General features: G+C 42.7%; 1 protein-coding gene across 2 annotated transcripts; it reads left to right on the plus strand.

Annotated features, from left to right (window-relative positions):
- Window positions 12,954-105,765, plus strand: TGFB2 (transforming growth factor beta 2). 2 transcript variants are annotated; one of them, XM_018060159.1, is made up of 8 exons: window positions 12,954-13,969; window positions 29,965-30,048; window positions 69,647-69,810; window positions 94,954-95,086; window positions 95,211-95,321; window positions 96,808-96,985; window positions 98,643-98,796; window positions 102,970-105,765. In XM_018060159.1, exons 1-8 carry the CDS (start codon window positions 13,624-13,626, stop codon window positions 103,126-103,128), a joined length of 1,329 nt encoding a protein of 442 aa, XP_017915648.1. In that variant the 5' UTR covers window positions 12,954-13,623; the 3' UTR covers window positions 103,129-105,765. The 2 variants fall into 2 exon arrangements, with proteins under 2 accessions (XP_017915648.1, XP_017915649.1); XM_018060160.1 differs by lacking the exon at window positions 29,965-30,048 and having other exon boundaries at window positions 12,957-13,969.

Here is a 144,179-nt window from a genome sequence, read left to right on the forward strand (position 1 = left end):
AATCTCACTTTTAAAACAAACATTTGAAGAAATCAGTAAGTATTTTTTGACATTTGTAATTTCTCAAGGAAGTGTGTGTGTGTGTTGAGGGGGATGGAGTGTGTGTCTTAGTCCAGGCTGCTATACCAGATACCATAGACTGGGTGGCAGAAACAACAAACAGTTATTTCTTGTGGTTCTGGAGGTTGGAAAGTCCAGGGTCAAGGAGCTGGCAAATCTAATGTCTGGTGAGCACCCTCCTCCTGGTATGTCAGCAGCTGACCTCTTGCTGTGTCTTTACTTGAGGGAGAGAGATTGTCTTTGTCAGTGTCTCTTACAAGGGCACCTCCCTCATGACCCAGTTACCTTCTAAAGGACTCTACCTCCGATATCATATCAGGAATAGAGCTTCAACATAGGAATTGGAGAATGCGTTGCGGGGGAGGATACAAAATTCCAGTCCATAGCAATGTACAATAGCAAATGGTGTATTTTTACATAGACATGAACTAACTTTAGCTGCCCTTGTTCTTCTTAACTTAAATTTCCTAATATTTAAATTTCAACAGAATTAGAAAGTTAAGTGAAACATTTATCTGGCATTAATTAAGCACTTGTTCCAAGAACCGTGCTAGAATTATTTGAGTGATGATATTGTTAATGCAAAATAAGGAATAATTTTACTCCTGTAAAAAAAAAATCGAACCTTCTCTTTCTAAAGTTAACTTCCTGCAGTAAGTGCCCACCGTGTGATTTGAATCTTGGGGCAGTTTGGATTAACAGTGATAACTTGAAATAAATCAGTTTCCTACTATGACTTAAAAAATACTTGTTAAAAAAAATAACCTTTTAAAGATTATAGTGGATGTTGCACAGATTAAAGATTCAGATTAAATTGCAGATTAAAAATCTATTACAATAGAATTGTACAATAACTGTACAGAAACAGAGTCCTGGAATAACGAAGCTTGTCTGTACTAAATAGGTTAGGTCTGTAAATATATTAATTTGTCAGTACACTATTGACATTAAGTTCATTTTTACTTGGAAACAATTTTCAGTTGAGGGAAGCAGAGTTCATAACTGCTGTTTCCTTAAATTCATCTGTTAAGATCAATGGGACTAGTGTTTATCTCCACTCCGTGTATCAGTGATAGGTAGAGAGTCTGTTAAGCTCTGCAGAAACAGTATGAAGACTGTTTGAGGTGAATTGGCAGTTAGAACAAATTTTGGAAATAGGAGAGAGGATGCATCCTTGCCTACAGAAAGGAATCTATGGTTTTGGGCCAGCTGGATAGGTGAATCTTACCACTTCAGTAAAGTTAGGCCCCCTAGTGAATTTTTCCTTTGGGTGAGCTTTTCTGAAGCTTGGCTGAAAATGTCAATCAGGAGGGGCTTCCCAGGTGGTGCCAGTGGTGGAGAATCCACGTGCTGATGCAGGAGATGCAAGAAATGCGGATTCGATTCCCTGGGTTGGTAAGGTCCCCTGGTGGAGGAAATGGCAACTCCAGTATTCTTAGCTGAAGAATTCCATGGATGAGAGGAGCCTGGTGGGCTGCAGTCCATGGGAGTCACAAAGAGTTAGACATGACAGCCGACACACCCATCATCTATAAAAAGTGATGCTTCAAAAAGAACAGTCATGAGAATCCTTGAACACACTGGGAAGTAAAACCGTGTCAGAGATAGGTGACAAGATGTTTAGAATCATGACTGGTGGCAAGTCCTAAGAGTCGTAATGAATCTAATCAGAACTCTAGATTGAAAAGATACCTTCCAGCAATTCTTGAACAATTTTAGGTCCTCTAAAGGATGTTTTCTAGCCTAGAGCCACACACTATTCTTCCATCTGGTCTAGTGAGCATCCTTCCAGGGAGTTACGACTTCGGGCTTTTTATGGAGGTGTGTGAAGAACCTTCTGTACTCAGATGAGTTGTACTCAGAGACAGAGTTACAGAGTATGTTTTGTTAATATCTGGCCCAACATTGCTCACCTCACTCACACCCCCACCCCACCATAGCAGGAGTGTGTATTTCTGTTAATGCTGTTTGGTTTTCATTGAGTAGTTGAACAAGAGTATATGCTAGAGAAGTGGGTTTAATTTCTTACAATTTTAGTGCCTACATCAGTACTGCCCAGTAGAACTTTCTGTGATAATGGGAGTGTATCTCCATTGCCCAATATGGAGTCCAAGTGGCTGTTGAGCATCTCTTTATTCAAAAGCTGCACGTGGCTAGTGGTAGTATGTCTATCTGTAAAGAGATTAAAGTTACAGAGCATATATTTAGTCTCATAAAACATCAGCCAATTTTGGAATCATCAGTCTACCTTGAATTCTCCCATAAACTTTGATAGATACAATCTATGTACATACAAATACTGGTGTGATTTTACTGACTAAATTATGGTTGATGTCTTTTTCACTACTTGTATTTTTTAAAGAGATGTGTTAAATTGCTTTGCAGTTACTTCCTGCGTTGTAACTATAATCCTTACATGTTGGGCCACTGTGCGTAACACATAGTATTTGAGTTTTTAGTATTATCACCTGCGGTTTTCAGAATGAACACACTGAACTTTTAAGTCTCATGGCTGTATGCTCAAAGAATAGGTGTTAGGTGTGTGATACACAAAAAAGGACATACTGAGAATGGCAGGAGCCGTGGATAGCAGGTACCATCTAAGCCAGTGAATTCCAGCGCTGGGGACTTTGGACAGGAGCCTCCTTATTTTGGGGGTCTCTGGAGGAAGTGCCTTCTGTGGCAGGGCTCCCACGGTGTCTGGCGGCTCTGATCTGTCCCAGCGCACACTCGACATCCTGCCTGAGCAAATGTAGCTTGCAGATTGGGGCAAAAAAACAAACAAACAGAAAACGAAGTGCGCCATGAGCATTATTAGCACAGCCCGTTTAAAATGATGAGGTGTTAGCCACATTTGTATAAATAACAGTTTCTCTAACCCCTGAATCATTATCCTGCATCTCTAATGCAATCGGTGCATAAACATCAAAGCAGGAACACCAAATTTGTATGGGGTCAAGACCAACTGGGGCTGTGAATGGAGAGACAGCTGAGAGCTGTGTCCTTTGCGTGGGTGGCCTTGCAGCTGTTGATTCACCCTGGAGCTACTAGACAGTTCTGCGCACTCACAGAACCAGTCTTCAGTCTTAGGTAAAAATGGATGCCCTCCCCTGGGATGGACATAAACAATGGGTTGACATCAGCTCTCAGCCAGGCAGCCAGACACAGCAGTTACCCTGAAATAGTGAGTAGTACCAAGCATAACATCAGGGCTGTTTCTGCATAATATTTGTCTTTGTATAATAACACTGGGCTCTCTTAAGTGTATTGTAAATAAGCTCGCCTCCAGAAGGTTCAAGGTGACATTATCCTTCTTTACAAATGGTAGAAATGATAGGAATATCTATTGCATGACAAAACTGCCATATTCTGGCCTTCATGAAGACTCCCAAGTATGCATTTTAATGATGAATGAAGCTATATTTACATGGAATATTTTTAGAAATACTAGTATTCATTGTTAAAAATGACAAAAGGCAAAATTTTGGAATCAAAAGTAAGTTCAGAGTTCAGTTTGGACTCTTACTAAGCCATGTGCCCTTGCAAAAATGTCAAAAAGTTTTTGAGGCTAGTTTGTAGCTCAGGCTTCCCTGGTGGCTCAGATGGTAAAGAATCCACCTACAATGCTGGAGACCTGGGTTCAGTCCCTGGATTGGGAAGAGCCCCTGGAGGAGGGCATGGCAACCCACTCTAGTATTCTTTCCTGGAAAATCGCCATGGACAGAGGATCCGGGTGGGCCACAGTCCATGGGATCACAAAGAGTCAGACACAACTGAGCGAATAAGCACAGCACACACGTGGCTCAGGCACAGGGATCCATTTGTTTACACTGGAGGGACTGGAATATTGCATGCACAGCGGCTGTCCAGCAGCATGCTCTAGTAGGGAGTCTGAAGAAACAGTAGTGTGTAGCTGGAGAACTAGGTGCTGTACATGTAGATATGGTATTCATTTCTGATCTCTAATCGTAAGTATTCCTCTTCTTGATAATGAGTTCCCCCCATAAAAGTTTAAAGCCTTGCAGATAGTAGGTGCTTGTGAACAGCCAGTAATTCTACTTCTAAAAACCCTCCACAGGAAAAAATCTCAGTTATAGAAAATGCTGTGTGAACAATATAATAGCATTATTTTTAACAGCAACAAATTATAGACAAGTTCAGTGAAAGGAGGACACATACAGATGTCTGTCCATTATGGTAACTTCCACGTGTGTGCTACCGTTTAACACGAAGGCTGTGAAGACTGGTGAAATCACATGTCAAGAATGCATGTAGACCAAAAATGTAAGATTACAAGCATTATGGCTAGCTTAAGTACATTTTTCAAATGCCAGAAATTCATTAGATGAATATAAGAACATAATGCATTCTCTTTTTAAGAAAATAACTTTTGACGGTCTGAAAAGACAAGTCTCACACTGAGTACCAAGATTCTGACATTTAAATGAGAGCCTAAGACATATTTACTGCCCACCCACTTCAGCTGTTCCAGAGCCCAAACTCTAAATACTGTCTTAATACAACATTCTAAGGGTTGACAGTTTTCGTTACTATGTCGTGTCTGACTCTTCGCCTCCCCATGGACTATACTGCTCCAGGCTCCTCTGTCTATGGGATTTCCCAGGCAAGAATACTGAGCGGGTTGCCATTTCCTCCTCCAGAGGATCTTCCCGATCCAGGGATCAAACCCACATCTCCTGCTTGGCAGGCGGATTCTTTACCACTGGAGAGATGCAACTGATGACTGCGTCAACCTTTCAAATATGAGTTGGATCAGAAAAAGTGATAATAGCAAATCTTTATACAGTAATTACCATGTTCCAGATACTATCTAACATTTTCTAATACCCTTAACTCATCTGGTCTGTCTTGCTATAACCTTGTGAAGGAGGTGCTGTTATTATCCCCAACATACAGTTAAGGAAACAGGCAGTAGCTTGAATAACTTGCCCCAAGATACAGAGCCAATTAATACAATCCGATCCAAATTTCAGTCATAGACGCCGTTAAACACAACAATGACTTACTCACATTTTAGATGATATTAATGACTTAGAGAAAATGAGGTTCTAGAAATTTGTACTTTGTTCCGGGGGAAAAACACGTATTACATTTTTTAGTCTCATATACTCATGACATGAACCTATGGCTAGTGGAAGGTAGGGGTGGACAGCACATATCAAAAGGCATTTTCCTGGGCGTTAAGCAATTTAAAGATAGGCTTTATTTTGGTTGCTACTGTCAGTTTATTATGCAACATAGTATTGGAGAATTTATTACAGATCTTGAGTATGTCTGACAACTAAAACTTCACTCTCTGATTACCTGGATGCTGCAGAAATGGAACCACCTTAACTGTTGGATGGATTAGTTCCCTGGTCTGCAGCCTTTTATACTAAAATATGATATATTGCCCATAACTCTGGTTGTTATACTTCATAACATTAGATGGCTTATGAAAGTGTAAGGGCTGACATTTTTGCTATTAAGAATTTAGATATTCAAACTCTGCTTTCAGAGTAGATTTTAGTTTGGAATATTATTGGCTAGGAGATAACAGGTAATTAAAACTTTATAATTTTTCCTCTAGAAAAGAAGTCAATGGAAAATATTCTTGAGGTGAAACTTAATTGCAGTTTTCTTTTTATATTATAGCCCAATGACATTGTATGATTGTTTAATAGGCTGTGATGAAAATATCCAGGGAAGTTGAGCATGTCAGTTTTCTCCACAAATAGAAAGTTGTGAGACGTACTGCTTTTCTCCTCTAGGTGGCATGAGTTAGGCTCTCATTGAATTAACTGATTTTTTTTCTTTTTTTCCCCCCAACAACAGGAGTGTTGATTCCATTTAATTATTATAACTGATCACATAACCAGATTGATCTTATAACAATATGTAGTTTAGTGACTGTAAGTAACCTAATTAACAAAGACTTCTTAAAAAACTTGTTATCTCTAATAACTAGGTAACTAAAATCATTTTTATGTATTGCTGAAGTCTTTCTGCCTCCTAGCATGCACTCTTTTCTGGATTTATTTCTTTGGTCTTTGATAAACAGCTTGCCATTTGATAGGAACTGTAAAGATCTGCCTTTGTTCTTGGAAAGACACATAGATATAGCTGAAACAATCCAAAAAGAAACCAGAAATGTAGGTGCAGTTCGCAGGTGTCCCTGGTTTTGTTGCAGCCTCTACTGTTTACTAAACTGGAAAGATCAACATATAAAAAGTCAGTATGACATGACCTGGAAGCGGCAGATGACACAAACATTCTGTTCTTTTTTTCTGTGCACTAAAATGGGAAGAGGACACTTTTATTTTTACCTTGCAGATTCTTTCTCTGTTGTTCACTTTCCAAAATTTAAAAATGAGTTTGGCTGTACCCAGAATACAAGAAACACTTGCTAATCCCCAGTCATTTTCATCTTCATCCTCTTCTTCCTGTCCCTGTGGCAGATGGGCTTCCATTGAGCTCAGAAGAATCTTGACCAGGTACCTTTCAGGGGCTTCATCTTGGGGGTGATGCATGTTTATATAAATGCTACAATCATACAGTTCAGCATTTTCAAATTATAGCTCTCATAGTGATTACTAGAATCAGTAACATAAGCAAAGAAAAAAAAAGGCTTGAAAATATGCATAATACTGATATATCACTCTCGAGAAAAGGTGAACATTTAACTGATGCATTGTTGCAGGTTCAGATTTGAAGGTAGCTTCATTTTAGGGTGACAGCCTGGGACAGTCCTAGTTTCCTCCTGTTGTCCAGTGTTTTGATGAAAAGCATCCTCTTCACTTGAAGGTTTTGGGGTTTGTGTGATGAATTATACTGTTGCCCTCGATGTAAGGACTAACCTTCTTTTCTGAGACTTGAAACAAACATCAGGAAAAGTTTGTGGCCCTTAGTCTCCATTTTTACAAACCATTACTACCATGTGGCTTTGCTTTTTACAATATTTATTAAAATATATTTACACTGCTTTTTAAAGGACTGGTTTGACAGTCCTTTGCTAGTTCTTCCTTCTAATGTTTAAAAAAACTACATCCAGGTTTTCTGTTTATGTGCAGTTGCTATTGCCTGTTGGTTCTTGTTTTATTTTCATTGTTTTAACTGCAGGATAATTAAAGCAGCTGAAAGGTAAGGCTTTTGAAATATGGTTGGTACCTTTGCTCATGGAAATTTACACATTCAAAATTTTCCACAATCTATGAAGCCCACTGAAAGGATGACACATTCATTTAAAGACTACATATGTTAAACGATAAAAATTCCACTTTATGTTGTCTACTCGTTTTAATTGTGAGAATATCATTCTGTTTTTCTCTTATCCGTTGCCTTTTCTTTTCCTTCCTCATTTTTACATTTTTACTTTGTTCGTACTGCTCTGTCACCCTTTTCCCCCCGGCAGCCTAATTCCAGTCTCTTGCTTTGTGACGAGTCTGGGGACTGCTGACCTAGTGCAGTCAGGGAAGTAGCAGCGGCGATTCTGTAAAGGCAAGTGTCAGACCCTGCCCTAAAAACTAAGGAAAACTCTGTTGCTGGCTTCTTCCGATCTGCATTAGTGTTTCATCAAGCACATATCCATATTTTACTATATGACCACTGTCCCCATCATGTTCACGTATTTGTATCTATCACTCAATGCTATTCATTGATATCAGTCACCAAGTGCTATTTTAGCGGCTGAATTGCACCCGGGGTAAGAACCAGAGTAACCAGAGTCTCTGGCTGATTTCTGTAAGCCCTAGCATTGACAGGATACAGGCCTCTGGAGGTTTGCCCCCTTTGTTGGAAATCTCATGAAACTGAAGAAAATGTAGAGATGGAAGGGCCCCAAAGCCACCAGCAGCAATCCATCAACTAATCACAGCTCCAAGGTGTTAAGACCAGTGTTCCCACAGTGCATCATCAAAGTGTGAGGAGTTTGAAACCTCACAACCTACTGATATGCTCTGCTTTCCCTTGTCCCTGTCTCCTGAGTTCACCCCTTTATCTTTTACCACCTCTGATCTTCTCTTTCGGCTCTTCTCCTCCCTACCAGTGTTCCTCCTTCATCCTATATGACTTCTTTCTTAAGATAAACCTGTAGATACAGAATGGAAATGATAATTGGATGGTTTTTCTTGGGGGGGAAAAATTATTTCATTATTTTGAGAGCAGAAACTTGCATAGACATGTATACAGAACATGAGACAAAACATGGTATGGACCAAAACATTGTTTTTGAATCGTGTTACCAAAGATAATGGCAACCCATTCCAGTATCCTTGCCTGGGAAATCCCCTGGACAGAGGAAGCCTGGGAGGCTACAGTACTGGGGGTTTGCAGAGTCAGTTTCTGCAGTTGGACACAACTTAGCAAGTAAACAAGACAAAACCAAAGATATAAGTTAGAACTTAAAAAGGCTTTTGGTATGTCTTCACATTAAAGAGTTATTTTTCATTTATCAAGTATAACTATTGAGAGTAAAATATAATCAATTACATTAGCTCCATGTATTTCTTTTCTGTACCTGCTGACTTTTAAGGCTTGAAACCATTGGGGAAGCTTTCAGAATTGTTACAAATGAAGTTATTCTTCTACCAGACTTAGGAAGGACCTACTAGGTTATAAACTTTTGTCTGTGATCCTTAGGGGTAAAACTCCTCTGTAGGGGTGAGTAATTGTTTTGACATCAAGCATTTGTTTAGGGTCTTGTAGAAACTGCACATAAGTTAAATGAATAGACCCATTAATGAGCAGAGAAGGGCTAGCGGTTGAAACAGCTGTACCCTCTACTGCTCTGATCTGGAAAACAAAGAATTCTATTTTAGGGTGTTAAATAATAAGAACTGAAACTGGAATTTGGACTTAATTGGATTTTGGTAATCACTAAGTGTTCTATTCACCATAGAAAAAGTGTATTTTCTTATCCTTTCTTCCTATAACTAGTAGGGGCAAAATATCATAACGTTTAAAATAACAGCATGTGCTTATAGAAACTGCATGGAAGCATTACCATGAAGCAAATTCTTATCATCATCTTCCCTGGGTTGTTCATCCTATTTATACTGGGGAAAGATCTGACAAATTGAAGCTGAAAGAGGATACAAAAATGGTCGCTAACATTTAATGAACACATATTAAGTGCCAGGTTGTGTTAGAAGCTATCTTGGTACCTTGTGTAATTCACAATCATCTTATATTCTTGGCAGCTGTGTGTTATTCCTATTTCATAGATGAAGAAACTAACACAAGGTGTCTGAGTAACTTGTCCAGGATCATAAAGCCAGAAAGTGACAAAAGATATTTGAATCCAAGAAAACTTGAATCTGTAACCTACCTTCTTCTTTTTTTTTTTTTTTAACCACAATGCTCACCTGCCTCCTTGAGGGAATCAAGATGGTCTGTGGAGGTTAAATACCCATATGGCAATGGCAAACTGGGGAGACAGCTCTTGAAGTCTTACCTGTTGCATCTTCAAGGGATTGCTCACTTGAGTGATAGAAAGGGGCCCCTCCTGCTCCACTCAAGACACTGCTCAGCCACACTACACTTAGAACCCCTCCACTGTCCTCCCTTCTTAGGCTGTGGAAGTACTAAAGGTAGCCTCTTATGAATAGGCCAGGAGTCTAAGCAGTTGTAAAGTAAGCAATATGTGTTCAACAAACTAAATATTATGGACGAAAGTGTGTGTGTTTATGTTGGGAAGGGGGTTGTCAGAAGGATTTATGGCTTAGCTTGTTTTCCTAGCAGTGATGGAGAGGGACTTTTGCTGCTTTTATCCACACTGGAATCTGAATCCACTTAACCTCAGGTGTGTTTGCATTTATATCTCGGAGGCAGTCTCCCCAATTTGAGGGGAGGCTGAACCTCTGTCCCTGGCAGAGTATGGTGCCTGAGGTAACCAGCGCCTTCCAAAGCCACAGCTTCACTCAGTCACTCTGCTTTGTGTTCTGTCAGTGCCCCCAGTGTAAGGATATTCAGTTTTCCTCATTTGTGTCTAGCTAGATTAGAGCAGCTCACAAACTTAACTCAAAGAGATGACAACTTGATGAAACTGCTAGCCCCATGGTAGGGCCTCTAATTTGCTTTGACTACTGGAATTGTAGCTGGTTGTCTAAACTCCTTTCAAGCTGCTTCAATTTGCAGCTGACCTAAAGAAAGGAACACACCTATGTCGATTTATACGTAATTTTCAGAATTATTCTGAGTGAGTTGGAACCATTCCTTTATGTCAGAGCTTTCCCATGTGTTTTAATAGGGAAAAATCCCATGTCCACAGGAGTTCAGAAGAGTCTCAGCCTTTAACATGGTGGGAAATATGAACCAGTGAGAAGGCAACAGTGCCCAGTATTTCCTAAACTTCACTTCACCACAGAATCCTTGTTTATCAGACATGTTCTGGAACCAGTGCTTCTGAGAAATACATAGTGAGTGAGAACATGGAAATGGATTCTGTTCACAAATTCCAGCTCTGCTTCTTACTTGAATAAGGTACTTAGCCTCTCTGTACCACAATCTCTTCATCAGCAAAATAGAGATGATAATAAAAATACTTGAGTGTCGTGAAGATTAAATGAACATATACATCTAAGGACCTGCCAGCTTCCCTAGTGGATCAGACAGTAAAGAATTCGCCTGCAATGCAGGAGACCTGTGTTCAATCCCTTGGTAGGGAAGATCCCCTGGAGGAGGGCATGACAACCCACTCCAGTTTCTTGCCTGGAGAATCCCATGGACAGAAGAGCCTGGAAGGCTGTAGTCCATGGGGTCGCAAAGAGTCAGACACGACTGAGTGACTCAGCACAGCACAGCACATTACTAAGTGTAAAATGTGTCTCCTACTGTTAACAGCTATTTAACTCTCTACTTACTGATATAGACCCCATACACATGGAAAGTTTAAATTCCAAAAGTTAGAGAAATTTCCTTGTGACCTTTCTGTAATAAAAGGAACATCTAAACTACAGAATGATATAGTGGCTTTGAGTCTGGGGGAAAACTCAACAGTTTGCAGTTTAAATCATCTGTCTAGTTGGTATGGCTACAGTCATGGTGAAAATGTTTTTTGAGTAAAGGTAAAAGAAAAAAAGGGAAAAGGGAACAGGGACAAGCATTATTTTTATTCATCTCATTTGGACTAGGTTGAAATAGAAAATGTCAAGTTCTGAGTAGTGTAAAACAGCAGACGTCAAACACTTAAAATCCCAGCTTCCTGGTTATATGTTGTGGGAAAAAATGAAGTTGGTCACTCAGGTCTAGCTGGGGAAGAGGGTGAAGAGAAAGCCTTCGGCAGCAAATTAAGAGGATATCCATCCATTCAAACAGCAAAGTAAATGCAGTTCATTCTCTGAGTGCACAAGATAAAGTTGCGTTTCAAGTGCAGAACCAGGCTGTGAACAACAAACCTTAATAAGCTTTAGGACAGAGGTACCAGCACAGGTGCTGTGGAATCTCAGAAAATGACTCCACTAAAAGATCCTGGTGCTGGGAAAGACTGAAGGCAAAAGGAGAATAAGGTGGCAGAGGATGAGAAATTAGATGGCATCACCGACTCAGTGAACATGAATTTGGGCAAACTCCGGGAGACAGAGAAGGACAGGGAAGCCTGGCAGCTGCAGTCCATGGGGTCGCAAAGAGTGGAACATGACTCAGTGGCTGAACAACAACAAAGAGGGTGGAGCTTGGATGACCTATCTCAGGGGCTGGCCTGGCCCGGAGTCAACTGTTTGATGCTCATTTGCCTAAGTGTGCGGGGGGTGTGTGTGTGTGTGTGTACAATATGGGAAGACTTGCTTCTAGAGCAAGTGATCCCATCTGGGAAGCCGTGAACAAGCCACACGAAGTAAAAATGGGAGGCTTGATCGCCTGTCCTTCACCAGACGGGTCCAAAATGACTATATAAAGTAAATACCATAAATCACTGTTGTCAGGGCGCACACTGCACCTCCTCTCTCCCTGCCCCTCAGCCACCCTCATTTCCACACCCCCTCAACGGTTCAGGGAGAGCTCGTGGTCTAAGTAAACGAGAGGACTCCTGACTGTAATCCTAGCACGTCACTTTGTTGAAGGCAAACACGTGGTTCGGGGAGAACTTATAAATCTCTCCTCCCAGGCAGGATCGTGATGTTATCTGCTGCCAGCAGAAGGTTCGCTCTGAGGGGAGCTCCAGAAGCTCCCGACGAGAGAGAGAGAGACAGGGAGAGAGAGAGGTCAGCCAGATAGATATATAGGGACCGAGAGAGAGGCAGAAAGGAAGAGACACACCGGGAAGGGAGAGAGCGCAAGTGAAGGAGGCCCGGGGAGAGGGATGGAGAGCTAGGATAGCGGTCTAGGGAGCCATTCGGGAGCAAACCGAGGGGGCTGCCCGGCTGCAGAAAGGAGAAAGCAGGAGAGGACCTTCTGCGGGCTGCCAAGTGCCCGCTGCCCTAAGCGAGAAAAGCCCACGTGGGAGAGAAACCAGGCGAGGGTGGGTCGGCGTGGGAGTCCGAGGGAACCCCTTCGCCACCCCCCTAGGAATAAAACTCCCCCGCCGGCGCGTCGCCAGGCTGCCGCTGCGGTCCGCGGGCGGCGAGAGCCACGGCGGCGGCCGCCGCTCGCCTGTTGCCGGGTTGGCGTTTGGAGCGAGAGCAGAAGGAGGAGCAGAAGGAGGGAGCTGGAGGCCGGACGCGTTCGCCAGCGGCGGCGGCGGCGGCAACGTGGAGTGAGCGGGCGGGTCGGCGCGCCGGCCGGGGAGTCGGCCCCCGCGCGCAGCTCCGGGAGCAGGATCCTCGCCGCCTCCCTGCGCGGCCTCCGCGGCCCGCGCCGGACCCGGCCGAGTCCCGGGCGCCGAGCGAAGCTCTCCCGCCTCCCCGCCGCGGGCCGGGCTCGCCCCCAGCGCGCGCACCCGGGCGCGCGCGCGCCCACACTCACACCACACACACTCACACGCGCACTCACACACACACTCACACACGTGTGCGCTCCTCCGCTCCGGAGCTGCTGCCGCTCCTGCTCTCAGCGCTGCAGTGGAAGGCAGGGCCGCGCCGCGCCGCTCCTTCTTGAAATATATAAATTGGAGCCGGCCGGCCTCGGCCGCCCCCCTGACAGCGCGGCCCGCGCCCCTCCCGCCGACGCGCCCGCTGCCAGCCCCGGGACCTTTTCATCTCTTCCCTTTTGGCCGGAGGAGCCGAGTTCAGATTCGCCACTCCGCACCCGAAACTGACACACTGAACTCCGTTTCCTCCTGCTAAATTTATTTCTGCCTAATAGCCACTCGTCTCTTTTTTCCGCCCCCCCTCCCCTCCATCTCGTCGCTCCAAGAAAACTTTTGCCGACTCCCTCAAGTGCAGGTTCCCCCTGCCCGTCGTGTATTAATATTTCCACTTGGGGAACGACGTTGCCTTTTCTTTTGAAAGGAATTCAAGCAAGATACCTTTTTCTCTCGGACATTGACTCTCGATTGTTTGCAAAAGTTTCGCATTAAAAAAAAACCTACCTGATCTGTACTTTGAGAGTTGCTAGGGTTTTTTTTTTTTTCTTTCTTTCTTTCTTACTTTTTGCTTAAAAGAAAAAAAATTTTTTTCCACCTTTAAAAAAATGCACTACTGTGTGTTGAGCGCGTTTCTGCTCCTGCATCTGGTCACGGTCGCGCTCAGCCTGTCTACCTGCAGCACGCTCGACATGGACCAGTTCATGCGCAAGAGGATCGAGGCGATCCGCGGGCAGATCCTGAGCAAGCTGAAGCTCACCAGCCCCCCAGAAGACTACCCCGAACCCGAGGAGGTCCCCCCGGAGGTGATCTCCATCTACAACAGCACCAGGGACTTGCTCCAGGAGAAGGCGAGCCGGAGGGCGGCCGCCTGCGAGCGCGAGCGGAGCGACGAGGAATACTACGCCAAGGAGGTTTACAAAATAGACATGCCGTCCTTCTTACCCTCGGAAAGTAAGTACCGCTCCTCGCTTCCATTCCCCGGGGCTTAGCGCTGCCCGAGGCTTCCAGAACCGCAGCCACTCCAGGGATAGCCCTGCCCTCTGGGGTCCCCGGCTCGCTCCTTCCCCTTCTCCGGTCCTCCGTCCCACCCACCACCTTGCCAGTTGTGTGCTTGAGAACATTAGGCTTTAAAACGTGGACTTGCGACTTTATTTTCTCCATTTCTTCCTCACCTCCCTCCCCCCATAACGCCCCCGTCCTTTATAAGGCGTTATTCTCGCTCTCTTTTTTTTCCTCTTCCCTGAAATTCTCGACTCGGCCACCGGCTAGGAGTCAGCCCTCCTCTGTCAAACTCCAGGCACTCCCCGGGGCCGAGTTAAACCGGGAAACCTCAGTGGGTTTGTTTTCTTTGCTCCGATTGGCCTGGAGCCCGCCGAACTGGGGCACGAAGGGTTAAAAAAAAAAAAAAAGTGGCTCAAAACGAGCCTCACCGGAAGGCGCCCCATTCGGTGCCGACCTATCAGCTGATTCCGCAAGCCTTCCCTATTGTCTCTAACTCCCCGAAAAATGTCAGCATCGCCAAGACGAAACCCGATCTGGCGACCCCTCCAAAAACCTACCTCCAACCCCTCAATTCGTGAATCTCTGACCTCGTCGGGGTGTTTACATCCCTCTGCCCCCGCCAAGGCGAGATCTTGTAACCACGTCCCCTTTTGATTTCACCTGGAATGGTAGAGAAGACAGCTTCGTTTCTGACTACGTTTAAAAGAGTTTTTCCTTCTTCTTTTTTTTTTTTTTTTTTCCAGAATCCTCTCAAACCTGCCTTCTTAAAATCGCCGGTGTAGCAAATCCCTTTTCTTAGGCGTTTATCGTTTTATCTTTCTCACTCTGGAGCTGGGTGTTCCCTGCCCTTTCATAGGCTTCCTGCAGTCACTTCGTTGCATTCCTGAATCTCAGCGTAGAAGACAGCCGATTTTTTTTTTTTTAAACTGGCTTCTCTGAGGGCAGTGTCCTCAAAACCAGCTGGCATACAGTAGCCGTGGAAGTGAAATGATTTATTGTTGGAGCTCCTTGGGGGGAAGGGAAAAGAGCAGTTAGCTTAGAATGATTTCCAAGTTCTTAAAAAAAAGAAGCACAGAAGCAGCATATATTGATACCTGAGAGGGTTAAATACCAGGAAGAAGAAAAAGAAAGAAAGAAAGAAAGAAAAAAAAAAAGCTCCGACTTTCGCGTATTCCAAATCCCAAGTCGTACACTTTTCATTGGTTGCCCATTTCTCTCCGCCCCTTTTCATGCCCTATATACTCTCTGGCTGCCTTTACAAAGTCTCTGTGTCTTGCCTACAGAGATAATATGGCCATCTTGGTAATTTTATCCTAGAGGTTCTAATTGCAGAGTGGTGCTTTTCTTTTTGAATATTTATATTTAGTTTGACAAGTCGTAGTTCCGGGACTTGCCATGTCTTGTATCTGATGGTCTCAGAATATCGGCTGACGTATACAACCCCAGTCTTCCTGGCGACCTCTGTTTTGCTGCAGGATCATCTCTTGTTTAAGAGCCGAGTTGAGATAGGAGATCCTGGCAAGGGGGTCGATTTTATTATTGTAATTATGGCACCATTCACCACAGTGGTGATTATATACACTCCATCTTGGTAATGCGGAGCGAGGGGAGGGGGGTAAGAGGGGTGGGAGAAAGGAAAGCTTTCTACCTGGGGTGGAGCCCTGGAGATATTAGGAAAGAAAGTTCATTGTAATTTAGTCCAAAATCTTTGAGATCCAACAGGGAGTTGAGTCAGTTTGCTTTCTCTAGCACGTGCGACGTTCTACTGGAATTTGGGCAGGCAGGCAGTTACGTTATGTAGAATCAGAACAAGGCAACCCTTCAGTGTTTACCTGCAACAGCTTTAATGAACTGCTGGTATTTTCATAACACAGAGGAGGTCTGATCTCTTCCTGAGATAGGTGTGGAGAGAGCAAGTTACCCAAGAGGGTATTCTTTCTTTCAAACCCTCTTCAGTCTCAAGAATTGAGATGATCCCACTCGGGATCATAATCATCACCAAACTGGGAAAATTCTCAGATTATTAGGATTTCAGAGGTTGGCATTAAAGATGGGTGTGTGGATTCCCTTCTGTTTCCATTCCTAGCTACCAAAGAAATTGAAAATCTCTGATCAGCACAGGATAAAATATACACTATCAGTTTTCCTACAAAGAATGCAGGCTTCTTAAAGCCTGAAAGGAAGTTTAGGAGCAGAAAGTCTTATTAACAGCAGATTTGATACTACTGTGCTAGGACTGTGCATCATTTTATAGAAAGTAGGTTAACTGATTTTGCAGCGCTTTCTGGTTATACTGGAATATAGAGAACCCTTCCAAAAAAAAAGGAAGAAAAGAGAAAAAAATCCCTCCACCATATTTTTTAAAGGGCAAATTGAAAGGACAGCATTGGCTTATATACCAAGTCTCCCCCTTTAGGACTGTTCCACCTAACTTTTAACTCGGTCCTCTCTGAAGCTGCTGTGGGGAGGGAGTGTGCCTGTCATTTCTCATAGGAAATCCGAGGAGGGTCACAAGCTCCAGGGATGGAGGCATGGGAAAGATCACTGGTTCATTTTTTACCACCAACTTATTAGCATTCAGGGAATGACTTCAACTCAAATATTACAAATATGCTCTAATTATACTCAATGAGCTATATATCATTACAGATTCTTGATAGTCCTTTGCATAACATTTTATACAGTTCAGACTAATATTTTTAGCAATGCAGAGTTTTAAAAGTAAAAATATAAGAGATATTGCATATGCCTTGAAGCATATTTTGTCTTAAATATTATCCTTGGACCAGTGTACTATATAAATACAGTAAATATGAATAGAACTGGCCAGGTGCCAATCTCCTAGGATGAATTTTAGTCAAGAAGGTATTTATAGGCTATAAATAATACTGTGTCAACATTTGAAGAAGGGTCTGATTAGTTTTGAATTTATTTGTATTGATCTTTTCACATGCTGTTAGTTTAAGGCTCAAAGTGGAGTTATACTATGGTTTACCCACACTTTACCCAGTGGGAATTAGTGGACTTCTCATCCTTTGACAATCCACTGGAACCTCAAGGCACATCTATTCCAAATACACTGTACTAGGCTTTAGAAATTTAGAAAGAGTAATTCCACTTAATGGAGTAAGAATCCAAATGATTAACAATTGAAGTATGTAGACACTTGGACAGTCAAAAAAGGAAAAAGGACGAGACAAAACTTTTTCCTTTCTTTGTTTCTCCTCTCTTTCCCATGTAACAAATTTCAGGCAGGTGTTGTGGTTCTTATTATGGTGATGTTACCGTTCTTGCTATTCCCACCCTCAGGGAATGTTTGGCAAAGTCTGGAGACATTTTTGGATGTCATGACTGGGGATGGAGAGGCCAGGGATTGCTGTTAACCACTCTAGAATGCACAGGACAGATCCTCTTCCCACTCTCAACCCCCTTACATGAAAAAATTATGAAATTCCCACTTGGAGAAGCCTGGTAACCCTGGGATTTATTTGGGATTGCTAAATTCTGCAGTAGCACCACCTCCAAAGTAATAACCTAAAAACAGAACATCTTTAGGATCAAAAGGACATTAACATGGAATAGACAGATAATCAGTAAGTTTTCTTAAGTAAGTTGGACTATGAATTTCACTCTTTTGTATGATATGTAGTATATTATGGTGGTCTTAAAGGGCTTCAATGAGAGGCATCAAAACTTCCCATTCATTTAGCCTGAGCAGTCATGTCACCCCACCCATCTGTAACTTCAGTCAGCAGCAGTAGGATGTTAGTTGGGGCAGAGAAAAAAGAAGTGTGGGATTATCTTGGATTTTCCTTGCAAGGAAAGTAAGCAGCTCATGTTCGGGAAGAGTCGAATCTCCAAGCTATGCAACGGAAGAAAGTAAATAATCATGTTGGTTTATTCTGTCATATTGAATTAGATAAACTCAACTGTACAGCAGGAGACATCATGATGAGGTTTCTTTTGTAATTGACTCACATAAATGCTAAACATTTAATACCAGGCAATCCCATTTTCTGTTTCCCCTGTAAATTGCCAAGTGAAATCATGGAACATAGACTGGACACAGTAGCAGCACTACGGTTTGGGGCAGGGGTGCACCTTAACATTCTATTCATGGGTATATCTTTTCTGTGTATATGTTGCTGGTGCTGGTGGTTTAGTCACTCAGTCCTGTCCGACTCTTGTGACCCCATGGACTGTAGCCCACCAGGCTCCTCTGTCCATGGGATTCTCCAGGCAAGAATACTGGAGTGGGTTACCATTTCCTTCTCCAACACATTGCTGGACTGTCAACCAATTGCCCAATGAAGAAAAATACTAGCAATTGCTAGAATATGGTAGTATTTTTGCTGGATAGTCAGGGATGATTTTTATTTCTTTTATTGAGCTATAGTTGATTTATAATATTGTGTTAGTTTTGGGTGTGTACAGCCAAATGATAGGGATTTCATTTTTGAAGATTCTCTGTGTGTGGATGTGTGAGAAAGAGACACAGAGATCAAAGACAGACTTGAACCTCTTCCCTAGACTTCCCTGATGACTGAGTTATTAACATACAGCAGACCAAGTTTTAATTCTCCCACTTGTATTGAATTGCACCATTGCTTGTACTAACTCTAGTGCCTAATTGTGGTCACATTTAGCTTAGGCCACGTTCTTCTCTTCCAGGGTTTCCTCTTCTCTTTCTTTTACTTTTCAAAGTCTGGGGAAAACCCTCAAAGAAATATACTGGTTAAAACTGAAGCAGTTGGGCCGTCTGTGTTGCCGGGGGAGGCTGCTCTCCTCTTCTGAGGAGTCCCTACCAATCGGACGGAGGCTGGGCTTTGTCAAGCTGGAGGAGTAGGTGGGGACCCGCTGACCTGGCAGAGGCTCCAGGAGCCAGCTGTGTCTCCACAGCGACCCCTGGGGTTTGCTCAAGGAACTGCACTTTTTGAATGCTGTCTTCTCCCTAGTGAAAAGTTGATGTAACCCAGGCACAACCTCTTTCATATAAAAAGATATGAAAGAATGACAGATCCTGTTTCCTAGAGGAAACTGAGATGTGAAAAAAGGGCTAATGACTCACTGTTGATCCCATATCAAATCTGGGTTAGAACAGAGGAGGTCACCGACTGCTGCCTTTGCCCGGAGATTACAGCACACGTCAGGCTGCATTTTTAGAAGGTTAGGGAAGAAGAGTGGAGAAGACTGCCCCTGAGGGAGATGTGCAAGCCGACCACCAAGGTAGGACTGGGGGGTCCTTCTCCCTCCCTGGTCCTACCCACCCCTTTACAAGTTCAGTATTAAGGGGTGTGTGTGTGTGTGTGTGTGTGTGTGTGTGCGCGTGCGTGCGCGACGCGCTCAGTCGTGTCTGACCCTTTACAACCCCATGGACTGTAGCCCTCCAGGTTCCTCTTCCCATAGGGTTTCCCAGGCAAGAATACTGGAGTGGGTTGCCATTGCCTTCTCCAGGGGAATCTTCCGGACCCAGGAATCGAAGCTGCATCTCATATGTCTCCTGCCTTGGCAGGGGATTCTTGGCCACTAGCGCCCTCTGGGAAGCCCAGTATTCAAGTGAGCAGGGCCAGGGAAGAGCTCTGGGAGCAGCTTCCTCAGCCTTCCTCATGGAGCACTTCCGGTCCTGCTCAGCCCTCCTCTTGCAGCACCTCCGGTGCTGAGGGACCCTGGAGAGAGGGTGTGGGTTTCCCAAATGTGCTCATTCTCCCCGTTTGCCGAAGGGTGGGTCTACTCTGCCCATGCTGAACAGCTTGATGAAACGTGCCTCTGGCCGAGATAAACAAAAGTTTCCACTGTCATTTTGAAACCATATGGTGTGCCTTGTCTTTTAATATTCTTTAAACAAGGATAGTTGTTAACCTAGGAATTCAGTGTCCTCCAGGTAGATCCACTTTAATCACATGCTAGGGACTCTTTGATGGGTTTGTTTAGACTGCAAAGCTTGCTTCCATCCTGTGTTTGAGAGAAATTCGAGTCACTCTGCGACCACAAGACGGTTTCGGTGGTTGTCACCGGTTTCGTTTCTTTTCTAACCTCCGGTAGATTAGAACGGTTCTGTGCTGTGACCACCGCCTTACTGCCAGACGGGCTTGGTGGCCTCAGCTCTTCATAAACTCTCCCCGTTGACCTCTTCCCCACAGGCTCTAGATTGCCTTCCTGTTCTCTCTCCTGGAATACCTGTGTGTAGGGTGGGGAACTTCATTGACCCACGCCTCTGTTTCTTCACTTGTAAAGATGAAGAAGATGCTGGCTTCCTAGAGTTGCAAAAGACTGACCACAACCTGTGTAAAGAAGTCCCACACCCTGCCTCTGGCACTTAGTGCACCTTCCTTGCAAGGTACCTATTAATCACTGATTCCCAAACACCATTGATTTTAAGGTATACCTTATTTTATGTGCCCTGAAGAAAGAAACATCACTGACAATTGACTATAACATGCCACTGGTTATGAGATATTAAAAAGATATTTTAGAGGTATTCTGATATGATTAAAAGTAACGCTCTGGGGACCACTCCCACCAGCCCAGGATGTCTCAGGACCTCCAGCTCATTCATTTCTTTGTAACTTTCCCTCAGAGGATCTGTTTCCATGGCTCACCTGGATTGGTCCTTGGGTGATTTTTGCCACCTAAGAGGGTGAGAACAGAGACTGGCAGGGCTGGTAATCTAGCAGGCCCATCACTGTCCAATCCTAATATAGGAAGGCCTTGAGAATTTTGGCTTTGTAGATAAGATCTCAGATATCTTAGATAATATCCAAGACCTTTCAGGGTCTGGTCCCTCCTCCTGCTCAGATCCCACCCCCAACTAAATCCTCCCATGAAAACTACACTCCAGCCAGATCACTCTCTTTGCCTTTACCCAAAGGGGCCATTTATTTTCCTGCCGTTAGACCTTTGTTTATGCTGTTTCTTCCACTTAGAGAGCCATCTTTTAACACCTTTAAGAATCCTTCGAGGTTAGGTGAGTGCCATCTCCTTGTGAAACCTTCTTTGATGTTCTTCATCATATTTAATTAGCTCTTCCTTTGCACTCTCACAGTACTGATACTCATCTCTATCTCAGCCTCTTTTCTTTTGCTGTAGGTAAAATTTAGCTGTGTCCTGACCTGTCTTCTTCATCTGTTAGTGACCTACCTCAGAACAAGAACCCACTTGGACTTAGCTATTGTCTTACAGCTTATGTTTTTGCTCAACCAATACTTAATAAATGAATGAGGGTTTCCCTTTAGAGAATAAGACTAAGTCACCAGAAGAAAGATCTATAAGTTGAAAGCATTAAGACCAGGAGATGTGGAGAAATGGAAATCTTACCTCCGTTGTCAGGGAAACCATGCCTGATGGATCTTGTTCCTATGCTCAAGGCAATACCAGGCCTTTCAGAACCACCCAGTTCCTGTTTCCAGTTTTGCAGATAAGAATGAAAATGATGGTGATAATGATGATGATGAAAGCTAACCCTCAGCGGGTACACACTATGTGCCAAGCGTAGTTTTAAATATTTCATATGTGTGCACTTATTTCACTCTCACAAGTAACCCTGTATAGTCCATACGAGTATTTTCCCTGTAACATCTGAGGACATGACTATAACTATTTCTATCAGCGATGTCTTATTGAAAGTCAGGCTTTTAGGTTTAAGTAATAGAAGCCCTAAATAGAGACCAGGAAATGGAGAGCATGACTTTTCCTGCCCTCTTGAAAAGTGACATAGAACATCCCTGAAGGGTGGTGACTTTCCTCTCCTGGCAGGAATTCTATTCCTAGAAGCTCTACATTCTTTCCCTCCAGAAGGCACTATATTTTTTAAACCTTTTCTACAGCCCTGGGTCTTTTTTATTGTCTTTAACACATTCTGCTTTTATCTCTGCAGGTAGTTGATACAAATATTGTGATCTCTCAAGGCTCCTGGTCTTCATCTTGAACTGTCATCATTTCTTTGCAAAACTTTTCTAAATTTGATTGATAGGAGATTCATCTTGTCTCTTGAAAATGGACTGGGTAAGGCAGGATGGTGTTGTCTAATGAGCACAGGCTTGAGAGCCAGACAGATCCAATCAGTAAAAGAAAGAGAATAAGTAAAGGGATCGCACCAGAACAGTCTCAGAGGCGGAAAGGGAAAAGGGAGCTTCAGAGACAAGCAGCCCTACTCCAGGCCGGTGGAAATTGTTAAAACGGGGTCTTGTCTGGGTGAGCCACCTGGCTGTCTCAGTGCAAGTTATTCAAACTGCCTCAGGGACATTTCAGTTGCTTCCTGCTGAGGGGTTTCCCAGGTGGAGCTAGTGGTAAAGAACCTGCCCTGCCAGGGCAGGAGACATAGACTCCGGTTTGATCCCTGGGTTGGGAAGATCCCCTGGAGGAGGAAATGGCAACCTATTCCAGTATTCTTGCCTGAAGAATTCCATGGACAGAGGAGCCTGGCAGCCTACAGTCCATTGGGGGCGCAAAGAGTCTGATACAACTGAAGTAACTTAGCACACACTGCTGAATTCAGATCTTGGCTCTGCCATCCGTGGCTTGGTGCCGGGGCTACAGCCCCAGTACTTAAGTTGATCTCAGTTTGTTCACTTGTTATGATGAAGACGAGCCCTGCCCCCTAGGATCATGGAGGATGGGTGATGGTGTGCAGAGAAATTCCCAGTGTAGCTACTTCTGGCACTTAATAGGCTTGCTTTGCAGGCAGTTATTATGCACTGAATCTGAAACACCACTGATTTCATAATGCACCATAATTTCATATGGATCCCTGGGTCGAGAAGATCCCCTGGAGTAGGAAATGGCAACCCAATCCAGTATTCTTGAAAATCCCATGGACAGAGGAGCCTGGCAGGCTATAGTCCTTGGGGTCACAGAGTCGGACATGCCTGAAGCGACAGTCCGTAATTTCATATGCCACTTAGAGCTCTCATGAATTGTAACATGCCATGGTTTCTAAGAGAGCATTGGGATTTTGGAGGTATTAAGTCACATTCATGTTTGTGGATTGGAAGAGTAGCAGTCCATGTGCATACAGCAGAGCGCTCTGTCCTAGAAACACATTGAAAATAAAATTAAGAGGGGGCATGATATCTGCCCTCAGGAAACGTTTCTATTTAGTAAACTTTCAGAGCCTCTGACTGGCAATTGCCACCTCTGGCACCAGAAACAGGAGGTCTGCATCCTGGAGTCCTCCCAGCTGAAGTGTCTTGCTGGGCTCAGTGCATTAATATCAGGGTTTACTTATTTGTTTATTTTTGACATCTCAGGGTGTTGCTAGTTGTTTCAAAGGGCCTGTGCATTTCTAGGGAAAATTTTTTTGAGATGATTTTAACTGATCTCTCTGAATATGCGTATGAGTTAAATAATACTCGCCTCTTTATCTTTCTGGGCCCTAAAGGCTGAAATCCAACAAAGGTTGGGGTGTGGATGGGGGTGGATGTTGTTCATAAAAGGCTAAGATGCCAAGGGGGCTTCTGGGCAGCTTGTCTCTGGGCCACGCTCGGCCCCTTCTCCCAGGTCCCTTGTCTCATCACCTCCCCTGGTGAGAGGCTCTGTTGAGAAGGTAGCCAGGATGTTTGAACCTCATCTCACTTTCATGACCAGGAACCAGCCACAGCGGTTTCTTCACTGCCAGGCAATTTATTTATTTATTAATTATTATTTTCTGATATTTTTAAATACTTTAAAAAAATGCAGACCATTTTTAAAGGTTTTATTGAATTGGTTACAGTATTACTTCTTCTTTTTTTTTTCCTAAGTTCTGGATTTTTGGCCACGAGGCATGTGAGATCTTAGCTCTCTGACCAGGCACCCGACCCGCAACCCCTGCATTAGAAGGCAAAGTCTTAACCACCAGACTGCTGGGGAAGTCCCAGGCAATTCAACAGACTTCAGCAACAAAATGCCATTACAGGGTAGAAGTCTCCCAGAGGAGGATGGGTGGGAAGAAGGGGAGAGGGTGGTGAGAAGTTGCTGCAAAGGGTTTGAAGAGGAAATGAAAACTGAGGAGGTGTTGTCCGAGAGGACAGGCCACACTCGGGCAGGAGCAGCTGTCAATAGAGTAAGATGCTCTCTGAGTGACGTAGCATCCTGGCTTTCCTGGAGCAACCGAGTAAAACCACTTCATTGGTGTGAGAGGACACTGCTGTCCAAAGGGAACCAAGTTTACTGGGCTTAGGGTCTGTTAGGGGGCTTCCCTGGTGACTCAGTGGTAAAGAATCTGCCTGCAACCCAGGAGACCCTGGGTTGAGGAGATCCCTGGGTTGGGAAGGTCCCCTGGAGGATGGCATGGCAACCCACTCTATTATTCTTGCCTGGAGAATTCCATGGACAGAGAAGCCTGGTGGGCTACAGTCCATGGGGTCACACAGAGGTGGACACAAGTGAAGCCACTAAGCAGAGTGGCAGGGGCTGTTGGAAGGAGGGAATGCCTTCTGGTGCCCACAAAGCTCTTCTCTGTGGACCAACCCTATCCCTTCCTTCTCAGAAATGAGCCTTTGGACTTGGTTCTGCCTGATAAGCCAGAAATGTGGGGCTTAGATGTCCCCTTTAATCACAACAACTTGAGGAACTTAAAGCAAATGGAAAATGCTTTCTGGATGTTGCAAAGCCCAGACCTTCTGAAAATAGTTCGGATCCATTTCCAGCTTCCTCAGGCAGCTGTTTGCTCTCACACTGGCATGTGGGATGCATCTCTGTCCACAGAGAGAGTGTGGCTCTTCCTTCAGGCCTTCGTCCTCTCGGCCTCCACGTGGGTCATTAGGAAGCAGGACGTTCCTGAGGAAGAGACATGGTGTTTCGGAAAGGAGGGTCACGAGGCAACCATGAGCCCAAGTAACACTCGGACTGGTTTTTTGGAGATATTAGTTTCAGAAAGCACTGTAGCATCTTTCCAGCCTCAAGGAGAAAAAAGAAAAATGTTGTGACTTTGACCTCGGCTCAGTTCATTTGGCTTTCCCTATCTAACCCACACCACACTGACAGATTCCACATCTGTCTTGACGAGCGTGTTCACAAATAACTGCTCATTCATAACTTCAAGCTGTTGTCACGGCCCTTGTTTGTTACTCCAGCATGTGAATGAGAAGGCAGAGTCTGGTTTTAAGAGAGACGCTGAGCTCAGAGGAAGAACTGTCTAAACGAGGAGACAGTAGTTTTTCATGCATTTTAAGGTCACTAAAACATATTATTGCACATAAATGGGAATTTTCTAAGAACTATACCCTGAGTTTTGGAGTCATTTTAGTATTGGGAATTCAATACTTCTTAGACCAAATTCAACTAAGGTTCTTCTCTCTAGATCAAATGTAGCAGTAACTTTATTACTGCTTCCATTGGTGGAGGGCTTTCTTACAGGATTATTTATTTCCCTATCTGGGCTCCCCAGGTGGCTCAGTGGTAAAAAAATATCTGCCTGCCAGTGTAGGAAACCTAGGTTCAATCCCTGGGTTGGATGATCCCTTGGAGAAGGGCATGGCAACCCACTCCAGTGTTCTTGCCTGGAGAATCCCATGGACAGAGGAGTCTTGCAGGCTACAGCCCATGGAGTTGCAACGAGTCGGACACGACTTAGTGACTGAGCACCCAGCGCATTCCCCTATCCACTGGCTTTATCTCGTTTTCACTTTTGTTTCGACAACTAAATGACTATGCCATTGAAGTGATTCTTTCCTTATAATAAACTCCTATCATTAAGTTGCTAGCTGAGAAAGTCCAACAAAAAGAAAGAAAAATAGGTGGGTGACTTAACTCTGATTTGACTTTAGAAGGAGGAAAAAAAAAAAAGAAAATCACGGACTGAGGACATGTCTTTACAGAAGATGGATGATTTAGTAAAGGAATTGCCTGCTTGGAAGTCTGTCAGGGCTTTCTGGAAGAAGGGTTTCCACATCCAAGCTTGCAACTTAGCATCTGGTTCCGGAAGTTAAGGAGAGAGAAACAGAGCTTTTACCCAGAAATAGCTGGGCAGAACCAAAGGAGAACGATGGCTATTACCTAAGGTTCTCAGACAGCGGTTCTCACTCAAGCTTTAGGTTGTTAAGTATGTTGGTGGCGTTTGCTGTTCATATGTGTGAACTCAGTCCTGAATGGCCACTATTTCACCTACTGTGCTTTTTACCTCTGTGGAATGAGGTGGCAGCCGCTGGTTTGTCCTGGAGCAAGATATATTTCAGAAGAATTCCGCTGTCAGAAAGCATCATCAGCAACAATGAAGCTGTGTGCATAGGGCCTGGTCTAGTTTCATTAATTTTTTGGCAGTTGTACCTGGATTCTAGAAAGAGGGTCTTGAGCCAGACTGACCCCGAATCATAAGATGTTGGGGATCAGCAGTTTGTAAGAAACCTTTGCTGGGAATCCTCTGAGAGGAGTAGAAACTCGCTGTCATCTCGTGCTGGGAGAGATAACGGTGCCCACTTCTGGAACTGCTGTCATCATGAGAGAGATATCTGCGTGGAGGATGTTTGTGTGGAGGCTGGGGAGGGGTGGAGGCAGGGACTAATGTGATGTGGAGTTTACTGCCGCATTTTTGCTGCTTCTGCTAAGTCACTCAGACGTGCCCGACTCTTTGTGACCCTATGGAGCCTGCCAGGCTCCTCTGCCCGTGGGATTCTCCAGGCAAGAATACTAGAGTCAGTTGCCATGCCCTCCTCTAGAGGATCTTCCTGGCCCAGGGAAGGAACCTGAGTCTCTTGCATCTCTTGCAATGGCAGGCGGGTTCTTAATCACTAGCCCCACTTGGGAAGCCCATTTGCAGTGATATTTAATTCTGCTTGAGATGTCATTGCAGCAAGAATGTCTTTCTTTCTGGCTAAGAGACACTTTCACGCTACATAAAAAGACTGATTACCCAGAACAGAGAACCCTTATGAGAGGATTGTGATCTACCTGATTGGGTTGTTTGGAGGACAAATGAACTTTTTGTAAAAGGCCTTTCTAACCTCTAGATCACAAGGGCTATACTAGTGTTTCTGGAATTCTGCCAAGCAAAAGGATCTCCTGGAGTGCTGGGTGTGGATTCCAGGGACTTTGTCTCCTATCCTCCATCCAAATTATTATTCAATAGTTTTTTTTTTTTTTCTTGGCCATGTCTCGTAGCTTGAGGGATTTTAGTTCCCCACCAGGGATCTAACCGGGGTCCTCAGCAGTGAGGGCACATTGTCCTAACCACTGAACCACCAGGGAGTTACCAAGATAATTATTCTTTAATTTCAAGGTGAGATCCAAGTAGGTAGCTCAGAAGCACCCTCTGGAAGCCTTGTGTGTTTAGGTTTGTTTGCTTTATTTCTTAGTTGTGTCATCACAGCTAAAAAGGAGTTCTAGCACTTTTATAGTTAGCTTCATTGTCTTTTAGTTATTTTGTAAATTACTCATGCAAAATTTTAGTTCCAGGACTGTTTTTATCTTCTGACTTACCTGAGCCATGCTCCCCCATTATCCATGAGTATACCCAGGGACTGCTAAAAATGATTGTATCTCTAAGACTATTCATGTCTCAGATTTTCCCTAGGGTTTCACATTTTAGAAAGCATTTCATATGGACCTCAAAACTTATTAACAGAAAAAGTTTACCTGTATCTAGTGTGACTTCAAACACATAGGTCTTGAAAATTGATTAAAAAAAACCCAACTAACAGTTACTTTCTTTGGCATAAATCACCCTTATTTGCATCACTTATCTTTGGCATAAATCACCCTTATTTGCATCACTTATATCTCCATCTGATTTGTGGTCTTAACTTCTGAGGCCCTGGATCAATACCAGACCACCCTTTTCTTTATGGAGGTGGTTTAGTCGCTCAGTCATGTCCGACTCTTTGCAACCCCATAGTCTGTAGCCTGCCAGGCTCCTCTGTCCATGGGATTTTTTCAGGCAAGAATACTGGAGTTGCCATTTCCTTTTCCAGGGGCATCTTCTCCACCCAGGGATCGAACCCGTGATTCTTCCATTGCAGGCAGGTTCTTTAATAACTGAGCCACCAGTGAAACTCACCCTGTTCTTTGGCCCTGCTTAAAAACAAAACAAAATAAACAAAAAGGGGAGGGGAGGAAGGAAAGCATTTTAATACTGTAGCTTGATAGCAGAGCGAGAGTAAACCAAAGGTGCCTACTTGAGGACTGCTTGTTGGAAATGACAGATGACGACAGTTAGCTTGCCCTGTTCTCTCATAGACTTCCTTTGACCCTGGTGATCAGGGGTGAGTTCAGGGATCTGGATTCCATTAACAGAATCAGTATCCCTCTGCAGCACCACACAGCCACTGGCCTGAAGAAGGTGCTATTTCCCAGGAAAAGGAGTGAAATCCCCCCAGAAACGCACAGGGCCCTCGTGTGAAGAGAACGTGCTGCTGACCCAGCCACGCTCTGCATGCCCTGCCTGTCTCTGGTTCTGTTCCTTGAGATTTTTATCGCAGAGAGCTTTCAGCATCTCTTTTTAGAGGTCAGATCTGAATGAGAAGACATCGTGTGCCTTGCTGATCTTGTGACACAGTTTCTACCCTGTCTGTAGCTTCCTATCTTTGCTGACGGGTGATGGGAGGGATTTTTCTCTCAGGGAGGGTGTAGAGAGGGCTCTGAAAATAAACACCGTGGTTGCTTGTGGGTGAGAACGTGTGTGAGCAGATGTCAGCTGGTAGCAGCGTATGGTGGCGACGTGAGAGCAACATGTTACCGAGGCCTGGGTGTTGGGCCTTCATCTTCCTAGCCATCCAGGCCGAGCACCTCCCACATCTCAATTAAAGAGGGTTTTGACTGGAAGCTGTAATCCCCACAAGTGTGAAAATGTGTCCCTGGGATCTTGTTAGGGGGCTGCATGCTGGAGGTGGTAAGTTATAGGGCATGGAAAAAAGTTTTCCTTATCTGCTTTAGAATTGAGACAGAAACATAAAAATCTGGCAAAAAAAAAAAAAAAAAAAGAGAGAGAGAGGGGAGGGGGAAGTCCATAAGACCTGTGTGTTTTGTCCAAAGAAATCTTCAAGTCAGGTATGAATAGTGGCCATGCTTTTAGAAGACATATCCTAGGTGAATGGAGGTGCATGGATTTTAAATTGGTATAAGGAGCTGGGAAGGAAGTCTGTTCATACAGACCTGGAAGGCCATCGGGGATTCACCTATCAAACAAGTTAGATAACTGGTATTATTATATCCCCAAGCACCTTTTATTTGTGAGTTTCTTTTAAATATCCCATTTCAATAAACCCTCAGGAATAGCATGATGTCAGTTTCATTTTATAGCAACAGAGGCTTAGGTGCATCAAGGCATTTGTTCAGATTCCAGGAGACTGATGACAGAGCAGGGGTGTCCATCCACATCATCTCATGCAAAAATCTGACATTTAGTATGCATACAAGATGTTTAAAGAAGGCAGAGTTCAGAATTTCAGGATGTCACAAAGTATCATGGAAGATGCATGTAATCCATTCCAAGGAGGCCTAGGTTTTTAAATTATCACTAAGCAGCCCTAAACCAGTATATACTTGAATTTTTGATCACTGATGTAGGAGTTTTCATGTGTAAGTTAGAAATGATAACAGGTGGTTTTAAGAAAACTGAAATTGAGGCCAACCAAATGAAAATCAGAGTTTTATTCTTAAGAGGGAGTCTGTCTTTTGTTCAAAAGGTCAGGGCCTTTCCTAGTCATCTTTAATATAAGTCAAGTATTTATGTGACTGTTTCAGTATATAAATTGTACATTGTTATTTTAACACTAGAATGTGTTAAGGGGAACACTAAATTCAGGAGCCTGATTGCTGGTTAAAGCATGCCAAAAGATCTGGGGTGAGAATCCACAATCCCCCAGACTTGCTTACCCCGTAGTCCCCTGGCCCTGAATAGTGGGGCCCTTCTGTTTCTGGGGGAATGATAAATACATGCATTGCGTCCCTCTTCTGCATTGAATCTTTGTATAGCTCTGTATAGGCATCTCCTCAGTAAAATAGCTAATGACTGTGCTTTTTAAAACTCCTAGCTGTCTGCCCAGTTGTTACAACACCCTCTGGCTCAGTGGGCAGCTTGTGCTCCAGACAGTCCCAGGTTTTCTGTGGGTACCTTGGTGAGTACACTCGTCTGCTTTATATACCTCATTTGGCGTAGTGGTAGCCAGCCCATCTTTAGTGTTTGTCTCCTGGGTGGGGCGGGGGGACTTGTCAGAGGCAAAAGAGAAGTCTGAAGTGCAACCTCGTAGCTGGACAATCACACAGGTGCCCCCCGATCTTGTCGTCAGAGTGTCTATCAGAAAAACTCATGAATGCTTTGAAGTGCTATGATGACTTGATTCTAATACGGGGGAGGATGGATTGCGGGTCTATGAGATGTGTGATCCAGGGCTTCCCAAATGACTTGATAGATTGATCTCTTGACTCCCTGGGAGGATGCTCTGGGCGGGGGGGTGGGGAAGGGGGGGGGCGTGGATTGTATGGCCAGAATGTCAAGGGTTCCTTTTTTTGGTCTCTTATTTGAACCTGTGTTCTTATTTCTGACACACAGCAATGGCTCAATGAATGTTTCTGGTACTGAACTGAAAGGGAAGAAGGAGATTTTTCTCTCCTTTGAAGTTCTACAGGGAGGACAATGGGAAATGTATGCTGATCATTGTGGCCTTCATACGGTCATTAATGGGTTGTTTGTGGCCTTCATACGGGTTGCATGACAGAATGGGATGATCATGGTCAAGGCTTCAGTTGGCTGAACCTGAGAGCTTGCCACTGTGCCCTGACCCTCAGGACAAGTGCAGGCCCCTCAGAGCCTAACCCCGTGTGATAGGCTGGGGTGGAGTCGGGGGGTTGGTCACCAAAGCGGGAGGGCTCACCCCGTTCTGATTTGGAACATTAATGAATCAGCCAGCTTTTATTGAGTGCCATCTTTTATCATCTGCTGAGCCATGAGACCACAGCAAAGAACAGGTCTTAGGTGATGGTGACACTCAAACACTCTGGCCCAGGTGGTACCCTGATCCATGCTCAAGAAGGGAGGAAATGGACCTACTGTCCTGGCATTGGTTCCCTCTACACTTTTGAGGCCCCGAGGAAGCATGAATTATATGGATTCTAAATTCAAGTGGAGATCCCAAATAAGGACAGGAGAAATGTTTTTATTTCCCCAATAGAGGTCTTCACTCCCTGGGTTATCCTGCTGTGCACTTTACCGCTCCTAATTATGAAAGTGTTAGTCACTCAGTCGTGCTCGATTTTTTGCGACCCCATGAACTGCAGCCCATCAGGCTCCTCTGTCCATGGGATTTTCCAGGCAAGAATACTGGAGTGGGTTGCCATTTCCTTCTCCAGAGGATCTTCCCGACCCAGGAGTCAAGCCTGGATCTCCTGCACTGCAAGCAGATTCTTTACCAACTGAGCTACTAACCTTGCTCCTTGGGAATCAAGGAATCAAGAAATGAAATAGTCTGTTTACAGTAACCTAAGCTGGGCTTTCCTCAAAAACAAAACTGATTCCATTGAGAATCTATATTTATTTGAGTACAGAAGGCCTCAGAATGGCTAGAAGCTGCCATGTAAATAAAAAGAGTGAATGGCTTCATCCATACTTTTTAAGTTCCCGTTTGTAAGGCAGATTGTATTTGGTGTGCCATCTCTAAACTTGTATTTTATTGTACTGTCTAAACCAAGGAGTTACCTGTCTGCTTTCTGTTTGTTTGTTTCGCCAGCTTGTTGGAAAAGACAAGGGAAAAGGATGAGAGAAGGAAAACGAGTGTTGAATTCCAGCCGCCCCACCCGCCCCCATGTCCCGGGTACTGAAGGCCTGTCATCCCTATTCTCCCCACGTTGGTTGGCTGGTGAGGGTGGGATGGAATCCTCATCTTTGAGGGAACTCTGGCTTGGAGAGGTGACTACCTTGTCCTCAGTCATCAAACTAGCAAAGAGAATAGAAGCTAATCCTGAATTCAGGTCTGGCCCTCATGCCTCCACCACATCACAGAGACCCCAGACATTTTTTTTTTTTTTTTTTTTGGCTTTTCTTTTGTTTCCCTTGGGAATCCCATCCCATTAGTTTTTATAATTCTCTTACCTACCACTTTGGATTCATTTCCTTTTCATCTTTTCCTCATAGTAAACAAAGGGAGAGGTCTCCCCTTCCACTTGGCCTCGGACACTCCTTCTCACTTGGGTTTATTTTCGGTCATTTAATGGCTGCAAGCTTCCCCCTTTCTTTGGTGGAAAAACATTGGAAGCCCACCCTGCCTCTCCTGAGTCTGGGAAAATCAGGAGTGTCTCAGAGGGTGAGGCTGGGGAAAGAGATCCCTGTTCAGTGGGAGGCCCTCCTGCCCCACCCAGCTTCCTGCCTGGGAGTCAAGCCTGCAGACCCTTCCAGACCTTCCATGCAAGACTGCTGAGCAGTGGGGCTCTGCAAATTTTTTTTTTTTTTTTTTTTTTGGTCTCTGTTCTTAGAAATAGTAATTGAGTAAAAATGTAAGTGAGCCGATGCCAGGGGGCAGGCGTCCAGGGTCAGGGTGAATTTCTCCATGCTGACTGTGATTCTGAACACTCGTTAAGTGGAGGCTGGCTGGTGCCAAGCGGCTTGAGGGTCATCCCTGTCACCTTGTGTGAACTGCTTCTCCATTCCAAGGAGATGCTGGGAGTGGCCGCAGGGAGTCGGCGGGGTGGGGGGACCTGTGGCGCCTCTGGCTTTCCTCCCTCCCTCTCTAACCTGGGTGTAGTTATCACCACGTGTCCTGACACCCATGCTTGGACTGGCAGTGCTGATGCCTCCTCAGTTTTACATCAGATCCCCTGGAGGAAGCCTGTGTGGCCCCGCCTTGTAGCCTGTGTGGCCCTCCTCGTAGCCTGTGTGGCCGCTACATCATTTCCCCCTCGCCCCCCCTCCCCTTTAAGTTCACTCTCCTCCAAAATGTAGGTTGAGATGAGCTTAGCCCGCCTGTAGGTTTTTCTTCTAATATAGACAAGTCCAGGAGATAAGCAGTCCAGATGGTCTCTCCAGGAAGGAATGGGTTAAGAGTCACGAAGGCAAATCCAGCTCTGTTTGTTCTTTAAGTATTTGCTGAGCGTGATGCCTTTCATTAGCTTGGTTCAGATTTAAGGATGGGCTTCTCAGAGTGTGACCTGCATTTTTTGTACATTCCGAAGGGTCATCAAAAGCAGATTCCCGGGCCTGTCTTGAGTCAGAGTCCCTGGGGTGGGTGGAACCCAAGGAGTCTGTACCTTTGAAAGGCAGTGCAGGTGCACCAGTCCCCACTAACCTGATGCAGTGGAGGCTCTTATTCTGCCGGTCTGTTTACTCCAGGTCCTTCAGCCTGAAGGATTCAGATCTAGCAGGGCCTCTGTTTGATCAGCTGGTCCCGCAAGTGTGAGACCCCGAATCCATAGCATGACCACGTTTTCACCCTGTGCTCTCTATGTCCCCCAGTGCATACAATGATCGAGTTAGGTCCGTGGTTAATCATGCTGATCACACATCACCCCTGCTTACCACTCACCACAGAGGGGCTGTGAATGTGCAGGCAGATGACCACGTGGCGGCGGGTGGATGCCTCGTTGGGAGGTTATGCACACGAGTGGATGCCTCCCTGTGAGGCTGGATTGGGCAGCGCAGTTTCAAAACAAATGTATAATGTGCAAGTGATGTACAATTTATAATGCCGTAGCCGATGTATAATGTTTAGTTCGCTGAGGTAGTGTTTGGTCAAAGCACCGCTGACCTCTTCATGGCCTGAAATCTGTTCTGAGACATTCCATGGGGTAAGGATCTCGCCAACAATGGAATGTAAACTCTACTCACTCAGCACAACTCAGTTCCAAGTAACTGAAGTTTTCTCTTTCCAACTAGTGTTTTGGTTTTTTTTTTTTTTTTCAACCGGAGGTATTCGAGCAGGTGAAAATCTGACCTAGATATTAAATAGAAAAAGTTAATAATAAATGACTTGGTATTTTCTTTGTGCAACCTAGATCTCCTGTGATTTTGATGTTGTTTTAGAACCATCCAGTATTTTGAAGCCAACCACACAATATGGTTATTCTATAACTACTGTAGTGTTTTTGACGATCAAGATAGAGAAATAGCCAGCTCTTCTACATGCTGAACCAAAAAAAGCGTATTTTTTTAAAATAAACATGCCCAGGAATTGTCTTTGTGCCCCGAGTGATTTCTCTGTTATTTCTACCAGTTTGAGAGCTAGGTTGTTTGCTCTGTGGTGAAGAGTAAATATACCAGTGAACTAACACCAGGGGAAGAGGCACTAACTACCGTGGTCACTTTATAGCTGCCCTTGGATCACGCTGGTCAGGCTTAATAACCACTGGAAAACAGGAAGTTTAAAGTCTTAATACCAGAAGAACTCTCATCGCTTTGCAGATTTAAACAATGGGAATAAGCATTTTTCTATTGAAGCAGGAAGAGTGACTAGTCGTATTCATTCTGCTTCCCAGCAAGCCTTCCATTAAAAAGGTCTCTACGTGCACCACAAATATAGATCTAGTTGTAAGATAGATGTCTAATGCATGCAAAGATCATAGGAAGACGAAGGTAAACACGAGACATCCTTACGATCGTCATTCACTCCACAGGGTTCATTGTCGCAATGTACTAGGTATCCATGTAGGCACTAGCGATGCCATCAGTGAATAAAACAGAAAACTTTGCCCTTGGGGAGCTTCACATTTTGGAGGAAGAAGATAGACAATTAATTAAAAAGATGAGAATGGTAGAATATGATCAATGTGATAGGACAGAAAATCAGAGCAACTTTGGGGAGTGGGGAGGTGAGTTGCAATTTGATCAGAAGTATCCTAGGAGATGAGATTAGAGAGATAATGACAGATGGGTCAGGTGGGGACTTGGAGGCCATTGCCAAGTCTGTGGGTTTTCCTCTGAATCAAATGGGGAGAAGGGCAGTTTTAGCCAAGGGGTTCTGCAGCAAAATGAAGGACAGTGACCAAGGCAAGAGCAGGAAGTCCAGTGAGCTGGTCTTGGCAATGCACTGGGAAGGCACTCAGCCCAAGGAAGTTCCAACAACTAGGAACTTCAACAAGACCTTCCTTGTGCTGAGTTCATTCTTTAACAGATAATTTGATAGGCAGGTCACAGATGGGTTCTGTATATAGAATATGTTTTTGTTTGTTTGTTTGTTTTAAATGGACACTCCTGAATTACTGGCAACCCACCCCCTTCCTTTCTGGAAAGAAGCTATCTTTGCACCTTCTGTGTATGCAAATAACCTCTTGGGTCTCCCATCTTGTGCTGACAAGTGTGGAATGGCAGCTGCTGGAGGCTGTTCTTATTGGACTGCTTAGTCACAGCCACCCTCGATTCATGCCCAGGAACACAAGACAGTAAACTCATAGGTGACCACGGTTGGCCTCCGAGAATGACAAGCTGTCTCTTCCTGTAGGAAGTGGAAAGTCAGACTTGGAAGGCTCTTTGGATCTGTCCAGCTGTGCCTTGTACGTTTGCCTAAACTTTGAAATGAGGTCATAAGCCAGGGAATGTGTAAAACTATGTCTCTTATCAGTCAAAAAGCATTCCTGTTGGACCAGAGTTTGTGTTCCCATTTTTAAGTTTTGAGCAGCAAGACTTTACACTGGGATGTTGGTTTGATTCCTTCATCCATGTCTATAAGACACGTCAATCGTGTCTTCTGCATTCAGATGCTGTGTGAGCTCTGCCCGTGGATGGAGTAATAGAACACAGATCCTGACTTCAGGAGCCTTTGACTTGGGGAGGAGCTCAGGCCGACCAAACCAGCCCAACCAAACTGAGAAGCTAACACCATGTGGTTGATTATAAGTAAGGGTCTGAGAGGTCAGAAGAATCGATGAGCTTGATCTAGACAGGTCAAGGAAGCCTTCTTAGGGGGAGCTGGTATTTGCTGCTTGAAAAGATGGCCTTTGGGAGGATAGTTTGGCAGTCAGTCAGTAGCACTAGGAAGTTTTCAGCTTTCAGGAAGGGGAAGATTTGCCCTTTCATGTTTTCTCCCTCTTTGAGCTCGCATGACTACTGTCTTGATGAATCATGAAACAGCAGAAGCACTTACTGTATTCTTTGAAAAATTGAATGTATACCTCAGGAGACCCGCTATGAAATAGTGAGGCTGGAGAACAGGGCAAAATTGTTGTATCAGGTATCTGGTGTTTTTTTTTTTTTTTTTAATTTTGGTTCTTTTTACTCTTTGCTTGAAACAACTTTGGATTAAAATATTTTCTTCTCTTTAACTTTTTAAATTTTAACATGAAAATAGTCACATTGAGGTATCTGTTATTCAGAAGACATAATGGACCCGTGGTGTACAAAGGCCATTATACAGCCCAAAGTCATTAGCTCTTCTTTCCCTGTCTCAAAGGCACATCACAAAGGTTGATCCCTCACTTATATCCTATGGATTCTATGACATCTTTTGTTGTGGGATCCAGGCTGAGGGAGCAGCGTCTAACCTGGGCATGCTGACCTCCTGGCTGGGCCGCAGGAGATGTACAGTTATCCACAGCTACATTCCAGTGGCCATCATGACTTCAGTAGGGCAAGAAGGGGCACAAGAAAAGGATCTGTTTGGCAGTGGGTCTAGAAGAGAGGAGTTTGACCAAATGGTATAGTCTACCGTAGTGTAAGTGGAGGCGTTGGGGAAAAGAAAAGGATTTCACCCATGTTAAAAACTTGCTATGTTGTTGGTATGGCATGGTTGGATCCACACTTTTGCTTTGTCCATGGAATTATAAGGAGCTTTATAATGGATATTTGCTGAATACTTAGTCAGTTGGCTTTATAAGACAGACATCAATTTCCTTCTGCTTCACTTTTATGGTTATTTTTAAAGTCTTTGTTGAATTTGTTACAATATTGCTTCTGCTTTATGTTTTGGGTTTTTGGCTATGGGGCATGTGGGATCTTAACTCCCTGACCACGGATGGAACCCATATCCCTGCCTTGGAAGGCAAAGTCTTAACCACTGGACCGCCAGGGAAGTCCCCTTCATTTTTATATACAACTTATTCCTCCAACCAAAACAAGTTTGTTTGGTGTCAGAGGCACAGTTGGTAGTACTAGATTTAGGAAGCAAGTCCTGATATGTTCTGTGAAATTTATGTGTGTCAGGGAAACTCAGGCTTACCTCCAAAACATGTACTCACCTCTCTTCGCCTTAGGGTCTCAGGTTGCCAGTATGTTCCCGACATGCCCAGCAGTATCTGGTAAATGTTCTTCACAATCCAGGTTAAGTTTCTATGAGACTGTAAGTCTGAAGATGCTTAGCTGTAGCTAGACGTACCATGACTCTCCTATTTCTTATCTCTTTTTATGAGTTCCATGCCAATTGAATGAGTTAAACATTGGGTACCATGTGGCTCCCTCAAATTCTGTCTAACCTGAGCCTTAGTCTCCTGACAGTAACCAGTGAGGTCAATGGCTTAGTTTCAGGCTCCCTCCTGCTGTATCCAGTGAGAACACTGCAGAATGACCCCACCTGGCATGAGGCATCTCCTGTGCCCCTCTCAACCCAGGGGCAGCCATCCATCTGCTCTGAACGCCCCTGAGCATGCTGGGTAAATCCCTGCTTGCAAGTTCCCCATCATCTCGGCAGCCTATTCTTAGTAGCAGCAGATGCTGAGCATCTCCATCCTGCTTTTGGGGTCAGCAGTGGGAAAGAGCAGAAAAAAATGAAAGCATTGTTTTGCACATGGCTGGACATCTGTATTTCTGAATTGCCCTGTTGTGTGGATGATGCAACTGCTGGAGCTGTTTTGCTGAATGTGAACTTTGTCCACCAACTGGACTCTAAATTGGTTTTGGATCCTTGTGAAATCTAAACGGTCAGACCATATTTTTCTAATCTTCAGCTGGACTGTATCTTCACTCTGAAGTGGAGCTGATTCGTTTCTGCTCACATCCACCGCAGGGGTTGCCTCTCTGTTTTTCTGCTCTGCGTTGCTTGTTTTCTCAAGGCTGCTACTTACCTCGTCCATTGTGTGTATTCAGGAGAGCAGGAGGGCAGCTCCCTGTGGCCACTGTGGCTTCAGGGATGGTTTACTCAAGTGTTATTGTTAGGGAGAGAGCTGACTGGTTTTCAGAAACTGACCAGGGGAAGCGTCAGGACCAGCTCACCCACAGGTATGCTGGTACCATGGCAAAAACTTGGGCTTGGACTTCAGATAGCAGAGCACTCAGATCCTTTACTGGAAGTGCTGACCCTCAGGGCTGTGGTCTCTACTTGGGTGCTCTGCTACTGAGATTCTCAACTTCACTGTGTATAATATAAAAAACATAAACTCAGACTGGGGTCCACCTTCAGAAATTCAGATTTGGTTGGTCTGGGCTGGGAGCTGGCATCTTTAGTTTCAAAAAGCTTCCCAGGGCATTCTGATGTGCAGCCAGATTTGAGAATCTCTGTTTTGGGAGTTTATGTAACATTTGCTACTGTGATTTTTGTCTAGCTATCCATGTCCTGTTATGAATTTCTGCATGAATTTCTGCATGAAAAAAAGGCAAAGATCTAGGTGGGGTGTTAATAAATGAAGAGGCTGGATCCTGGCTTTAGTGATAAGAAAATGAATAATAATGATATTGATCACTGTTAGTTATTGCATACTTATGTTAGGCACTGCACTAATCTTTATATTAGCCCTATAGGATAAACAGGGCTTCCCTGGTAGCTCATCTTATAAAGAATCTGCCTGTAATGCAGGAGACCCCACTTCAATTCCTGGTCAGTTCTTGGGCTTCCCTGGTGACTCAGATGGTAAAAAATCTCCCGGCAATGCAGAAGACCTGGGTTCGATCCATGACTTTGGAAGATCCCTTAGAGGAGGGCGTGGCAACCCACTCCAGTATTCTTGCCTGGAGAATCCCCTGGACAGAGGAGCCTGGTGGGCTACAGTCCATGGAATCACAAAGAGTCGGATACAACTGAGTGACTTAGCACAGCTCAGCACATCATAGGATAAACACTACTGTTATTTTCAGTTTTACAGATGAGGAAACCGAGGCTTACAGACATCATATAATTACCCCACAGTCACACAGATAACAAGTGGCAGAGCCAGAACTTGAACTTGGTCTTTCTGGTTCCAAAGTTCATCCAACCCAATCACTCCCCTAAGACGATGAACTTAAATATGAGCAAGAATATTTGGGATGAAGGGATGAGATGTCAAGAAAGGAGAATTCACTGAGTGAAAATAATATATAACTATATTTAAGGGAGATCATTCTTTTCTGAAAAAGGAAGAGAAAAAAGATATATTTGGATGGCTTTCTTATTTTCTTTTGAAGCCAGTATTTGTCTCCCCCAAACCTATGGAAATTCAGAGTGAGCAGCAGAACCTAATGACTTGAATGATGGTGTTGGAATTAGACAGTGGCTTCTGAGTTTAGCTCGTCTTTACTTCCTGTCTGAGGAGGTAAGACCTCCTACCCCCATTTGAGGAACGACAATGGTTGCTTCTTATCCAAACGTGTACACTGTATGGTACAGCCTTAAGTGATTTTCTTGTCCACACTGGGTAATTACTGGAGTGTGCAAGGTAAAATCCTGGAATTTCATTTTTTTCTCCCTATATAAGAACAACTTTTTTTTTTTTTTCCAGGCTAGTAAATCTGAGTTCTTAAACTACTCCATTAATCCTTTAATGCCTATTAAAGGTTCAGAATGGTACCAGACCAAGGCCCTGGAAATTCCATCTCCAGCTCTTGGCCACCCTATATATACCCATACATGTCAAAGAATGTTGCAGATTGAGGCATCCAGTAAATATTTGTTAAGTGAGGGAGTGAATGAACTTTGCAAATATGGACCATAATAGAAATAGCATATTGCTAAGGATTTCTTGGGAAATGAGTGAAGTCTTAGTCCACTGGTCTGCTCCCAGTTTTTCCATGGGGCCACTTGATCAATTAGGCAACTCCTAGTTCCTTCCTGGGGTAACTTTTTGTACATTAAGCACAGCAGTATTAATAGGGTTAAAGCAATCGTATTATCTCTGACCTCTGTTTGCATCTCTCAGCCTAGATGAAAGGACACTGCCTTTTTCTTCAGTGTCAGTAGTATTTTTCATGGTATAAGTTGGGTAAAATTCAGAGTCCCCAGAAGCATGGAGAGAGAAAGAGGCAAGTTACTTGCCAGCCCATAGGAAAGCCAAGCCCAACGTTGATGCATTCTTGTCGTGGATGGTCCCACGGGAACACCTTGATTAGCCCCCACTCCTGCTGTGTGTTCAAAGTGCTATCCCTGGAGTTATAAAGGGGCAGTTGGGTTCTCAGCCAGACGGCACAAGTATTTTTAGGGCTCTTCGCCTCTCAATCTAATTTCTGCTTGAAACTTTAACACATGCAGGCTGCACAGAAATGACTTTCAAACTACTCTCTGGGTAGTGTAGGAGGGCTTGGATTAGTACCACAGCCTTTGAGCAAAAAAAAATTTTTTTTTTTTTTTTTTATTGCTAACTATCCAACAGGCTGAACAGAGGAAATTCAAGTCTAACCCTGGAGGGACCCCTGTTTAGTCATCTGTCTAGACAGACGAGTTCATATAATGGGCCTCTCTGTTTCTTTTGCTTTGTTATAACAGACGGTGGTCCCTTCCTTTCAACTCTATGAGGATGTCAACCTTTGGTTTTTTGATCCCAGCCTACTGTTGATAAGCCAAGAAAGTGACTCACACATGAGCCGAAGATGACTCTCGAGTGTGACACAGTCTGTGATATAATAGAAAGAAAACATAGACTTTGCATAAAGGAGAATCCTGGGTAAAAATCCTGACTGTGAAATATTAGGCAAGTCACTTACCCTCTCTGAACCTCATTTTTCTCTTCTCTAAAATGAAAATTAATTAAAAAAAATACTCTTTTAAATGGTACTTAAAAAGAGAGAGAGGTTAGCACATAAAAATGCCTTGCATGTGGTAGGGAGTGAATATATTTTTTATTCATTCATTCATTCATTCAAGGTGATCAGTAAAGACTTAACTTTTCTTGTTTTTTTTGTATCCTGAGAACTCTAAGAAAACCAGAAATTCCAGCCCATATTTTTAATATCAAGTCATATGTTGAGAAAAGCAAGTGATAGATATTTTTTAAGCCTAGGAAAAAGTTGAAAATAGTTCCAATTTCTGTTAGACAAAAATAATATTGGAGATATCATTTAAAATTGGTAGAGGTAAGTAAGGCAGAATGATATTCTCGGTTTTATCAGAAGGGCTCAAAATTCTCAGAACCTGCCTGAAAGAACTCTCTTTGTTAGTAACTATTTCTGCAGCTAAGTAGTACATCTCTCTCCCTTGTTATTTCACTTTATTTTTAAGCATTTTGCAGGTTCCATTATATATAGACAATATTATACATGATATACATGCACACACATATACATATTAACCTTTGAGATATGTTCCAGTTCACTTTTGTTTGCCAAATTAGGCTACTGTGAAATGAGCGAAATATTAGAAATATCAGAAATCTAAAAATATTAGATATTCTGAAATATCAAAATATTAGAAATATTATCAGAAGCCACATAGGCTCCTGATCATACTTTTGTTTTCAGTTTAAACAACATTTTTGTGTGTGTTATTTCACTTTAATCTCTTCCTGAACTGTCACTGAAAGCAGTAATGTGGAAAATATTGTTTGATTCAATTTAATTCAATAAATATTCACTGAGCATGTACAGCCTCCAGGGCTTGCTGCCTGACTCACACGGGTGGATAAAAATGGGGAGAGTAGGGGTGGACCCCCCAGAAGAGGCGGCACGGATAGCCGAGGGGAAGGCACTGCGATCCTAGGACACAGGTGTGAGTGGGGACACCAGATTCCTTTCGCTAGAACAGTGGTTGGGTGTGCTCCTTCTTTAAGCCTCAGTTTCTTAGCTCACACCAAAATGCAATAATCACGGTGGGTGCAGGACAGAGGGGATGCGCCTCAAAACGTGTGAAATTGGTTTTGTCAGTGTTCTTATTCTTTTTATTGTTATTCTTCTATTATGGCTGCCCCCAAGTAGCTTATAACCTATTGGTGAAAAAAGTTGATAACCCACCACCCTACGCAAAGCAGCGGAACCATTCAAAAGTTGCTGAATGATATTTACAAGCCAAGGCCAATGGTAACACAAAGACAAAATGGTTGAGTAATGAAAACAACTTAAAAAAAATTTGATCTGTATTGTATGCGGATTGCTACGTGCACCTGAGTGGTGAATAGCCACAACCTCCGTATGGAAAGGGAAATAGGAAAGTCAGTGTCTCCTTCAGCTGTTAAAGGACAGAAGCAAATGATGTCTGTGTTGATAGCAAAGCTTTTCCCGTCTCAGAGTACAGTTCTTGACGTTTCCATACATTGAAATTCCATTAGAACCCACTGCTTTACGTGGCTTCGGATACGGTATGTCTGAGTCATGTCTCTTTGAATACAACTGCAATCAATAAAAAACCCAGTAAAATGTGGTTAACCACAAGGACATCCCTCCCCACCAGCCCCACCCCCAGTCAGTACTGTGATTCATTCAGTTTACTGCTCCTCCCCGGTCGGTCGTAGACTGTTGAGAGACACAGGCTTCTTCGAATACAAAGAACAGAAAGTCCCCCTCTTGTGCTGGTTTGCCGGCTCCTGTGTTGTCTCACATGCCCCACTCCTGACCCCCGGGAAGCCCCGTCCTGTCCTGGCCTGGGGTGTCTGTGGCCTCAGCATCACAGGGACACAGGATAGATGTCTCTGGAGGATGTGGCCTGAGGTCCCAGCAAGCCTTACCGAGTAAACAATCTTGCCCTCTCTCTGCCAGTACAACTGGCTTCCTGTTTCATCCTTTGTAACGGGAATCTTGAGGTCCCCAGTAGCCCTCAGCTTCATTTTCATTCCTTATGTGTCTTGTACTGCTTTTTCCTTGTTCTTACACAGTAGGGAACTCAGGCAGCGGGAGGGGTTGTGAATGCGAGGGGAGATCAGAGGGGAGGAGAGGAAGGGAGGGTGGGAGACAAGTGTGCAGAGGACGGAGGCAGCCTTCACCTGCTCGCTGTCTGGACTTGGCCATTCCTCACGGGGCAGCACCTTCCCAGGCCAGTGAAGCCAGAAGGGTGTCTGCCAGCAGCCTTGAGCTGTCATCCTGGAAATCCCAGACCTTCCATTACCCACAGGGGACATCAGGCTTCACGACTACCTTTAACTGTCAAAGCAGACCTAGAGAAGAGTATGCTCTATTTCCTTTATTCTTAGGACAGTGGTGTACCTTTCTTAGTTCCCGCCTTGGTGATTCTTCTCAAGGTTGCCATTTGGGAGGAGGTTTTCTTTAAAAATGCTGAGGTTGGCTATTCGGAAAGTAAGATGAAGCCAATGGAAAATGGTGTCCTTTTTCTGTGCTCTTAACTGAGGGAAGTTCAGTCCTGATCAAATCAGTGAAGCCCAAGGTTTAAGTCACAGGTTAAGGCTGTGTTAGAATCCAATTTTTCCACTTTTCTCTACTTGCTGCTATTTAATGGAGAGAAAGGTGAACCTAAAGATGCCTAATTATGCTTAACTTCTTTTACTTATGGGGGGAACCAGTCACCCTTCACTAAGAATCTGTATCAGTTTCTTTTATTCACACTTAGTATTTTGTCCAAAATAAACAATAACAACAAAAAGAACAATATTTATAATAATAACATTTATTACTTATATCCATGTAGTGCTTCTACCCTAGGGACCTTCCTAAGCACTTTAGAGATACTGACTCATTTGATCCTGGCAACACTAGGTAGATATTATTATTTTCTCCATTTCACATGGGAGGAAACCAAAGCACAGAGATAGATGAAATCACTCCCCAGATCCGTAGCTAATAAGGGGCAGAAACAAGACCCCCACCTCATATTTGCCATTATCATCATTAGTCCCATTAATTGACCCTTGAGCTGATCATGTGACACAGAAGTGGCAATGCTGTGTCATAATTAAGGGCACAAACTCTGAAATGAAAACCGCTCCAGAAAACTATCTGTTTGGGGAAAGGCGGTGAGGTCTGAAAGCAGACGCCACCTGGCTTAATCACTTATATATATGAGAAACCTATGTGGTGAATATCCACCCACGCAGCGCTCCTTTGGGATGAAACTGAAAAGAGCAGTCAACATGCGAAGTTCTCTCCAGATGACTTTTGAAAACTCACCCCTCTGATTAGCAAACAGTACAGATGTTGATAGAGTTGGAGGATTTTTAATATCTTTATTTGAATTACACAAAGCAGCCAAATGTAGTTGGCCCTGGGCTGCAGCCTATATGTGTCTGGATGCCAAGAAGCAACTGTGCTCCGCTGGGATGCCGAGCATTCCAGACCTGTTACCTTGTAAGTGTAATATTTACCAGATTTTCGCTTCATCTGGAGATGAAGAGCAGAGCTGCCCAGAGTGGGGGCGGGCCTGGCTGCTGGGAAGGGAGCTCCGTGTGCAGAGGCATCCCCGAGTGAGCAGGGAGCTGGGGAGGTGAGCACAGATCTGCCAGAAACAAGCCTTTTTCCTGGCAACCAGGAATCTAGGAAAAAATAACAGACCTTACGTGGTTGGGGTGCCCAGCAAACTCATGGGGCAGAGTGCTTTTGCTTTCACAATCCTATTTTATCCTCACATCTCTAGGTGATAGAAGCTGTCTTGTCCCCATTTTATAGATGGGGGTAATGCAGTTCACGGCTTCCCTGATAGCTCAGTTGGTAAAGAATCTGCCTGCAATGCAGGAGACCCCAGTTTGATTCCTGGGTCGGGAAGGTCTTCTGGAGAAAGGATAGGCTACCCACTCCAGTATTCTTGGGCTTCCCTTGTGGCTCAGCTGGTAAAGAATCCGCCAGCAATGCAGGAGACCTGGGTTCACTACTTGGGTTGGGAAAATCCCTTGGAGAAGGGAAAGGCTACTCACTCCAGTATTCTGGCTTGAAGAATTCCATGGACTGTATAGTCCACAGGGTCACACAGAGTTGGACATGAGTGAGTGACTTTTAACGAAATTTAGAGATATAAGTGGATTGCCCAAGCTCACATATTTAGTTCTCTTCCAAAGTCTGTTTTTATTTTGACTTTAGTAAAACTGATTTGGAGAAAGGAGGTGAAGGTGGCCAAGTGGGGCTGACTCATTCCCTGTAGCTTCTCTTGAGTCTCACTTCCTCTGACCTTCCCAGCCTCCCTGCCAGGTAGGTGTTCCTCGCTTTCTACAGGTGGGGAACTGAGACCTTGAAAGGTGAAGACAGGTGCCCAAAGCCAGATTTTTAAAGTGACAAAGCCAAAGCAGAATTGGGGTCTGCTGAGTTCCAGACCTTAAATCTTGTGTTATAGAGCTGTGTCTTCATCAGCTGGCAGTGCCAAGCTTACAAACAAAACCCCATCCTAAAACTCTGGACAAGCACAGCTCTCCGTGGTGTTCCTCAGTTGTGAGAAGGGGCTGGAGGCCATTTCAGACAGCCTGTACTGAACCCTGTGTGTTAATAAACAGAGCTAGTAAATGAGACAATGTGATTAAGAGTGTGTGTGTGTGTGTGTGTGTGTGGTGCGCACGTGTGTCCATGCACAAACAGTGAGGCAGTCATAGGCTGGAGGAGAGGAGAATGATTTTCAAATCAAAGAGGTCAGCAGTTGCCAGAGCAGCACATGTGTAATGAACCATATTTTACTTTCATCATCACTCCATGATGAGTAAATAGAGACAAGATCCCCAAGGTCAGCAAAAGGAGACGGTGAAACCGGTCTCCAGTTCTTTCTGCCCTTCCTGGATGGGGCCGGCCATCGGCACCCTCACCATAGCTGGTATGTTTTTTTCTATGTTTTTGGCGTAGGAGTGTTTGACTGAAAATGAGGCCAGAGCATTGGCAGCAGCCCCCCGCCCCCACCTGAAGTGCTCAGGGCTGTCTTCCAATGAGGCTGGAAATATAAACAGAAGAGCTAGTTTGCCTGGGGGCCCCTTGCAAGAGCCCTTACTCGATACTGCTCCCTTTGCTTTGGGTGTGGGGGAGGTGGGGAGGGTGATGCTTTGGTTGAATCTCACCCAAAAAGCTGTATTTTTAGCCGCAGATGGAAAATTATAAAAGCAAAGGTGTGAAATGAAGCTCTTTGGTGAGTGTTGTCAGTGGAAGAAGTCACCCCCAGCATAGACAAAGTCGCTCCAAGATCCCCATCCCATCCCCGCAGCCCCGGCTCTGGAGAGACTGATAAAGGGACTGGTCTTAAGCACTGGGTTCCGTTTCCACCCTGAAGTCGGTAGACAGGTTTCTTTCTCTCTGGAAATTCAGAGTTTTTCTTTACTACTGTGTCCTATACTGGACACTTGTCATAGGAACTGAATCCAAAGGATGATGTTCCATCATTTCAAAGTTTGGTGGTGGTGGTGGAGGGGGTCATAAATACAACAGACCTTGGTTATGCTACTATTTTGTGGAGTGGATTTTGTTTCATGAGTGAATTTGGTCGCTACATTCCCTTTTCTGATTCGGTTTTGGCATCAAGTTTATACTGCCTGCCTGAGTGAGTTGGGATATTGCTCCAGTACTTTCTTTTGGATAGCCTGCATGGTTTAGAATGATGTATTTCCTAAGTCTAGTGAGATTCTTCTGTACAACTTCCTGGGACTAGTATTTCTTTTGTGGGACATTTCATAGAGATATTATTTTTAAATTATTTATATGCATTGTCATCCTTCTAGTTTCTTTTTTCCCCATTCCTTTTTTTTATTAATAGGTTTTGGTTTTTTTTAGGTTGATTTACAATGCTGTGTTAGTCTCTGGTATACAGCAAAGTGATTCAGTTTTATATATGTATATGTATTCTTTTTAATATTCTTTTCCATTATAGCTTATTACAGGATATTGAATATAGTTCCCTGTACTATATAGTAGGATCTTGCTGTTTATCCAGTCTGCATATAATAGTTTGCATCTGCTAATCCCAAACTCCCAACTCAACTCTCCCCCAAACCCAAATATGGAACGCTTTGTGAATTTGCGTTCACAAAGAGACCATGCAAATCTTCTCTGTGTTGTCCCCACTTTAGTATCTGTGCTGCCAAAGTGAGCACTCCCCATTCTTAAGGGAAGTACTATTTGCATATAGTGAAATGCCCAGGTCTTACATGTGCAGAAAGGGATGCCTTCAACAAAACCTTGAAGCAGAGGAGAGAGGAGTAACTTGCCTTTGGTGAAACAGCCAGTGTTTAGGGAAGGGAGTCAGGGTTAGGAAGAGGATGATGAAAGTCACCGACTCCTGCTCCCAACACAATGCTAAGATCATCATCAAATACTGTTTCTAGTTATCTTAGAAGCGCAGATCTTTAATGGGCTTTCCTTTTCAAGCTCTGGTGGTATATGGAGCTATGATGTGCTTTTTCTCTTTTGATACCTCACCTCAATTATTAAAAAATATTTATTTTTATTTATTTGGCTGCGTCAGGCCTTCGTTGTGGCATGTGGGATCTAAGTCCCTGACCAGGGATAGAACCTGGACCCCCTGCACTGAGAGCACAGAGTCTTAGCCACTGGGCCACCAGGGAAATCCCCTTCATCTCAGTTTTTGAAAATTAATATCTATGGAGACTTAGGAGGTTGTCACATGACACAAGTATACTATACATTATTTTCAGAGTCTTCTTGGAAATAATTGGGGTTTTGAATTAAACACTAGATGGTTAGGAAAGGTTTCAGGGAAGAATAGAAAGCAAAAGGAAAGACAGTTCCCAGTCAGGAAATACTGACAGAGCCTTGGAATTGTGGATGCTGCCCTGGGATATTACAGAAGAGCTGGGAGCTGGATTTATGCTCTCAACAGAGGCTCAGTGGGAAGCCTAGAAGCACAGACACACTCCCATTTAGGCAGGATAGCCCACTGCTGTTTTGTTAATTAGAATCCTCCTGGGATTTGTAAGTGATGTTTTAGGCAGGTCAAAACTGCAAGATAGCAAAGTGTGTGCCTTTAAAGAAAATGTATCATCTATTGTCAATATGAATCTACATTGAATAAAGCACAGGAACATTTGGAAATGCAGGGATAAGGCTGCTCGTGTAACCTTCAGAGGTCCTTTTATGTTTGATGGGGAAGCAGGTGACATCGGGGAGGGAGTCACAGGCCTTCGTTGTCACACGGGCTCCTCTTGGCTGCAGACACAGTAAGAAGTGGCAGCCCTTACATAAACTGTTTATCCCTTTGACCATAATATCTGGAAGTTTTTTGCTGAAGAATTTTAACACAGCTACATGCCAGATTTGGTGATACGTTCTATGAGTCAGGTTTCAAGGAGTTAGAAGCTGCAGCAGAATTAACCACAAACTTCTGAAGAACTTTCCATGAAACACATTTTCAAGGAAAAACTGTTGCCTTTGGATTTCCCCACCTTAAAAGGTAGAGCGTAAACACACACCGACCAGAGAGTACCACATTCTGGAGCCTCCCAGAAATTGTGAAATAACACAAGAATGCCTTCCCTCCACCCTTCGTTTCTGCCTCACAGAGCTTGTCATGCGTGGCAATTTTATGGTGGTGTGACAGTTCTGTAGAGATGAGATAAAGGGAAAATTTATTTAAGACTAATTTGGATAGTATAAAGTAATTCATGGGGTGCCCCATCCCTCATCCAAAACATCTTGATTCATTTTTAAAAAATGAAAAAAGGAATTTTGTAGCAGAAGTGTTTTGAGTGCGCTGGGTATGTGTCTTATTTTTTGATGACTGTGGATTGTCATTTATTATTTTGTAGGGCTAGAAGTTATCATCTTTCTCATGTAGACAATTAAAATTGCTATGTTTGTTAGAATAGAATCAGAATAACTTGAGGTGGAGAAAGCATCAGTGGGTATGTGGTCTGTTTGCCAAGCTGAGAAAAGGTGTGTTAAATACTCTGCATGTTATAAACAAGATTGCGTGTAAATGGATCTCTCTTACCTTATGAAATGAAGTACTAAAAGTTGTACCACTTATTGGCTATATTGTTGTTCAGTCACTAGTCATGTGTGAACCGCAGCAGGCCAAGCTTCCCTGTCTTTCAGTATCTCCCGCAGTTTCCTCAAACTCATGTTTATTGAGTCAGTGATGTAATCAAACCATCTCATCCTCTGTCACCTTTTTCTCCTCCTTCTCTCAATCTTTCTGAGCATCAGGGTCTTTTCCGATGAGTCAGCTCTTCGAATCAGGTGGCCAAAGTATTGGAGCTTCAGCTTCAGCGTCAGTCCTACCCTAGATAAATTATGGAATCCTCCTAAACCTTAAGTGCCCTCATCTGCAAAATGGGAACAAAAAGAGTGTCTACCTTGTCGAGTTTTTGTCAAGTTTAAAGGAGAGAATGCAGGTAGGAATCTGATCTGCTGCTTTTATTATCGGTAACTTCTATATTAAAGGCAGATTTAGAGGCAGTGTACCTACTGCGCATTTGCTTCACCTCATTCATCCTCAAGCTCAGGGACTGTGACAGTCCTTCACACCCCTAGGGTCTGGCTAAAAAGGAAGAGAAGGCAAAACTCAAATCTGTTGGTTAAAAGGCCACTTGGAGGATGACCTGAGGGGCTTCAGGGAAGCCAAGGAAACAGATGAGAGTTGGTTACAGGTGCTTCGGGGCCCCTGGCAGGTATCATTCTTAGGACTGATGATGCTGTGGTCTCACAGACCCCCTGAGAGGGCTTAGGTTCTGTGCATTGTAATCTGAAGGATCCTTCTCTGTGATGAGGTGGGAGTCAGGATTTGGATTTGATAATCCACTTACCAGTGCTTTCTGGTTACCAGCTCTGAGCCTCAGTCCTTCCAAAGAATACCCAGGGCTGATCTCCTTCAGAATGGACTGGTTGGATCTCCTTGCAGTCCAAGGGACTCTCAAGAGTCTTATCCAACACCACAGTTCAAAAGCATCAATTCTTCGGCGCTCAGCTTTCTTCACAGTCCAACTTTCACATCCATACATGACCACTGGAAAAACCGTAGCCTTGACTAGATGGATCTTTGTTGGCAAAGTAATGTCTCTGCTTTTCAATATGCTATCTAGGTTGGTCATAACTTTCCTTCCAAGGAGTAAGCGTCTTTTAATTTCATGGCTGCAATCACCATCTGCAGTGATTTTGGAGCCCCCCAAAATAAAGTCTGCCACTGTTTCTTCACCTATTTGCCATGAAGTGATGGGACCAGATGCCATGATCTTCGTTTTCTGAATGTTGAGCTTTAAGCCAACTTTTTCACTCTCCTCTTTCACTTTCATCAAGAGGCTTTTTAGTTCCTTTTCATTTTCTGCCATAAGGGTGGTGTCATGTGCATATCTGAGGTAATTGATATTTCTCCCAGCAATCTTGATTCCAGCTTGTACTTCTTCCAGCCCAGCGTTTCTCGTGATGTACTCTGCATATAAGTTATATAAGCAGGGTGGCAATATACAGCCTCGACATACTCCTTGTCCTATTTGGAACCAGTCTGTTGTTCCATGTCCAGTTCTAACTGTTGCTTCCTGGCCTGCATATAGGTTTCTCAAGAGGCAGGTCAGGTGGTCTGGTATTCCCATCTCTTGAATAATTTTCCACAGTTTATTGTGATCCACATAGTCAGAGGCTTTGGCATAGTCAATAAAGCAGAAATAGATGTTTTAAATGGAATATTACTCAGCCATAAAAAGAATAAAATCTTGCCATTTGTGACAACATGAATGGACCTAGAGAAAGACAAATACCATATGGTCTCACTTATACATGGTATCTAAAACACAAAACAAGTGAACAAATAACAAAACAGAAACTGACTTATAGATTCAGAGAACAGACAGGTGGTTGCCAGAGGAGAGGGGGTGGAAAGATAAGTAAAATAGGTGAGGGAGCCCAAGAGGTAAGGACTACCAGTTATTATAAAATAAATAAGTCTTGAATATAATTTGCAGCATAGGGGAGAGAGTCAATTATACTATAATAACTTTGTGTGGTGACAGGTGGTAGTAAGACATATCATGGTGATCATTTTTCAATGTGTAAAAATACTGAATCACCATTGTACACCTGAAACTAATAATACTGTGAATCAATTACACTTCAGTGTAAAATAGCTATTAACAAAGAATAAGCATGCCACCTTGCACTTTTGGATTACTTTGCGTTTAACGAAACCCTTTCACATACATCATCATATTTGAGCCCGACCAGAGCCCTGTAAGGTGGTCACGAGCTCTAAAGGCACAGAGAGATCTATAACAACACAGTTTCAGAGGCAAATGGGAGTTCTTACTAAGAAGTTGTAGTCCTATGTATTGCACTTCCCAATGGCTCAGATGATAAAGAATCCACCTACCAGTGCAGGAGACTTGGATTCAATCCCTGGGTTGGGAAGATCCTCTGGAGGAGGGAATGGCAGCCCACTCCAGTATTCTTCCCTGGAGAATTCCATGGACAGAGGAGCCAGGCAGGCTACAGTCCATGGGGTCACAAAGAATCAGACACAACTGAACAGCTAACACTTTCACTCTCACATAAACCCTTCATCCCTTTAACCAGATTGGAGAGTTTTTTACTGAAGGTTTTTTTTTTTTTTTTTAACACAACCACAAGGCAAGAGGAAGACCAGTCTCCTCACTCAGTTGCAGCAACTTAATTGCAACAGACAGCCTTGAATCAGGAGCTAGAAACTCTCCCACACACATCATGTGCTTGGCTGGTAAGGAGCCAAGGTGAAGGGGCAATAACACAGACATATCACACCTTCAGAACCTAAATGAGGCTTTTCAGGAGCTCAGCCTCTGAACCCTCAGTGTTGTGTTTCCTTCCCATTATTTGCTCTTTGAGGAAAACAGAAGATTCAAGAGGCTGGAAGCCAGACCTGTCTAATGAACCTGAGCACAGGGTCACAAGTTGTCAGGATGGTCACATTTCAAAGAGCATCTGCTTCTGTCGTCTCTCCTTGTCCTGAGGCTTCGGCTGTTCCCAGTCAGAAGTTTCTGACGCCTTCTGTGGGTGGTTCTGACACTTAGAGATGGCTTGTCGTTCACTGAGCTCTGGCTGTTCTTTTGGAACTTTCCACCTTGAAGAACTTCAGCATGAGCCTTTATTGGGAAGAAAGGGCCATGGAGCAGTAGAGAGAGTGTGGAGCTGGGGTCAGATAGACTTGGCTTGCGATTTTCAGCCACTGCCCTAACTGCATGCATGAGTGACTTGCCTGCTCTAAACCTCTTGCACAACCAAAGGTGGATGCTGGCTCATAGCAGGCACTGTTCTTGTATGAGAGCATCTAAATGAGATGTCACTGAAGTAAAAAAATGAGATCATATCCAAGAAAGCATGTTGTAAACTGCACGTTAATGACTTTTTATAGTAAAATCACCAGAAATCTCTTTTTACACCCGGTTTTATGTGAGTTATCCAATGGGTCAGGAAATCTAAGTCCATTGGATTGGGTTCATAGGGTTCTGATACTAATAGTTATCCACTGAGTAGGAGAAATGGAGCCAAGGACTGTGCTTGTTTGTTTGACTCTAAAGACAGAGAAAATACCTCCCATCCACAGGGTTTCAGATTCTCCTGTAGTTTTGACCTATGTGACTTTTTCTTTAGGAGAGTCTTCCTGGCATCAGACTCAAAGACTGGATGCTGCCTTTCCCTGTGTGCTCTCAGTGGTCTGTTAATAATATAAACTTACATTTCTTGAGCAGTGGCTGTGTTCATAGTCATTACCTTAGTTAACCCTTGGAGCAATTCTTACAAGCAAGAGTAAGTATTATTACACAGAAATTAATCTGAGTCCTCCCACCCATCTATCAGGTAAAATCTAAAGAGAGAACTGTCATACATAAGACGGTTGTTGCACCCAAAGAAGGGAGAGATTGCTTCTGCTCTGGAAGAGCTGCGAATTCCTCTGAAAAGAGGACAAACTGGGCCGGACCTTCAAGAATGAGTAGAATTTGCCAGATGTAAAGGGTTTCTAGGTGAAGGATACATGTGGCATGGGCGTGGCAGTGTGTTAGCATTTGGCATGTTTGGAGATCAGAAGTCAGATGGTGCATTTAGCGCTTGGGGCCGAGTCAGCTGTGGTGAGGGAGCGTGGGCAGGAGACGGGGCAGCAGAGATGACGGTGTGCCCACAAAGCTAGGAACGCAGGTTGAAATCCTAGGGGACAAAGCAAGACGTGTCTTAAAGTTGTCTCTTTATTTGAAAATTGTCAGGGCTTTTCACTGGGTAGGGGTTAAGAGAGAGAAAAGGATGGCTGCGAAGAAAAGTCGGAGAAGGCAATGGCACCCCACTCTAGTACTCTTGCCTGGAAAATCCCATGGATGGAGGAGCCTGGAAGGCTGCAGTCCATGGGGTCGTTGAGGGTCGGACACAACTGAGTGACTTCACTTTCACTTTTCACTTTCATGCATTGGAGAAGAAAATGGCAACCCAGTGTTATTGCCTGGCGAATCCCAGGGACGGGGGAGCCTGGTGGGCTGCCGTCTACGGGGTCGCACAGAGTCGGACACGACTGATGTGACTTAGCAGCGGTGAAGAAAAGTGAGTTTTCCTTGTACCACGGTGTCTTGACAAGCTAGAAAAGGCCAGCCAACCCCCGTGACCTTATGGGTAGGGAGTGACTCTCCCAGCCTTAAAGTCTAGCCCCAGCCCAGTGTTCTTGTAGAAAGCAGGGAACTGAGCCCGGGAGAGGTTTTTGATGCCTCTAGAAAAATCCCTATAGAGATCACACCCACCCGCCCTCTTCAAGCTGATATCTGCAGAGCCCCGCCCACATTGCGTTGTAAATTCCTCCGCGGTTCCAATAGCCACTGTCCAAGACCTGCGCCGCTTTTGCATTGTGCATCCTTTCACTCTGGTGGCTCAGAGGTTAAAGCATTTGACTCCAATGCAGGAGACCTGGGTTCAATCCCTGGGTTGGGAAGATCCCCTACAGAAGAAAATGGCAATCCACTCCAGTATTCTTGCTTGGAGAATCTCATGGACAGAGGAACCTGGTAGGCTACAGTCCATGGGGTCGAAAAGAGTCAGACACGACTGAGCGACTTCACTTTTCACTCATGCTAGACTTGGGAAGAAAGCTGGTCAGATGGCAGTCTGGGCGAATAGGACTGAGTGCATGCTGACTGTCTCTCCATATGTTAGGCTCATAAGGCGTTTTTGGGTTTCGAGGATTCTGAGGGGTAGTTGACGTTGCTAAACATGCCATGAAGTTCGTGTGTCTGTTTGTGCACCCATCATGCCTGCCGCAGCATTCCTCCCATCAGCATTATCCTTTACGGAAAACAACGCAGCCTATAAGGCCCGCCAAAAGCAAGATGTGTCTGTCCTATGTGAGATTAGAAGCTCTGGTTAGACTCATGAGCCTGAGTTTATTACACACATGTGCAATTATAGTAGAGCTATGCTCAGTCACTCAGTCGTGTTGCCATACCATGGACTATAGCCCGCCAGGCTCATTTGTCCATGGGATTCTCCAGGCAAGAATACTGGAGTGGGTTGCCATGCCCTTCTCCAGGGGATCTTCCCAACTCAGGGATCAAACCTGAGCCTCTTGCCTCTTCTGCATTGGCAGATGGGTTCTTTACCACTAGTGCCACCTGGTCAGCCCCTAGTAAAGCAATAGAGAAGGCATGTTTGCCTCTGAGAGCTCCCTAGCTTCCTTCCTACAATGAACAAGGAGTAATTAATATATGATAAATTGATTTCAAGAAAGCAATTAGCCGGGCCTTATATAAGTCTGTCTGTGTTTGGGCTGCACTGATCGCCTGTTCAAGGCAGAATGACTTATGTGAGGCCATCCTGAGGGAAGAGAGGTCAGCTGATCCCCTACATTCAGAGAAGCAATTTTACAAATGCAGTAAATGTCTGAGTAATTGTGGAATTACTTTATACACCAAAAAGTGGTTTTGTCATAGTGGCTGATGGTCAAAAAGCATCAATGAGTCTTTCATTCATTTTTTAACAATGCTTTTTTAATTTTTATTTTTTGCCACGCCATATGGCTTATGGGGCCTTAGTTCCCTGATTAGGGATCAAAACCATGCCCCCTCCTGCAGTGGAATGACAGAGTCCCAATCACTGGACCTACAGGAAGTCCTTCTGGGTCTTATGCCCACTGCTTCATGTGGCCCTAGTGGTAAAGAACCGACCTGCCCATGCAAGAGACATAGAAGATGCAAGTTTGATCCCTGGGTCAGGAAGACCCCCTGGAGGAGGAAATGGCAACCCACTCCAGTATTCTTGCCTGGAGAATCCCACGGACAGAGGAGTCTGGCAGGCTACAATCCATGGGGTTGCACGGAGTCTGACTGAAGCAACTTACCACACATGCACACACGCAGTTGCCTCTGGTCCCGTCTCTCCCTCATCCACTGTGGAAGACAGAGATGTCCTAAAAATACCTTAATCCCCTGCTGAAACATGGGGGAAACTGTTCCCTTCTTCCCTCTGGAATTTCAGTATCATTCCCAAAGTACTAGTTCCAGGAAAGGTCACTCACTGTATGTCCTGATCCCCAAGGTAGCTGCCTGAGCATGAGTCGCGTTCTCCATCTTGGTCCCTTCTAAGCACTCTCAGGCTGCTGGACATGTAGTACCCTTGGCCCTAGAATAGTCCTTCACAATAACAATGAAAACCGTTCTCACCAGAGTGCATCAGAGCTGGTGGAAAAGATGGTGTGTTTATTTTAATGTTTCCATATCTCTTCAAGTTGGAATACCATGAAGGCCTCAGAACTGGTCTCCCCAGCCTTCACTCAAGAATGCATTGTCTAAGAGGTTATGCGGCTCCATCAGCTGCTTTATATCTTACAGGAGGGGACAGGTCCTGAGCCTGCTGTCAGAGGTCCCCAGACTTATTTAAATAAGACTGTCTGGCCTCTGAACTATGGTTTCCTCAACAGTAGAATGGAGATGGAGTTATCAGGCTCACAATGTATGTAAAAGTACATTGTAGGGCGTAAAATCCTAGGAAGATGATAGAGCTTGTGAATTATGCTGGTTGTCATCATTGAGAAAAGGATTCATCTCCATGGTGATATTTATTGGGCACTTATTATGTACCGGGAGGCGTTGGGGAGGGAGAGGTTTCAGTCCCTGTACTCATGAGACTTACGAAGGCTCGTCCCTCCAATATAGAGGCAATGTTTCGAGGGCCTGTCCTCGCAGTGTCAGTCCAAGGGGCAGCTTGTCACAAAGCTCTAAAAAGGCGCTCTCCTATAGGTGAAATAGATGTGTGCAGACCTCTTCCTGACCCTCGGGGTCTCCAGTCGAGTGCTATAGCCGAGCAGCAACATGACTTGCTTTCCCCGAGGAGAATTCCTGGGGTGTCCAAGAGTCCTTGAAAGGAATTGAGAAGTGTTACCAAGTTTCCGCTGTCAAACATCTTCTGGCAGCAGTTGCTCTCAGGACGCTGTCACACACTCTGTTGTGCATCATGTGCGTTCTTTACCGGTAATCTTCCTGTCCGTGTACACAAAGAAGCTCAATTAATTTATTCCAGTGAGATTATAAAACTGGCTATTTTCTCAGTTTTCTGACCTGTAGAAATCTTTCTGATATGTTGTCTAGGCTTTAAGAATAGTCTAATGAAACCAACGTAATATGACAAGAAATGGAATATGGTCAGGGACATAGTAGACACACCCCAACCTGGTAAAAGTTATTCCCTTGATTTTAGGGCATCCTTGAGTACATGCAGGTAAACCCCACGCTGGTGTTGTGGAAAGGTTCCATATCTCTCCCTGCGTTTGCCGCTTATTTTAGTCTGGTTATGCGTGTGTTTATACATCACTGTGGTGCCCTGGGAGTTCTATTTGCTTCCACTCTAACACATTTAAGAAGCACTGGCTTATTCAAAGGGGCTTCCCTGGTGGCTCAGGTGGTAAAGAGTCTGCCTGCGATGCTAGAGATCCAGGTTCAATCCCTGGGTCGGGAAAATCCCCTGGAGAAGGGAATGGCAACCAACTCCAGAATTCTTGCCTGGAGAATTCCATGGACAGAGGAGCCTGCCGGGCTGCTGTCCATGGAGTCACAAATAGTTGGACATGACTGAGTGACTTTCAAAAAGCTTTTGAAGCTTATTCAACAAGCTCTTCTTTAAAGGATACTTAGTAAATGCTTTTTTAAGAAGTGTAGGCCAGCCCTTGGCTTAGAACTAAACAAAGGTGTTGGTCTGTGCCATCTACACATCCACCTCTGAGAAAAGAGAGTGGGGAGAGCTTCAGAAAGTGCCTGAGTTTTGACCCCTACCACCAAGACTTTGTCTTTCCTTTTTATAAATTTATTATTTTTTAAATTTTATTGATTTGTTTCTGGCTGCACTGAGTCTTTGTTGCTGCGTGTGGTCTTTCTTTAGCTGCAGAGCAGGGGCTACTCTCTAGCTGTGTGCAAGAGCTTCTCTTGTTGTGGAGCATGGGCTCTAGAGTGAACCAGCTTCAGTAGTTGTGATGCTCGGGCTTAGTTGCCCTATGGCATGTGGACTCTTCCTGGATCAGGGGTCAAACCCGAGCGCCTGTGTTGGCAGGTGGATTCTTCGCCACTGGACCATCAAGAAGGTCACCACTAAGGCTTCTGAAGGCTTAGAAAGATAATAGAGCTGTGAGCCAGAGCTAAAGCTTCCCCAAAGAGAAGAAACTTTTTTTTTTCCCTTAAGAATTCTCTTTCCATTCTCAAAATGACAGTGCCCTTTCCCTTTGCTGAGGTGTAAAGTAACTTGGGACCAATTGGATTCACTCTGTGGAGGTCTTGCCTACTACTATTTAACCAGTTTCATTTCCCAGTGTCCCTACGAGCAGATGAAACTGTGTACATACCTCTACACACCAAAGTCACGAGATTGAAGCTAGGTGGTAGGGCTTGCTGTCAGATAATTAAATAAAAATAAGACACTCAAACATTTCAAGGTACTTAGCTGTGGTCTAGTTCTGCCTTGGAGATTCTCACTTTAAAAGCTGTGTTTTCTCCTCTTGCAAATGGTGGCTCGACCTTGAACAGAAAGCTGCTTAGTGCCCAAATGCATAAGAATTCTTAAAACAAGCATAACACCTGCGGCTCCATTCCAGAACTCGGTCATGCCACAGTTCATCTGGATTCCTATAATTCCTGTATGTTCCCATATCTTAATTGCCCATAGCTGTGTTGCCAGTACAAACAGGATGGAGGAAGAGTCCACGCCCTTGGTGAATACATCTACCAACCCTGAGAAAGCTCCATTTTTTGAAACTCTGGTATTCTTTGTAAGGTACTGAATGACCATCTACTGAAATGCTAATAAAGATATCTGATACTAAAAATTCCTTTCAAGCAATTCTTACTGCCTACGATCTTTCTAGTCAAGATTCAAGACTGGCATTTAGCAGAATAGTTCTGATTTTAAGACTCTGTCCTCTGCAAAATGAAAACACAGGTTCACCGAATCAGATTTCACATCCATCTGAGCATAATTGAAATGAGTATTTAAATCAAATAAATACGTATTGAATAGGGGCATACTGTAAAATTTGCACACAGAAAAGTTTCAGGGTATGAAACATAAGATAATGACATCTGTGAAATATAGGTTGTGTGGAAAAGACTGAAGACTTCTAATTTATTATGCACTCAAAACACATAGAAAAAAATATGAGTAGAAAGGTTAAAAGAGAGAGAGAATGAGAATAATTCACTGTTGGGATGCATTAATAAAAGTATAAGTTCTACCATAAGGAAGGTGATAATTCTACTCTATTCTGACTTGAGAATTATGTTCAAATTTAAGGGTCCAGTTTTAAAATTGGAGCAGAGAGCAGACCATCCATGGAGGTAAAAGGCTCTCAAAATAAAAAGAAATAGGAATGTTTACTTAGAAAAGAACAGACGTGGGGGCAAGGAGACATGAAATCTGGCCTCACAATTTCTGAGTAGGGTCAAGTGGAAAAGGAAGTGAATCATCTTGTGTGGCAGCACCCATCCCAGTAGACAGACCTTGGAGGTAAGCAGATCTCAGTCCAGCATAGGGAAGAACTCTTTGTACAGCGGGAGCTGTCAGAGACTGCAGCAGGTCATCTGCCTGAGCTTTGAGGTCTCTGTCACTGAAGGAGTTCTAGAAGATACTGTCTTGTCTCGAACAAGACACTGCAGCAAGAGGGAATTAGATCCCAGGAACTTGGAGAGAGCACATAATAGATGCCAGGCAAGCCCTTTATGTGTTCTCATTTCTAAGTGCAATGAAGTTTCAGGGAGAATCAACGTTAGCTGTATTTACTTTACTTTTCAAACGAGATAATCCAGACCATCTCTTCCTCTTCACATGTCCTCACTCCCAAGTCATGAATTTAATACATCAGCAATCATAGCCTGTCCCACTTGGTGAAGTTGGTAAATAGCTTGCAATCCTAGCAGGGTGTGCCCGTCGCTTATTAGCTTAGCTCCAGGGCAGAGCAGCAAACCAGCACAGTGCCTCCAAGTAATTAGGTGATTGCCTGACAAAGAAGTCAGGCCACAAGCAAGAGGCTTACAGACAACATAGAGACAAGAGCTCCCAGTACAAGACACGCAATGGCCATTATATGCATCACCGCTATAATTTTAGGAAGATTAGAGAAAGATTTGCAAGCTAATAAGAGACACTACACCCATTAAGCATGTCAAACAGTCCACACCAATCATCACAGAGCTCCAGGGAAAGTGCAGAGTTTCTGGAAAGGGGAATGTCTGTTTGTTCTGGGTTAGGAAAGCTCTCTACAGGGATGAGCCAGAATGTCCAACAGGGTACATTTTCATCTTTATTTTGCCAATGTTTTGTGTAATTCTGGCAAGATTTTACTCGTTTCTCAATCTGCAGAAGAAGCTTAAAAATAAAAGGTGCCTCTCATCCATGAAGAGATTAAGGGTGAGATCCTACATTTCCAAGTTTACTTTGTTAGTGGAATCAATCCTTATTTTTTTTTTTACAAAATTTTTTAAAATATTTATTTATTTATTTTGCTGTGCCAGGCCTTAGTTGTGGCACGTGTGACCTTTGATTTTCATTGCGGCATGCAGGATCTTTAGTTGCGGCATGTGGGGTCTAGTTTCCTGACCAGGGATTGGACCCGGGTCCCCTGCATTTGAGAGTGCAGAGGGTCTTAGCCACTGGCTGCCAATTGCCTTCTTTTTGTTGACCATGATGTGGCCATTGCTGGGTTCTAGAATGGCTGTGTGACTAGCTATGTCTTGAGGGTATTGGCCTCTTTAAAGGCCATTTGATTCGGTTCAGTTACTCAGTCGTGTCCGATTCTTTGCAACCGCATGGTCTGCAGTACACCAGGCTTCCCTGTCCATCACCATCTCCCGAAGCTTGCTGGAACTCATGTCCATCGAGTCATGACTGCTTTGCCCCCTATTTTTTAGAGGAAAAAAAAAAAAGCATAGACTGAAGAAAAATAAGAAGAGAGAAAGTGGAGCAATGGAAGGAGAGAAGACAAGGAGGGAGAAAGATAAAAAAAAGAGTTTGATGAATTTAAAGATGAGACGATGGCAGAGAAGAGTGACTTTGATCACTTAGTCCAACCAGGAGGAGAGCCTCCCACCGTGACGTCATTCCTAAGGAGTGTGTCCCATTCTTGGTCCACCTGCCTGCACAAGTGGATCCAGGCGCCCTCTCCATACACAATCCTGAGCACAATGAGAAATGTAGAGAAATCAAAATGGAATAGGTGTCTCCACGTAAGTGGAGTTTTATGAACGTGATGGAAACTTTGGAGTCGAAGCTAGGAACCCTGTATCTGTCATAGTTCAATAAGACCAACCACCCTGGGCTGGCATCATTGTGATTTTTACTTTCTTTCTTTTTTTGGCCCTGTGTAAGAAGGGGCCTAAACAGTTCTGCTGACAGCGTGCGCAGTCTCAAATAGTAGCTAGATGAGGGCCAAGTCACATACGCTGATGCTGACACAGTTAGACTCCGGACTTCCAGCAGCATGACAGGTCTGACACCATCTGCCTCTCCAAGACACCCAGTTTCCATCAAAAGTGCTCCAGGGCTGGGTTACACTTAATAGGAGAGATGGCCAGGGAGAAAATCAGCAACCGCTGGTGATGCACTGTTTATTCCTCAGTCATTTTGTATTAAATTGCTGGGACTTGAGTGTCAGCAGTGCTTGGGCTGTGGTGGTGAAATCAAATCCATCTCCCGTGTGCCAAAACAAATCGGAGAAAACCCCCGAACACAACTGTCTTGGTTTCTTGCTGGCCGTGTCTATGTGCACACAAACAGCAGCTCATTCTTGCCCTCTGGCCCTGCGGTGGGTTGCTTGTCTTGCTGCACCCCAGAGGATGTCTAAGGAACCCCAAACTACTTCTCTCAAAGCTCGGGACATCAGGAACGAGGAGTCCTCATCAAGTGCTGTTGAAAGTCCATGTGGATCGCTGCAGAGCTTCAGGGAATGTATAGTCATTGCTGGAAAGAGGATGAGAAGTTTGTTCTGTTTATTTGAGGAGCTTGGGGACGAGAACCAGTGGGTGCTTCCCAGGCTCAAGGCATCATGCGTATGTTTAAGGGGGTTCAAAAGATCGTGGGCCATCCTGACCTTAGCACTGTGTCTTTTATGGGGGAACTTTTGCACTGAACAAACCACAGATCGCTATATCAGGGCCATTCTTCTAAGGACCATCAGTAAAAATACTAGGCTTTGCATTCAAGTTTCTGGAGCTTTTAATAAGTCAAACAGTTGTAAGGAGTTACTTTCTTGTGCCCGTTTTTGCAATGCAATACTCCAGTGAGTGTTGGTATTTCTGCCTGGGGTTGGATTCATGTCTTTGACTCATGGGACTCCTTTGTGCAGGAGACAGGATATTGTGGTGAAAAGCCAGAGCTTTTGATTGACAGGCCAGCCTTACCTTGACCTTAGCCAGAAGTTACTTGGTTCTCCTTGCTTTTGATTTCTTTATCTGGGAAATGGGGATGGAAACACCTCTTTAGCAGAAATGAAGCATGTAAAGCTATTAGAAAATGGGAGATGATTGTGAAATAAAATTCTGAGGCTGAGTTGAGACTGTTCTTTTCAGGGTGGGGATGGGGAAATGGGCGTATTTTATTCATCCCTGACTAGTTCATGAGATTGAAGGGAGGGGAAGCCTAGCCAAGTTGATTATAGCTCTATAACGAACTTGTAAACTGTAGTCTAGGGCGTTCATGCACGTGTTCTCAGTCACTAAGTTGTGTCTGACTCTTTATAAGCCATGGACTGTAGCCTGCCAGGCTCCTCTGTCCGTGGAATTTCCCAGGCAAGAATCCAAGAGCGGGTTGTCATTTCCACATCCAGGGGATCTTCCCGACCCAGAGATCAAACCTGAGTCTCTTATACCATCTTCTGCACTGGCAGATGAGTTCTTTACCATTAGCATCATCTGGGAAGCCCATGGTTTATTTCAGTGGTCCTCAAACTTTAGGGTACATAAGAGTTGCATAGGAGCTTGTTAAAACGCAGAGCATTGAGCATTACCCCATGCCCACTCATGAGAAACCCTGCTATAGAATAGGATCTGTACATCCACGCTAAACAACAGGGCCCTAGGATGCTCTGTAAGCCTCTTACAACTTCTCCCCTACAAAGGACTCTAGCTTGTATTTAAGATTCAGAAATGTACACCTTTGATACCATGTATTAAATAGATAACTAATGAGAACCTACTGTATTGCATAGGAAACTCTACTTAAATCATCTGGGGTGACCGAAATGGGAAGGAAATCCAAAAAAGAGGAGATACCTGTATATGTATACCTGATTCACTTGGCTGTACAGCAGAAACCAACACAGCGTTGTAAAGCAATTATATTCCAATAAAAATCAATGAAACATAAAATGAAATTCAGGTAACTAGTGAGTGCTTCGGGGAGTAAGACAAACAGAACCTCTGGGCCTCTAACAATCCTTCGCTCCCATGTTGTTGTTTGATTGCTAAGCTGTGTCTGACTCTTTGTGACCCCGTGGATTGCAGCATGCCAGGTTCCTCTTTCCTCCTCTGTCTCCTGGAGCTTGCTCAGAGTCATGTCTACTGAGTCGGTGACACCATTCAACCATCTCATCCTCTGTTGCTGCTTCTTCTTTTGCCTTCAATCTTTTGCAGCATCAGGGTCTTTCCCAATGAGTTGGCTCTTCTCATCAGGTGGCCAGATTATTGGAGCTTCAGCTTCAGTGTCAGTCCTTCCAATGAATGTTCAGGGTTGATTTCCTTTACCTGGGGTAGAGTCCCCAGTCTAAGTCTTCTCCAACACCACAGCATCAATTCTTTGGCTCTCAGCCTTTATGGTCCAACTCTCATATCCATACATGACTACTGGAAAAACCATAGTTTTGACTATAGGGACTTGTGTCAGCAGAGTGATGTCTCTGTTTTTGAATATGCTATCTAGGTTTGTCATAACTTTTCTTCCAAAGAGCAAGTGTCTTTTAAATTTCATGGGTGGCGCTAGTGGTAAAGAACCTGCCTGCCAATGCAGGAGACATAAAAGACATGAGTTCAGTCCCAGTGTCAGGAAGATCCCCTGGAGAAGGAAATGGCAATCCACTCCAGTATTCTTGCCTGGAAAATCCCATGGACAGAGGAGCCTGGCAGGCTATACAGTCCATGGGGTTGCAAAGAGTCAGACATGACTGAAGCGACTGAGTACGAGGCATATCTTTTACCTTTCATTTTGAACTACTGCCCTCTGACTTATCCTAGAAATTCCCCGAGGACATTGAGACCAATGCCAGTTTCCCTTGGGGGTTCTGTGAGTGCCAGCTTCAAGAGAGCAGTTGTTAGAAATTAAGGTCTCTTTCTTCTTGGCCTCTGCTAATCTGCTTGCTTTGTTAAATAGCACTGGCCTCTCCAGCTAGTAGCCAATGGGTACCTTTTAGCACAGTGGTTCTTAAACTTTGATGGTGCATCAGGCTTTCTTGGATACTTTGCACTTATCCCAGGTTCCCAGGTGAGGCAGATGCTGTGGTCCAAGACCATACTTCCAGAACCACTGCTTTAGTAAATGCAACATATACTCAGGAATACTTGACCCGCAATTCCAATGTCTGGCACACACATTTTTTCCCACTAGTTTTGTGGTGTAAGCAGCCCAATAGGGAATAGACCACAGATAGAGATGATTGAAGCATTGCCCCCCTAAAGGCTGAACTCTCGATGTCCTTGGGTATTTCTTTCAGTCTCCAAATCTCCTCTTTCTGCCAGAGCTCCTCACATATTGGTGACATTGTAAGACCTTTCTTCGGTTTGTGCTTTTTACTAACTTATGTGTTCAGTTCAGTTCAGTTGCTCAGTCGTGTCTGACTCTTTGCGACCCCATGAATCGCAGCACGCCAGACCTCCCTGTCCATCACCATCTCCTGGAGTTCACTCAGACTCACACCCATCGAGTCCACGATGCCATCCAGCCATCTCATCCTTGGTCGTCCCCTTCTCCTCCTGCCCTCAATCCCTCCCAGCCCCAGAGTCTTTTCCAATGAGAACTCTTCGCATGAGGTGGCCAAAGTACTGGAGCTTCAGCTTCAGCATCATTCCTTCCAAAGAAATCCCAGGGTTGATCTCCTTCAGAATGGACTGGTTGGATCTCCTTGCAGTCCAAGGGACCCTCAAGAGTCTTCTCCAACACCACAGTTCAAAAGCATCAGTTCTTCAGTGCTCAGACTTCTTCACAGTCCAACTCTCACATCCATACATGACCATAGGAAAAACCATAGCCTTGACTAGAACAGTTCTAATCTGAGCATTGTCGTGAGAGCTGGAGTTGTTTGGTGCAGAGGGTGTTTGCTGGGAGGATAGAATTCTCTCGTCATCCTTTCTGATGGTCAGGGTTGAGCACAGCAGGTAAATATTAAAGTCTGGTGGTGGGGCGCCTGTGAGTATAGTGGTGACTGTCACTCCTCTCTGCAGCGGGCAGGAATTGAACACCCAGAGTCCTTGATCAACTGCCCCAGGACACTTTTCTCTTTCTCCTCTAATTCAATTAGGTGGTAAGTGTGGGACATTCAAAGAAGGCCCAAGGATCACTTAGCCCCTTTGTTGCAGGATGTAAAAGGGGATAGGAAGGGACCTTTTTTGAGAGGAAGTTTGTTCTAAACCCAGTTCTTGAATGTTCCATCTGCTCATTTGTGTGATCCTGACAACCTGAGTCAGTACATATGAAGTAGGGGATTATTTACCTTGTTATATAGATGAAGAAATAGGTTCTGAAAAGCTAAATGCCGTCTCTGTTGCCGCATAGATAAGACTTTTTTGATTTGGGGTTAAAATTCAGGTGGCCTTAAAGGGCCCCCTGCATGCAGGTCCTATAATTATATGGGACTGTGGCAAGACTCGGTCCCTGCTGCCACTGAGTTGCGTCTGATTGTGCTGTTGCATTGCCAGCCTCGGGTGACACCGCTGCCCCCATGCCCTATCTGAGATGCTTCGGGTATGGGTGCCTGACACCGGCTCTCTGGGGGGTAGGGGGCAGGGGTTCCAGCACCAATTCTTGGGAGGCCAGGAGTATGGAAGGGTGGCAGAGTTCAGGAGTGAGGCTCCATGGCCCTACTCTAGCCCCGTTGTCCCAGTAGATGTCACATTTGAAGCCTAAATTCAAAGGTGAAATGATCAAGGTGTTCAAGACGGCGACCACAGAATATCAGATTCCAGTGTGAGCCTTTTCCGAGCTTGGGAACTGGTACAACTGCCATGACCACACGCCCGTGAAGCCATCCCTGGGCCATGGGGAACCGAAGGATTCTTAAGTGCAGATTGCTGACAACGAGGTGCTAACATGGGGAGGAGACAATTTACAATGAGTTGATAGTTATTTGGAACAGATGACAAGTCAACCTAGAATGCATGAAAGTAGCTTGTGGTTGGACGCTATCACTGGGCATTCTGTACACCAGTGGTTCCCAGCCTTTTTGGCACCAGGGACTGGTTTCGTGGAAGACAATTCTTCCAAGGGCTGGAGGGTGGGGAGAGCAGGGATGGTTTGGGGTTTATTCAAACTCATTACATTTATTGTGTACTTTATTTCTAAGGTGCTAGACTTTAGAAATCAATAGTTAGACTTCCCCCTTTTTTTCCTCTCTGTGTATTCCCCTAAGTGAGATTTAGCAGGGATTTGAGGTAAGGGGAACACTACTCATTGGGTGACATTCTGGAATCTCCTAGGTGCAAGCCTTTTAAAGACAGGAAGGCACATGGGATGGTGGCGGGTGAGGAGGGAGGTGAGGTAAGGTAGGGGAGCAGAACCAGTTTGGTGGTCTGAAATCCACAGAGCTGGTGGAAAGTGCCATCTGATGGAACCAAGAAAGAGTGGGTCAGACATCGAGAGGAGAGTGCCAACTAGGATATGCGAGGGCAAGTTGGCAAAGGTCAAACCCAAGTCACTACCTCACAATGGGGTAGAAGCTGAGTTGAAATACCAGAGGCCTTCAGAGAGAGCTCGCATTCCAAAGGGGGACACGAGTCCTTGCAGAAAGTGGAGAAAAAAGCTGCATCCCTCCCAGGCCAGATGTGTGGATCAAGCCATTGAATACGAGCATGGGAATGGAGCCCCAGCACCAGGCGAGGTATAGAGGGGCCATGTTCAGCTCTTTGTACCGTGCTTCTGAGAGCTTCTATGAGGTAAGGATCATGAGTTGGGTCTGAGCAATTTGCTGTGACTTTTATTTTTTCTTCCAGTGCAGACGTATTTGGGAAGTTGCTCAAGTACCTTGGCCAGGCTAGGGGCTGGTCACCCATAGCAGAGGACAGCTGGGGACAGCTGGGACCGACCCTTAGAAGTGGTAGTCAGTTCTTGAAGTTACCAGTCTTTATCCAATGAGCTCCTGCTCTTGGATGCTGCAGCAGGGGTTTGGGAAAGGCTGCTGTGTCCTGCTGGCCTGGTCCCTTCGCGGAGTCATGAGTCCAAAGCCCAGGCACTGGCGGGGAGGGAAGGGATGCCCAACTGTCATTTCACCTCCTCCGTGAACAGCTTCGACTTATACAACAAGCACCAGATATGTGGATTTATATTATCAGGCAGTCAAAACAGCCAACACAGTTATCATGGCCAGAGGGGAGGAGGGCTGATTGCCAGCTTATAGGGAGCAGAAGAGAACAACGTACTTAACTATCCAGCGACGCCCGTAAATATTTGCAAACACCCCTTCAAAGCTCGAAAGCCTAGGACTGGATCGTTGGATGATTTGCTTAGAAGAAGGAGAAACAAAATTGACCTCCTTGTCTGAAGCGGCCGTAAAAAGCAAGTGTGTGTATGGGCAGATGACCAGAAAGGGAAAAAAAAATTGTTCAAAGTTTAATAAACACAAAAGAGAATAAAAATAAATCTCAAGAGTGCTTATTTACAAACTTGATGGAAGGATAAGATTGGGGTGGCCGGGTGTGAACGCTGCATGTCTGTGGAAGTAGCGTAGGCCCCTGGGGTTGGGGGGTGGTTTTCACTGAAAGGAAGGGGGAAACCAGCAAGATTGTTTACTGTTTCTAATGACAGGAAACCCACTGAAGCAGCCTTGCCCTTTCAGGATGCTCTTTCCAAGCATGTTTGAAGCTTCTGCTCTCTGATGGGGAGGCCCTGAGAAGATAAATGCAGAAACTAGGCCTGTGGAAGCTTCTGGCCAACCTGGAGAGTGTGTGAAGCCATCCTCCCAGGCCTCTCTGCCTGGATTCCCAGCCTATTTTCAGCTGAGCTGTCAGGATGGGACCAGCCTGTTCTGGGCCGGTCCCATCCTGGGCTGGTCATTTTCCAGCAGAAAGGTTGATTTTTTTCTTTTTTTTCTTACATAGGTTGTTGGATTTTTAACAGTACTATCTGCCGCACTTTACATTTCAATCTTAAAACAACCAAAAATGTCAGTAGGCATTGCTTTTTTGCCAAAGGCAGATGCTACAGCAATGTAAATCCAAACTATAGCAAATTTGGATTTGGGGGCTGTGGCCAACATCACTGCAGATTCTAGGAAGGATCCCTCCCGGATGCTTTAAATTTGGGGAGGTTTGTTTGTTTGATTGTTTCTGAGACTTTGGATCTACAAAGTTTCAGATCACACAGTCATTTGTGAAGCAGTCATCAAGCAGAGCATGGTTTGAAATGTATCACTTCCCGATGAGCTGCTTTCTGAGAGTCATGGGACATGGGGAAAGGATGGAGAAAAGCCTCTGTGAGGGGAAAAAGTACACAGTTCTTAAGATAGTGAAATGCTGGTGTGTTCCTAGCATTCAATTTTTCAGTGTAATCATCCCAGAGCAAGGATTTCCCAGGAAATCATGAAAGGTATTTATTTCTATTTTAAGATCAGCAAGATGGTACATTTATTTAATAAGAAGCTAGTCTTGCCAATAACCAGATGCTTAAGTCTTTCAAAACTCCTGTTGATGACCAACTGTGCAAACAGTGGATATTTGGTGAACTTCATATGTGCAGACTTCTGTTCTAGTAGCTGCAGAAAAATATATGAGAAATACTGTCAGTCCTCAGGATTCTTAAAATTTCATTGAGGAGAACAAAATAAGCAAGCATAATAGCAAAATAATAAAAACATTTGTAAGTGGACTGTAGCCCTCCAGGCTCCTCTATCCATGGAATTCTCCAGGCAAGAATACTGGAGTGGGTACCCATTTCCTCCTCCAAGGGATCTTCCTGATCCGGGGATTGAACCCAGGTCTCCCCCATTGCAGGCAGATTCTTTAACCATCTGAGCCACCAGGGAAGCTCCCCCGCCCCCACCAAAAGAAAACATTTGTAAAGGGCCATGGAAACTGAGAATGATTACGTTGTAATGAAGTGACATAATTGAGGAGGGGGTAGAACACCATCAAACCACCAGAGTTGGATGGTACATTCCAGAATAATGAAAGTAAGTTTGCAGGAGATTTTCAAAGAGTATTGTAGGAATATACCTATTCTACCTATACTATAGAAACATACCTGTAACAGCTAGCCTGCCCAGTGTAGATACTTAATAAATGGGTGTTGTATAGGAAGTATGGGGATAGAATTCAAACTTGCTTTGGTTTTGTTTTAACCCTGAGTTATATATCCAAAGGCAAAGACAGGTTACCTCAAAATAACAGCAAAATTCTAGCAGCCCACGAACTTGAAATTGTCGTGGGCTGTCTGCAAATCTGTGTTTTTCATGGCTCAGAGCAGAAGGCATTGGGGTTGGTTCTTTCTCTTCATTCGCTAGGATTCCCTCCCACCAGTGAACATTTATGCCGAATAAAGAATTTTAAGACTGGACCTGGTATTGCTACTACGTGTGTGTTTTCATTCAACAGTCCTCACCCTAACTTCACTAGAGGGTGTATTTGGTCCTATGTGTGTCAAAGACCAAATTATAGAAGCTGAAAAAGATGCAGTCCATGAATCTGGAGAGAGTAGAGTGTTTGGGAGCCAAAATTTCAAGGGAAAAAATACATGGGCAAACTGCTTGCCATTAGGAGCTATTTTCTTGGCACATTTGATTAAAGTGTATGCAAGCCTGACAGCTTTCTCCAGGCATCAACTGTCATGAATTTGTTCCAGTTCATAACCATTTAGGATTTTCCACCACTCCGTCAGCTTTCAAAGAAGAGGGTTAACTTCGGGCCTTCAAATGGAATTGGAAGTGGTTTGTTAATCCCTTTTAATCGGCTACTCCTGTAACCAAATGCACATGCTTATTCTTTTTTTTCCTAGTTCAATTGTTAATGATATTAAATTGGCCATTGGAAACGAAATCATTCTATAGATATTTCCTGTAAGGTTTCTTAAGGCTGTCTCATGCTGCAGGGTCTTTTGTGAGAGAACAATGGATTTTTATCATTTTCAATGATTGCCCTAACTTTTTACAGATGCCATCCCGCCCACTTTCTACAGACCATACTTTAGAATTGTTCGATTTGACGTCTCCTCGATGGAGAAGAATGCTTCCAATTTGGTGAAGGCCGAGTTCAGAGTCTTTCGTTTACAGAACCCGAAAGCCAGAGTGCCTGAACAACGGATCGAGCTGTATCAGGTAATTTTGTTTGGGTCGTTTGAATGGACAATGAGTTTTAAGTCTTAGGATAAAGGACTTAACTGCAGACTGAAATTTTTCTGAACTGATGGGTCATTTTCTACACTCACAATCATGGGACAGGCCCTTATTTGTTATTCCTCTCACAGTGACAGCTTATTCCTGAGTTGCTCAGGAAGGCAGAACCTTTAATGTGAACGGGGGAAGCTCTGAGCGTAAATGGCTGGAATGACCATCCTCTGGAAGGCTCCAGTCCTGAAATTCACCCCCTACTCTGGAAGATCAGATGGTACAAGACCAATCCCACCCCAAGGAGAGAAGTCAGCCACCTTTCTTTTCTCATCTGATGGCCATCTCTTTCTCCTTTTCTTCCCTTCCTATTGTCTCCTCTCCATCCCTGTTACTCTCTTTTCTTCCCATCTTTGCTACCTCCTGTCTCTTCACTGACCTGATCCAGCCTCCTCTTCCTTTCTGGTTCTACTCAGGCTTTCCAGTCCATCCCCCACCAAATGCACATCCTCTGTTCACCTCTGCCCTCCATTATTTCAGGCAGCCTTGGCATCTCATCTCCCTAAGATCTCATCTTATCATCCTCATCTCATCTCACTGAGCAGCAGTGTCAAAAGATGGTGATGATGGTGGTGATGATGATGGTGATGAATGATGATGGTGGTGGTGATGATGGTGGTGATGATGATGGTGATGAATGATGATGGTGGTGGTGATGATGGTGGTGATGATGATGGTGATTAATTATGGTGATGATGATGATGGTGATGATGGTGATGAGTGATGGTGATGATGATGATGCTGATGATGGCAGTGATGATGATGGTGCTGATGCCAAGTTACTGAGAGGTGAGAGATATTCTTAACAGCTTATTACTCATGTGGCATCAGCATGACCCAAGATCTTTAGGGGACTCTGGTGCACATGAAAGCACTGCTCTAAAAGCTCTGAGTCTACTAGGGGAGGCAGACATGGTCATAGTGAATACGTCATCGTGTCATATAAACACGGTATGTAGGGGGCAGAGTTGGAAGGATTTCACTGTGGACTTGATGTTTGGGTGGGGCCTCAAGAAGCATCTATTAAAGCAGGAAACAGGGTCTCCTTTGACAGGGCCTATAGAAGATGCTATAGAGATGGTGCTCAGTGCTAGGGGGTGAGGAAAGACTCAGGGAGAGGGTTGCCCTCCAGGGAAGGTATGTAAAAGGAGATAAACAAGGTCAAGAACAGACCCAAGAAACCCAATGTTATGGAGGAAACACGTGAGACAATATGACTGAGAAGCGGGCGTATCTGAGGGAATGAGAGGAATTGACATCTGTAGGTGGAAACCTCTAATTGTCCTGGATTGTAAACGTTTGGAAATTTGGTGAAGACTTTTCTTTGCATTTATTAGGAAAATGGAAAAATTATCACAAATAAATGTTGGTTATGACATCTCAGAGAATGAAGTTAAAGCTGTTAAGAGTTTTCAAATACGAGTTACATGTGTGTTCATGAAAAGTGATTCTTACTTATTATTATGGATCCTCAGGTACCTTCCTTGGAGACCTTCGAATTTTAAGGCATGTTCTAAAAGCATCAGACAGAGTCACCTTTCTGTGTACCAGACCCTCTGCTAAGCCCTTTATTAATATTATCTCTGTTCTTACAGCTCTGCTATGAAGTTTGCACGATGAGGCATCTTTTTTTCCCCATTTATTGACATATAATAGGCACATAACATTGTATTAGTTCAAGTGGTACAATATAAGGATTTAATATATGTATATATTGCAAAATGATCACCATAATAAGTTCACTTAACACCCATTGCTTCACATACTCACACGTCTGTTTTTCTTTGTGGTGAGAACTGCTAAGATTTACTCTAGTAGCAACTTTCAAATATTCCATCTAGTATTGCTAACTATGGTCACTATGTCGTACATCACATCCCTAGAACTTACTCATCATGTAGCTGGAAGTTTGTGCCTTTGGACCACCTTCACCCATTTGAAATATTCTTTCTACTCCTGTATTCTTTCTTATTTTTACAGAAGGTGCTGAGTCACAGAGAAATTAAGTCCCTTGGCCAGAGTCACAGAGCTAGGAGGGGGCAGGGCTGGGATACAAGTCCAACTCTGACTCCCAAGTGCTCACTCCTCACCACGTTTGCTGTTTGTAGCAAATCCTTTCCTACCTCTTTGCCTCAAAATCAGCCAGAATAGAAGAAAAATAAGAGAAACTAGGCCGGCCAGAGGGTGGAGTGATATTTGGAGGGAAAGCAAAGACTGAGTTCTCTGAAAAAGCAGCTTGATCAGAGTTAGTCAGAGATATTAAAAGATGATTTGAAAATTAAAAACATGATTCCCTGTCCTCCTTTTTCTTCTTTTTTTCAATTAAGACGCTCTTACATGCCTCCCTGTACAGATGGATTGTGCTCTCTGGCCCTGTTTTAATTATGTGACATGTGACTTCAGTTACTTGAAGGCAAGGTTTGTTAGGTTTTGATGCCTGTAACGTAAGCTGCTAAATCACTATTATTCTTTGGCTCCTGACTTTTTGCCCTGAGGTGTGACCTCTGATAGTGGAATACTGATGGTTTGTCTTCCTCACAGAGGCTGTCTCATCTCCAGGAGGGGATCTGTACTTGGAGGCTGGAATTTAGAGGACTTTAATGAGTCCTCAAGGGATGTGTACATCCCCAGAGGTTACTGCAGCACTGGCTGCCCCATGACATGAACAGCAAGCTCTGTTCCAGTTAAAGTCCCCAAACTGGAAAAAATGGGGCTTCCCTGGTGGCTCAGCGGTAAAGAATCTGCCTGCCAAGCAGGAGAGACGGGTTCGATCCCTGAGTTGGGAAGGTCCCCTGGAGAAGGAAATAGCAACCCACTCTAGTATTCTTGTCTGGACAGAGGAGCCTGGCAGGCTATAGTCCATGAGGTCTCAAAGAGACGACTTAGCGACTGAACAACAATTGGAAAAGGTACAGCTCAAGATGGAAGCCCATTGAATGGAGACTGTGACCTTGGGTTTGTTCAGTGTCACTGAACACAGGAATCTGGGAAGGAGGTAGTTTTAAGGAAAATAAGGAAGACTAACATCTCCTTATCCATCTGGAGCTCAGCTATGTTGCAATCTAACCTCCTGAAACACAGCCAAGATCCAGAAGTAAGTCAGAGAGATCCCTGAACACCTTCACAGAAGACTCAGCACACATGCCACTGAATCACTGGAAAGGCAGCCTTTGGTCCTCTCTGGGACCAAGAAATCTGAAGCACTGGATAGGAAGGAGCGCTGGAGGAAGACACTCTGACAGGAGGAGGTGAACCTTTAGACTTGCAGTGTTCGCCAGTGCACCCCAGTGATGCCACTTTAGATCAGTCACAGAATGCAATGTTTCTTATGGATAATTTTCCTAAATCTTATCCTGTTTTTAGTTAACCCAGTCTTTGTCTCTGTGACACCCTGCCTGCCTTCTGATACCTGCTGTGGCCTCATTGGAAATCCCATTTTGGCTTGTTTTTCTCCAACTTTCCACTTGTCTTCAGCGCATTTGGAAGTCTTTGCAGCCTTCAGTGGTAAAGCTCCCTGGTATAAAATTCCCTTCTGTCGGGGGACAGAAATGGATGCTTATGATAACAGCCTTGAATTACGTAGGTGAGGCTAAATTATATTCAGGTAATAACTTGAACTCATGCCATAAAATGCTAGAGAGTTTTATATCCAGAATTGCTTAAAGGTTATTTTGAAAATAAAAGACTTAAATGGACAGATCTTTAGCTGTTTGGAAAGTTCAACTATTCAGAAGGACAAAGCCTCTGAAATTTCTAGAAGCCCTTTGATTACTGTATTACTTAACACATAGCTGACAGCCTACTTCCTAGAGGAAAAAGATAGGATCACTAGGAAGAGGTTTTCAGGGTGTTTAGATGGTTATATGGATGATTTATTAGGATTATTCACAACATTGATTTTAAGCAGGGGAAGAGTATGTAGGTGTGTGCTCATGTGCGCTCACATGTGGTGTAGGAGATACTCCCCTACCTATAAAAGCCCTGGGGGAGCTTTTCTACAAGGCCTGCCCATGGCCTTTTTCCTAGAGATTCTGATTGTCCCTGGAAAGGAAAAGATTTCCCTGTGGACAGATGTGGTTTCCAAGAGCTCTCCTTGTGATTCAGATGTGGTCATTTGCCATGGGCATCACAGATTTAAAACATATCCTAAGGTTGGGGGTCATTCTGTCCCATACTTGTAGATGGTTACTCTTTCTAGAGTCAGAATCCCAGGTGGGAAAGACCTAAGATAGCATTTCTGGGAGCAAGCTCAGAGTTAGTTTCATCTGGGGTTCTGCATCTGTTGATTTCTCCCTGCCCGGGAGAGTCAAGACACCCGAGCTTCTGTGGAAATCATGTTTAGTTTGGCAAGGCGACTCTCTCCTTCCCCTCTCTACAGAATAGTCTGTCAGAGCCGTGATGAATGGTGGTAACATAAAACCGTCCTGTCCTCCTCCTACCCCTGACTTCTGTTATGTTCATGGACTCCAAAGAGCATATACTGGTGTGATCATGATATGACTTCAGATGGACAGCAATATCACATGGAATAGAAAAGGGATAAAGCCTTCTGATATGAAATAGCAGTGACCCTTACTGTATTTTTAGAGATCTATGCCAAAGGCAGCCTTTATTGAAATGTATTCCGATAAAGCTCCGTGCTCTGGGAATGTTTTTGAACCTACTAATATTTAGTAGAGCTCTCAGCCTTTTTGGAAAATTGAATACATCTTTATTTGATTAAATCACGCTTGTATGATTATGATTAAAATCATGCCCAGAGTTATGAGAAGGGGAAAAAATAGGAAAGAGGAATCTTCTTCAATTTGGATATCGCCAGCATGAGCAAGTGAATCTGCCACCTTGGAGGAAGCTAAGTCCTCAAATTTACAAGCGAAGAAATGAGTCACCAAGAAATTAATAAGTTATTTAAGAGTGTCTACGACCTTGTGGCCACATGAGACCACCAAGGAGTACTTGTGTTTAGGGATGCTGACCTCCAAAGACTTTGGACCTTCCAGCTATTTATAGCTTCCTCTCACCAACTTATACCCTTTTCACACTTACTGCCCTTTTTTTAAAAAAAATTGAAGTCGAGTTGATTTATAATGTTGTGTTAGTTTCCGTTGTATAGCAAAGTGATTCAGTTATATATATACATATATATGTATATATATTCTTTGTCAAGGTCTCTTCCCTTATAGATTATTACAGAATAATGAGTATACTTCCCTGTGATATACAGTAGATCCTCAAACTCTTAATTTGCACCCATCTCCCTCCCTTTGCATAAGTTTTTTTTTTTCTGACTGTGGCTCTGTTTACTGCTCATTTCAAACTTTATCACCTCTAGGATAATAAGATTTGTACCTTTATAACTTTTTCGATTAGTCCCTGTTTAATCGACTACCCCAAGTTTTATGGCCTCAAATAGCAAATTTTAATCGATTTTTAGGAGTCAGAAACTTAGACAGGACTTGACGGGGCTGTTCTGCTGCTCCATGTGGCTTTGACATGGGTCACTTGATGGTGCTCAGGTGGCAGCTGGGCTGAACTGGATGATCTATAATGAATTTGCTTCTAAGCTTGGAGCTGGGATGGGGTGACTGAGCCCCTCCTCCTCTCTAAGTAGTTTCAGGATGTACCCATGTGGTCTTCCCAGAAGAGGAGTCAGGCTTTTTTACCTGAGGCTCAAGGGCCCCAGTGTCCAAGGCAGAAGCTGCCGGTCCACTTAAAGACAAGGTCCAAACCTAGCAGAGCTTCCCTTTCACCTTATTCTATTGATCAAATGTGCTACAGGCACAATTCAAAGGGAAAGGAAATAGACCCCATCTCTTGATAGAAAGAGTGTCAAAGAAGTTGCACCCACCCTTAATCTGCCACATCAACACACTGTACAGGGTCATAGGCAGAAAACTCTGAGTGAGCGCCTCCTAGCATTGGTACCAGCATTGATGCCAGTCATCCAACAATATGGAAGGAAAGCTATGACAAAACTAGACAGCATATTAAAGAGCAGAGACATCACTTTGCTGACAAAGATCCAGATAGTCAAAGCTATGGTTTTTTCAGTAGTCTGTATGGATGTGAGAGTTAGACCATAAAGAAGGCTGAGCACTGAAGAACTGTACTTTTGAACTGTGGTGCTGGAGAAGACTCCTGAAAGTCCCTTGGGCTGCAGGGAGATCAAACCAGTCGATCCTAAAGGAGATCAACCCTGAATATTCATTGAAAGGACTGATGCCGAAGCTGAAGCTCCAATACTCTGGCTACCTGATGTAGACGAGTGGACTCATTGGAAAAGACCAAGATGTTGGGAAAGATTGAGGGCAGGAGAAGGGGATGACAGAGGGTGTGATGGTTGGATGGCATCACTGACTTGATGCACATGAGTTTAAGCAAGTTTCAGAGGTAGTGAAGGAGAAGGAAGCCTGGTGTGCTGCAGTCCACACTCTGCAAAGAGTCAGAGTTCAAACTTAGTGACTGAACAACATAAATAATCTAGCCATATATATCAGACTCAGCTTGTGCCTTGCAGTTTCTCAGGGTCTGGTGGAGGAACAGATGTGTAAATGGTGTTTCAATAGTACTGCCTTTCTTCTAATTGAAATATATCCAAGAGACTTCTAGTGCAAAATCTGGAGAATCCAGAGGAATGCCTCAGAACTCATTCCTTCCAGAAGGGAATTGTGAGAATTTGGCAACATCCTAACATCTTGGTTTGATTCCTTGGGTGGACAGGCAGATAATTCCAAGATAATACACCATCTGCCTGAATCAAGATATTTCTTTGAGCCCAGAAATACTTATAGCAGAAATATCTGAATGCATCAGCTTGAGATAGAAGTAAGTTTGGTGAATTACTATGCAAAGTATTTTTTTTCATTTGCTAGTTCACTAGTCACCCTTAATGAGACAGCATGGTGTAGTGTTCAGTGGTGTGAGTATTGTGATCTAAATTTTCTTAATAATTCCAGTTCACTTGCTGTTTATTGTAAGGGTGAAATAAAACCATGTATATAACTGCTGGATGGAGAGTGGGCAGTCGATCTATGTTAGCTCCCTTCCTTCCTTGTCATCTCTTAGATTTTGACTTTTAAGTCTTTACTTCTTCCAAGAAGAAGAGCCTTTTTCAAAATTACCTATCAAAGTCAGTTGCCAGATTATTTTTAGGTTAATTTATTAGCTTGAGGCCACTAAAAGAAAAACAAAAGAACTCCTTGATGCAGTGTGATGTACTGGGTTGATACATTATGAAACATCAGGAGAGATGTCATCTTCTCACATGGGGCTGGTGTGAGACCACAGAAGTTGCTGTCAGGTAGGTTGCTAGAATACAGTCTGCTGGTGGTTCTCTGTTAATCAGTAGAAGATAAATGTGTTGGGGTGAAATGAGCTCAGTGGATTTCCAAGGAAACAGATTTCCTGACCTTGGGCATAAGAGGGGCAGTAGTGGTGTTTATTTTTGTAGAGATGGAGCATTCAGCTTCAGTTGAAGTTACCTTTGCCTTAATAAGGGACTCCCACCCCACCTATACTGGATACTCTATCGCAGCTTTGATGAACAATCTGTCCTTCTGCTTTTCCTCATCCCTTTCTTTCATCCTTTGGATTTTATTTTATTTATTTTATTTTTTTGGACTATGCTGTATGGGTGGGATCTTAGTTCCCCAGCCAGGGGTTGAACCCTTGCTCCCTGAAGTGGAAGCACAGAATCCTAACCACTAGACCTCCAGGGATTTCCCAATCCTTGGATTTTAATGCCTAGTTGGATTTGCGCTTAGACAGGCTTGTCGAATGTGATGATTTCTTATCTTTAGAGATCTCTTGCAAGGCTATACAAAAACAGTGGCTAAATCTAAGTCACATCCATTTATCTCTGGCTTCAAACTACAATACACAAGAAATGACTTTTCAGAGTTGCAAGTGAAAGCGTAACTTGATGGTTATGGAGCAAAATAAATAAACGAAGATTTTAGTAGGAAGGAGTGAATCACCCACCACTTTAAATAAACATCGTATCTCATCTCTGAGAAAGATTTTAAACTATGCAGACCCCTAAGGCTTTACAGTGAAAATTCAAAGTAGATGGCCTCAACTTGCTTTTTAAGGGACTCTAAAGCTGCAATTCAACCCTGAATATTCACTCACAGGACTGATGCTAAACTGAAGCTACAATAATTTGACCACCTGATATGAAGAGTTGACTCATTGGGAAAGACCCTGATGCTGGGAAAGATTGAAGGCAAAAGAAGAGGGCAGCAGAGGATGAGATGGTTAGATGGTATCACCAACTAATTGGACATGAACTTTAGCAAACTCGGGGAGATAGTGGAGAACAGGCAAGCCTGGCGCACTACAGTCCGTGGGGTCACAAAGAGTCAGACACAACTTGAGTGACCGAACAACAACAAAACTGCAGAATGAAGGATGAGGTTCTTGTCATTGCAAGGACCAGAGTACTCAATGGGGTTAATGAAAACTGCACCCTCTTCCTGATCCCAAGCCCATGCATGTGCACATGCGCATATGTGCCATCGTGCCGCACACACACACACACACACACACACACGAGTTCAGCTTTCAGTTCTCATATTGCCCAAGGGTTTATAAAATATAAAGAGGTCAGCCAAGAAAACTGACTGTCTGTTAAATTAGACTTGCAAAAAGTGCCACTGAAAAAAAAAGTTATACTGTGCTCCTGTTGTCCAGAATTTTACAGCATACAATCCCCTTAATACTGATCCTGACTCTGGCGCCACATTGGAGACACACGCGCTATAGTAACCCACTTAAAAAAAAAGCCATGAGGTATAATAAACACTTTGTTTGCACAAGGCTATTAATATCTCAGGTCTTTGCAAACTGATCGAATGACATGCTCGCCTCGTAAGGAAATTGGATCGTTATCATTTGCATTAGGTTATGACGTTACCCAGAGTCTAGGAAACCTGTGAGCAGACGGGCCCCCAAAAGTGGTGCAAACAGCCGCCCTTCCCCACTGTATCAAAAAAAATGTTAATAATCATGCAATTGTAACTAATTCTCTGTTCTTTTGCATAATGTGGCTCAGTAGTCATGTTGATAATTATCACTGACATATGCATTACTAACCATGCGCAGGGCATTATTTTAAGTGCTTTATAATGATTGATTCATTTAATCACTATAATAATCCTATTATTATCTTAATTTTACAAATGAGGAAACAGAGGCACAGAGAAGTTGAGCAACTTGTCCAGGCCACACAGCTTGGAAGAGACAGAGCCAGGATTTGAACCCAGGTGGCCTAGCTCCAGAGGCTGTGCTGTTGCTTACTTTATCCTACTGGTAGGAGGGTCGCAGGCTTCGGAGTTGGGCCAGTGTGGGTTCCAAGTGTGACTTTGGGGAATCTGAGAAAGGCACAGCACCGAAATGATTTCTCTGTCTGTTAAAAGTAAATAAAAACACCAAGTTGGCCAGGATTTTGTAAGACATGAGCAAATGCATGGAAATTCCTAGCACAATGAGTCTACTCAATGGTTAGTACTATTGTTATTCCCAAAGCACTGATTTTGAACTTTTATGAGAAACCATCTCTTACATTTGCAATCTTTTCCAAATCTCTCAGTAATGAGAACACTCACCTTAGGCCCTAGCTCTCCGGGGGTCCTGGGTATGCAGTGGCTGTCCGATGAGTTTGCTTCAGGACTTCCTTCCATAATATTTTCAACTCACTCTGCAGGTGGTGGTCTCATTCAATTGCTGGTGAGTAGCTCTGGGTAGGAAAGAAAAGGAACATTGCAGCCCGTCAGCCCTGGGTTCACCTTTTGCCTTTTTTGTTTATTAATATTAGTTTTTTGCTCTTACAAATCCCTCGTCTCTCTGAGCCTCACTTTTTCATCATCCGATGGAGATACAATTCTTGTCTAATGAGTTGCTGTGAAGAGAGCACCACTGTGGAGTGTCTGGCACATTGGCTGTGTCAGGAGTGGACTATTTTCATCAGGGTTTTGCTTGTCATCTAGAACTTGTTTATATTTCCTCTAGAGTGGGTTTGTGATCATAAAACTACTCCTCGATGATGTCAGTCATCTCTGGTTGGATGATGTCATTCATCTCTGGTTGATGAGGTCTCCTCTGACCCATTTCCGGGGATCAGCAGAGCAGAGCAGGATTATGGGAACAGCCGAGGTGTTAGCGCTCTGGATGTTTGCTTTATCGGAACTCTGACGCAGCTCTGCTGAGTTGACTCTGTGATGTATCTGGCTTTTCTTTTTGAAGAAACCATTACAGAATGGCCAACCCCAGGGAGGATGTCTTTGTACCTCTGCCTCACCACCACACAAATAGGCTCAATACCTGCTTCCTGTGTTGACTTCAATAGTTTTATTTTCATTTTATAATTGTACGCCAATTTTTCTATAACTCTACCAGGGTAAAAATTATTCCAAAGAAGGATATATGTTTATTTCCTGGTAGCAACAGTAATCAGAATATTTGGGGGAACTTTTGCTTTAGAACTGTTTAGAACCTACAAATACTGAACTGTGAATTCTTTCAACGGGGATGAATCTATATTTTTGAAAGATCCTGTTGATTCTTGAAAATGGCCAAAATGGCCAGTTTTTTTTTTTTGAGAAATTTGTTTTGTTTCAGTATTTCCACACTTTCTGTTTTTGGCTGTGCTGGGTCTTCACTGTGACATCCAGGCTGCTCTGGTTGCAGTGCATGGAATCTAGAGCACGTGGGCTCAGTAGTTGCAGCCCATAGATTCTATGGTTGTAGCGCATGGACTTAGCTGCTCTGCAGCATGTGGGCTCTTAGTTCCCTGACCAGGGATCGAACCTGCATCCCCTGCACTAGAAGGCAGATTTTTTTTTTTTTTTAACCACCGGAACACCAGGGAGATCCCAGCCAACAGAGTTTTAATGAAAGTCAAAAAGAAAAATAGCTAAGTTGATTTTCCTATGTGATTTAAAGTGTTTAAAGGGTGGATCCAAAATCCAACCACTTCTAACTTCTCTGCCTCTCCTACACTGGTCCCAGGACTTGGACTTTTGTAAAGGCCTCATCTCACTGTTTGCACCCTGGCCCCGTTCAAGGCCATTTGCAACACGGCAGTGGGGCTGATTTCTCCCAAGAGGTTGCTTAGATCCAAATCTCCTGCCCAGAGCCCTCTCGAGGCTTCTTACCTCACTCTGTGTAAGAGCCAACAGCTTTCTTGTGCCTCGTGAGGCCGTCCTGGACCCATTGCTCACTTGTCCCCCAGCCATGACCACCGCCACTCGAGGGGTTCTTCATCCTTCCCTCTTTGCTGCTCCTCACCCTGGGCTCACCTCCTCCTCACGTCTGCAGCTGCTGTTCCTTCCACCCACAATGCTCTTTTCTGCTTCCCAGAAGCCTCTCTCTCATCATTCCTTCAGATTTTTCTTCAAATGTCTCTCACTCAGAGACCTCTCTGGCCACCCTGTGTGATGTCTCAAGGTCCCTCTTCCTAACATGAACCATCCCTGTTTTTCACTGTTTGTTTCTCCTCCATACCCATGTCCTGTGGTACACTTGATCTTCTCTATCTTCATCTTATTTATGATCTTGTCTGTACCTCTGGGGATAAACTCCCAGAACAGCACCTAGTGCATAGATGATGCTCGACAAACATCTTTGAATACACTGAAGGAACATTTCAAAATAAGATGTAAGTACAAAGAACACTGTGGAAATAAGAGTGTAACATCATCAGGGGACTCTTGAGAAACATCATTTATTTGGATTTGGAAATTCTGCTAGATTTGTTTTAACCATAGCCGTATAGCTATTTATGAAGAAAGAAACATGGACCCATTTTCTGTTACTTATTCAGAGCTACTTCTGGTTAAGTGAATAATAACCATGTAGATAAAATACATACATATGTATATAATAAATTAGTGAAACTGATACTCTTGGGTAACCCATCAACACGGTAGAAAAGACAGGCTCTTTGTTTTTTTAGACTCATTACTTTAGAGTCACACCCCCTAAATTAAAGGGCTCAGCTGAATGTGAGCTGGGACTTGAATTATAGTACAGGTCACATGGGTTGTTGGGAGCCAGGAAGAAAGAGAAGGGGGTTGGAAGTGTGTTCCCTAAGTATGTGTGTGTTCGTGTCGAGTTGCAGCAGGATTGGAAGGGGAGATTGAATGAGGAAATTAAGATATGGCCTCAGAGAGCTTGAGGTTTTGTTGGCGGGACTCGTTCACCCCATGGTAGGAAATAACTGGGTCGTTATCAGCATCCTCGGTACTGAGCTCTGTGGTTTGGCCCCAAGGACCAACTAGAACTACGGACTTGACTTTGTTTCCCTTCAGAGTCCATCACTGATGGTTGGAAGGCACGTGCCTCTTTCCTTGCCTGTGAGGATGTGACTTGTGACTGCTTGAATCATTTTCTCTGTTGTGTGATTTACATCCAATGGTCTTGTGAATGCTGTTGAGCTGCAGAGCATCAGAGACTTTCCATTTACACAAAGGACGCCTTCATCCCCCAGACCTGTAGAGATGCATTTGCTTGTTTATACAGATGTGCAGTCAGCACAAAGGCCTGTGTATGGAGACTGAAAAAAAGTGAAGGAAACAATAGGGAATTATGAGGTGTTTCCATCAAAGATGAGAGGCTTTCGTGTGTGTGTGTGTGTGTGTGTGTGTGTGTGTGTGTGTGTGTGTGTGTTGGCTTCCCTGGTAGCTCAGCTGGTAAAGAATCTGCCTGCAATGCAGGAGACCCTGGTTCAATTCCTGGGTCTGGAAGATTCCCTGGAGAAGGGATAGGCTACCCACTCCAGTATTCTTGGGCTTCCCTGGTGGCTCAGATGGTAAAGAATCTGCCTGCAATGCAGGAGACCTAAGTTCAATCCCTGGGTTGGGAAGATCCCCAGGAGAAAAAAATGGCAACCCACTCCAGTATTCTTGCTTGGAGACTCCTCATGGACAGAGGATTCTGGCGAGCTACAGTCCATGGGGTTGCAAAGAGTTGGACACAAATGAACCACTAAGCACGTATCTGTGTATATATTAATATATTGTGTACATGTATGTATGAGTGTGTATATATGTGGGGATGTACATTTGTGCGGTGTGTATGTATATGTGTAGCTTGCAAGTATCGCTTCCATAAAGGTCATTAAATCTGTTTGCCATACTTTATTAATTGCACTTGGATCTGTATAACATAGTAGCATATCAATATTCATTACTTTGGTCAGTAAAGAGAAAGAGTTACTATCAGACATAGTAATGTAGATTTCTCAGCTCCAAAGAGACTACGTTGTCAGGTGAGTCTTCCTTTCAAAGTTGATGTGCATTCTATAGGCTTCTACTATACAGGATCTCATGAAGCTCTTATTGCTAAGTCGCTTCAGTCGTGTCTGACTCTGTGCAACCCCCATAGATGGCAGCCCACCAGGCTCCGCGGTCCCTGGGATTCTCCAGGCAAGAACACTGGAGTGGGTTGCCATTTCCTTCTCCAGTGCATGAAAGTGAAAAGTGAAAGCGAAGTCGCTCAGTTGTGTCCAACTCTTTGCGACCCCATGGACTGCAGCCCACCAGGCTCCTCCGTCCGTGAGATTTTCCAGGCAGGAGTATTCGAGTTCTTATGAAGTACAAATTCCTTACAGCCCCCTAGAGGGATACAGACACAGGAGAGCCATGGCAATTACAGGATGTGGTGATGGGAGAAGGAGGCTAAGAGCTGGGTCTGTTAGGCCACTTTTCAAAAGATTCATGCACTATGTGAGCTTGTTAGACACCCACAAGATGACCCAGCATTGCTCAAGGAGGCTGCAGTTACACAGGGCTGGGGGGTTATGTTTATGCCTCATGGAAGAGAAGTCTTTACCCAATTCTGCTCTAAGACCCCACTTTCTTTTACATAGAAAATCAGCTCTCTTGCTTTTTGTTATTTTCATTCCCACAGTGAAATATATTAAGTAAATTAAAATGCTGTATAAAATCATTTACATTGTCTGGTGATTCTTTGTCATCATAGTTAGACAGAGATAAAGATATATAGATACAAATGTCTATCTATGAAGTCTCTGTGAAGTGTGTGTCATATGCATGTATGAAGTTCTGAGAAGTAGTTTCTATCACTTCTAAAAGATTGATTGTTCAGGGGCTTATATGGCATTTGATCATATATGTCTTTCTAATGAAGTCTGTTAGTCAATAAGAATTTACCAAAGTTGGACCATGTAAACTGCAGTGGAAAATACTCTTTGGAAGAATAAGAAAGTGCTTTTTGCTTTGAAGAACTTACTAATCAGACTGAGCATTGGAAAATACCCAACCCTGTGTAATGTATGAACATCTAGTGTTATAAGCCTTCAAAATAGATACAATAGGCATCCTGACCTCAGCACTTCAGAACGTGACCTTATTTGGAAATAGGTGCATTGCAGATGTAATTAGTTAACATGAGGTTATACCAGGATAGGGTAGTCTTCTAATTTTGTACGGGCAGTTTCCTTCTAAGAGGACAGCTGTGTGCACATGAAAAGATGTGCAACATCCCCAATTATTATTAATAGAGAATTGCAAGTCAGAACTACAGTGAGGTGTCACCTAACACTGATGGCCATCAGAACGGCCATCATAAAAAAATTTACAAATAACAAATGCTAGGCAGAGTGTGGAGAAAAAGGAATCCTCCCACACTGTTGGGAATGTAAATTGGCACAGCAGCTATAGAGAACAGTATGGAGACTCCTTAAAAAACTAAAAAATAGAGCTATCATATGATCCTACAATCCCACTCTTGGGTATATATACAGAGAAATACGTGCATCTCAGTGTTCATAGTGGCACTATTTACAATAGCTGAAACATGGAAGAACCTAAGTTAACATTGATACGTGAATGGATAAAGAAGATGTGGTACAATGATATATACAATAATATACACAAGATATATACAATGGAATATTACTCAGCCATAAAAGAATGAAATAGCGCCATTTGCAGCAACATGGGTGGACCCAGAGTTTATCATACTCAGGAAGTGATGGTTTATGTTTGCCTGACTTCAAAGCCTAGTGTAGGAACCTTTTCCCTACACTAATGATTTCCAAAGGCACTTGGCAAACACCATGGGTTTTTTCAAAGAAATCTAAGGAACTACAGAGGGTATGGAATGTCTTAATCAACCCGATGAAGATATTGGATGCATAGTGATTGGTACTATGGCAAGGATAGTTGAGATGCTGAATAGCAAAGTTAAGGTTCGGGGAGATTCTCAAGTGCTAAAAACCCAGGTCAAAAAAGAACTTCAAAGTTACTGGAGACATATATCTAATTTGCATTTAGATTCAAAAATGAACTGTGTCAGTATATACTAGAAAGGTAGTTCTCTGAGTAGTTCCAAGACCAGCAGCTGGTGGATCACCAACGAAGATGTTAGAAATACAAGTTCTTGTGCCTCTCTTATCCCTATTAAATCAGAAGCTCTAGAGATGTTTTAATAAGCCCTCTAGTTGTGTCAATGCAGGCTGAAGTTGGAGAACCACTGGCTAGAAAAACCAACTTCCTTCTCTCCCTTCCTTCATTTCTTTGACTTTATTCAATGTCATTCCAGAAAGGACTTGGGGTGGAAAATCTGACTAAACGGTTTGTGTAAGAACAAAGGTTTTATTTAATGAAAAGTTTAGACTCAATAGTGTGATGTGGCTGCTGCCAAAAATAAAGAGTTGGCATTGGAAATAGTGACCAGAACAAGGGAAGCAAGAGGCAGCCCTCTCCCCATTTGGCATATTCTCTATATTTGCCATATTGCACTAGACTGTACCTGGAGTTTGTTGAGGAACTGATTTTCAGAGGGATATTGAAAAGGGGTTTGACAAGGATGGCAGAGCTCCACAAACCTTGTCTTGAAGGAAGAAGTTGAGGAAAGCCCCCTCCTATGATGGGGGCTGACATAGAGAAGAAAGAGAACTTGACATCTTGTTCCAGAGGGCAGAAAACATACAGTGTTGGAAAGCCCCTTCCACTGGTATGAACGGGGCAAGATGTTTCCAGGCTTTTTCTGCAAGGTGTTGGCAATCCAGGTAAGTCCCTCAGGCTTTTTCTCCTCCAGCTGTAGTATTTAGATGATAAGGGCTAGAATGTCCACTCCACAGGTGTCTGTAAAGACTGAGAAATGTGACAATGTTTCAATATTTGAAAAACTAGCATAACTGTATGATGATGAACCAATGGTACTGTTATTAACTAAGACAAGTTGATGGAAATTTTAAGTTCAAGATGAAGAAAAATTTCAACCTACCAGTTGGCCCAAAGAAGGATGATCTTCCTCAACAAGTAGCAAGTTCACTGTCTTGAGAGGTCTTCAGATCAAGACAGAGATGTTAGAGGATGAATTGTTTCGGTTTAGAGAGATGGCCCCTAAGTGCCTCTGTGACGCTTGCATTTCATGACACAGAGATTAGTGACTCGAGGTGAGGCTGATCTAAGAGATTGGTGCTTGGAGCTAGCAGAATGAAGGTTTAATTTGGCATTGCCTCATCACTCTGTGCACGCCAGTACATGCTACAGCAAACATTTTAAACACTGAAATGCATTTAAACCTTAAGTACATTTAAGCATTAAGTACATTAAAAATCAGGCTTCCCAGGTGGTGCTAGTGGTAAAGAACCTGCCTACCAATGCAGGAGACATGAGGTGCAGGTTTGATCCCTGAGTTGGGAAGATCCCTTGGAGGAGGGCGTGGCAACCCACTCCAGTATTCTTGCCTGGAGAATCCCATGGACAGAGGAGGCTGGTGGGCTACAGTCCGTAGGGTTGCGCAGAGTCAGATATGACTGAAGCAACTTAGCATGCATGCACATTAAAAACACTTAAAAAGTCCATCCATGTCTCTACAAATGAACCAATTTTGTTCCTTTTTATGGCTGAGTAATATTTCTTTGTATGTATGCACCACATCTTTATCCATTCCTCTGTCAATGGGCATGTAGGTCTTTTCCATGGCCTGCTGCTACTGCTAAGTTGCTTCAGTCATGTCCAACTCTGTGCGGCCCCATAGATGGCAGCCCACCAGGCTCCACCATCCCTGGGATTCTCCAGGCAAGAACACTGGAGTGGGTTGCCATTTCCTTCTCCAATGCATGACAGTGAAAAGTGAAAGTGAAGACGCTCAGTCGTGTCTGACTCTTCGTGACCCCATGGACTTCAGCCTCCCAGTCTCCTCCATCCATGGGATTTTCCAGGCAAGGGTACTGGAGTGGGGTGCCATTGTCTTCTCCGTTTCCGTGGCCTGGCTACTATAAATAGTGCTGTAGTAAATATTGTGGTGCATGTGTATTTTTACCTTATGTTTTTCTCTGCATATATGCCCAGTAGTGGGATTGCTGGGTATATGGTAGTTCTATTTTTTAAGGAACCTTCATACTGTTCTTCATACTGAGGAGGGAAGGAGAGTGGAATGGATTGGGAAATTGGGATTGGAATATATACAATACTATGTTTAAAATAGATAAGTAATGAGAACCTACTGTATAGCTTACAGAAACCTACTCAGTGCTCTGTGGTGACCAAAATTGGAAGGAAATCCAAAAAATAACCACACACACATACAGCTGATTCATTTTATTATATGGTAGAAACTAACACAACATTGTAAAGCAACTATAGTCCAGTAAAAATTAATTAAAAAAAAGAAAGAAATATAAAAAAAATTAAGAAGGAACATGATGGGCCCACACTAAATAACCTCATTTTCATTTTTCTCTCCTATGATTAAATCTCTCTTTCCATTAAAAGTCTGGTTGAATGGGCCCCTAGGTTTTTCTATAGATCTATTGATGTCTGAATATGGAAAGTAAATTAGAATTCCCAGTGCTTTCTTATAACTCTTTGCAGTGTTTCATAGGAATGGAAGAGGTGTCTTCTTTGGGTTCTAAGCCAAATCCTGAATTGATTTACATCATTTTCCCTTTAAGACTAAGATTTCCTCTGGCTATAATTCTGTATCTAAAGTTCTGTTTCTTCTTTTTTTTCCTTGCTCCTAAACTATTGGGTAACATTGGTAACTTCTGCCTCTCTCCACTCCCTGATTGGCTGGTTTCCTGTGTCAGAGAGATGAATGGATCCTTTTGTGCAAGGAGTTTTGTAATTTAGGGAAGAACTGAGAGCTTTGCCAAAGATAGTATGTAGGCATTTTACACATATTACAGATAATGTGTATATATCAATAACATAATGAAGGTACCATTCAGGCATCGCTGTGGGTGGTAGCTAAGTAAGAGACAGCTATATCTCATTTTTAATATATTAGAGACTCTCTTCTAATTTAGTCAACAACAGTTGTTGGTCTGTTATTTAAAGAAAAAAGTCAGTTAAAGCAAAAACTTTAGAAAAAAATTATAAAAGCAAAATTGGGGGGAAAGCAGGAGGTAAACTCTTATTTTAACTTAAAATGTATGTATGTGTGTGTATATATATGTTTAACACACACACACCCTAACACAATTTAAATGCTGAGTTTTTTGTAAAAGACCAAGGACTCTTCTTTGACTATAGCTCTGTCTGTTGCCAATCCAGGGCTTCCAGGTGGCTTAGTATTAAAGAATCTGCCTGTCAGTGCAGGAGATGTGAGAGACATAAGATCCCTGGGTCAGGAATATCCTCTGGAGAAGGAAATGGCAATCCATTCCAATATTCCTCCCTGGAGAACCCCATGAATAAGGAGCCAGGCGGGCTACAGTCCATAGGGTCACAAAGAGTTGGACATGATTTAGCAACTGAGCAATGACAACAAATTGCCAATCCATGTCTTATATTTTGCCTAAACCACATCCGTAGCTCATTGTCAATGATTTCTAGTTTTTAGTTTCTTTGAGGGAGAGATTCATTTCAGGACATCTGCTAAGAGAACAGAGTGCAGGATCCTTCTAGATTTTTAGTATATTGTTTTTTTTTTTAGTTTGATAGCTGTCTCTCCCACATCTAAAATTGGAAAAAAAATTATCACAGTAAAATACACATAACATAGAATTTAACTTTTAACCATTTTTTAGAGTATACAATTCGGTGGCATCAAATAAATTCACAATGTTGTCCAACCATCACTGCTATCCATTTATAGAAACATTTTCTTCATCCTAGATGGAAACTGTGCCCATGAAAAATAACTCCCCATTCCTGCTATCCCCCAGCCCCTGGTCACCTCTGTCCTACTTTATATCTTCATAAATTTGCCTATTCTAGGTATCTTGTGTAAGTGAAATTGTACAATATTTGTCCTTTTGTGTCTGGCTTATTTGACTTAGCATAGTGTTTTCAAGATTCATCCATGTTTTTATTAAGCATTTCTTCTTTTCATGTGTGTATTCTTTGTATGTTAACTGATTTTCTTTATCTGTATATCTTTTAGACACTTGGGCTGTTTTTATCATTTGCTGCTGCTAAGTCGCTTCAGTCGTGTCCGACTCTGTGCACCCATAGACAGCAGCCCACCAGGCTCCCCCGTCCCTGGGACTCTCCAGGCAAGAACACTGGAGTGGGTTGCCATTTCCTTCTCCAATGCATGAAAGTGAAAAGTGAAAGTGAAGTTGCTCAGTCGTGTCCAACTCTTAGCGACCTCAAGGACTGCAACCTACCAGGCTCCTCTGTCCATGAGATTTTCCAGGCAAGAGTACTGGAGTGGGGCGCCATTTTATCATTTAGCTATTGTGAATAATGCTGCTATGAACACTGGTATACAAGTATTTATTTGAGTCCCTATTTTAAATTCTTTAGGGTATGTATCTAGGAGTAGAATTGCTAGATTATATGGTAACTGCATGTTTACCTTTTTGAGGACTCACCAAACTATTTTTCAAAAAAAAATTTTTTTTAAAGAAACTTGTTTTAGGAAGACTTTCTAAGGCATTCAGCTTGGTTCTCACAGAAGCATAGCTTTCTTTACATTTGGTCCTGTATTTCATCAGTTTCTAGAACATCTAAAGAACTTGGATAATTACAATATCATATTCAGCTTGATATCGAACAGGCTTAGAAAGATATGCTATTGATACTCGCTAAGCACTCAACTGGTAAGACCAGAAGTCCTTGGAACATACTAAAGAGTACCTTTCCAGTAATGAATCCCAGTGTGCTGCTGCCATCAGCCAATACCTATTATAGAAAAAATGGAGAACATTGGTTAATCTGGACAGTAAAACAGCAGCCAGTTAAGAGTTTTTACCATTCAACTAAATTATCTTTGTCATGATAAAATGTACAAAGGAATTTAGAAACGATTGTCATTCTAGGCAAAAATAACATCCAGGACTGTTAACATCAATACACTTGTTGGAACACTAGCAGCAGAAAGGCTGACAGAAAAGGCTAAATAGAATGGGAAGTTGACCGAGGTGGTCATTTTTGTATCAGCTCTTGAATTTAAGAAAATTCTACTCGATAAAAGCAGTGGGTTGATTTTCTTTCCTTACAGCTTAATTTAGCTTGGGTGATAAATGGAGGATAAACAGGGAATAGGGAGAGTGTGCCTATTCTTAGAAAATACCTTTCAAGTTAAGATTCGAGACTTTGGGATGTGATTAGAAGGTTTTCTAGCCAGTTCTGAAATTAAATCACCGAGCTGTAGAAGTACTTTTATACAGCATCATCCATCCTTATTGGTGACCCAAGTGATTAAAGGTTTGGGAAACTGGCCCTCAAAATATGGGCTAAAGGAATTGGGTTTATTTAGCTTAGAGAGGGAGACTGAGCATGCTGAGGGGGACTTAATAATAGTCTCCAAGAATATGAGGGATATTCTATGAGTGATGGAAAGCAGCTGTTTCCTGTTTCCACTAAGGACTGGATAAGAAAGAATGGAGTTAAATTGCAACAAGTGGGTTTAAGAACTCCTTGGCCATAAAGTTCAAGACAACAAACCCACAAGACCGAAGTCACTTCTCTGTTTCAGAATTTGGTAGCTCACTAGCTGTCTTTCTTGGTGGTTTCAATTGGCCTGTTCTTGAACTAGTAAAAAGATATGGAGGACCTTTCACCCGTGTGAGAGTATGAGGTTGTCCGATGTCAGAATGTAAAAGTGTTCTGTGGCTGAGGAAGCACTTATCTTCTAATGAGATTTAAAGAGAAAAAAATTCAGAATCTCTTTGCTCCTCCTTGATTTGATTTTAAAGCCAGATAATCTGGATTTACCTTCTCTATAAGACACATTTAATTAGATTTGCTAGTGTGCATTTTTTCTGCCCATGTTATCAATGTGGTCATGATTTTTTTTTTAATTCTGTATTTTTAGTGAGATTGTGTGTATTTGTATATATACACATATGTGAAAAGTGAAAGTGTTAGTTACTCAGTCCTGTCCAACTGTTTGTGACCAACGGACTGTAGCCTGCAAGGCTCCTCTGTCCATGGAATTCTCCAGGCAAGAATACTAGAGTGGATAGCCATTCCCTTCTCTGTGGGATCTTTCCAATCCAGGGATCCAACCTGGTTCTTTTGCATTGCAGGTAATTCTTTACCATCTGAGCTACCAGGGTAGGCCCACATACACATACACACACACACATATGTATACAGACATATATGATATCTTAAGTTATGAGATATATACATATATGTCACAGATACATATTGAAGATATTTGATATATGATAGATATATATTTATCAGATGTAATTAATTCAAATGAAAGCAATGTTTTGTTCTAGACAGTGCATCTAAGTATGAGGGATATGAAGATGAATAAGACATACACTGTGCTAATTAGAGCTTCCCAGGTGGCACTGGGAAAAAGCTGGCTTAACACTCAACATTCAAAAAACTAAGATCATGGCATTCAGTCCCATCACTTCATGGCAAATAGATGGGGAAACAATGGAAACAGTGACAGACTTTATTTTCTTGGGCTCCAAAATTACTGCAAATGGTAACTGCAGCCGTGAAATTAAAAAATGCTTGCTTCTTGGAAGAAAATCTGTGACAAACCTAGACAGTGTATCAAAAAGCAGAGACATTACTTTGCTGACAAAGGTCCATCTAGTCAAAGCTATGGTTTTTCCAGTAGTCATGTATGGATGTGAGAGTTGGACAATAAAGAAGGCTGAGAGTCAAAGAACTGATGCTTTTAAGCTGTGGTGTTTGAGAAGACTCTTGAGAATCCTTTGGTCTGCAAGGAAATCAAACCAATCAATCCTGAAGGAAATCAGTCCTGAATATTCATTAGAAGGACTGATGCTGAAGCTGAAGCTCCAGTACTTTGGCCACCGGATGCAAAGAGCCAACTCATTAGAAAAGACCCTGATGCTGGGAAAGACTGAAGGCAGGAGGAGATGGGGAAGACAGAGGACAAGATGGTTGGATGGCATCACCAACTCAATAGACATGAGTTGCGCAACCTCCGGGAGATGGTGAAGGACAGGGAAGCCTGGAGTGCTGCAGGCCATGGGGTTGCAAAGAGTCTGACATGACTGAGCGACTGAATAACAACAAGGTGACACTAGTGGTAAGGAATCTGCCTGCAATGCAGGAGACATAAGAGACATGGGTTCAGTCCCTGGGTCAGAAAGAGCCCCCTGAAGGAGGGCATGACAACCCACTCCAGCATTCTTGCCTAGAGAACGCCATGGACAGAGGAGCCTGGTGGGCTACAATCCATAGGGTTACAAAGAGTCAGACATGATTGAACTGACTTAGCATGCACATGTTAATTAGGAACAAAGCAAGTACACAAAGAGTTATGAAATAATGCATCATGATAGAAAGTCAGCTAGAGGAAGAAATTTAAAGTTGGAAAGGTGAGCTTTGGAAATGTTACAGTTTTTAGTCAATGAGACAGATGGAAATGCCTGAAAATGTCTTCTCAACTATTGTTTTACCCTTGCTATTCTACGTTAGGTGAATTGTACTGTTTTTCCTGAATTGGATAGGTAGTGTCTTATTTCCCCAACTGGGAGTATTTCCAAGGTAGGAAATCAAATCAAGGTTTGATTTCCAGAGGATATAACTGTTAAGTTGCATCTTGAAAGTTAAAGGTATGTCAACATTAACTAACTACATGTATGTCTCACGTGGTATATTTTCATCTTCTATCAACATTTACTATAATCTTATTAGAAATATTTGCCTCTGTCATTGACTGTTTTCTGTCATCTGGAAAGGGGTAAGAGTGAATTGTGATCCAAGGGGATTCTCACAACTCTTTTGGCCTTCAAGAATCCAGCATCAGAGTTGAAAAACTAACTTGGAATTACTTTGAATCATTTGTTCACTGTGAGGCTTTGGGCAACTTATTTAACCTCTCTGAGTTTCGGTTTCTTTCATCTACTTGACAGGAATGTTTTCAGGATTAAATTAAATGAAATAATGTGTGCCAAACTCAGGGCCCATGTACTCAGCCCTTAAGTCATGTTTCTTCCTTTAGTTCACAAAGGGCATCTCTTGTGTATGGTAGGATCACGATTAATTCTAGATTCTCTGCACATAGTGGGGTTTGTTGCACTTGAGAGGCAGGCTTGTAGAGTAAGGTTAGTCTAAAGATTCGTGAGGACGTCCAAAGTCCAATTATATGATTTTTTTCTCCCTATTTTGTACTTACTTAATCCAAAAGAAGCTCTAATACATTGGCCACCTGATGCGAAGAGCCAACTTATTGGAAAAAACCCTGATGCTGGGAAAGGTTAAAGGCAAAAGGAGAAGGGGGCCACAGAAGATGAGATGGTTAGATAGCATCTCTGACTCAATGTACATGAACTTGAGCAAATTCTGGGACATAGTGAAGGACAGGGAAGCCTGACATGCTTCAGTCCTAGGCGCTGCAAGGAGTTGGACACAACTTAGTGACTGAACAACAATCCAGAAAATAAAATAGTCTACTATAATGCCAAATTTCCTAGGAAGGGTCTGTTGTTGGACTGCTTGAAACCAATGATGTGCACACATGGAAGGAAAGTGCATTGTAAAATCTGCAGGAGCACTATGTGTTTTTGTTTTACAAGGTTTAAAGGAGCATAAATCAATCTTCTAGATATGCAGGCAGTCCTATTAATAGACATTGATTAAGTCAAGTGCTGTGCTTTGAAATGATATCAAATTGATGCCCTGATCCCAGCCCTGGCAAGGTATATGAACTTGTTGGAGAGACCAAACATGTATACATGAAGTAACCACCTCACGGTTAGACTCAGTCTCAGGAAATAAATATAAAGCAACAGGGCTTGAGCCTATAAGTACTGAGGAAAGGCAGGATATGGGTTTGGGTAGGGATTTAATCTAGTTCTTGGAGACTTAGAGTCGTGGTTTGACTGGTTCATAAAACACTATCATTTAAAGACAGAAAGTTTTTTTAAAAAGCAACTTAAAATGCTCACTTCCTATAGAAACCCAAGAACAGACTGCAGTTGCTCTTAACTTATTTGAAATAAATGCATCTTTCTAAATTGTTAGCGTTCAGGCTGATTTCCTTTCAGACTCTCCCTCCACGCCGTGCCAGATTGCTCCTGCCCAAATTGGTTCTTTGTCTGCGGGATGTGGAATATCCTTATAAATCATAACAAGTCACAGGGAGAGCAAAAATCCCAGCTAGAGACTTACCTCCAAAGTTGAGGCATGTCCCATATTTTATTAAAATGGTGGTGGATTTAGGAACCAAGATTAGGGCCTTTGTCTCTTTATTTGAAGAAGATTTATATTCAGAGCCTTCCAAGGGTGAGCCCGGATCCTCTGACCTGGACCAGTCCTCTGGTCCCTCCCCACATCCTAGCTCCCCATATGAAATGGGAAGCAGAACAACAAAACCATTAACTTATGGCATAGAATTTATGGCTGAAATCTTGCAAAGCTTGTGTCAGCAGAGGAAAATAATTACTGTCACTTTCTTTGAGACACTTGGCTTTATGGTTCCTGTCACCTTTATCAAAACACATGGCTGATTTAGAAGCTCTATTTTTCATGGCAAATGGCCTGGTGTTACTTTTTTATGCGTGTGGCCATGCCCATGAGATGACAATACTTGGGTAGACCGGAGCGGGACTCAACTTAGATAGTGAATTGGGATACTGTGAATAGTTTGGTTTAATCCTGCTGTCATGTCAGTATGCCAGCTGAGCTTTTCCCTTGCCCTTTCCTCCTCTAGATTCTCAAATCCAAAGATTTAACATCTCCAACCCAGCGCTACATCGACAGCAAAGTTGTGAAAACCAGAGCAGAGGGCGAATGGCTCTCCTTTGATGTCACCGATGCTGTTCACGAATGGCTCCACCATAAAGGTGACCACTGCTCTCTGTTTTCCTCCTTCGATGTTCACTGATCCTAAATTATTTGCAAAGCACTGGCAGATGGAGGGGTATTAGATGCACAGAAAAATGACCTCTTCGATTTCATATTTTCCAGACAGGAACCTGGGATTTAAAATAAGTTTACACTGTCCCTGCTGCACCTTTGTACCATCGAATAATTACATCATCCCCAATAAAAGTGAAGAACTAGAAGCACGATTTGCAGGTAAATGAAACTTGGGCAAAGGAGGTGGGGGAGGGAAGGCCTCTGTCGATAACCTGGGGGAATGAGGTCAGTTTGTGTGTGAAAATGAGATTTGTTTGGTCAAAGCTATGGTTGGGGTAAGATACATGAAGGCAGAAAGGGATCGGTTTCCAGTTTACATTGCTCGAAGCTGTGTGATGACTTGGCAATACTAATTGACAGACTTACCAGCCTTCCAGACTCTTAAAGAACCTGTTAAGCCCTTCATTCTTCATTTAAGCAAACCAGCATTCCCTCAATGCTAATGTTATAGAAGAAAAAGATAACATGCATTCAAGGACATCCATTGATAATGCTCCCAAACCCATCAGGAATCCACCACTGGATTTCACAGAAGGATGTCCCCTCCTGCCACAGCCTCTGTAACTAACCTGATCTATGTCAGAACACACCCCGTTTTCTGGCTGATGCCCAATATTCCAAGTGGCTTCCTTATCAGGCTTTCATAATTAGTTTGCAAACACAGAACAGAGTTTTAGTTGTTCCCCCAGTCTTGCTTACCTTTTAGTGAATTAGCCAAAAGTCGAAGGGGATGATGTGATACCAAGGGTTCAAGTCATGTCTTCCACTAGACAACAAGTCGTTGGATGATGAGAGATGAGCAGAGGGTCTGGACCAATTGCGGGTGTAGCACTTGCTCCATACCACCAGGTTAGGGAGCTGATCACCCTTCCCTAGCTAACCCCACCAGGGACCTCCATCCCTTGGCTGAAGCCTCCAGTGGCGCTTGCTCACAGAAAAATCCTCCCAGAAGTCTAGAGATTTATTTCAGTCTCTAACCTAGTCATGATTCTTGAGAAGTACAGAGATTAAATGCTTAAGCTGGCAGTCTCTTGAGCATGCTCTGGGAAGCTCAGGTTTCTCCATCTCAGATGGAATCAGGAAAGTGTTGAGGACGCCATAAAAATCCATGAAAAAGCCCTTTCTTCACAGCTTCCCCAAACAGCATTAGGTAAGGGTGACTTCTGTTTCACTTGAACCTCCTTCACGGCAGTTTAGTGTAAGGCTCAGTTTAGGTTCATGAGGAAAGTCTTTGAGTTGACCAGTCCTAGGAAGAGAGGAACCCAGCGGGTGACAAGGCATGTTCTATAGCCGTGTCATCAGTCGTTGAAGGCTTGAGCACAGCCTACGCTGAGGACTGACTGGTCTACTGAGAACGAGTGCCCTTGGACTAGAGGTCAAAGACTCCTTCTGTAGTGACTTTCATAACCAACTCGCCCTGCTTTGGACACTGAACTGCCTTCTGACAAGAGCCCCATTTAGCCGTGTTCCTTGTCGCTGGTACTCGTCCTGTCCGTTGCTGTGGGGAGTGAGCCAACTGCTGCCGCTGCTGTGTGGTCATCACTGCTGTTTGTGACAATAGACAAAGGGGGGGAAAAAAAGGTATGGCTGATTCTACTTATGAAGGTAAAGCTAAATGTTTATTACCCGAATGCATTTTTTCAAGGTATTGATGGCACCTCTACCTATACCAGTGGTGATCAGAAAACAATAAAGTCCACTAGGAAAAAAAACAGTGGGAAGAGCCCACATCTCCTGCTAATGTTGTTGCCCTCCTACAGACTTGAGTCGCAACAGTCCAACCGGCGGAAGAAGCGTGCTCTGGACGCAGCCTATTGCTTTAGGTAAAGGAAATAAAAAGAAAACAAACAAGGAATTGTGTTTCTGTTTAACTCCTATACTGCCTTTGCCTTTTTTTTAAACTGAAAATGGTCTTGAACTGTAACTCATTGCTTAAAGCCGGGGATAAAAAAATAGAGCCATCGTATTTTGTAACACCAGAGGTTTAAACAGTTATTTCTATGCTGTCTTCATCAGTTCTTTAGCAATGAACCCACTATGAAGGGAGAAAACTAGCCCCTTGAGTTTCACCCCTCACCCCAAGTCTCTCTGAAGTACTTTGAGGCTGAAGGAGAAAAGGAACTCTCGACTCCCCAGAGCAAAGATAGGTTTATTTGAGGCGCATGATGGCGGCTCCCTAACTGGGGAGACTCGCCATCTGTAGGAGCCTTTCCTCTCCCTGAAGGGTGTGCATGCATGCGTGTATGCTAAATTGCCTCAGTTGTGTCCGATTCTGTGTGATCTTATGGACTGTAGCCCACCAGGCTCCTCTGTCCATGGGATTCTCCAGGCAAGAATACTGGAGTGGGTTGCCATGCCCTCCTCCAGGGGACCTTCCCGACCCAGGGACTGAACCTGCATCTCTTACGTCTCCTGCATCGGCAGGCGGGTTCTTTATCATCCACGCCACCTGGCAGGGTACCCATGGTCAGATCTCCTTCACAGACAGTAACAGTGATGAGAGAGATAGAAGAAAAGTGCTATTTGTCGTGTCTTTTGCTACAGAATACGAGAGAAGTGGGGGTAGCATAAACTGACCTCCTATTCCTACATGAGTTCATGGAGGGAAAGTGTGAATGTCCTTCTGTGGTTTCTTAGTGAGCCTGGTAAGAGAAAGGCTCTTTCTTTATGCTGTGAGCTACGGGGTGGTGAGAGGGCCTCACTGATAAAGTGCAATGAAAAGGGTGTTTTTTGTTTGCTAGAGCGAGTGGTTGCACTAATAAGCAAGATTCCGTGTTTCTTGATCTCTGGTTTATCCCTAGATCCAGGGCCAGGAAATGAAATAAAGGATTTTTTCTCAAAGGAAAATGCCTGAGATGGTTCTCTGTAAATAGCTGTTGTACTTTATCCATTTGCATTTGAAAAGGCAATAGAGGGTGGATGGCAAAACTGTGCTTTGTAGGTTGGACGGGGCTTCGTCTCCATCTGCCGCCTTTCTGCTTATGTCTCATCCTTCAAGGGAAGGGTTTGGTTTTTGAGGACACAGTTGAGAGGGTCAGAGTATAAACTCCCAAGGGAAAAGAGTCCAGCAAATCACCATCACACCCCATTATGAAAGTCTATTGAGATTGCTGTACAACCATTGAAACCTTGTCTGTGGTATATGCTCATATACGTATGTATGAAAGTCACTCAGTTGTGTCTGACTATTTGTGACTCCATGGACTGTAGTCTGCCAGGCTCCTCTGTTCATGGAATTCTCCATGCCAGAATACTAGAGTGGTAGCTGTTCCCTTCTCCAGAGGCTCTTCTCAATCCAGGAATCAAACCCAGGTCTCTTGCACTGCCAGTGGATTCTTTACCAACTGAGCCACTAGGGAACCCCAACACTCATATTTATTTGTTGAATAAACAAATGAGCCATTTTTCTGGTTTGGAATAAGGGACCTGGAGTGGGACGGAAATCAGCTTTAAAATCTCCATTGCTCTTTCTTTTATCAGAAATGTGCAGGATAATTGTTGCCTACGCCCACTTTACATTGATTTCAAGAGGGATCTCGGGTGGAAATGGATTCATGAGCCTAAAGGGTACAATGCCAACTTCTGTGCTGGAGCATGCCCGTATCTGTGGAGCGCAGACACTCAGCACAGTAGGGTGAGTACAGGCTTCACTTGTCTCTTCGTTCTTGGGCTGCTAATTGTAACTGCTGATAGTTTTACTGAATGGATTCTCAATAGCCTTGTGCCCTTTTGTCACCACACATAAACAGATGCTGGAGAAACCCTTTTGAATGATGAGAAAAAATTGGGGCTGTAGGTCAAGGCAGAAAGCAACACTGATGAATTTAGACAAGTAGATCTGGCCTTTCCAATTAGCCTGTAAGCAACTTAACGACAATTTTGTTTAATTTTCTGTTTGTTTTACGTTCTTAACAGCTGTAAGCCTAAATAGGTGGAATCAATATCTTACTAAGTGTCAGATACTGTTAAAATGTGCAGGGACCCAGTTCTCTAGATGAAAAAAGGATGTGTTATCACTCAATCAGGGTCTATCCTACTAGAAAGAACACTGAGGACTTCTGTAGATGCTTTGGTGGAGTGATTCAGTGTTGTCATTGTTCAGTTGCTAAGTCATGTCTGACTCTTTGCGACCCCATGGACTGTAGCCAGTCAGGTTGTCTGTCCATGGGATTTCCCAGGCAAGAATACTAGAGTGGGGTGCCATTCCCTTCTCCAAGGGATCTTCCTGGATCAAGGATCGAACCCGCATCTCCTGCATTGGCAGGCGGGTTCTTTGTCACTGAGCCACCAGGGAAGCCTGAGTGATTCGCTTGCTTGCTAAGTCGCTTCAGTCATGTCTGACTCTGTGTGACCCTATGGACTGTAATCCTCCTGTCCATGGGATTCTCCAGGCAAGAATACTGGAGTGGGTTTTCCATGCCCTCCTCCAGGGGATCTTCCTGACCCAGGGGTCGAACCCATGCTTCTTAAGTCTCATCTCCTGCATTGGCAGGTGGGGCTTTACCACTAGTACCACCTGATTCACTGGTGTATAACAATTACAAAATCATTTAATTTCTTTGAACCTCAGTTTCTTATCTGTAAAAAGAATAAAGATTATTTTTTGAAATAATAATGTCCAACTCAAGAGCAGATGTGAAGAACATAAGGTGATATATGCGACAATGATTTGAAAATCAGTGTCTCTAAGTCTTTTTGAATATAACCTAGAGTAAGTGAGAATCTGAAAATTTTATTAAGTTACTTTGATGAGGAATGAAGTCTCATTCAGAAGTCAGGTCCCAGAGTAGACGCCATGAGTTCCCAGCCCAGATTAACCAAGACTTTTTCTATGTAATAGTGATATTTTTCCAAATGCTTCTTTCCTGGTGCCTTGTCATGTAGAATTTTAGAGATGGAAAGGACTTGATAAATTATCTTGTCCACCCTGTAGTACTATCCATAAAATAGATAAATAACAAAGACCTATCGTACAGCACAGAGAACTGTGCTCTGTATTTTGTAATGATGTATAAGGGAAAAGAATCGGAAAAAGAATATATATTAAAGATATATATCTATATAGGGTTGACCAAAAAGTTCGTTCAGATTTTCCATAACATCTTAACCCCAGTGATTTTTTTGGCCAGCTCAATATATATATATATATGTATAACTGAATCACTTTTCTGTACACCTGAAACTAACGCAGCATTTTAAATCAACTATATTCAATTTAAAAAAAAATCATAATATAAAATACAAAAAATTGGTTATATTGTCCAAATCCTTCATTTTTTCTAGAAAAATTAGGGTCTATATCATGTAGATGCCTTACCCAGGATCAAACAGTTGGTGACAAACCAAAGCTTAGGATGCAAGACTCCTGGTTTTGTAACTAGACCTTCGTTTGCTCTGTCTTGGCTACACATTGGGGTTATGCCTCTGTAAATCTTCTTATTAAAGGAGCATTAGAAAAATTGCCTTTCTCTGCAGGGTAGGAAAATGAATCCGCTGCCAAAAAAAGATCGCATAATGCGTTCAGCTGAATTCGAGAGTTTGGGGAATATCCATTATTTTGGACAATCTGTCTTAGAAAATGCCTCTTGTGTTCAGTGCAAGAATCACGTGTTGGTGGAGGATAAAGTTTATTTATTGATAAATGCTTACATCCACAAAACTTTCAGTTGACAAACCTGGCCCCCCTTCCTTCAGCTGTTTTGCCGACTCCCCTGGAGATTGTTGGCTCTCGGCACTGACCACGTGCTTGGCCATGTGAGGGAAGCTTGCTCCTGCCTGTCCCTTTGTCTGAGCTCTCAGGCCAGGCTGCTTCAGCTGGGCTGTGGCAACAGTAGCCGTAATGTGGAAAGGCCCCGTTGCCAAGTAGAAACATAATTCTCCTTCTTGATATACAGAGGGAGTGTGTGAAGGCTGAGACCATGCTTGTTTTTCAAGGAGAGAGGAAGAATCACTGTCATGATCACAAATATGTGGTTTGGACAGTTACCCAAAAAGCCAGAGGTAGCTTAATAAAGTAGTCAGTGTTGGTGTGCTGAACAGATTTTCTGTCTTAGGCTGAAAATGTTGCCATGGATCTCGAGGAAAAGGTCACTTGGTGTTTGACTAACACGTTAATGGCATCCTTGGAAAGGTCTCTTTATCATCACTGGGGATGTGCCATACTTCTGTTGGTAGAAGTCACATGCTCCTTTGAAAGAGGACAGGGTTAAAGGTATAGCACAAACTGTAGAACTTCTTTTTCATTCTGTACTTAGCCACTACTATTTGCCACATGAAAAGTTAAATGGAGGGTTGATTATTATTATTATATTTTTATTATTATCATCATTGTCATAAGCAAAATGTAACCAACTGGATAATCAAGAACATAGATTGCTTATTTTTTCGCATGATTGTATTTATGGAGCAATGACAAATGGAAAGAATTTGAACTTTTTTTTTCTTCTAAATGAAAATTTTACGTGGCATTAAATTGGCCTGAGAAGATGCTTAGCATAGAAATATTTCACACTGCAGACAGGTGTCTTTTGCTCTACCTAAGGATAGATTAACATTCTGCTAAGAATTCTAATAAAGAAAACGTTATTCTCTTACTTATTTGTGTATTTGTTTCTTCACCCAGCACGTGAGTCTCATTTTGTCCAGAGAAGTCTTACTAGGGCTATAAGGTTTTACAAAAAGAAAAATGAAGTATATAGAGTCTCTGACCTCAAGGGAACTCTTCGTCTGGGTGGGGATTAAAAATATCTACCCATGAAACAACTTCAGTTATGAAGTGTAGTGCCGTGCTTGTGGTAGTCACTCAGTTGCGTCCGTCTCTTTGTGACCCCCATGGACTGACTGTAGGATGCTAGGCTCCTCTGTCCATGGGGATTCTCCAGGCAAGAATACTGGAGTGGGTAGCCATTCTCTCCTCCATGGGATCTTCCCAATCCAGGGATTGAATCCAGGTCTCTCAGCATTGCAGATGGATTCTATAGCTCAGTTGGTAAAGAATCCACCTGCAATGCAGGAGACCCCAGTTTGATTCCTGGGTTGGGAAGATCCGCTGGAGAAGATAAAGGCTACCCACTCCAGATTCTGGCCTGGAGAATTCCATGAACTGTATAAAGTTGCAAAGAGTCAGACATGACTAGGCTACTTTCACTTCACTTCACTTCTTTACCATCTGAGCCACAAGGGAAGCCCAAGAATACTGGGTAGCCTATCCTTTCTCCAGGGGATCTTCCCAATCCAGGAATTGAGCTGCATTGCAGGCAGATTTACAAGACCAAATGCCAAGTTTGGTATTTGGACCTAGTTTTCTGAGGGCCTGGGAAAGTGCAGACAGCAAAGCTGTGATCAAAGTAAAGACTCATTGGAAAAACTGGAAAATCTGTTGAATGAGCAGTTTTGTCCAATGTATGAGAAAAGGATTCTGTAGGAAAATGATAAACTCAGGGATTCTTGGGAATGCCTCCCCATTTGACTATAGTTGGAGGATAAGTAAAATGTAAGCCCCAAATCATTTAAACAGCCTACTCAGTACTGGAACTGATAACATTGTGCGATAGTTCTATTTAAAAATAACTGCCTTAGTTTTTTAAGGAATCTCCAGACCGTTCTCCATAGTGGTCAGGATGGAGGGAACACATGTATACCTATGGCCAATGCATACTGATAATTCATATTTATACTGTATGGCAAAAACCATCACAATAATGTAAAGTAATTATCCTCCAATTAAATAAATACATTAAAAAAATAACTGCCCTTAATTTTGTTTGGGCTTTTCCTATGTTTTCTTTCTTCTCCTGCGTTCTTTCAGGTTCTCAGCTTATATAATACCATAAATCCAGAAGCGTCTGCTTCCCCTTGCTGCGTGTCCCAAGATTTAGAGCCGCTCACCATTCTCTACTACATTGGCAAAACACCCAAGATCGAACAGCTTTCTAATATGATTGTCAAGTCTTGCAAATGCAGCTAAGATTCTCGGAAAAGTGACAAGATGATAATCGCACGATGATGATGGTGATGATGGTGACAGAGGCGATGTTTGTAACAAGAAAACACAAGAGAGCCTTGCTTCATCAGTGTTAAAAAAAAATTGAAAACGCGGTACTAGTTCAAACACTTCGGAAGTTTGTGTTCTGTTTGTTAAAACTGGCATCTGAAACGAAAAAAAAAAAAGTTGAAGGCTTTATATTTTACCTACTCTGTAAGTGAGAGAGACAAGAAGCAAAACCTTTTTTTTCTTAAGAAAAAAATAAACACTGGAAGTATTTGTTAGTGTTAATTATGTGAAAGAAAGCAAACAAACAAACAAACAGGAAAACCCCGTTCAGTGGAGTTGCTGTACATATGTTCTTATCCCATGCCTCACTTGATTTTTCTGTATTGCTATGCAATAGGTATCTTTCCCATTCTTACTCTTAGAGTTAACAGTGAGTTATTTATTGTGTGTTACTATATAATGAACATTTCATTGCCCTTGGAAAATAAAACAGGTGTAAAAAAAGTGGAGACCAAATACTTTGCCAGAAACCCATGGATGGCTTAAGGAACTTGAACTCAAACGGGCCAGCAAAAAGAGGTCATATTAACAAGATGAAAAATGCGAGTGAGATCTATTACATGACCGAGCGAGTCCGCATAAAGAGAAAGACCCTGCAAATACATGCTCTGTACCAACTGCCCGAGGAAGCTTCTTGTAAGGTTCAAAACTGAAAAGCCTGTTAATAAAGGAAACTTTCAGTCAGATTAAGTCTGTAAGATTTTCTTGTTCTCCTTAATTGTAAATGGTTCTTTGTCAGTTTAGTCAACCAGTGAGATGTTGAGATGTTTAAACACGTACTGGTCAAACTTCAGACCTTAAAGTATTGCTGTGTAGCTACGCTCTAGATTTTTCTTTCATTTCGGTGTATGTAACCGTACCTATATTATTACAATAGATGGGTATAGAAGCCAGTATAATTGGAAACACAACTGCAGATCTCTTTTGCAAATGATGGAATCAAAACATTAACTACTTTATGTGTAATGTGTAAATTTTTACCATATTTTTTAATGTTCTATAGTAACGCCAACTCTGATTTAGATTGGACTTAAATTTGGGCTCTTTCTAATGATCGTTGGGAATCGTGTGTTTCCTTTAGCTGGCCAGAACTTTTGAATAAAGCCCCTGTATTTCGACTTGCACTACAAATACATGTTTGATAGTATTTGTTCCACTTGTGCTTTTTCATTGTCCATTATTATGACATAAACTACCTGAGTCCACTTGTCCTTTTTTTCTTTTATAAAAAGACATAGTTTTTCTTCATTTTCTAAGCATCATTACTAATCAATTCAGACATTAACAAGCTTCTATTTTAGGAAAATTGGGGATTATAGATACATAGATAATTGAGGTGAAATGTTTAGTTTTAGCAAGGGCTTAAGGATCTGACTGGAACTCAGAGTCTTAGTGACTGGTTTAAGAAAGGTGTCTCTAACTTGGTTTAATCAGTATTTTCACAGAATTCTGCTGTTCAAAAAAAGAGCAGACAGATCACAGGAGACAGCTTTTTCTTTAATCGAGTTTTTAGTGTTCAGGGAAAAATGGAGAGATTAACATTTCAGTTGATTTTGTATAAGGAAGAAAAAATAAACCCATGTCAGCATAAGTCATTTAGTGTATTTCACTGAAATTAAGGTTTTATAGATGTTCTTTGAAGGTTGCAAAGGCACAAGGCAAATTCTCCCATGATCAAAAAGTCCTTTCTTTCCTCTGAATGAGACTTACCTAATCAGAGGCTAGAATTTACCTTCCCGAAATACATGATTTGCTACATTTTTGCAGAGGAGGTAACCTTATGTCAGGGTTTGTAGGATATGTCAGTTTGTCAGTTGTCTCTTATTTAGCTTTAGAATAATCATTAATAGACAATGGAATATTTGCAGTTTTACCTAAAGAGCAGCACAGTGAGGTGTGAATCCAGAGTGAAGTTGTTTGATATAGTATACTTCCTTTTCTTGGAATTTCCTGGCCATTATTAAAATGACAAATTGGATTTGTTTGAAAACTGGAAAAGCAAGAGATAGGATGGCACAATACCAAATAACCTTTGGATTGGGTGAAACCCAATCCCAGATTGGAGTGTGTTGGTTTTTTTTTTTTTTTTTTTTTCTCTTCCACTTTTCTATTCATTCTATGTAAATCACTTTTATTTCTGCAGGTATTTTCTTCTCAGATAGAATGACATTTTTGTTTTGTATTATTTTGTCTTTCCTCATGAATGCACTGATAATATTTTAAATGCTCTATTTTAAGATATCTTGAATCTTTTTTTTTTTTTTTTTAGTTTGGGGGGTTCTATAAGGCCTTTATTTCCCAAAAGTAAATATTGCCATGAGACGGGAGGGAGGTGGGAGGGAATGGGGAAAATGTTAGTATGTGGGTGGGATGGGGCTACAGTTTTTCTGTGTTAAACAGCAATGCAGTTTTATGGTTGGCATGATTTTTTTTTTAAATGGAACATAAGAATAGCTGTTTTGTATTTTGATGACTGATTACGCTGTATTTTAACACAATGTATGTCTGTTTTTGTGGTGCTCTAGTGGTAAATAAATTATTTCAATGATATGTCGATGTGTTTTTCCTGTCCATTGTGGAGATCAGAGAATGCTTCTAATGCAGAGAGCGTAAGTTCAAACTTAGAAAAGTCGTACCAGCTTTAAGATCATGCTTTTTTTTTTTTTCAAAGAGATTCAGTCCAGAGATGTCATACTTTATAGTTCAAGAGCCAGGATGTATCTATCAAAGCCTGAAGAAAACCCTGTGCAGTCTTTTTATTCCCTTGTTTATTGCTATTTGGTAATTGTTGGAGATTTAGTTTCCATCCAGCTTGACTGTCTACCAGAAAAAAATGCAGAGAGATGTTTGGACCATGCTTTGGCTTTCTGATCCTATGTTCTGCCAACCCCAGGGCCAAAAGAACTGGTCTAGACAGTATCCCCTGCAGCCCCATAACTTGGATAGTTGCTGAGCCAGCCAGATATAACAAGAGCCATGTGCTCTTCGGGATTGATCATTGAGAGCAGCTACTCCTCTCTCTATTTCTCCCCTACCGCTGTACCAAAACCCCCTTATTCCCGCAAGCTTCCTTGGCTGTTCCCTACAAGTCCAGATTTTGCAAGCGAGTTGCCAGTCTCTTAATAAATAGAACTAATTTAAAAAAAAGGTCATTGTGGCTCTGTCTGATTGCCCACTTTATCTCATGAGAGAACTAGTTTGTGCCTGCTGTCTAAAAACATCACCTAGAAACAAACCATCCATTCAGATGAATAGGTAGAACAGAAAATGGTTCCTTTTCTGCCATTTGTGTTTCATCTTTTATAGTCAACTCATAGAGGAAGTGTTTCACTTTGAAATAATTCACGTGTGCTTCTCTGGAGGGGCCAGTACCAGGCCAGTACCACCCCACATCACCTTTATCTGACATGTGAGAATAAGAGGGTATCATAGGGTTCTGATACCCTCATAGGGTTCTTAGGGTCACCTAAGAGCTATATCAGCTTGGACAAATTTGTCAGCCACTCTGAGCCTCTGTTTCCTTATCTTTAAAATAAGGATGAGATGACCTGCTCTACAGGGCTTTGCATGTTTGCTTCTGTGCCCTTACTATTGTTAAGTAAATGGACGTACAGAAAGTTATTTTGGTGTTCGGCCTGTAGATGATGGTCAGTAAATCGTAGACTTAACAACATTTCCCAAACCGAGCTGGTTTGGCCTCAGCAATCCTGTTGTAATGAACTTTTTAACGTCTGTTCAGACTTTGAGCTGGGGCCATATTTCTTCCTCTTGTTACTAAATGTGTAACCTCCAGGCTCTAATCTCATCAATGAATCAGGCCATCAGTTATTTCAGAGAATATTCTGTCGCTCTGTTTCTTAACTGTTTGGTTACATGACTGATGAGAAATTGTTTCAGATGGTGGGGAAATGTTCAGGTGAGACTTTGCTTCCAGTCCACCAACTGAATTCAAAATAACAGAGTCAAGGTGGTTAGTTGAAGGACCCATTTTCTAAGATGATGGTTGTGAGAACTCCAGTTTGTTGAGCACCCACCAGCTATGTTCTTTATTATCTTACTTAATCTCACATATCACCCTAGGATGTAGGGTTTTTTGATAGAATTCCATTTTATAGAGAAGTAAGCAGACTCAGAATGGTTAAATGACATGTCCAAGGTCACCCAGTTTGCAAGAGGAGGGTCGAGAGGAGGGTCGAGAACTTCCTTGTTCAATACACTAGCTACTAGCCATGTGTGACTTTCAAGCTATTGAAATGTGGTGAGTCTGAACTGAGATATTCCAAGGTATGATATACAAACCATTCTTTGAAGACTTAGTACAAAAAAGAAAGAATGTAAAATGTCTCATTACTTTTTTATATTGATTACATGTCTAAATAATACTATTTTGAATATATGGGATTAAATAAAGTATATTATTGAAATTATTTCAGCTGTTTCTTTTTACTTTTTTAATACAATTACTAGAAAATTTAAACTTACATATGGGACTTGTACTCATACCCTATGTTCTATCTCTCTAGAATTTCTTTTTGATTCTTAGAATTTCCCCATCTCTCTGCTTTCTCTGCCCATCTCTTCTTGCATGCCATCTACTTTCTCCATTAGCGCCCTTTGCATAGTGTTGTTTGTCAGTCGCTAAGTTTTGTCTGACTCTTTTCACCCTCGTGGACTGCAGCACACCAGCCTTCCCTGGCATATTAATTATAATTGTTTTAAATTACAAATCTGGTAACTCCAACATCCCTGCCATGTCTGGTACCATCTATCTCTCCATCCTTGGTGGGAGGGGGGTTGCCTAGTTTCTTCTTCTCTCTTTTGGATCCAAGAAGATTTACTGATTTTTTTCAGTCTGTTCAGCTTTTTATTAGTTGTTAGGACAGAGTGGTGATTCCTAAGCTCCTTACACGTGGAGCCAGAAGTTCTTTCTACCTCTGTTAGACAGCTCTCTATTAGAATAGAGAATAGAATGGTGTAGATTTTGATAACAGCTCTGTTCAAAGACTAAGCTATTCCCATAAACTGTATGACCAGCTTTTGTTTTTGTAATTAACCTATGATTAAACAATACTGAGTCAAACACTATGAGACTGTTTTTGTAGGTTGTGATTTGTTGAATGTCACCAGTTCTTTAGGGTTCAGCCTAATAGTTGGAACTGATTGACAGATGTATTAATGAAAATACAAATAGCTCTACTGGCAAATCTCTAGATAAAATAATGATTACATATCAGCAAAGCACTACTGAGACAGTACAGCCTATTTCTAGGGTAGATAGACTATTGTAGCAAATATTTTCAGTCCATAGAAATCTTCATTAATGTACCTGTAATGACGTTTTCTACTGTGTTGAAGTGGGCTGGGAAAGCCAAATACTCATTGTGCTCCTTCAAGACAGTGAGAAGACATTGCTTTCCTATCCGTGAATAAACTGTACCACCTTTACTAACGGGTTTTGGAAGGGTGGATCCAGACTTTGTGTTCCGGAAGCATATATAAGGGAGGATCTTGTTTTAGAGAAAATCAAAATTACAAATACAAAATTAGAGTCAGAGCCTTTGAAAAGGCCCATAAAAGTGAGAAGCTGGAACATTTTGAGCTGTAAGAGCTTCACTGAAACTGGCCTTGGGACTTCGAGCTAGCACATGCCTTTGTTCCTATCAGATGGTCACCTTGTAATTCTAGCAAAAACTTGATCCCATCTCTTTTTCAATCATCTATTAAATCACATCTTGTGTGCTGAACAAAGGAGAAGATGACCATGGTTTTTCTAACATTCTGGATCAGAGGAATAGAAGCGATGTTATTTTTATACCTCTTTTGAAACACCCCGTGAGATTGGAGATATAGTTCATATAAATATCAGGTAGTTGTATCATGGATACGAATAACTTCTGAAATTGCAAATTTCAAATAACTTTGTTTGAAAGGAAAGAGTTGCTTTGATCCCCTCCCCTCCCCCATTGGGATGATTGTACTTGTGTCCTTATTTCTCTGAAACACTTTGTAGTTGATTTCTCTATTTCAGCAAGTAATGGCTGTTTGGAGAAGAGATGAGTGTGTTCCTGTAATTGGGCAGAGACCTAGTAAAAGGAACAGAATGTACTGAGGGAGACTGTGTGATCAAAACTAGGAAAATCATTCAGCCCAAGAGAACAGACATAATTAAACAGCAAAGGAAGACATTAGTGGGCAAGAAAAAGGCCCAATGCCATTTCTGAGGCTTTTCCCCCAAAGTGGGATTTTTCTCTTCCACAGATTCCAACTCACCTAGAAGAACACAGATGGGTGACTCAGGTGACATTGTAAATGGCTAGCCAGCCCTAGAGATGGAAACCCTCTCCTCAGGCCCAAATCTCCATTCTGATTCATATAGAAAATCCTGAATCTGAGGATGTTGGGCGCAAACAAGTTAAGATATTGCATAATCCCATCCAGCTCTGAATTGGATGTGAAGTCATGTAGTTTGGCTTGTCCTCAAGCATGGGTGTAACACTAATTTCTTCATTTGAAGCAAAATTAAGTGAAACAGTACAGAAAATAGAGGAGGGCTTTCAATCAAGCGGTGGTTGTCCATTTCATGAAGTAATAAATTTTGCATCACCAAGTGTGTACATCTTCCACTCGCTCACACCCTGGTGTCCTCCAAAGCCACTGGCTACATTCAAAGCCCTACAAAGGTAAAATACGGAGAGAAGGTGGCATAGCAGATCTGAAGAAGGCCCAGGGAGGTCTGGCAAACCCTTGACAGCAGGCTCTTACAGTCAACCATGAGGAATTATTCCTATAGGATTTTCCTCAAGGAGATTAGCTAAGTAGGTAGATAGGTAGATAGATTTTTTTAAAAAACATTTATTTTATTTTGGTATTCTTAGGGGTGTAGTACAGAAAATAATTTCAATCAAAGGTGCTAGTGAAACAGGAGGGAGGCAGGCAGGGCACAATCTTTGAAAGAATGACACAGCCCAAAGACATAACATAACCTAGGTCAATGTAAAAATAGTTCAAGATTGTGGGTGAGTCAAATTCCACTAGATCTTGAGCCTGAGTATATGCTCATTGTAATACATTAGCATGCTAAATGATACACCCATTAGGCCATAACAGTTCCAAGGTTAACCTTAAAAGACTGAGTGATGTCCAGATTCCTAGAAATCTCTGCCTCCTTCCCCAAATAATTGGAATAATCTTCCCACTCATTAGTCTATGAAATTACCCAGCCCATAAAAACTGGCCATGTCATATTTCTAAACTCTCTCACTCTCTCCCTTCTTCTGAGACGGCCCATGTTCTGTCTGTGGCGTGTGTTTCTCCTTAAATAAATCCGCTTCTTACCGATCACTTCATTTCCGAATTCTTTTGTGACTAAGCGAGAACCTTTAATTCACTGGGAATACTAGGGTCGATTCTGATTTTTTCCAGTTGATCTGGGATCTGGAATACTGACACCAGTGAACACTCAGGGCACAATGGAGGGGGGGGAGTGAAAGGAGACAAGGAGGGAGACAGGAAAGGGAGTGGGTTACATGATCACCAGACTTGACCTGCATCACACATTGAGTCAAGAGATTGGTGTCTGTATATAACACCAAAGTAGCTAAACAAATGTGGTGAGAAATACAGAACAGGTTAGTCAACTGGGCTTAAGATCAAGCAAAAGGTTCAAAGGGGGAGTTCTAATGTGCCACTGTTTTTCAATAGGTGTCTTGAGAAGTAAAGAAGCAAGTTGCATATATGATGTGACTGGAACAAGGAATTCTTTTTGCTCAGTCTCTGCCCTGCTGTGCTGGGTGTTAGAAATGGTCACATCTCATGCCCAGGAGTCTCCCTCAGAACCCTGAGCCATCCCAATCCTAAATTTCCTATTCTGGACTCATCCTCATTTATATTAATCCTCAGCATCTACTGGAGAAGGAAATGGCAACCCACTCCAGTATCTTGCCTGGAAAATCCCAAGGACAGAGGAGTCTGGTGGGTTACAGTCCCTGGGGTCTCAAAGAGTCAGACACGACTGAGCGACTTCACTCTCCCTTTCCCTTTTCAGCATCTACTATACGACTTGTGGCTGTGGCTTAATTGCTAAGTCATGTCTGAAGCTTTTGCGACCCATGGACTGTAGCCCACCAGGCTCCTCTGTCCATGGGATTCTCCAGGCAAGAATACTGACGTGGTTTGCCATTTTCTTCTCAGGGGATCTTCCTGATCCAGGGATTGACACTGTATCTCTTGCAATGCAGGCAGATTCTTTACCAACTGACCCACCAAGGAAGGCCACTATACAACTTCACTTATGGCAGAAATCAAAGCATGAGATGGGATTATACCCCCAACCCAACCATTGACACACTATCTGGGATGCAGAGATATCACTTTCAGTGTCTTTTTCAATTAAAAAAAGAGTTAGATTAGGTGGTCTACAAAATCCTTTGTAAATTCCTTTCTTCCCCCTCCGGGTTGGTAGGATGCTCTGTGTGTGTTTCTATGATTGCACCAGTGAGCATAAAACAACTCTTCACTATAATTCATTCAACAAATAATTACCAAGCATATCATATATACTAGATGTTTTTCTAGGTTTTAGGTTCTAGGTTCACACAAGTGAACAAAACAGGTCCTTCAATCTGAGCCTTCAGTAGGTGATGCTCTGGGTAGAGGGGGGTGAATTTCACTTCACTGAAAACCTAAAGAAAGTGCTGTAATCTGCCCTCCTGCTGTATTTTCCTTGCTGCAGGCGCTGAGGCTTGGTTGACCATCTCTGGTGGAAGCAGAATCAGCAGCCACTTCTTTGGCTGATTTTAGAGGAAATGGAGAAGGAAGAAGCCCTTCTTCCCCAATACTTTCTCCAGTAGAGCCAAGCCTCTCATTTGCCGATCCAAGATTGGCTGGGCTATAACCCAGCAGGAAGGAATTGATAAACTGCTCTTCATGAGGAAGAAAGACTGGAAGCACGTTGCTGCTACAAGTGGAGACTCAGCAAAGAGGGCTTCAGATGCTTATTCCACCACAGTGAACAGTAATTAGTTCTGCACCCCAGGAGCTCACAGTTTAGAGTGAAAGAAACAATGAGCCCAATTATACTTACCATTGATTCTGTTGCCAGCAATATCATCATCAACAAAATCATCACTGCAACTTACTAAGTGTGTGTATCTTGATTTATCTCCCATGGCTAACTTGTTCCATCTAAACCAATTATTCTGAACTGGGAGCTGTTCGCCCTCCCCCCTCCTTTCCCCCATGGGACATCTGACAAAGTCTGGAGACATTTCTGTTTGTCACAACTCAGAAAGTGCTATTGGCATCGAGGAGGTAGAGGCCAGGCATGCAGCTAAGCATCCCACAATGCATAGGACAGTCTCCTTCAGTGAAGAATTTTTTAGCCAAAAAAATGTCAGTATTGCAGAGACTGAAAAACTCTGATCTAGATCAAAACTTCAGCAACATTTGGTAGTTATCAAATATTTCACAAGACAGTAAATGTTGATGAACATATTTGCAGAAATGTAGTGTGAGTAACTGTAACGAGTTTCCGAAATCATAGTCTAGTTACACAGCAACAGAAGTGAGAGCGTCTCTGAAAGCGTTCACCTCAACCCAAGAGTCTCTTAAAGCAAGTTACTCATTAATCTGTGTCTATTACAGAGCTCCAGTTATGACTGCATCTATTGGAATGTCATTTCAGCCCCAGTGTGTTCAGAAGTCTTAAGTCTCCGGAAAGAGCAAGCATCAGGAAACATCTTTATTAACAGTGAAGTGGTGTAGGACCCTCTGGGACCCTCCTGGGTACCAATCCTTTCTGTGTCCCCCACTTGTTTGTAGGAAATAAGCTTCCTTGACCTTCCCTGAGCTCCAAAAGGCAGATTCGAGGAGTTGCTAATCAGGGAAAGGAAGGAATGTAGAAACTAAGGAGAAACAGTTAAGAAACAGTACTGCATCAATAAAGCAGGATCCGGCTTCCTCCTCCAAGGATATATGTAACAGGAACCTAGTTCTTCTGCAGGAACAAAGGCCCCCACCTGGAGGGAGGATGGGAGCTTCGGGCTGAGCGGACGATTCCTGGAGCACCGCCCTGTTGTCTCGTTACCTACCACGCAGTCTGGAGGAAGTCTGCACACGGTGGAAGAAAACAGACTCTGACCCCCTCCCCAAATGATTCACCCTTAAAAAACTTTCATGGCTGTGCATAATCTTCAGAGTTCAATTTCGGACATGAGTCTGCAGGTTGCCAGCCTCCTAAATAAAGCATCCTTTCCTTTCCAATTAACACTTTCAAGTGAACAGCAGCCAAACTTGAGTTTGGTGACAATAGAAAATTCTATTGGAGGGTGTATGAAGTTGTTGACAGAAGGCAATGATCAAAATGATTGTTGCTATTTTAAGCCACCAATTTGGGGTGATTGGTTATACAGTGATGGTAACTGAAACAGTGACTATTTTTTTGCTTTTGTAATTGAGAAGTTAGATGCCTGACTTTTGTCACTTAAACTAACAGCCTGTGCAAAATAGGAACTTGAAGTAGACGATCTGCATGGACTCTTTTCTCTCAAAAAATGACTTTTTGAGTTCAGTCTCTCGGCAGCTTTTTAAAAATGCGTATTTCTTTGGCTGCGCAGCGTCTTAGTTGTGGCACACGTGAACTTCCATCTTTGTCGTGGCATTCGGGATCTTAAGTTGTAGCATATGAATTCTTAGTTGTGCTGTGTGGGATCTCTTTCAGTGACCAGGCATTGAACTTGGCTTCCCTCATTGGGAGTGTGGAGTCAGCCTCTCAATTACCAGGGAAGTCCCAGAAACTTTTAATATTAGCAGGATCTGTATAAATTGATGGAGATTCAGAGATTAAAAAAAAAAGTCCACAATCTCTGGCCACGAAGTTTTTAGTCTTCTGAAAGAACTAGGTATAAAAATATTAATATACAAAGTACAATATGGAAGTCAAAAGCAGTTAATTTATCCAGTATTTACTGAGCACCTGTGATGTGGCATGCACTCTGCGGGTACTGGGAATATAGCAGTTTTGAGATGACAGACACATGGAAATGATACTAGTGGATTATAATAATACATTGTGAAATGCATTGGAAATGTATTAAAGTTCTTAGTAACAAACAACAGAAAATAAGTCTAGTAAACTTATTAGATCAGACCATGTGAAATTGGTTTATTGTAGGTCTGATGTAGCACTAGCAATAAAGAACCTGCCTGCCCATGCAGGAGACTTAAGAGATGGGGGCTTGATCCCTGAATCGGGAAGATCCCCAGGGGTAGGAAATGGCAACCCACTCCAGTATTCTTGCCTTGGAAATCTCACGGACAGAAGAGCCTGGTGGGCTACAGTCCATGGGGTCGCAAAGAGTAGGTAGGACATGATTGAAGGGACTGAGCACGCATGCACACACACACACACACACACACACACACACACCTGCTAATGGCTAGATATTTGTGCCAATAATGGAGAACAATTTAGGCCAATTAGACCAAACTCTGTTACCCCGTTTTCTTCATAAGACATTTTGAAAAGCAGTGGAGTGGAAAAAAGTTCGTGATTCCTTAAGATGGGCACTCTGTCTATGCTCAATGGTCCTACACCAGGGTACAAAACAGAGTCACATGGAGGAATGTAAAAACCAGGTATTCCTATGAACATCCCAGCCTACTAAATCAGGTTATTTTTGAGATAGAGAGGGAATTGTACAGTAAAAAGAAGAAAATCTTTCAAGGAAATCTTACGCGGTCCCATGCTAGCATTTACCAATCACAGTTGAGCGTCGAACAACAGGATTTATACATGGATTTTTTTTCACTATTAAATAGTATTGTATTATTCAGTCTGCAGTTGGCTGAATTCTTGGGTGTGAGAGGGCTGAATGTAAAGTCTTGTTTGTTTTATTGAAGTATAGTTGATTTACAATGTTGCATTAGTTTCAAGTGTATAGCAAAGTGATTCAGATATACATATACACACACGTATACAAATATATATATTCTTTTTCAGATTCTTTTCCTTTATATGCTATTACAAAATACTAAATATAGTTCCCTGTGCTACACAGTAGGTCCGTGTTGGTTATTTATTTTATTAATATATATCAACTGTTTATATTATATGTGGATTTTCAGTTTGGGGAGTATTGACACCCCTAACTCCTGCATGGTTCATTGGTCCACTGTATTGTCTAAACAAATGGGTATAAATTTATGAGAAAATGTTCATAAAAATGGGACCATTTCAATGAGAGCGTTTCCAGACACTGTAAATATTTGAAAGGCTGTCAGTCAGAAGATGAGTATTGATAATGTTGTGTGCTCATAGACTCCCACTCACGTCTCCAGGGATCTGATTGTCACGGCTCTATTCTCTGCTAAGCTGTGCTTGTGGTTGTGTCTTGCTCTCTAAAAGCAGTATTGCCTGTCTCTAAAAAAAGAAGCATCTTTATCTCCAGTCCATTGCGTGGTGAGGTTGGGTCTCATGGGAAAATGTCAAATATCAAACATGAAATGTTTAGAAGACCAGTTTGTCATTTCCCAAAAAAGAAGTATCCCAGGACAAAAAGGAGACTTGTTTCTTCATGTGATGGTGGCTTCAGGAGCTTGAAATGGAAGCTTGGCAAATGGGGTGGTCTGTGATCCATCATCTCAACTAGACATTTCCTGTGGGCCTGAGTTTTTCTATGGGAACTTTCTTGAGAGTTTCTCTGGTAGAGAGTCCTTCTCTGATGGCAGGCCTTGATTGCGTGTCCCCAGATGATGCCGAATTCTGTTTTGCTGTTGGTCTACAATCGATTCAATCTCTCATGATAAAAAGAGCAATTCAAAATTTATTCATTTTTCCAAAATTCAAATCAGTCTACTAATTGATTCATCATATGTACCCAGTGTAACAGGGGTTTGGTGTCAGTGGTTTGGTGTCCGCCTACGTGCCTTCATTTTATTTTCGGGTGTGCTGGATCTTCACTGCCTTGCGCAGCGCAGGCTTTCTCTAGTTGTGTGGAATGGGGGCTACTCCTTGTTGTGCAGCATGGGCATCTCTTGTTGCAGAGCACAGATGCTAGGCATGGGGGCTTCAGCAGTTGAGCACACAGGCTCAGGAGATGTGGCCCAAGGGCTTAGTTTAGTGACACGTGGAATCTTCCCCGACTAGGGCTTGAACCTGTGTCTGCCGCACTGGCAGGCCGATTCTTACCCACTTCTCCATCAGGGAAGTCCCTGCCTATGTGGCTTCAAGGAGGATTGTGTCTGGACTGGATTGTTATCTGAGGCAAGAGGAATATTATTTGGACTTGTGGCATATGCAATGAATGTTTTCCCAACTATGTTAGAGTATTTGGTTCAAGCATCAGTTTTCCTCCCCTAGCACCTGTCTGTAAGGTACAGAGGAAAATGGAGTGAATAAGCAAAGAACTGATTTGTCTGTGTGGCCCAACACTTACTACCCAACTGGCTCACAGGAATCAGGTTGCCGTGATTTATTTCTAAAGAAAACAGACCCTTCAGGAAGATATGAGTGCTTGATTGATCTTTAGAGTCCCATAATAAAAATGATAAAAATGCCAACTCACAGGACGTGGCACATAGAGGTGCTCAAAATTTCAGTGTCCTTTCTTTGTCTCTGTAATTGCATTATGTCCTTAACTCATGGCATCTTTCTTCGTAGCAAACCTCCCCTGTGAAGACAGTGTCCTTGCTTTCCTCAAACCTGTTGTAGTGAGGCTGACTTGATAGCTGTTACCACAAGAGGCAACACTTGTGTAAAGAGCTCATCAGTTTGGAGATTCACTCCCAAAGTGAGCCCAGGTCTGTAGATCCCTCATCTGTCTTCACAGCTCTCCAGTTACCCATTTCTCTTGGAGACCTGCCCTGATACCAGTGCTAGGTTACCTCCAGAGTGCAGTCGGCCATTGTCTGTGTCCTTGGCAGGAAGACAAAATCTGATTTTAGGGGCCAGGGGAGGTAGCGGTGTCCTGACACGTGTTGAACCACTTCGGCATCCTGGGAATTAGCTCAGCTGGTTCTCTGAAAGTCGTCCGCCCCCTCGCCATAGCAGAACACAATTGCTTTTAAGGAATGTTTGGATAAAACATTTTCCAGGCCACATTTATCCCTTTGGAGGACTATGTTATATGTGACAACATTCCAATTTTGAGGCATGACTTGTGCCAATCCACACAGGCAATTAGAGCTGACACATTCCATGGGCTATTGGTCAAGCCCTCAGTAGACCAGAAAGAAAACCCACAAAGAAAAACTTTACCAATAAAGGGAACCAATTGGAGTCAGCCATGGAGCCTCAGAGCAGAAATTTCTTCCTCAATTTATATTCTGGACTTTTCTTCTATTTCACCATTTCTCCTGCCTAAATATCCCCAAGGTTAGATGTGTTGGGTGCTAACGTGGTAGGTGATACTTGGACATTTCCCATCTGAGACATGCAAAGCTCAGTGACTGTTTCAGAAGAGTAGAGTCATTTATAACTTTGTGACTTTGAGTTTCATCAGTCATCCTGAAATGGCCCTCACCCCCACAGAAGTACGCTGCAGGTGGTATAAAAAGAATCTCCCTGCTCCCCACTCCAGGACCACTGATCAGCATCAGAAAAACTGGAATGGACACAAATGATGAAGCAAACCAATGTCACTCTTGGTAAAGTTGTGATGTCATTTCCCAAATATGAATCTTGTCAACACTTTCTTAACTCTTTCTTTCACATGAAGAAAATGTTATCTTGAGGTTTCTGTGATCTTTTGCAAAATAAACTAGCCATTCAAAAAGGAAGCCTATTTCCATGGATGCTTTTGGAGATATTCACAGCTCTAGGGAACTGGTTCTAATCACAGACTTGTTTTTATCCTTTGTCTTTAATTATAGGAATGTATTAATTAATAGAAAATGTGTGCTGTGTGCTTAGTGGCTCAGTCGCGTCTGACTCTTTGCAACCTCATGGACTGTAGCCTGCCAGACTCCTCTGTCCACAGCGATTCTCCAGGCAAGAATACTGGAGTGGGTTGCCATGTCCTCCTCCAGGGGATCTTCCTGGGATCGAACCCATATCTCCTGCATTACAGGTGGATTCTTTACCCCTGAGCCACCAGGAAAGCCCAATTACCATAATATATTGGCACTAATTTTTAATTCATATTTTCTTCTCAAGGGGAATGAGTTCATGTATTTTCTCTGTTGGGCTCAAAATGGAATCTTTCCTGCAGCAAACCAAAAGTTAACTAAGCTTCTATACTCAGCTCTCCCAGTAAAGGGAAGTGTAAATTATCATTGTTTGCTTGCTTAGCACATGTTACCTGACAAGGCACCAAGATTTCCCCTTACTCAATATGAGGAAAGGAACCTTGCGATAGCCAATCTGCTTTTTCCCAGAATAACTTTCTTGTTCCTGCTCACTTTGGTTATAAAACCCTCTCGAATTGTACTACTCTTTGCAGCTTCTTTGCAGCACCCAACTGGCTGCTGCCTGATTTATGAATCACTGACTAAGGCCAATTAAGACTTTTGACATTTACTTGACTGAATTTTGTTCTTTCACATCTGTATCAAAAAAGAGTGTAAGTAGGAATTATCCATAGCTGTAAAATGAAGTGCCACATTAAACCGCACAGAGTTAAGATGAAGCAAATAGAAGCTACTAAATCAAGAGCAATCTGTTGTATGTGGGGTGATTTATGTTTGTTTTTTCAAATATCATCCAGTTGAAAAGCAAATGATTATGCATATGGAGAAGGCAGTGGCACCCCACTCCAGTACTCTTGCCTGGAAAATCCCATGGATGGAGGAGCCTGGAAGGCTGTAGTTCATGGGGTCGCTGAGGGTCGGACATGACTGAGTGACTTCCCTTTCACTTTTCACTTGCATGCGTTGGAGAAGGAAATGGCAACCCACTCCAGTGTTCTTGCCTGGAGAATCCCAGCGACGGGGGAGCCTGGTGGGCTGCAGTCCATGGGGTCGCACAGAGTCGGACACGACTGAAGCGACTTAGCAGCAGCAGCATGCATGCATGTGGAGAGCCTCCAGAGAAGATGAGAGGCAGTTACCTGAGGAATATCTGTGTTTTGGGTAAATATTTAAAATCCAGCCCCTAATATGTTCTTTATGGTCCCATATAGGAAAGACCATCTCTTGGAGTCAGCTGTTACTAGAATATGTCTTTCTTGATGCAACATGAAGCTTTCTTTTTTTTTTTTTTTAATTAATAACATGAAGCTTTCTTTAATGAGATCATGAGAAAATACAGTGCATCAATTATTTATTTTTATTTCAGCTGCCAGTGAACTCAGAGCTAAATTTTATAATCAAGCATAGGAGTTTCCTTAGCTTAAATGGCAGGTAGAATTTTCTCCCTCCTTCTGCTCCCCTGGTCTTTACTGCTGAGCTCCTCTCTGTTATCTTTCTTTTGCCTGTGACATATCCTTCCTGGAGATTAGTTTGTACCATGATCTTGGAGATCAGTTTTATTATAGTCCCCATTTTTCAGATAAAGAGAGTTGGTTGATGTGAGGTTGAATAGACCGGCCAAAGTCACGTAGGTTGCTGTATGACCCAGCAATTCCAATCCTGGGTATATATTTGAAAAAAACAAAAAAGCTAATTCAAGATACACGCATCCTGGTGTTCACAGCAGTGTTATTTGTAACTGCCAATATATGGAAGCAACCTTAGTGTCCATCCACAGATAAATGGATAAAGAAGGTGTGGTATGTGTATACAGTGGAATACTTCTGCTGAGTGGCTTCAATTGTGTCCGACTCTTTGTGACCCTATGAACTGTATAGCCCGCCAGACTCCTCTGTCCATGGGATTCTCCAGGCAAGAGTACTGGAGTGGATTGCCACGCCCTTCTCCAGGGACAATGGAATACTACTCAGCCATAAAAATGAACAAAATGTTGCCATTTGCAGCAACATGGATGGACTTGGAAAGAATTATTCCAAGTGAACTAAGTCAGACAGAGAAAGACACTGTTCAATATCACTTATATGTGGGATCTTAAAAAATACAAAACTGGTGAATATAACAAATAAGGCAGACTTACAGAAAACAGGCTACTGGTTACCAGTGGGGCGATGCAAGGGGGTGGGACAATATAGCGGTAGAGATTAATAGGTACAAATTTTTATGTACAAAATAAGCTACAAGGATATATTTTACAACAAGGGGAATATAGTCAATATTTTATAACTATAAATAGAGTATAACCTTTAAAAATTGTGAATCACTTTATTTTATACCAGTAATTATATAATATTGTATAACAACTAAACTTCAATAAAAAACAAAAGAAGTCACATAGGTCTCATGTGGAAGAGCTAATATAAAAGCAGCCAGCTGTCTCCATCTATTCCCTTAGTCAGTTCAGTCACTCAGTCGTGTCTGACTCTTTGCGACCCCATGGACTGCAGCACACCAGGCTTCCCTGTTCATCATCAACTCCTGGAGCGTGCTCAAACTCACATGCATTGAATCGGTGATGCCATCCAACCATCTCATCCTCTGTCGTCCCCTTCTCCTCCTGCCTTCAATCTTTCCCAGCATCAGGGTCTTTTCCAATGAGTCAGTTCTTTGCATCAGGTGCCCAAAGTATTGGAACCTCAGCATCAATCCTTCCAATGAATATTCAAAACTGATTTCTTTTCAGATTGACTGGTTTAATCTCCTTGTTGTCCAAGGGACTCTCAGAGTCCTCTCCAACATCACAGTTCAAAAGCATCAGTTCTTCAGCATTCAGCTTTCTTAAATGGTCCAACTCGCATATCCATACGTGACTACTGGAAAAATCATAGCTCTGACTATATGGACCTTTGTCAGTAAAATAATGTTTCTGCTTTTTAATATGCTGTCTAGGTTTGTCATAACTTTTCTTCCAAGGAGCAAGTGTCTTTTAATTTCATGTCTGCAGTCACCATCTGCAGTGATTTTGGAGCCCAAGAAAACAAAGTTTGTCACTGTTTCCATTGTTTCCCCATCTATTTTACATGACGTGATAGGACTGGATGCAAAGATCTTAGTTTTTTGAATGCTGAGTTTTAAGCCCACTTTTCCACTCTCTTCTTTCACTCTCATCAAAAGTCTCTTCATTTCCTCTTCCTTTCCTGTGTGGTGTTCTCTGCATATCTGAGGTTATTGATATTTCTCCCAGAAATCTTGATTCTAGCTTGTGTTTCATCCAGTCTGGCATTTTGCATGTTGTACTCTGCATAGAAGTTAAATAAGCAGGGTGACAACATACAGCCTTGATGTAATCCTTTCCCAATTTGGAACCAGTTTGTTGTTCCATGTCTGGTTCTAACTGTTGCTTCTTGACCTGCATACAGATTTCTTAGGAGGCAGGTAAGGTGGTGTAGTATTTCCATCTCTTGAAGAATTTTCCACAATTTGTTGTGGTCCACACAGTCAAAGGTTTTAGTGTAGTCAATGAAGCAGAAGTAGATGTTTTTCTGGAATTCTCTCGCTTTTTCTATGATCCAGTGGATGTTGGCAATTTGATCTCTGGTTCCTCTGCCTTTTCTAAATCCAGCTTGAATATCTGGAAGTTTTCAGTTCGCATATTGTTGAAGTCTAGCTTGGAGAATTTTGAGCATTACTTTGTTAGTGTGTGAGATGAGTGCAATTGTGCAGTAGTTTGAACATTCTTTGGCATTGCCTTTCTTTGGGAGTGGAATGAAAACGGACCTTTTCCAGTCCTGTGGCCACTGCTGAGGTTTTCAAATTTGCTGGCATGTTGAGTGCAGCACTTTCACAGCATCATCTTTTAGGATTTGGAATAGCTTAACTGGATTTCCATCAGCTCCACTAGCTTTGTTCATAGTGATGCTTCCTAAGGCCCACTTGACTTCACACTCCAAGATGTCTGGCTCTAGGTGAGTGATCACACCATCATGGTTATCTGGGTCATTAAGATCTTTTTTGTACAGTTCTTCTGTGTATTGTTGACACCTCTTCTTAATATCTTCTGCTTCCGTTGGGTCCATACCATTTCTGTCCTTTATTATGTCCATCTTTGCATGAAACGTTCCCTTGGTATCTCTAATTTTCTTGAAGAGATCTCTAGTCTTTCCCATTCTATTGTTTTCCTCTATTTCTTTGCATTGGTCACTGAGGAAGGCTTTCTTTTCTCTCCTTGCTATTCTTTGGAACTCTGCATTCAGATGGATATATCTTTCCTTTTCTCCATTTGTCTTTCACGTCTCTTCTTTTCTCAATTATTTGTAATCCTCCTCAGACAACCACTTTGCCTTTTTGCATTTCTTCTTCTTGGGGATGATTTTGATCACTGCTTCCTGTAGTGTCAGGAACCTCTGTCAGCAGTTTTTCTGTCTATCTCTGTGTATCAGATCTAATCCCTTGAATCTATTTGTTATTTCCACTGTATAATCGTAAGGGATTTGATTTAGGTCATACCTGACTAGTCTACTGGTTTTCCCTACTTTTTTCAGTTCAACTCTGAATTTTGCAATAAGGAGTTCATGATCTGAGCCACAGTCAACTCCTGGTCTTGTCTTTGCTGACTGTATAGAGCTTCTCCATCTTTGGCTGCAAAGAATAAAATTAATCTGATTTTCAGTGTTGACCATCTGGTGATGTCCACGTGTAGAGTCATTTCTCGTGTTGTTGAAAGAGGGTGTTTGCTATGACCAGTGCATTCTCTTGGCGAAACTCTGTTAGCCTTTGCCCTGCTTCATTTTGTACTCCAGGGCCAAACTTGCTTGTTATCCCAGGTATCTCTTGACTTTCTACTTTTGCATTCCAGTTCCCTATGATGAGAAGCATATCTACTCCCTTAAGTTCCATGCAGTTCAGCAGAGAAATATATTCAAATGCTAGCAGTTCTTATGTACAAGGGTTGGATCCCAGTTCTTATTTCTGTGGTTTATTATTTTGCCTTGTAATCTTTAGGTAGTAAACATACATTACTATCATGCAAATAATTTTTACTCAAAAGGCAAAATCATTAAATAATATTAATAAGCTAAAGCTAGTAAGTACTGCCTACTTCATAGATTTTGGAGAGGGTGAACCAGATCAGGCCTCACTTGGTAAGGTAATGCAATAATTTTGCAAAGATTGTTATCTGCTGTGTGTCTTGGTTTTGACTTGCTGACTTTCTGGAGAGCCGTGAGATAGAGGGGATGAGCCTTAAAAGGACACCTGTGGGGATTTCCTTAGACAGATGGCCAAGATGCAGTTTGGCCAGCCCTGCAGCCCTGACCCCAGGGGATCCAGGAGATTTGGTGCAGTCATCCTCATCCCTGCTTTGAGCCTTCGGTCTACTTCCCTTTTGTCTACTTTCTGTCATCTGCAAAGGGTCTTCTAAAAACATTTAACTCATTAAAATTAGCCCCACCTTGTCTTTTAAAAGTGGATCCGCATCATGCAAGTCCCTTCTCCTGGAAGCCCCCCAGGGCAAGACAGGAATAAGTGCAGTTGGTGAGATCTTGGCAGCCAAGTTGACCTCGCCTGTATGTAGCTCAGATGCTTCCTCGCCACAGAAATGGGATTCCAAACCAGACCCAGTAAGAGCCAGTTGCGAAGGTTCACGGAATCTGAGCAGGGTGTTCAGCCTCATGCATAGTTTTGAGATGACTCACAACCCAGTGCTTCCTAAAAGAGACTCATTAAGTTACGGTAACATTTGAAAATGGTATTTATAGTGCCAATAGAAAAGAGGAGGGGCAAGTTATTTGGATTTTGCCTCTTGCTGTGTACCACCATGCTGGCTATTTCTCTTTTTCAGTTTTCTTTGTCCCCTGACCAAAAGCAAAGCCTGCAAGAGACTGCTTTCTGAGGCCCCATGCCCCAGGGGCCCTGCCTCTGACCCCTCAGAGCCTCTCAAGAACTCAAGCGTTTCTAGTGTGTCTCCTCCTATCAAACCCTCACCCTGGACCCTCAAGCTGAACCCTCCAATCTGCTCCGTTCCTTCCAACAATTCTATTCTCTGTTTATTAACAATTCAGATGGACTGTCCTGAAAAGAGTGGAAATGCCAGAGGTTATTTGTTCTGGTTTCCTTCCACTGTGTATGCTCCGTTTCCGTGGCTGTCTGTTGGTTACCTAGGATATGGCCAGGAGAGGCAATGGACTGGCTGGGAGCTTGGATGGATTCCCTGAGAGGCTGTGGAGCAGGGCTTAGTGGTCAGTCGGATGCCCCATTCGAGTGCCTGATTAACCACTGCATGACCCTCCTGACTGAGTTCACAGTGTCTTGTCCAGGATTCCAAGAGTTCCACATATATGCCCCTGTTTTGGCATTTCCCCAGCTGGTAGTATAAGTTTATATCTCTGCCTACCACTAAGCTATAGAATCCTCTAAAGCAATGACCATATATTATTCTGTGCTGTGTCCAGCACAGTTCAAATCACACAGAATCACACACATCTGCTTATTTAGGCAGATACATGTCTAAAAGATTCTTGTTTTGTTTCTTTGGCATTTGAAATAAACAGCATTTGATATTCCATCAGTGGTTTTGTTGAGAAATAAAAATGACATGTATTAATCACCTATAGGGTCAGGACCCTTTTGGATATACTAACTTTTTTGACCTTCATAACAGTTCTGATAAACTAGGTACTATTGCTTTCAGTTTTAAATGTTAAATTACAGAGTTCTGGGAGATGAAGACATTTTCCCTGAAATCAGGATTTGGGGACTTGGATGTCTTATTGTTTGCATTGCTTTAGAATGCCCTCCCTAACCCCTCTGCAACTAGGCTGCCAACTGTATACTTTAACTGTGTGAATTAAACTGGGAAGTTGTGCTTTTTTTGAAGGAGTCACTCAAAGAGTTCAGATGGAAAATAAATGAATGACTGCATAGAACTTTAAAAAGCTTTTTATTATGGAAAATTTCAAACACACACAAAAGCAGCAAGAACAGTAGAATAAACCTCCTGTACCCTTTATTCAGCTCTAAGTGTTTTATCTACATCTCTATTCACTTTCCTCTTCGTCCCACTGGATTATTTTGAAATAAATCTCAGATATTGTATCAGTTGACTAAGAAGTTTTTACAAATTTAACAAATCATTAGCGTAATGATACTCCTCAGGAATATAAACAGACTCAGACAATCTGGGTAAAACCAACTAGAGAAATTGATTCCCTCCAGGTGCCAGAACCATACGGCTGCTGCTTTTTCCAAGAGGATAGAGCAAATAGTTCCATTACTCTCGGATCCCATTAGTCCTTTAAAGATGCCATGTGTTCTAGATTAGCAGAAAACCAAAGCTCCATTAACACGTACTCCATATTTTAGATAGATTCACAGCTCTGGAATAAGCACATGAGTCTGCATGCCCTTTGTGGAACCCCAAAAGACTGCTCTAGATCAGTCCAAATAGGGTCAACTTTCACATGTTATGACTTTCTTTTCCACTGCAGATTTTTGATATCACATCACGCAAGGAAGTTTTCCCCATTCTTTTCCTTGGGCTCTCCATTTTTTTCCCCCAAGCTTTTTTTAATTGAAGGATAATTGCTTCATGGTATTGTATTGGCCTCTGCCATACGTGAACATGAGTCAGCCATAGGTATACATGCGTGCCCTCTCTCTTGAACCTCCCTCCCTCCTGCCACCCCATCCCACACCTCTAGGTTGTTACAGATCTCCAGTTTGAGTTCCCTGAGTCATACAGCAAATTCCCATTGCTTATCTGTGTTACACATGGTAGTGTATATGCTTCCATGATACTCTCTCCATTTGTCCCACCCTTTCCTTTTTCTCCCTCCCCCCTGCACCCATCTCTGTAAGTCTGTTCTCTATGAAAGCATCTGGGAATAGAACTACCATATGACCCGGCAATCCCACTCTCTGTCCATTTTTAAAGACTAGTGGTTAGTAGTCACTGCAGGAAGGGTAGTATCCACAACATTTTTGCATGACAGCCTCAGAGTTTGTGAGTGGTTTTGGAGAAATCACTAATATTCAAATGCTCTGGACAAATTTGCCAAAACCCAGGCATTTTTAATTACAGTTTTACTGGGGAAGGGCTTCCCTGGCGGCTCAGTGGTAAAGAATCCGCCTGCCAGTGCAGGAGACCCGGGTTCGATCCCTGGGCCAGGAAGATCCCCTGGAGAAGGAAATGGCAACCCCCTCCAGTATCCTTGCCTGGGAAGTTCAACGGACAGAGGAGTCTGGCTGGCTGCAGTCCGTCGGGTCGCAAAAGAGTTAGACACAACTCAGTGACTAAACGACAATTATGGGGAAAGTCTTAGCAATAAATGTCTTTTATCTGCAGGAAACAGTTAAATATTTCTACTCCTCATCATGCTTTGGATTATGATCACAACTAGGGGTCGTGGCAGTCAGAGTTTATGAAGGGGTCTGAGGTGTGTGCATGTGTGTTCACATGTGTGTGCATGTGAACAGATGAGACAGAGCCAGGGGCTGCGGTCTGTGGAGGTGTTGGGAGGGGCACACCCACCAGACTGAGAACCATTTTGGTATCTGTAACTTTATATACTTCAGAATCTCAGATCTAAAAATAAACCCCATTTGGAACTGTTGTTGTTTATCTGTATCTTGGGTTTTCCCATTCTTAAAAATACCCTGACATGCCTATGGAGACTGTGTTCCAAAGGTTAATGCTCCTTAATCCTGAAGGGAGTGGTGAATTCTTTATATATCAATCTAAGAATAGGACTTGGAGCTATTCTAGTGTATGTCATAATGTGAGTGGTTTCTTCTTTTTTTAAAAGGAAGCAAATAGTAATGGCTGGGCAAGGAGAGGATTCAAAGGAAGAGATGAATAAAAGCATTTGGACAAAATAAAAATGATCCTTAACATTTGCCTATAGCTTTAAAGGATCACTGCCTCAAAATGGTTTTATCTGAGAGGGTGGAAGGGAAGGAGGAATTGTGTTAGAATAATCCCACCACCGGGCTTCCCATGTGGCTCAGTGATAAAGAATCTGCCTGCCAATGTAGGAGATGAGGGTTCAATCCTTGGGTCGGGAAGATCCCTTGGAGAAGGAAATGGCAACCCACTCCAGTGCCTGGAGAATCCCATGGACAGAGGAGCCTGGCGGGCTACAGTCATAATGTTGCAGAGTCAGACAGGACTGAGCAATTGAGCACACACACAGTCGCACCCACAGTGGCATTTCCAACTGAAGCCTAACCAGAAAACTCTGGAAATCAGAGGAGAGTCAGCACTTTAAAAAAAAAAATTTTTTTTAAAGGTTGCTTTCCACTCTGATATTTTTGATTCAAAAGATTCTGACGGTTTCTCCTGCGTGCAAGGATAACAGGCCTTGCCATGTGTAGCTTGCCCTCCCCACACAGAATCCTTTCTGTTTCTGGCAACCAGCCTTTCTGAATCAGCGTTGTTTCTGCACTGCTGCTCCTGACACGTTGGAGTCCAGGCAAAGAGTGAATAGAAAGATCTGAAACAAAGTCAGGGAGGCTGGTAAAGGTTTCAGATAGATTGCCCTCCTCCAGGCTCCTGTGTGCTCCTGCCCACCACCTTCTAGGCTGATGGATCCCCTCTGCCCAAGACCCAGCTGTACTTCCCCACTGTACCTGAATTTTGGTGAATTAAAAACAAGCAAAAATTTAAATGGTGTACATCTGAACAAGTTGGAAAGGTCAACTAGGTTTTGTTTTTGTTTTCTTTCTTTCTTTCTTTTTTTAATTTTTTTTTGAAGGATGTATTTCTGCATGAGTCACTGGGCCTTCTTACTTCCTGCTAGAATGATTACAAAATGAATCTGGGAGACAACAGGCCTGCTGAACACTCCACAGAATATTAACAGGCCTACTCTAGTATCAGGTGCCTCTTTGCCAGTGGGTCTTTCCTTGGTTCCCTTCCAAGAAAGAAAGAAAGTGTTGCTCAGTCGTGTCTGACTCTTTGCGACCCCATTGACTATAGCCTGCCAGGTTCCTCTGTAGGAATTCTCCAGGTAAGAATACTGGAATAGGGTGTCATATCCTTCTCCAGGGGATCTTCCCAATCCAGGGATTGAACTCTTGTCTCCTGCGCTGGCAGGCAGACTCTTTATGGTCTGAGCCACCAGGGAAGCTCTGTCCCCCTCCATGGTCCCCAGCAAGGTCGCAAGTTGGGCAGAGATATCAATTTCTTCCTCCAAGCTGGCTTGTGACATTAGGCATTTTGATGGTGAAGAATCTGCTTGCAATGCAGGAAACCTAGATTTGATCCCTGGATCAGCATTCCACTCCAGTATTCTTGCCTGGAGAATCCCATGGACAAAGGACCTGGTGGGCTACAGTCCATGGGATTGCAGAGTCAGACATGACTGAGTTACTGACAGACAGACAGACACACACACACACACACACACACACACACACACACACACAGTGGCTATTGATGATGCTGAAGACTCCTGCTCATGTGCAGCCCTGGCAAAAAGCACCCTGAAAAGGGATTATGTGATGGATTGTGGTGACATTATTTATGTGGAGTGTCATTTTGAAATGTGCTCTGTCATAATTATATATTTCAGCACTCAAAATAGTATGTAGTAAGAAGGGAGCACTCTGCCTTGAAAACCGTCTGGTTCTGGTGTCAGGCCTGTAATCATATTTGTTCCTATAAGTTACTTGGATGTCTTCTGAGATAATTAGTCATAGGTAGCCAAACCCTCCCTTTAGTTGAAGTGTTTCCAAAGGAGAGTCGTATATCAAAAAAACTCACCAGTTCAGAATAAAGGCAGGAACGTTTTAAGAGTTTTCAAAACAACACTTTAATTTCAGAAAATACATTTCCTAACTACTGTTATGTCTTCTGTTATATCCAGTCTCAGGCCCTTGAGAAAAGGGCTTTCCTGATAGCTCAGATGGTAACGAATCTCCCTGCAGTGTGATCTTTGATTGTCACTGTTCTTCCTAAGTCCCCAATATTTTAGATGCCCACAGTTGTGAAGCTAACTCTCCATTCTGAATTTGTACCCCGACTTCTCTCCTGGGCACTAGTGGTTCCCCCATCTTTAAAGATCAGTTGAATAATTTACTTGGATGACAGGCTACCTTTGCTGCAAGGGTTCTAACAGTGGTGATTTTGCAGGCCCCAGGGGATATATGACAATATCTGGAGATTTTTTTGGTTGTCACGCTTGTTTAGTCACTAAGTCATGTCTGACTCTTTGTGACTCTATGGACTGTAACCCTCTAGGATTCTCTGTCCTTGGGACTTCTTAGTCAAGAATGCTCGAGTGGGTTGACATTTCCTCCTCCGGGGGATCTTCCTGACCCAGGGATCAAACCTGCATCTCCTGCATTGACAGGCAAGTTCTTTACCAGTGAGCAAGTGATATTACCAGCGTGTTGGACAGAGGCCCGAGATGTGGGCATCCTACAATACATGGAAAAGGCCCCCACAACAAAATCATTAGTGCTTAAAGCAAGAAAGCCCACCTTAACCTAACACAGAATTTATACAGTTTTCCTCCTAAATTCTACTTCTTCCATTAAACTTTCTCTGGACAATCCTATTTTCTTCCTTCTTTGGACACTGCTATGTGTCTGGCACCAGGCTGTGTTTTGCACAGCATTGTTCTTATGAATGGATCTACAGTTTATCTCCCTACCTGGATTTGAGGTTTCCTGACAGCAGAGTTCATTTCCCCTTCTTTCTGTTCTTTTGACTGTACCCAACCTAACTCTCGATTTGGTGGTGGTTTAGTAGCTAAGTTGTGTCTGACTCTTGCAACCCCATGGACTGTAGCCTGCCAGCCTCCTCTGTCCATGGGACTTCCTAGGCAAGAATACTGGAATGGGTTGTCATTTCCTTCTCCAGGGGATCTTCCAGACCCAAGGGTTCAACTCATGTCTTCTTTGCAGGTGGGTTCTTTACCAACAGAGCCACCTGGGTAAAGGTGACTTTATTTAAAGGTGGCTCTCTATATATAAGGGCTTCCCCTTAAGAAGCCCTTATATTCAATACACTCCTGATACTAAAAGTATCAGGAAAGTTATGACCAACCTAGACAGCATATTAAAAAGCAGAGACATTACTTTGTCAACAAAGGTCCGTCTAGTCAAGGCTATGGTTTTTCCAGTAGTCATGTATGGATGTGAGTTGGACTATAAAGAAAGCTGAGCACAGAAGAACTGATGCTTTTGAACTGTAGTGTTGGAGAAGACTCTTGAGAATCCCTTGGACTGTAAGGAGATCCAATCTGTCCATCCTAAAGGAAATCAGTCCTGGGTGTTCTTTGGAAGGACTGATGTTGAAGCCGAAACTCCAATATTTTGGCCACCTGATATGAAGAGCTGACTCCTTTGAAAAGACCCTGATGTTAGGAAGGATTGAAAATAGGAGGAAAGGGGGACAATAGAGGATGAGATGGTGGATGGCATCACCAACTCAATGGACATGAGTTTGGTAAACTCCGGGAGTTGGTGATGGACAGGGAGGCCTGCTGTGCTGCGATTCATGGGGTCGCAAAGAGTCAGACTTGACTGAGCTGAACTGAACTGATTAAAAACATGTCTTCAGTGAACAATTGACTCCTGAATTTTGAAGATGATACATTGGAGTGAAGCAAGGGTTCCCCAAGAAACCTAATATAAAAGAGAATGGTCTTAAAGATTTAAAGATATTAAGTAAGCATATAATGGAAGTAGACAGTGTATCTTCTGGCATTCACAGAAATAGCCATTTAATAATTGGTTAACAACCTTAACACCTTTAAATAAAGATGTGCAGCACAGAAGAAAAGAGGGAAAAGAATAATGATTTATGTTAAGTCTTATTGAGTAGACTGAGTGACTACATTTGGGAGACAGAGATCTCCGTAGAGTGTTGTTCCTGTGAAATGATGGGAATTTCATTGAACCTTATCTTGGCTTAGATAACATGATCCTCAAACATTCCCCACCCATGGGTTTCAGTTCCATGCCAACCAAGCAGCATTCAGATGAATAACCCAGCTTCCTGTCGACTCAGTACATGGGAAGGGATGTCTTAGATGGGAGGGGCAAGCATTCAGCACCCTGACCTAGACACCCTCCATAAGAAATTAGTAAACTGACCTTGGATTCACTCATTACCCTTCCGTGAACTTAATGTGTGAATCTCTCCTCAAGATTCTGACTACATCTGAGAGTCTTGATAAGGTCCAGTTAAGGACTGCAAAGGCAAAGGGCCAGACTCTGGTCTGTGACTCATTCACCACAGCAATGCCATGTTGGAAACTGCTTGACCTACAGCTAACCAGCTCTCCCCTGTGACTCCCTATTTTATCTTAAGCCTTTCTATTCAGCTTAAACATATCTTACCATGGTCAGGTTTCACATCCCATCCCAGGTCCTGCAATTTTCCCTTTTTACTTCCAAAGTCCCTTGAGAATTCCATTCATAATTTATTTAGAAATATTCTTATTGGAAAAAAACAACAACAAGAAAAACCCCACATGTAGCTTCTTTTTAATAAAGGAAACAAAATGGGAAGGTCAAATTGCTCTTAGAACTTTTTATAGGCCTGGCAGCACTGGAAATATTTCATCATTAAAGAACTTGTGACAAGTCACTGGGACCATTTACTGAGGGTTTCTCAGGGACAGACTGAGAATAGTAAAAGGGAACTTTTCTAAAAGACGCCATGATTTGTCTTGATTTTCCTGAGAACAGCTAGGACTAATTAGACACAACTTACAGCTTGTATTAGTTACATCTGAGTATTTGTTAACAAGCTCTTTGTATGCAAAACAAAGATTGATTTCAACTTGATTCATCACTTGAGTTCTCTTTCCGTGTTCTGTTCCCATCTTTTTATTTAAATGCAAGAGTTTCTGGTTTAATGACATTAATTAACAGAGGAAGCTAGGTTGAAAATATCTTGAATCCTCTGCCTAATTATAGTCCCAGTCATGAATGCTGGAGAAAATGTGGCTTCTTAATAAAAAGAAAACAGTCTAGAACAATATTATGCAGTTTATAAATTCCACTGAACCACTGTACAAATAAACAATGCTACTGAATCACACAACAAATCATCTCACAATTAGGCCACACAAGACCAGCTGCCTCACAAAGAGCCCATGAGCCAAAGAGGAAAACTTTGAAGATAAATATTGCCATATGTGAAAAGAAAAAAAAAGTTCCCAACAAACCTTAATTGCATGGAGCATCATTTTCAGATGCTGTTTGCCGTGGGAATAAAGGAGCTTATGTTGTGACCCATGACTGTTGTAAGCATCTTCTTCAGTACGAGGGATAGAATTACGGGTCTGATTGGAGTCACCGTGGACCTGCCGACACGTGAATTATGCCTCCTTCTTGCCCAATCTCTTCTTCCCTTTTCTTACCACACTGGCATTTCTCATCACCTGACATTTAAAATCAATTCTCCATTTATCTGGGTGGATTGTCCACATTGGACCTCAACTGAAAAAAATGTGAAGTGTAGGCTAGCCTCCCAGAACTAGGAGTTGGTGGTTATCCCCAGGGCATAGACTCATTTTAGTATTTGTTAAAGTTCAACAAGAAGGCTCCCTCAATTTCATGATCCATTCCAAAGCCAAGCATTAAAGCTCTTTGGCTTAACTGCAATTCTTAGATTATCCTTACATTTGACAGTAACTGCAGTTCTTGGATTAGCCTTGTCACCACTCCACCCCCTCCCCCCACCTTTTTTTGAAGCTTTGACAGTGACTACATTTGCAACTTCATTTCTTATTTATATCAAAGAATAGCCAGGATGGGAAAATCAGCCCAGGAAAACCTAGAGAATTTACAGGGTGCCAAATGCAAGGCAGCTGTGCTCAGAGTTGCAGAGGTTTCATTCTGAAGCCTGGAGAGTCAAAGTCAAAGACTAGAAGGAAAATCCTTGCTCAAATTTCTAAGGGTGTCTCACACTTCCTTTAATATTGTAATCTTTGTAGATGCAATATTTGAAGAGCTCTTTGGAAGAAAACTCACTCCATCTTATTATCACTTGTGAAATGTTGACTCTCTTTATTCATAGGTGCACCATCTTATGTGGAGTCTTCCTTTGATACATGATGGATGGAGTAATAGCATTAACATCAAAACTCTGCTCTTACAATGTCCTATTTGCAGTCTGTTTCCTAAGATACTTTCTTTTTTCCCCTTGTGCTTTGCAAAAGAAATGCTTCTCTTTTTTATTTTTTTACTTTCTCCTTCTTCAGAGATTGAGTAATCAAATTTGCCTGAAATCAAAGTAGAATCTCCTAAAAGGGCAATCAAGCACATCAGATAGTTACAGTTTATTTACCAAGATATGATGCAGGATGTTTGAGGGTTGATTATGAAATAATGTTATATTTTTGAGCAATTACCATAACAGGTATACTGTTGTATTTTAGAAAGCTTGAGAAGAAAGCGAAAGAGTTAAGAAAAGATTGGCTACTTTGCTCTTTTGCCATGGGAATGCATCATTAACAGAAAAAGTTTTAGAAACACCTATTTACTTTAAAAGGTATTTAGAATTTAAATTATATATAATTTCAAAGGTCTTTTCTCCTGTGTAGTTACTGGTCACAGATAATTATCTCCAAGAGTATAAATCAGGCACCTTCCATTATCGTTTCTCAGGAGTTGCTTGGGCTTAGCTCTTCCATTATATCTGCTTTATATTTGAAATCAGCAGTGTTAACATAATGTATGTCTGTGGTAATGTTGTAAAGAATGGTGGTTACTTGATGTTTCTTGCTGTACCAAATATAATGGTTCTTGTTTGTTATGAACTCCAACAGAGGTGCAGCACAATCGTTAAGATCACAGGTTATGGAAACACACATATTTGGGTCATAACATTGTTTGAGCATAGAAGCATTCCATGACTAAATGGAAGCACTGTAAACAAGATCAGGTTAGAGCAGGTCCTGAAGGTTAATGTAAGTCGTATGTGCAAAGGCAATGATGTTCATGGGACAGCCTTCAGAGATATGGCTTCTTCCTTCTCAAACATGTGGCCCTGTGGCTGTTCCCTGTTATCAGCTAAGGAAGGATCATTTAGGTCTCATTTATGGATAGTTTTTGGCAATATGCTGGCACTATCCCAAAGTAGTCAATTACAGTCCCGGGCTTCCTAGGTAAAGAATCAGCCTGCAATGCAGGAAATGCAGGAGATGCAATTTCCATCCCTGGATTGGGAAGATGCCCTGGGGGAGGTAATGGCAACTCACTCCAGTATTCTTGCCTGGGAAATCCCATGGACAGAGGAGCCTGGTGGACTGTAGTCAATGGGGTGGCAAAGAGCTGGACACAACTTAGTGGCTGAGCACAAGCCATATTCTGGGGTGTCCCTAAAGAGTGGTAAGGGAAGGAACTTGAGGCAGTGTATTTGGCTGTTCATTTTTCTTAGAAGGAGAGAGTAAGAGATGTGTATATACAATAATTCATGGGTTGTGGTCTGGCTATTGATTTGCCTAGATGGTCAGGAACTTGGAAGGAGCTTAATGGGAAAATTAGTGACAAAGAGGTCTTAGGAAGTTACTGGTCATAGGTCTTTCCTCCAAGAGTGTCAATCAGTCATCCTCTGATTGTGGGTAGACCTCTGTGAACATACATCAAAGAGCAACCTAAACAGAGAAGGAGCTTAATCAGGTGTACAAGATAGCCTGTCTAATGGATACCAGTCAGTTTCTCTTCCCAGCAACCCTTACCCTTGCCCAACTGGCTTTATGAACAAAGTGGGCAGAGAAATAGGAGTGGAGGTTATACATGGGCTCAGCAATATAGACTCCTCACTAAGACTGATTTCACTTCAGTGACTGCTGAAGATATGTCCTGCAACAGCAGAGAATGACAATGAACTCCCAGTAGGGCACCACTCCCTGAAGAATTTAAACAGATGCTTGATGGAGGGTAGATTCAATTGGGCCAGTTCTACCATGTAAGGGCCAGCACTGGCACTTTGCTCTCATTGGAATAGAGGCAGATTTGCATTAACTTCCTTCAGTGCATCTGCCAATACTATTCATAGACTTACAGATGCCATGATCACCATACAACATTGCTTTCAACTGAGGACCTCATTCACAAGTGCAGCAATGGGCTCATACTCTTGTAATCCACTGGTCTTACTGGGTTCCACACCATTATGAAGCAGGTGACCTGATGGAAGAGTAGAATGACCTTTTGAGATTTGTTACAGTGCCGACTGGATGTGAGTAGGTTGGAAGATGGAAGAAGAGCCCATGGAATTCTCTAGGCAAGAATACTGGAGTGGGTAGCCATTCCTGTCTCCAGGGGATTTTCCTGACCTAGGGGTTGAACCCAGGTCTCCTGCATTTCAGGCAGATTCTTTACCACCTGAGATACTGCTGCTGCTGCTGCTAAGTCACCTCAGTTGTGTCTGACTCTGTGCGACCCCATAGATGGCAGCCCACCAGGATCCTCCATCCATGGGATTTTCTAGGCAAGAGTACTGAATTGGCTTGCCATTGCCTTCTCTGATCTGAGACACTAGGGAAGCCCAAATAACATCCAGGATCATTATCTGCTCTAAACCAGTGAGTTATATATGGTACTCTCTCTCCCATAGATAGGATTTACATTCTAGGAATTCAGTTCAGTTCAGTTCAGCCCAGCCACTCAGTCATGTCCAACTCTTTGCAACCCCATGGACTGAGCACACCAGGCTTCCCCATCCATCACCAACTCCTGGAGCTTGCTCAAGCTCATGTCCATCAAGTCAGCGATGCCATCCAACCATCTCATCCTCTGTTGTCCCCTTCACCTCCTGCCTTCAATCTTTCCCAGCATCAGGGTCTTTTCCAATGAGTTAGTTCTTCACATCAGGTGACCAAAGTATTGGAGTTTCAGCTTTAACCTCAGTCCTCCCAACGAATATTCAGGACTGATTTCCTTTAGGATTCACTGGTTTGATCTCCTTTCAGTCCAAGGGACTCTCAAGAGTTTTCTCCAATGCCATAGCTCAAAAGCATCAATTCTTCAGTGCTCAGCTTTCTTTATGGTCCAACTCTCACATCCATACATGACTACTGGAAAAACCTTAGCTTTGACTAGATAGACCTTTGTCGACAAAGTAATGTCTCTGCTTTTTAAAAAGCTGTCTAAATTGGTCATAGCCTTTCTTCCAAGGAACAAGCATCTTTTAATTTCATGGCTGCAGTCACCATCTGCAGTGATTTTGGAGCCCAAGAAAATAAAGTTTGTCACTGTTTCCATTGCTTCCCCATCTATTTGCCATGAAGTGATGGGACCAGATGCCGTGATAGTTTTCTCAATGTTGAGTTTTAATTCAACTCTTTCACTCTCCTGTTTTACTTTCATCAAGAGGTTCTTTAGTTCTTCACTTTCTGCCTTAAGGGTGGTGTCATTTGTGTATCTGAGGTTATTGATATTTCTCCCAGAAATCTTGATTCTAGCTTGTGCTTCATCCAGTCTGACATTTTGCATGATATACTCTGCATATAAGTTAAATAAGCAGGGTGACAATATACAGCCTTAATGCACTCCTTTCCTGATTTGAAACCAGGCTGTTATCCCATGTTCAGTACTAGCTGTTGCTTCTTGACCTGTACACAGATTTCTCAGGAGGCAGGTCAGGTGGTCTGGTATTCCCATCTCTTGAAGAATTTTCAACAGTTTGTTGTGATCCACACAGTCAAAGGCTTTGGCATAGTCAACAAAGCAGAAATAGATGTTTTTCTGGAACTCTCTTGCTTTATCGATGATCCAACGGATGTTGGCAATTTGATCTCTGGTTCCTCTGCCTTTTCTAAATCCAGCTTGAACATCTGGAAGTTCACAGTTCATGTACTGTTGAAGCCTGGCTTGGAGAATTTTGAACATTACTTTGCTAGTATGTGAGATGAATGCAATTGTGTGGTAGTTTTGAACGTTCTTTGGTATTGCCTTTTTTGGGGACTGGAATGAAAGATGACTTTTTCTAGTCCTGTGGCTACTGATGAGCTTTCCAAATTTGCTGGCATATTAAGTGCAGCACTTTCACAGCATCATCTTTTAGGGTTTGAAATAGCTCAACTGAAATTCCATCACCTCCGCTAGCTTTGTTCATAGTGATGGTACCTAAGGCCCACTTGACTTCGCATTCCAGGATGTCTGGCTCTAGTCCAGTGATCATACCATCGTGGTTATCTGGGTCATTAAGATATTTTTTTGTATAGTTCTTCTGTGTATTCTTGTCCCCTCTTCTTAACATCTTCTGCTTCTGTTAGGTCCTTGCCATTTCTGTCCTTTATTGTGCCCATCTTTGCATGAAACATTCCCTTGGTATCTCTAAGTTTCTTGAAGAGATTTCTAGTCTTTCCCATTCTATTGTTTTCCTCTATTTCTTTGCATTGATCACTGAGGAAGCCTTTCTTATCTCTCCTTGCTATTCTTTGACAGTCTGCATTCAAATGGGTATGTCTTTCCTTTTCTCCTTTGTCTTTGCTTTGCTTTTCTCAGGTATTTGTAAGGCCTCCTCAGACAACCATTTTGCCTTTTTGCATTTCTTTTTCTTAAGATGGTCTTGATCACTGCCTCCTGTACAGTGTCATGAACCTTCAGCCCAAATAGCCTCCAGAATGCATTATCTGCTCTAAACCAGTGCATAATATATGGTACTCTCTCTCCCATAGATAGGATTTACATTCTAGGAATTAAGAGGTGGAAATGCAAATAATGTCTCTTATTATCATCCCTAGGGATAAGCTAGTGGAATTTTCCCTACCTGTACCTGCTCTGTTGGTCTAGAGGGCTTAGTCCTCAGGAGAGTGGATATAGCAATGGTTTCATTAAACTGGAAATTGAGAATCTGATGGGTTTTCATGCAGTTTTCTGGCAAAATGCACCAGCTCTTGTGCAGAGAAGTCAGAGGCTTGGAGGCATTGGGAAAACATTGGCTCCAGTTCATCCTCAAAGATTCTAGCTGATTTTTATGGATGTAGCCTGTCCTTGCTCTCCCTTCCTTCAAGTTCTTCTTTCCTTTCCTAAAGCCTGCCTTTCTGACTTCAGGCCCAGCTGTATGTGAACCATTCAGTTAGATCCTATAATTGTATAAGGACAGATATAGGGTTGGCTAAAAATTTTGTTCGAGTTTTTCTGTAACATTCTATGGAAAAATCCAAGCAAACTTTTTGGCCAATTCATATATATCAATCCTGGTGATTTTGCATTCTTGATTGAGCCCCAAGTAACTGATTAGATTAGAGTCCAATATCTTCCTTGAGCTATAAACACAATAGTAGGCAAATCTCTCTAAGCAAATGTCTTCATCTATAAAATGGGGATAATACTAATTACCATATGAGAGCTGAGAACTCTGCAAGGCATATGGAAAGTAATTAATGCTTACCAACAAAACTTGAATTTGACTCTATTTAATTTTCCACAGTATTATGGGGTTTTGAGGGCTCTCAGAGCTTTTGAGACATTATTTGAACCAGTTGTTGTTCAGTCACTAAGTCATGTTCAACATTTTGTGACCCCATGGTTGTAGCATATCAAGCTCCTCACTATCTCCCAGAGTCTGCTGAAAATCATGTCCATTGAGTTGGTGAAACTATCAAACCATCTCATCCTCTGTCATCCCCTTCTCCTCCTGCCCTCAATCTTTCCTAGCATCAGGGTCTTTGCCAATGAGTTGGCTCTTTGCATCAGGTGACCAAAGCATTGGAGCTGCAGCTTCAGCATCAGTCCTTCCAATAAATATTCAGGGTTGATTTCCTTTAGAACTGACTGGTTTGATCTGAACCAGCAACTTACCTTAAAAAGACCAAAATTCCCAATGATGTTAGGGTAGATTTGTTATTCCTGCTGGCTTAATGTCACTAAACTGCAATATCCAGTTTTATTTATAAGATGTGTACTGGAGGGAAATTAATTCCATGTTTATTACTACTTACAAAGAGGTTTGAAAGCCAAATATGAAATTTTATAAATGCTATTCAAATAAATCTTTCTGAGTCTGCTTCCTTCTTCATCTTCTATAAATAAGAAAAAAAAACTGTCACAGAAGTCCCTTCTAATTCTAAAATTGTATAAAGATTAATCAACTAGGAGCATATTCATTTTTCCAGTGAAGATTCCTTTGCTTTCAGCAGATAGGGGTTGGTGTTTCTGCTTGGATGTTCTCTTCAGCATTGGCTTTGAAGGTCAATCCAGAGAAAAGTTCTCATTACATTATAGCCAAGACTTGTTGTGTTTATGAGACTTGGCCTCAAATGTTTTGGAGCTTTTTGCAAAACCAAATATATTTTCTAAGGAAAGAGATGTCCCGCCATTGAAGATAATCTGATAGATGCTTCAAACATGGGAGGACAAAAGTTTGGGGTTAGGAGCGGTATAATCTTGGGACATTATTAGTTTGACTATTTTCCTTGGCAAATCAGAGGAAGCAAAGATTTAGTATATGCCCTAAATTGAAATGGATGAGTGGTTAGGAAGTACAAGTTTAAGTTTTGGTTCCAGCGTTTACCAGCTGTATTCCCTCAAGAAGCTTTTTCTTCTTCTTCTTTTTTTTTTTGTGTGGAAGTTTAGGAAACTTCAACCATAGTATAGGGGTATAGTGCCAAACTAGACTTCTCATGTAATTATGAAGCACAAATGAGACAGTAGATGTCAGAGTGCTTTGCTTGTTTGAAAGCTTTCAAGACTATAAGCTAAGATTGGCAAACTATAGGTCAGATTGGGTCTGTTGCCTGTTTGTGTACAAACAGCCAATCAGCAGAGCATGGTGCCAATGGATATGTGTATTGGGACTTCCCTAGCTGTCCAGTGGTTAAGACTTTGCCTTCCAGCGCAGGAGGTGACCTTAGCAGAAGAGCTAAGATCACACTTGCCTCCCAGCCAAGACACCAAAACAGAAACAATATTGTAACAAAATTCAGTAAATACTTTTTAAAAATGTGTGCATGCTCGCATGCTAAGTCACTTCAGTCGTGTCTGACTCTTTGAGACTCCTTGGACTGTAGCCTATCATGCTCCTCTGTCCATAGAAGTTATCAGGAAGAATACTGAAGTGGGTTGCCAGTTCCTTCTCTGGGGATCTTCCTGACCCAGGGATTGAACCAGGTGGATTCTTCACCACTGAGCCACCTGGAAAGTCCATGAAAAATGTTCAGTCCAGTTCAGTCGCTCAGTCGTGTCCAACTCTTTGTGGCCCCATGAATCGCAGCACACCAGGCCTCCCGGTCCATCACCAACTCCCAGAGTTCACTCAGACTCACGTCCACTGAGTCAGTGATGCCATCCAGCCATCTCTTCCTCTGTCGTCCCCTTCTCCTTCTGCCTCCAATCCCTCCCAGCATCAGAGTCTTTTCCAATGAGTCAACTCTTCTCATGAGGTGGCCAAAGTACTGGAGTTTCAGCTTTAGCATCATTCCTTCTAAAGAAATCCCAAGGCTGATCTCCTTCATAATGGACTGGTTGGATCTCCTTGCAGTCCAAGGGACTCTCAAGAGTCTTCTCCATCACCACAGTTCAAAAGCATCAATTCTTCGGCACTCAGCTTTCTTCACAGTCCAACTCTCACATCCATACATGACCACTGGAAAAACCATAGCCTTGACTAGACGGACCTTTGTTGGCAAAGTAATGTCTCTGCTTTTCAGTATGCTATCTAGTTTGGTCATAACTTTCCTTCCAAGGAGTAAGCGTCTTTTAATTTCATGGCTGCAATCACCATCTGCAGTGATTTTGGAGCCCCCCAAAATAAAGTCTGACACTGTTTCCACTGTTTCCCCATCTATTTCCCAAGAAGTGATGGGACCAGATGCCATGATCTTCATTTTCTGAATGTTGAGATTTAAGCCAACTTTTTCACTCTCCTCCTTCACTTTCATCAAGAGGCTTTTTAGTTCCTCTTCACTTTCTGCCATAAGGGTGGTGTCATCTGCATATCTGAGGTTATTGATATTTCTCCTGGCAATCTTGATTCCAGCTTGTGCTTCTTCCAGCCCAGCGTTTCTCATGATGTACTCTGCATATAAGTTAAACAAGCAGGGTGACAATATACAGCCTTGACGTACTCCTTTTCCTATTTGGAACCAGTCTGTTGTTACCACTCCCTTTATCCAAGAATTCTTTCTTTTCCTTGTAGGTCTATATGACAATAGAATTGCACTCAGTTATTATTACTACATTTTGAATTTTATCAATAAAGATTTTATGGATATTCATCTTCTCTTTGCTTATATAAATACCACCATAATAACCTCTTCTTTGCCTCTTGGCCCCCAAAGGCCTAAAATATTTACTATCTGAAAAAGCTTATTGATCAGTGCTATAAAGTATTATGAGGAATTTCTGTTATTGATAACAAGCATAGCCCTTGCTCTCAAGCAATGGTTGCTGTAAACTATTTGCTTTTCTTCCCAGTTATATTAAGTCTTTGTTTACACTTTTAATTTATGTAACACAACACACTTTTCTTCCAAGGAGTAAGTGTCTTTTAATTTCATGGCTGCAGTCACCATCTGCAGTGATTTTGGAGCCCCCCAAAATAAAGTCTGACACTGTTTCCACTGTTTCCCCATCTATTTGCCATGAAGTGATGGGACCAGGTGGCAAAAAGAGACAGAATTACATTGCCTGGATGAATCATAACATAAATTTTATAGTCTGAATTGCAAAATTCAAAATTTATGAAAATTTGAAGGAAAAAAATGAAAATTAAATAATAAAAGAGGATTGGAAGAATCAAGCCAGGAGTAGAGATGCTAGCTTGTCCCATGCTCTAAAAGTCCCTCTGAAGGCTTCTGTGATTGGTGGGCCCTGGAGATGGTTCTCAGTAAAAAGAGCTTGGTATTGATGTGCCAGGAGGCATCGCGTACACAGGTGTGAAAGTAGGAGCTTCCTTGCTTGCCTCTTATAGAAAACCAGGCAGTTCTAGCCATAGTGGTAATAACATCTTTAAGGGTAGGGGAATCTTTAAAATGAATCACATTTTATTTTGTCTCAGAACGATTTCAGGTATGGATTTCTTTATTGGAAATGCAAAATATTAAAGTCATCTTTGGAGGTTACAACTTCCCTTTGTGTAGGTCTATGATACACATTGATATCTTCATTCAAAAAAGAAAGAAAGGAAAAAAGAATCGGAAAAGAAAGGAAGGGAAAAAAATTTTCAAGTGTGCAGTGCTCGTTTTTAACATTTCAACTATTTGTCTCGCAGTGTGTCTGGAGTGCCTTTGTTAGAGATTAATTAGGCAGGTTTGATTTTCTAAATGATAGGAGCCAGAGGAGCTAAGGGGGCGGCTCTCTTCTCCTGGTAGTGGGAAGTCAGGGGGAGATGAAAGAGAGACTAACCTTTACCTCATAATTTCCCTTCCCCTCCTCTCTGTGTAAGCCACATTAGTCTCTCAGTAAAGGTACTTGGAGAAACTTGCTAAAATTTTCCCTCATGCTTGAAATTTACTTACCCTGGGTGACAGGAAATGTGGAGTCTTGTGATGTAGATTGCTATACCAGATGGTCATCTTAGCACATGCTATTTATGTAGATCAGCCATGTGTGTGAGTCACCCATTTGAGGCTGACCTCAGCCACTGTGAAATTGGGTTCCATACCGCTGTTATTCATAAATAATAATAATAATGGTGTGGATTATGCACCATTTTGATGCATACTTAATGAGACCATTCCCTTTACACAGTATTAAATATGAAGTTGTTTTCTTTTTCTAAATTGTCGTTTTTTTACCAGCTGAATTCCTTGTTCAATTGCTCTTCCTTAATGGCGAGGCCAAGCACAGCATTTAACTCAGTTGTTGGATGGTATCTGTCGTTTGCATTGTGCTTGTCATTGACTGCCCTGCCTTTCAAGCACTTTTTTTTTTTTTTATTCAAGCTGTCCTCTTCTGTTGTTCAGTTGCTAAGTTGTGTCAGACTGTTTGTGACCTCATGGACTGTAGCACGTCAGACTTGTGATTAGTGTGAATCGATTATCTACTGCTGGCACATGAGCCAGATATTGAAGGCTGGCCAAAGATAAACTCTTCAAAGTCAGCGAGTATGTTTTCTTTGCCTCCTACCATCCATCCATTTATTCACCCTTTCCGCCATTCGCCCTCCTGACTTACCTTCCCTTCTGCTTCTTCTTCCGGCACATTTCCCTTCGTGGTGTCTAAACTGGGTTTTGCACAAAACAGTCACTATCCCTTTGGCTTCATAACTGTCTGCAGACACTTTTTCATGTGACACTTTTCTGTCCTCTTGCCTGAAGGGTTTCCCACTGACGCGCTGTCCTCTCGTTGACCTCAGGGACCACTTTTCTGCCTATGGGACTTGCCTTCACATTTCACAGCCCCTGAATAATGTGTCTCTTCTTTCTTTTCTTCCCTTTCCTTTCCTTCCCATCTGTTGTTTACTTCTGCTTGTGGTCAGATATTGAAGCGAGAGGAAGTGCACAGCTGAGTCGCTCTGCTCCTGACCTTTCCCTAGCCCAGCTCTTGTTGTGCTGCGGTCCCCTTAATTATGTCACATTCTTCCTTACAGTCTTTCTCCTGAGAGGACTCGTCTTCACTCTTTTTTGCCTCCATCCTCCTTCTCTCAGGAGTGCTGTCAGCGCTCCATTCAATCTGAAGTCTGTTTCCATGACGAGGGGTCACCCCACCTTCCTGGAATCCTTCTTGTTGGTCTCTGAGAGAAACACCTCCAGTTTCTCGCTTGGTATCTCTTACCCAAAGATAACATTTCTGATCCGACACTAAGGACTCTACAGCTTAATGTGAATAGTTTACAGGCATTCCCCCCAACACCAGTGATGGTGACCAGAGTCCTTCATTTTACAACTGAATTTAGATTGGAAACAAAGATAGCAAGTTCATAAGGGGTTTTAATCTGTACAGAGTTCCACTGGAGCAACAAAATGGTACAGAAGAGACAAGTTTCAATGGGAAGCAAGTGATATTGGTTCACTTCTTTCCTTTGGATGTTAGGATGTGGACTGTTACTGATATTGTGCTGCTAATGTTTCTGAGCTGTAATTTTATGTTGGTTTTTAAAAAAATGTTTATTGCAAGATATTTGCTTTACAATATTGTGCTGGTTTCTGCCGTACATC

This window comes from Capra hircus, chromosome 16 (genome assembly GCF_001704415.2).
Source record: "Capra hircus breed San Clemente chromosome 16, ASM170441v1, whole genome shotgun sequence".
Lineage (NCBI taxonomy): Eukaryota > Metazoa > Chordata > Mammalia > Artiodactyla > Bovidae > Capra > Capra hircus.

Bases quoted from the DNA above. Each gene is read 5' to 3' on its own strand.
- TGFB2 (XM_018060159.1), top strand. From the start codon at position 13,624: ATGCACTACTGTGTGTTGAGCGCGTTTCTGCTCCTGCATCTGGTCACG. The intron at 95,087-95,210 runs GTGACCACTGCT...CATATTTTCCAG, and splicing joins CGAATGGCTCCACCATAAAG to ACAGGAACCTGGGATTTAAA. The intron at 96,986-98,642 runs GTAAAGGAAATA...TTCTTTTATCAG, and splicing joins GACGCAGCCTATTGCTTTAG to AAATGTGCAGGATAATTGTT.